The sequence below is a fragment of the Haliotis asinina genome, chromosome 7, assembly GCF_037392515.1.
Source record: "Haliotis asinina isolate JCU_RB_2024 chromosome 7, JCU_Hal_asi_v2, whole genome shotgun sequence".
In the NCBI taxonomy this organism is placed as follows: domain Eukaryota; kingdom Metazoa; phylum Mollusca; class Gastropoda; order Lepetellida; family Haliotidae; genus Haliotis; species Haliotis asinina.
In genome coordinates, this window is record NC_090286.1 from 39404720 (window position 1) to 39548898 (window position 144179).

General features: G+C 39.3%; 7 protein-coding genes across 10 annotated transcripts; 2 read left to right on the forward strand and 5 right to left on the reverse strand.

The window, feature by feature from the left end:
- Window positions 1–2545: 2545 nt before the first annotated feature.
- On the forward strand, window positions 2546–16568 carry LOC137291465 (spindle assembly abnormal protein 6 homolog). Its single transcript, XM_067822817.1, has 16 exons — window positions 2546–2974; window positions 3434–3494; window positions 3759–3838; window positions 4605–4709; window positions 4979–5150; window positions 7603–7680; window positions 8047–8166; window positions 8718–8834; window positions 9051–9320; window positions 10252–10395; window positions 10562–10687; window positions 10914–10995; window positions 11216–11331; window positions 11987–12097; window positions 12529–12677; window positions 13518–16568. Exons 1-16 carry the CDS (start codon window positions 2910–2912, stop codon window positions 13735–13737), a joined length of 2016 nt encoding a protein of 671 aa, XP_067678918.1. The 5' UTR covers window positions 2546–2909; the 3' UTR covers window positions 13738–16568.
- A 275-nt stretch (window positions 16569–16843) lies between these two features.
- On the reverse strand, window positions 16844–20909 carry LOC137290269 (RWD domain-containing protein 3-like). The gene is made up of 4 exons (XM_067821057.1): window positions 20796–20909; window positions 19652–20112; window positions 17663–17775; window positions 16844–16975 (listed from the first exon to the last, which is right to left on the reverse strand). The coding sequence occupies exons 1-4, from the start codon at window positions 20827–20829 to the stop codon at window positions 16855–16857; spliced, it is 729 nt and encodes a 242-aa protein (XP_067677158.1). The 5' UTR covers window positions 20830–20909; the 3' UTR covers window positions 16844–16854.
- Window positions 20910–23699: 2790 nt separating this feature from the next.
- On the forward strand, window positions 23700–43385 carry LOC137290268 (YTH domain-containing protein 1-like). Of its 3 annotated transcripts, none has more exons than XM_067821053.1 (17): window positions 23700–23903; window positions 25140–25235; window positions 25567–25839; window positions 26490–26597; window positions 26851–27069; window positions 27610–27819; window positions 29431–29579; window positions 30082–30136; window positions 30397–30514; window positions 30738–30822; window positions 31198–31361; window positions 36760–36839; window positions 37279–37306; window positions 38559–38607; window positions 38761–38835; window positions 39436–39579; window positions 40204–43385. In XM_067821053.1, exons 1-17 carry the CDS (start codon window positions 23867–23869, stop codon window positions 40363–40365), a joined length of 2052 nt encoding a protein of 683 aa, XP_067677154.1. In that variant the 5' UTR covers window positions 23700–23866; the 3' UTR covers window positions 40366–43385. The 3 variants fall into 3 exon arrangements, with proteins under 3 accessions (XP_067677154.1, XP_067677156.1, XP_067677155.1); XM_067821055.1 differs by having other exon boundaries at window positions 36760–36818; XM_067821054.1 differs by having other exon boundaries at window positions 26854–27069.
- Window positions 43386–49704: 6319 nt separating this feature from the next.
- Window positions 49705–59241, reverse strand: LOC137291990 (organic solute transporter subunit alpha-like). The gene is made up of 9 exons (XM_067823542.1): window positions 59207–59241; window positions 57378–57449; window positions 56744–56799; window positions 56036–56190; window positions 53284–53357; window positions 52739–52897; window positions 52187–52298; window positions 51084–51336; window positions 49705–49928 (listed from the first exon to the last, which is right to left on the reverse strand). Exons 1-9 carry the CDS (start codon window positions 59239–59241, stop codon window positions 49705–49707), a joined length of 1140 nt encoding a protein of 379 aa, XP_067679643.1.
- Window positions 59242–69924: 10683 nt separating this feature from the next.
- Window positions 69925–88312, reverse strand: LOC137290710 (organic solute transporter subunit alpha-like). 2 transcript variants are annotated; one of them, XM_067821798.1, is made up of 9 exons: window positions 88198–88312; window positions 83768–83837; window positions 80213–80268; window positions 79416–79570; window positions 78709–78782; window positions 77755–77913; window positions 74862–74973; window positions 74140–74392; window positions 69925–72400 (listed from the first exon to the last, which is right to left on the reverse strand). In XM_067821798.1, the coding sequence occupies exons 2-9, from the start codon at window positions 83788–83790 to the stop codon at window positions 72171–72173; spliced, it is 1062 nt and encodes a 353-aa protein (XP_067677899.1). In that variant the 5' UTR covers window positions 83791–83837; window positions 88198–88312; the 3' UTR covers window positions 69925–72170. The 2 variants fall into 2 exon arrangements, with proteins under 2 accessions (XP_067677899.1, XP_067677900.1); XM_067821799.1 differs by lacking the exon at window positions 88198–88312 and adding an exon at window positions 88106–88195.
- A 12643-nt stretch (window positions 88313–100955) lies between these two features.
- On the reverse strand, window positions 100956–110327 carry LOC137291991 (organic solute transporter subunit alpha-like). Its single transcript, XM_067823543.1, has 8 exons — window positions 110305–110327; window positions 109556–109611; window positions 109283–109437; window positions 107626–107699; window positions 104448–104606; window positions 103928–104039; window positions 103237–103489; window positions 100956–101128 (listed from the first exon to the last, which is right to left on the reverse strand). Exons 1-8 carry the CDS (start codon window positions 110325–110327, stop codon window positions 100956–100958), a joined length of 1005 nt encoding a protein of 334 aa, XP_067679644.1.
- Window positions 110328–137065: 26738 nt separating this feature from the next.
- Window positions 137066–139698, reverse strand: LOC137290967 (uncharacterized). Its single transcript, XM_067822198.1, has 2 exons — window positions 138954–139698; window positions 137066–137626 (listed from the first exon to the last, which is right to left on the reverse strand). The coding sequence occupies exons 1-2, from the start codon at window positions 139696–139698 to the stop codon at window positions 137070–137072; spliced, it is 1302 nt and encodes a 433-aa protein (XP_067678299.1). The 3' UTR covers window positions 137066–137069.
- Between the last annotated feature and the right edge of the window lie 4481 nt (window positions 139699–144179).

Here is a 144179-nt window from a genome sequence, read left to right on the forward strand (position 1 = left end):
TAAGGCCATTTATTACTCGCCCGTTGTTCAAAGATACTACAGTGTAATATTTTTACGGCAAGATAGATAGATAGATAATTTAAGTTTTAATAGGTGTTCGGGCAACTAGGCCCATTTACACCTTGCCCATCACAAAGGTTTGCTAATTTAACAAACGTTTATAAAGTATTAAAACTGCCACAAGCTTTAATATAAGCAAGAAGTGCATTCTGAACATCAGTGCGGGCGATATTCTGTGAACACAACAGTCCAGTCAAAGAGATTTCAATATTGAGTGATGTAAGTGATTCAATCATCGCCTTACGTTGAGTGACATATTTTTGGCAATGCAATAAATAATGGGCAACATTATCTAGCTGAAGACACACAGTGCAATTTGGAGAAGTATCTTTATCAAGAATATTTAGATAGGCCCCAAGACCACAGTGCCCAAGACGAAGTCTGGTTAATAGCACCTCTTCTCTACGGTTGCCTCTGGATAATTTTGACTTCGTTATAAAAGGCTCAATGCCATAGAGATGGCGTCCTTTTAAGGATGAGGACCATCTCTGTTGCCATTTCGTCTGAACAGAGAACTTACTTAAGGTGCATAATTCAGCAGGAGAGGGCAGTATGGACTCATCCTGTTCCGATCCATCAAAATCTAATGCAGCTTTTGCCAATCTGTCAGCTTTTTCATTTCCAAAAATCCCAACATGAGCCGGTATCCATGAAAATTCAACGTCTAAAAGATCTTTACTTAAGTCATTAAAGAGTTCAAGTATAATATTGATCAAATCTTGCCTTGCTGAGGAGGAGCCTGTCCGAATTGCTTGTAAAGCACTGACGGAATCACTAAAAATGACCGCTGATACAGGCTTAAAAAATTTAATCCAGCACAAAGCTTCAATGATGGCCGCAAGTTCAGCAGAAAATACTGACAAGTGATCAGCTAATCGGAGAGAAATCTCTCTTTGATCAGTAGCTATGAAGATACCTGCACCAACATGACCGGACATTCGGCACTTAGATCCATCAGTGTAAATCTGCATAGCATTAGCCCACTGTAAACTACGGATATGTTCCTCAGCAAGAGCTTTAATACGAGGAACTGGATCAGATTTAGATGTTTGGTCCAGAACATCAAGATACACGGATGGATGTTCCAGCAGCCAAGGTGGCTTCTTAGGCAGAACACTGACATCATCTACTGCAACATCACGTACTTGATGATGAAAAGCAGTTCTCTGACAACGCATCCCATAAGGCCCCATACCGTCCTTCCAAGGATCGAGAAAATACTCAACGCAATCTCCCAATACAGCTGACGTCGGGTGTTTCAACCCAAAAGATTTCAACTTCAGCATGTATCTAACTTCTAACAGTTCACGTCTGAGATCTAAAGGCATTTCACCCGATTCAACATGTAGAGCTTCAACAGAAGTAGTTCTAAATGCTCCAAGACAGATTCTGAGGGCCTTTGACTGAACAACATCTAGTCTTGCCTTTTGTGTTACACATGCAGATCCATAAGCTTGACAGCCGAAATCAAGTCGTGATCTAATGAGGGCACGATATAACAGCAATAAACACTGCCTGTCTGCACCCCATTTGGTACTGGAAATACTTCTCAGAAGGTTCAAGACTTTAGTGCACTTCTGAATCAAATAATCTATATGAGGTTTCCAGGTAAGCCTCCTATCAAACCAGAGTCCTAAAAACCTCACCTTATCCACAAACTCCAAGGGAGAACCGCACACATGGCGTCAAAATGGTTCAAAGTTGTGACGTCACAATGCTAATGCCGATGTCGCAATTTTACTAGCCCTTGTACTCGCGGAAAGCTGAGAGTGATCACACTGAAGGGAATTTCGCGGGCGAGTAATAAACAGAATACTAAACTCGCTTCCGTGAAATATCATTTTTCTTAAACTCGTTAAAGATTTAGTATGAAACGAGCTTACCACATCATTAACTCGTTTAATAAAATAGTATCCTCTATATATGGTATATGTTAACATCCTCACTCATTCACTCCAGAGACATTGTGTGTGTGTGTGTGTGTGTGTGTGTGTGTGTGTGTGTGTGTGTGTGTGTGTGTGTGTGTGTGTGTGTGTGTGTGTGTGTGTGTGTGTGTGTATGTGTGTGTGTGTGTGTGTGTGTGTGTGTTCTGGGTGTGAGGAGGATGTACGTAACTAAGAGTATTATGTAGAAAATATATTTCTTATATGTTAGATTCATTACTGAATGGGTTATACTTGTAGAATTCCTGGTGAATGAACATCATGTTTTTAAACATGTCAAGCATAATAATGTTTTGTCAAGCGTAATAACTTAATAATTTGGTTTATTTATGAAACCAGAGATAATCCACAACAATGTGTATATATAGTCTCCCTGAAGAAACCTAATTGTTTGAGGTGAAATACATAACACGCATGTCTGTTTTAGTTCACTTGACGTGCAGGTTGTTGTGCGCGTTGCAAATATAATTACTAGAAATAATAGCAGGTTGATAAATAAATATTGCTGAACCAATTACCATTTATTAAAATGTACGCCGATCGTTTTTGTTTCGAGAAGAGTTTTGGTAATAACCTATATGTCTGAAAGCGGGGAGCTCAAACATGTTGGAACCTGCGTTTCTAAAGAAGTCTTGTTAGACGCATGACAGGAAGAACGTTTTTACATGATTCCCCAGCTGAGGGGATCTAACGTTTATGTACTAGAATTAAAACATTCACGAATTGTTCGAACATGAACTAAGGGAGTACAACTTGATGGCTACGATGGCAAATCGCGACTTCCGGATACAATTGTCATGCAGTCCAAAACAATAACAATACCTTTAGTTAGAATTTATGCCGAGTGAGCGAAGGGAAGGAAGAAATTAGCCTTTTTCTGCATTGGTAATCATAACTGCAGGCAGCATGGCAGACGAACTCTTTTCTAAACGACTACCGGTTGTCGTCAAGTCAGCTGACAGAGAGGAAAGGTTTGTGAATTTCAAGCACGTCTTAAAACACCGGATACCCATAATTTGTTTCCATAGAGATGGACAAATCATTGAACGGCGTCATCAGCTGGCCGTTTCTGTCGATGTAAAATAGTATTTTCCGGGGCATCATCTTGGGACACATGACTATAATATATGATTATAACCCTTTCCATAAGTATGATGACAAATATAATGTCAGTATGATTTTGCTTCACATCTGGCCAGGCCTGTTTTCAACGTAATGCAAATCAATATCTAAAACCATTTACCTTTAGTTCCGAATATACATTTGCCATACTGACGCATAAACATAAAAATCTGGGTGAACATGTCTTGTTAGCATGAAACCAATTAAGTTCTGTCAAATTTACTGTCTAGGCTTAAAATTTAGGAATTCTGTGGTGTTTGTTTTCATAGAGAAACTGTGAGAAAACCATGACATTATTTTCCTTTCAGAAAAGTTTCGCTCCATTTGCGAATGGAACTGCAAGCAATAACATCCCCATTACATAGAAAGGTAAGTTCCCTTGAATATATTTGAGAACGATTCAACATGGTATCTAACTAATTGTTTGTTTTGTAATTAAGGTCTTTTTTTTTTAATGATTTAGAGTATTTTAAAAACAATATCAATATTATTAACAATATTGATATCATGATATACAGATATACATTTCTGGTAATGATGATTTGATAATTTCATCATATTGATAGTACTGAAACTTTGCATTCTATACATAGTGAAACAACAGTTACATTGTTAGTCTTTCACCTTTTCCAGGAACTGGTTGTGAGACTGACAGATGAAAGTGACTTATTTTTCCTGTACACGCTAAGGCTTGGAGAAGAGGACTTTCAGAGGTAAAGTCTTAGAATGCAGCAAATTATACCCATTGACTACATGAATGAGTGACTGAGGTTTTACACCGCTTTTAGCAATATTACAGCAATATTACGGCAGGGGACACTAGAAATGGTTTTTGCACATTGTACCCTTATGGGGCATCAAACCGAGGCCTTCAGTGTGACAAGTCAATGCTTTAAGCAAAAGACCATCCCACCACCCCTTGTCAACATGACCAAGAGATGACCTGAAGCATGTAATTTGTCTTTTTTTATAATAGTGCTGAATAAATGTAACTCTGAGATATGCTCTTGGGGAGATTCAACTTAGAATTTGTCTTCAGAGACTTGGGTTCACTTCCCCACATGGGTACAGTGGGTAAAGGCAATTTCTGGTGTCCTCCGCAGTGTTATTGCTGGAATATTTCCAAAAGCAGGTTTGATCTTCAGTCACCCATGCTTGTCGTAAGAGGCGACTAACGGGTGGTCAAGCTTGCTGACTCAGTTGTCACATGTCATTGGTTCCCAGTGGTGCACATTGATGCTTATGCTGTTGATCACTGCATTGTCTGGTCCAAACTTGATTATTTAGAAACAGCCATCATACATTGCAGTGTAAAACCTAGCTAGCTAGCTCGCTCACCCACTCACTTTAAAAGCAGCAGAGACTCATAGAATATATTTTTTAAATGTTTAGGTTGAAGCTGCTTCTTGATGTAATTATTTCTGTCCCATGTAAGGAATCCATTAAATATATCGTTTGATATTTATCTTCATTTTGCAGCCTGAAAGTACAGCAGGGACTTCTGGTTGATTTTGGTGCTTTCCCTCAGAAGTTTATTGACCTGTTGGAGATGTGTGTGAAGGAGGAGCACAAGGAAGTACCTAAGTATGTCCTAAAATATGGAATCCCATATTATCTTCATTTTCCATTTGTTTTAGCCAAATGTTTGTTCTTGAAATTGTGTCGGGTTCCAAACTGGAAATAATAACAGTTGTCAGTTGAAGAAATACATCCAATAACTTAGTAATTGCATCGTAACACATTATTGCGAAAAAAATAATTTGCGCCAAATGTCACTGACTGGTGAACTGGATTTGGGGTAGAATCCATTTGGTAAGGAATGCCTTTATAATGTCTTCTTGTGTATTTTGTAGATTCATTCTGCAGTTTGTAAGCCAAGGATCTCTCTCTGAGAAGGTGACAGGGATGTTAAACATTGTTGAAACAAATCCATTCAAGCATCTGACTCATCTATCACTAAAGTTTATCCCAGGACAGGATGCAGATGTCAAGAAATACCTAGCAGACTGCCTCAAACAGCTGAAGGTCAGTACATGATCTTTTGTGTTCAGTGCATTGACAAACTGAGCAGCTAACACCCTATATTGTTTGGTAAGAGTTTGTTGTTCACAATGTTCATAATCTATTTTCATTAATTATGTCCACAATGCTGTTTATTATGGTTCCCATTAACTTTGCAATACTTCTGTTGAAGTATTGCCAGTTTGCTCCAACTCCCAGTTACTTAAATAATGAGTTCGGAAGGTCAAGCTCGCCGACTTGGTTGACACATACCAACGCTACCCATTTGTGCAGATCGATGCCCATGCTGCTGATCAATGGATTGTCTGGTCCAGACGCTTTTATTTACAGACTGACGCCATATGTTAACCAGCATAATGTATCCCCAAACTGGAAGTTTACATGCTTCCAAGGCAGCAGTGCATGGCTGGATGTGAGAGTGAGAGCCACCTATTTCCAGTGGATGTATCTGTGTGCAGCGTAAAACTAAACTCACTCACTCAGTTACTTAAAAAACAAGCATTTGAATGTGATTAATTCCAGTACATCAACATTATGTCTCTGACCAGTCTCTGATTGAGTTTATTGGTGATTTCAGTCTAAGTAAATTTTTAACTGCTGTTATTCGTTACACTCCTACACTGGGGCTAACAAAACCTAGTAGGAGGTAACCTTTGAGTGACCTTTGACTCTCCAATCAAATGCGAGACGGCTAAATGGATTTAACCAATCAGACAACGGCTACTGTTAAGGGTTTGGTGGGACACCATAAAATACACCGGTCATTGACAATTGTCTCTCAACAAATGAAAATCCTCATATAACACTGATAATACTGAGTTGTGGCTTGCTCAGTGTGCATCACTCAGAAGTGATCATATGGAAAATAGCATTCGGAATCGTTTGGGTACAAACCTTTGTGTGGGTAAAAGTTCAAAAGGTATGTGTGAATGTCCACTTTTGCAATTTGGTAAGCTGTGTTCTGATTGGTCAAATTCAAAGGTTACCTGAAACGACCTCCTACTAGGTTTTGTTAGACTCGGTTTTGGAGTGTAGCAAACTGTGGGTGGGACTGTGGGTGATTTTAGAAAGTTTATCTGATACATCCCTTCCTGACCTGTGTATCATGACCAATGTATGACCAGTGTATGATGACCTATGTATGACAAGTGTATGATGACTAGTGTTTGGTAAGTGTATGATGACCACTGTTTGATGAACAGTGTTTATGATCAGTGTTTGATGACCAGTGTTTGATTGCTGGTGTTTGATGACCACTGTTTGATGACCACTGTTTGATGATCGGTGGTTGATGACCAGTCTTTGATGAACGGTGTTGATGACGTCTGTTTGATGACCACTGTATGATGACCGATGTTGATGATCATGACCAATGTATGATGATCGATGACCAATGTATGATGACCGGTGCATTATGACCAGTGCTTTTATGACCAGTGTGATGGCCTATGTATGACAAGTGTATGATCACCGATGTACGACAACTGTATGATGACTAGTGTATGACAAGTGTATGATGACTGGTGTTAATGACCAGTGTTTGAATACCGGTGTTGATGACCAGTGTTTGATGACCATTGTATGATGACCAGGGACAAGATTTTTGAAGCTCTCTTTAAGCCAAGAATCTCTTAAGTCAGCATTGAAGTATGTCACTTGTGACCATCTTAATGTCGTGGGTCCTGGCCGCTGAGGAGTGGACTGAGGCGAAGTGGTGTTAAAGCCGTTTATTCTGTAAATATATACACCAGAGGAATATGATGTATGACCGAGGGGTGTTAGAACTAACCTCGGCCGTGGCGTGACATGAAGTTGCTAGCAATATTGCACAAAGGTTACCATGGATAATATCTTTACAATATCATATAATATTGCACATGAAGTGGCAATAGCAATATTGCACGAATGTTACCATTGATAATATGGTCTTTACAGTCTTTGATATTGCACGTTGACTATTATGAACAAATGAAAAGAACCAGACATCACTCACACTTACTTACTTGCTGGTGCTAGTGTTTTGTTAGTAGTCCCGTGCAACGCGATGCCTTATAGTAGATATATATTAGGCATTATAAATGATATCGCGAACCTTTATGATAATGGCAAAGAAAGTTGACATAAAAGGTACATACCTGTAAATATATACACCAGAGGAATATGATGTATGACCGAGGGGTGTTAGAACTAACCCCGTCCGTGGCGTGACATGAAGTGGCAAGTAGGAAGATGCTTACATCACGGAACAGGTAACGCACGAGCGGACACGGGACAGGTAGAGCACGAGATGCTGCTGGTAATACAACCAGAGTAAGAGTGAGAGAAGAAGCGCTCGTAAATGAGCAGAGAGGAATAAAGTAGGCGATACGTAATGTATTAGTAAATACATCCACTGACATTAACACTAGGAGAGATTCAAAGATCGAGTTCCAGAGTTTGACACTTATTTTTGCAGGAGACAAATGGCCTGCTGCAGCAGAGGTTGGAACACACACATGGAGATCTGTCACAGAGGCTGCAGGCTACACAGGAAGTATGTTGTAGCAAGTAGCATCAGCGTTAACAGACAGCATGCAACTCTTAAATGTGATCTTTGAAAAATGTGACGGACGTAGTTGGACCATGTAATATTTGCATGATAAGTCTGTTTCAACATTATGTGCAGTGTCTGATTAAATATTATCATTACATTAATAAGACCTTTTTAACTATGAAGATGAAATAATTCAAATAGAATCAATTCCTCTTTATCGGACATCTTGAACAGTTGTCTCTGCAATTGGTATTGTAGTGTTTTATTCATTTCTATGTGTTATGTTTATCGACTGTTAAATGTTCCTTCTCAGTAAGTAAGTTATAATCCAGCACATTTGTGTGAAATGTTGCATTGTCCATGCAGTCTTTGGCATCGAAATCATCTGAGTTGGAGAGTCTGAAAACTGAGTGGGCCTCAAGGTTGGCAGAGGTTACATCACGGCACAAAGAAGAAATGGCGTCTGAGAAGGAGCGCTCACTTCAGGTGTGTTGTGTTTGGTGAGGGAAGAGTAAACAGAGTAAGTCATCAGGCAGGTTACTTGGAGAGATGTCAGCATTTGTCGGGGATGTTAAGTTAAGATGGTGCCCAGGATCCTGTGTTTGTAGTATCAACTGTGTGTCATCGTGCCCTGACAATGCTTATAATATTGACCAAATTGTCTGGTCTGTACAGGCCCTCAGTGTCATGCCAAGGGATGAAAGAAAGATGTCATGTTTCACTGTCATTTATTGAGTTGCATACATTTACAAACTGATACCTGCAAACATCAGCACCCAGTCCAGAATGCTAACTGTCCTTTGCCAGCAGCAAACTTCACATGCATCACACAGACCATCATATGGAACACCAGAAAGGATTCATCCTGGCAATATGGAATGCAATCACATCTTTGGTGCCGCCATCTTGAAAAAAGTGCCAGTCTTTTGAAATATTGTTGAACATATACAAACCAACTTACAACATTTTATGAAACAAAATATATTTGAATTTTTTCATGATCCAGAAGTCTGAAAGAGTTTTGATGCGTGTTCTAGATACAGGGTGGCCTTCAGCAGCGATTTGACCGTGAGAGGAAGGAACTGGAACAGGCCCATGCCAAGATAGTCAAACAGCTGGACAGCAGATTGTATGAAGTGGAAGGGGTCAGCAAGGTCAGAGGTCATGGTCACATAGGGAACTTAATCTCTCAGAGGTTATGTTCACATGGGAAACTTAATCGTTATTGAACCATTCACCCCAAACCAATATTTGATAGTGTTTTGATGCAACTGGAAGACATCTATTCAATGTACACCAAATGTTTAATTTTTAATGGTTTTCACCTTGCTGTTTATGTTCGTAGAATCATACAGTCATTTTCTGTTTAGGATCTGACAGACAGGAAATACAAATCAGAGTCAACAGTTCGTGAACTGAAGTCAAAACTGTCAACGCTGGAGGAGGAACACACTAGAGCCAAACAGGAAGTACAGACTCTGAGGAAGCAGAACGCAAGCTTGGACTTGGACTTTCACGAGCAGGGCAAGCTGGTGAACCAGCTCCAGACACGGATTGCTGTCCTTGAACAGGAACTCAAGGATAAGGAGCAGGTGCTTTCCAAGTCATCAGATCTTCTTGGGTCTGAACAGGAGAAGAAGGTCAGTGTTGTTAGGTGCCTTGTTACTTTACTTGGTTCCAGTTTTCTGATTCTCTTTGGCCTGAACAGGAGAAGAATTTCAGTGTTGTGGTGTTGCCTTGTTCTCTTGTTCTGTAGTTACTCCACGATTCTCTCACGTTTAGCACGAAGTGGGGGGAGTGAGTGAGTTTGTTTTTTTGCCGCACTCAGCAATGCAGTATTGCAGCTATATGGCTGCTGTCTGTAAATAATCAGATTTGGGCCATACAATCCAGTGATGATCCAATCCAGCATGCTGTGCATGTTGTGAACCGATGACATGTGTCAACCAAGTCAGCGAGTCTGCCCACCCGATCTCATTAGTCGCCTCTTACGACAAGTAGAGTCGCCTAATATGGCAAGCATGATTGTTGAAGGCCTATTCTACCCCTGACCTTCAGGGGTTGTGATGGGGGGGATATAGTATTACACTCTCCGTATGAATTGGAATTTTGTAAGAACCATTGACTACATTCTTTTCATATTTGGTACATAGATTCATCACAGTATGTGAAAGATCTCAGTCAGGTTTGGTGACCTTGACCTTCACTGCAAGGTCACCAGGAGACTTCAACGTTTTACCCTTGTCAGATCGATATCTCAAGAATCGTTCATTTTTGACACCAGGATTCATCAAGGAAGGTCGATTTTAGTGACCTTCACTCAATTTTCAAGATCACTGCAACACTTCGTAGATTTCATGCTTACCAGCATGTTAAGCTTGTCAGCAAGATATCTCAAGAACAGTTCACTGGATTTTCTTCATATACTTCATCTTAAACTACGACCTTCATGTTCATTACTTTTTAAGTTTGATTTGATAATTTGCGGAAGGGGATTATGTCACCTTGGTGAAAATGCTTGTTCAAGTTGAACTGAAGTGCATGAGATGTATTGTTGCAACTTTTTTGTAGAGGAAGTATGAGGAAGACTTGGACAGGAAGCACAAGGACATCAGTAAGCTGGAGGGCAAGGTCAAAGCCATGTCAGAGGAACTAATGAAGGGCAATGAGATCATAAAGAAGTTGCAGGAAGAAGTCAAAAGCAATCGAGCGAAGGTGAGAGGAAGTTGGTTATATGTGCATTAAAGGATAAAAAAACTCTGTGACCTGTGCAGGTAGTAACAGGCAATCTAGTAGATCAAGTGTTATTGCTTAGCAATGTGTTTTTGTGAACTTGGTGCTCTTTTCATTATTTCTTGACTATCCGCTGTGGTTGTTGTAGGTGAAGTTGCGAACACAGATTGCTACAGAGCAGGAGAAGCTGTTGGGGGAGAAGGACCAGGAACTGGAGAAGATGCGTCAGGATCTTGCTGCCACCAAAGACAGCCTCAAGACCACTACAGATGAGGTAGGGCTGGCATGGACAACAGGACTGGAGATATGTGTCACACTGAAAGATTGAAATAATTTACTCCAGATTCTTAGTCAAGTAAGCTTTGGAGGCATATTAAAAGACAGTGCTCCCTCAAACGAGCTGATATTTAACAGTTTTCATTTATCTAAGACATTGTCAATGTTGCATTATCTTTGTCGCAAATGAGTTTAGGAAGAGTTATTTTTGTATTGATTTTTAGAATAGACGACTTTCAGAGAGTGTTGAAACAACCACGAAGAAATTAGAAGAAAGTCGCCAGCTGTTGAAGACAAATGAGAATGGTATGATACCAGTTTTATCAATAATATCAGTTAGACTTAACCTGTAACATGCTAAACCATGTTAGAAATGGAAACATCTGTTGTCATGCTTATAAGATGGTTACTTTTTGTGTCTGTCATGTCAGTTTGTTGGCGAAGTATTTCGAATAGTAAGATGTATCAGGATCTACTTATGTTGGGGAACCCAGCTGCTAATTTGTTTCCATTAACTCTGCTGCAGTGATACAGTGGTTGAACAAACAGATCAATGAGCAGCAGTTGACACATCACAGAGTCGGGGCATTTGAGATGCCTTCTGCTGCATCAACAATGGTCAGGCCTGGGGGAACAGCACTGGTATGTAGATGTCAGACTTCAGGGTATAGCCCTGGTATGTAGGTGTCAGGTCGGGAGACAGCACTGGTATGTAGATGTCAGGTCAGGGAACAACACTGGTATGAAGATGTGAGGTCATGGGAGAGCACTGGTATGTAGAACATCACTGGTATGTAGATGTCAGGTCAGGGGACAGCACTGGCATGTAGATGTCAGGTCAGCAGACAGCACTGGTATGTAGATGTCAGGTCAGTAGACAGCACTGGTATGTAGATGTCAGGTCAGGAGACCGCACTGGTGTGTAGATGTCAGGTCAGGGGACAGCACTGGTATGCAGATGTCAGGTTTCAAGGTATAGAACTTGTATGTAGTCATACCAGAAGGTCCAGCAGTGGTATGTAGTGTGGCTATGATCTACTTACAAGCCCAAGCCAAATACTCTACTTGGCCAAATTTTGGTAGTGATGCCCATATCATAACAAGAGGAATTAAGCTGCCTTTGATGTTTTACCTGAACATAGTCTAACCTCACTATTATGTATATGCCTCTTCTTGTGACAAGGAGGAGTGTTGTAGAGAACACCTCCCTAATTCATAAACAACATGCCAGGGCTACTACTGCTGCTTATGACCCGAACTGCCCACCAAGCCTCTGATGCCTCTTGTTATCCTCCAGCATAACTACAGCACGTCCAGCTATGGGTCTGCAGCATCCCACCACAGTGACAGCCATGTGATGCAGTCAGGTGTTGGTATACCACGACAGTACCCTCACCGACAGCCTCAGGTACCACACTTGGAACATGTGAACACCATTCATAATACCATCTGCTTGAAGCACCTGTTCACACTGAAACCAGATACCTTAGAAACTGTAGCACATCAGGTTTCACGGTGAACACTGGTTAAAGATTTTCAGGGATATACATTTTGATAGCTTGCTAAATGAAATACTTTTATATTAGGATCCTTAACATTTTTCATTAAATATATAAGTAAAATAATTTTCAAAATGGCTTTAAACTGAACATGGTCTACTGTGAAAGTTTAAAGAAATTACCTGCTAAATCACCCAGGACTCCTGCACCTACTGAAAGATATAAATCTTTTGCAGGTTTGAAATTCTTCATGTGAAAATGTTTTCAGAAAAATAATGAAAATAATAATATATGAGAAAACCAAGAATTATAATTAGAAGTCATGAAATCTTGTTTGCAGGTTCAGTATAATCCAGGGAATCCTCGACGGAGTGGCCTCCCCATGCCGGTCCCTGCCCCAGCCCGCCCTGGTCCCCCACCACCAATACCAGAGGAAATCCGCCCACACAGCAACCACAGCTCCCCAGCCTCCAATGCAGACAAGGAAAAGTGAGTGATCTCCACAAAATGTCTGTAATCTTTGATATCAGTTCCAAATTCATTCAAACTTTGGTAACTGTAAATAAGTAGATCTTTGAGTTCGTGGATCTTTCGTAGTTTGTAGGAAGTGGCTTGTCTGGTGGTATATTAGATCATGTTGCGTGTTTTTCATTGGATCGCATTTTCCGATGTGAGGTTTAATTATCTGAATCATCCAAATTTATTCTTTCACTGTTTTCAATTTGTAAACAGCCATAAAACATTTCTTGAAAAAAAATACAGATAACTAGCTCCAGTGGAAGAGTAATTGTGACCCCTTGGTAACGGATGATGTCACAGTGGTTGTTCATTTTGATGAAACCCATGAAGGTCCCGGGGCCTTCAGCAACCCATGCTTGCCATAAAAGGCGACTCAGTTTGTCGTAAGAGGCAGCTAACGGGATCGGGTGGTCAGGCTCGCTGACTTGGTTGACACATGTCATCGGTTCCCAATTACGCAGATCGATGGTCATGTTGTTGATCACTGGATTCTCTGGTCCAGACTCGATTATTTACAGACCGCCGCCATATAGCTGGAATATTGCTGAGTGTGGCGTAAAACTACACTCACTCACTCACTCACTCATTTTGATGCAGTTTCCTTGTAGCGATATCTCCTTTGATGAAAACCATGTAATATCTCGAACAGCATCTAGTTCTCATACAGTACCTGTAAACACAAGAATCTTAATCCTGGAAAATATTCCAATGCACATGCGTGTATAAATACAAGAGTTTAATACACTGCAAAACTTTCATGTATAACGTATAAACAAACCTGTCAGCTTATTCACTATCCTCATCTTTCAGTGACCCACCCATTGACCCCAAGTTCTTACAGAAGCGGGAGGATGCCATCCCAGTCCGGGGGCTGTTGAACAGAAGCAACTCCCCTCCCCTCATCTCGAGCACAGCTCCTCCCCACGCCTCTACCAACTCAGTCCGCATCAGTCAGCAGATGATTGTCCCCCGAACAGTTCAAGCTCCACTCGCTTCAGCGTACTTCCCTGGTCAGAGCAAAGCTTCATGATGCCAAAGTGTGGATTTCTTAGTTCTGTACATTCTTCTTATGGGAACATGTTTCAGTGACATACTCATAAAGGTTAATGAGACACAGGAATTATTCATGAAGTGCAATGAATAAGACATTTTCATGGCTCCACAGTAAGATGACCTGTGCAAAGTGTCAGGACTGTGACATTCTTTCAAGAAGATGTTTTGATTGACCAAACACAACTGTATGGTCACATTAATTCAGGAACCGCAACAAGCAAGACAATTTTGAGGTTCCACAGTGATTTGACCTGTGCAAAGCTTCAGGATGTTCTGTTGCTGTTACCTTTCTTCCAAGAACGGAAGTGCAAGGAACGAGATAATTTGAAGGTTTCATGATAACTTCATCTCAGCAAAGCTTCATGATGTTATTTTGCTGTTATACTGTCTTCCAGAAACCTGTAACATTACACAAATATTGGTTCACTGAGTGCATGTGAGGAATGAGTTCATAATGACTGATGACTAAAGATATCAGAGATGATGAAGGGCTGGAATGATGAAATACTCCAAGGATCTGTTCTCATTGACGATATACTCAATCTCAAGATTGTTTGGCAAGATAAATATCCCTGGTTGAATTGTTACTTTATTTGTCTCTGAGCTGATCAGGATTATCATCATTCTTACTGTCTTATAGATGACAGATTTATTGTCTCGATGCCACTCAAAGATCAAGTAGTAGACCGTGTAAAAGATCTTGACAATTTGGCAGATTGTAACAAATCTGTGAGGTTGAACAAACTTGCGGTCATCTACAGAACTGTTATCTGATACAGCTAGTGTCTTGACCATTCACTGCCAGTGAATAGCCCTGTTATGAGGGTATAAGTGATGAGATCATCTCAATGACTGACGATGAGGCGATGAGATTCAAGGGGGATGCATAAGCCACCTCCTCGTATCATAACAGTTATGCTATATCCTTGATTTGCAAAGCAGCCAATTAACGTCCACATGCATAGTCATCCAAGATTCACCAGTGTTCGTCACTGTAGGTATGTTGGTGTATATACAGCATTATTACCACTGTGTTCAACATGTTATCTACACATGCATTGTTTGATTCCCCACATAGGTACAATGTGTGAAGTCGATTTCTTGTGTCACCTGCCACGACATTGCTTGCATATTGCCATAAGCAGTGCAAGACTAAACTTAAATGCTCTGATGACAAATTCCCCTAAAAGAATCCCAATAATCTTCATTTCTTTCTGAAAACACTAGAAACACTTTTTAATGAAAAGTAGCTGATATCTGGCTTCCAATACGTTTTCTGAATCAGTCATGAGAATTTCCATGTCAGTACTAAGCAAACACTGTTTAAGTGATATGCAATGTAAATTAATATATAAAGAATTGTTATCAGAAAATGATGATGATGAATATAGAAATAACTACAAACACAAAACCATTGGATACTAAGATGGCAGATGAGAAGATCAATATGCTTATTATTGACCACTTTGTAAAGAAGTTCAAGTATTTGTATGTCATTATAGTTGCTTATAGTCGATACATTATGACGTGGGACATGCTTTCATCAAGATGTACTTCACAGCTTATTTATTCATTGTGCTTATTGCTCAAAGAGCATATTTTATCTCTTAAATACATGAGTGTTTTTTGTGTAATATAATAACAGGGATGGCAACAGGTGAAAGTGACTTCAGCTGAAAATCATCTGGGGGATCTTGTGGCTGCAAGAATGTATGAAGTTGAGGTGGAATTCTGAAATTTGAAAGCCCAGGAGACACAGATGTGGGTACTTCACGTTGATAAGTGGGACCTCCCCATCCTTTTCCCCCTCCCCTATATTTTATTCTGAGATTTAGACGAATCTCAAGATAGATTGATTTGCATTTACATCCACGGATTTGCTGCAAGTGCCATCTCTTAAAAAAACACATGAAATGAGTCATTCAAAATGAAATGTTTGATTTTAAATGAATTGAACTTGTCACAACCTAGATCCCATGTAACTAAAAACTTCAGTCTCGTGATTGATACCGTCAATCATACTCATCGCTTAAACAAAATAATGAGTGGAGAAAAAAAACAAAACAGGAAGATACCTGCAACAGCTCTCTTAGGTGTGACAGGAATGTGTGGAGATTGGCTAGAATCCAGGTTTAACCTGTGGAGATTGGCTAGAATCCAGGTTTAACCTGTGGAGATTCCAGGTTTGTCAGCTCATCACCTGTGCTTGTGGGTTGTATTGAGGCGGTGGGGTAGCTTAGTGGTTAAAGCATTTGCTTGTCATGCAGGAGATCTGGGTTCAGTTTCCAGTAAGAGTGAAGCCCATTTCTCGTGGTCTCTGCTGTGATATTGCTAAAAGCGGCGTTAAACTAATCTCACTCACCAAGTCACTGAGGTGTTAAACATTGGAGACCTGTATAACTCTTGTGTTTCCTCCCACATCAACAACACTCTGCAATAATGAAATACTCTATGAATTAGCATTGAAACCAACGCATTTTCACATGACCAGGTCACCTAAAAGTGCGCACAATGTGTGTTTATAATGTATCCCTAAATTCTCCCTGAGGTATGCCAGGTTCCATGAAATACTGGTAGACACACATCCATTGTGCAGTTGATACTTGCAGACTACACTGTACATGCACTATTGCATTGAAAAAATTGATGCTTTACCTGTGACTAACATAGTCAACAGAACGTGTCATGAACGGGTACCAGCTTATGTGTCAGGTCAAAGTAACCGAGGTCATGCGCTGACGTTTTTGAGCTGTAAATTCTTCACATAGTTGAAATTGAACTTTAAAATAAAAGATATAAACTAACAAACTTTGTTATTTCTCAAGAAATTAGAAGTGGAGAAGCTGTGTTTGACACGACAAGGAAGGTGTTGTCTAACGGATGATCTGCCTAATTCTAATACTCATTTGCAGTCTTTGTACGGAAAAAGTTACTAGTGACATGTTTGAAACACTGTCTCTGTGTTTTCTGGGGTTTTATCAACTGTCAAACATATATTATGAACATGATGATGTATATTCTGAACAGCTTGGTAGAACAGGTTCCTCCTCACCACTGATGAAATAAAAACAAACAAAATGAAGATACATTGTAGTTACACAAAACCTTTTATTGTCTGTACATAGTTTACATACAGCTCTTCCATTCTGTGCTCATCGAACAATTTCTTCACATCTTTTGCTGATTCACATTCAACAACTTTAAAATCTTCAAATCTGAAAATGGATATTATTTGAAACTTTAAATTAGTATGTAAGCACAAACAAAATACAATAACTATTTCACTTGTTGAAAAGTCAAGCCTGCCATATTGAGTATGTTTAGCATTCAAAGAACCATGACACAATTTTCAACTGATCAGCATATGGTACAGTGCACTCTGCCTAATCAGACTGGCTTGGGACAGTGCTGAAAGTCTGAATTAGACAACAGTCTCAGTTACAGTCAGGATTGTAAATTCAGTCCGGTTTATACAGCATTCCAAGAAAGAGTCCGAGTTGGACAGAGTGCACAATATTTAAAAAAACAACTGGACCCTAAATCCTCCAGCAAGAACATGCTGCTGCCAAGGCTTCTGATGAAAAAGCAAACTGCCTGATTGTGTCCGTAAAAATTACAGACCTCATTTGAAGTCTACATTTAGTTTATTACTTAATAAAGACAAAAATGCAGTTTGAGAATCTCACACTATGTTACCTTGTATGATGTCATATTTCAAGAAATGGTGACATCTCATTGGCTCTGGACTGGGGAATACATGTACCACTATTGGTGATTCAGAATCTATTTTTAGTAACTAAAATCAAGAATCTGACTTGAGTCATAGCTAGTGTGTGTTTCTGTGAAATAAATGTGACTGCTTCTCATCAAACAAATACGGCAGAACTCTCAACAGTGTGTACCTAGCATTGGCTGGCAATGACGTCTCGCACAACAAAGACATCATCTTCTCCTTGCAAGGATGGCCGCGGGAATCAACATCAATGTTCACAGACTTGTGACGAACCAGGTAATCCTGAAATAAGTACTGGGCATTTTGGACAAATTTTAAATGACATGGAGAATGAGGAAAAAAAAGATCTGTTTGTTGCTGAAACATCATGTATGAAAACCATTCTTGTATCACATTTAAATATACTCATCACAAAAAATTAAGCTGCAAGTATTTTCACAGTAATATCTTTATTAATCTTGATAGCAATTTTTGCCTACATGTTACCAAAAGGTAAATATTCAAAGTGACAGTGGCTGTCAAATTGATTTATTTAGAGATAACACTGACAATAATACCTGAACACAAACGCGTCAGAAACAAAAACCAAAATATGTGGCATGAATGCACTACACTTTTCACACATGCACCCTGGTTGGTGTAAACCTGCCTGTGACCATTCCCCCCCCTGGTACAAGCTGATCCTAACATATGTTTTTGGATGATAATGCCTATCCATGGATGATAATGCCTGAGAAAGATTTGATAATCATGTTCTTTTAATCAACACATAACACATGTCGACTGTAAGACCGGTCACCTGGGCCCTTATTTTCGAAATGTTCGTAGCCCCAAGAAGTCTTAACTTTGATCATACCCAATGTGTTACGAATAGGCCTAAGAAGTCTGTAGGGCTACGAACGTTCAAGAATAGCTAGCCTGGTTTGAATCACTTTGAACATGCTTGAGCATTATTTGAAGTCAAGTTTATGGTCTTCATATTCATCCTCAGACTCTGGATGACCTTGAGCAGGCGTTAGAGAGAGAATGGCAGTACATTCCAGCAAAAAGCTCATTTGTTCAATGCAAAGATAATCTGAAGTTTGCATTTCAGCACATCGTGGTCATACGCATTACTGTACACTGCTTCACTGTCTAAAACTGACTTGAACCTTAATGTTAATATTTTGCTCCATGAATGCAGCACGTTTTGCATGACTGTTTCACAGGTACATGCCTTGATGATTAGTAAGTCTGTTATTGCTCAATACCATTTCATTGCGTTAATGTGAGTACGAGTCTCACCTTTCTATTGCATCATTTCATGATGTCCAGTTTCAACAAATGAAAATGCAAATTAAAATTTGTGTTGCTTAACTTTTTGTGAGGAACATATCTCAAAACGTAATGGCCTAAAGGTGACAACAGAGCCCTTATTCTTGAAATGTTCATAGCTCTAAGAATTCTTAACTTTGATCCTAGCCAGTAGGTTAAGAACAGGCTTAAGAGGTTCATAGGTTTACGGATGTTTTGAGAACACCTGGACTGGTCTTCTCCAGCCCATGCTGGTACGATGGATGCCATTAACAGTAATAGTTGGGTTGACTTTGATTCTGTTATGCATTTCCCAATATCATTGTTGCGTGGGATTAGTTCATAATTACTCACGGGATTTTGTTGTTCAGTTCATAGAGAGACTATTGTAATTAAGTTGGAATAAATGTTTTTCCTACCTCACTACAGAAACATTCATAAGACAGAATTATGTTTGCAAACTTATATAACATTATTTGACATTAATGTACTCTAACTTACAGCTGTAATTATTGAAAATTAGACTGACAAACATGTTATACTCTGAACATGTGGCCAAAATATTATTTATGTTACTACTGAACTATCTGCCATGTGACCTGAATTTACAAATACACTTGACTTATTGAATATTATGTACACATTATAACGAAAGAAAACCATAGATTATGTAGAAGTCATAACACAAAAATGCAATCCATCATTTGTACCTTGAGGCTAAAATAGCATCCTTGCAGGATGATCTGAATGAGTTTTTGTTAATTACAAAACAAACTTGGCTGATTGAATATGTGCACATTAGAATGAAAGGAGACCATTGATTAGATAGATGTCACAACATAACAATGCTGTCCATTATTTGTACCTTGAGACTAGATTGGCTTCCTTGCAGGATGATCAGAATGAGCTTGTTCATGAACACCAGTCTCCCATCCAAACCAAGCTCGCCTGTCCACCTCTTTAAAGTTTTAACGTACTGGGACTTGGCTCTCATGTGATCAAGGCGAAGCATCAGTGTCACCCTCCCTGGCTCCTGGCTCATTGGGGAACCACCTTCTTCTTCAGTCTGACGTAACGACAGTGTCGACAGTTTGTCTTGAAGTGTAGAAATCAACTCGATTAACATCGGACTACCAGTATTGTCTGCTGCATGCTGGTTGGCAGTGTCTCGTAATGTTTTGGACACACTCCTGTCGATAGCTGCACTGAGAATTGACACATCTGGAGGTGTGTAGGGGTAAGACGGTGTGATGTCCAACACAGCCTTTACCTCAACCCCATCATCTCTATGAAGCTGGACTGTCACTTGAGTGTTCTTTCCATTCCCTACAACAAAATATAATTTTGTACATTTATACATAGACCTCGGCTAAAATCAACAGATATATGGTGAGCGAGTGAGTTTAGTTTTACGCCGCACTCAGCAATATTCCAGCTATATGGCAGCGGTCTGTAAATAATCGAGTCTGGACCAGACAATCCAGTGATAAACAACATGAGCATCCAGCTGTACAATTGGGAACTAATGACATGTGTTAACCAAGTCAGCAAGTCTGACCACCTGATTCTGTTAGTCGCCTCTTACGACAAACATAGTCGCTTTTAATGGCAAGCATGGGTTGCTGAAGGCCTATTCTACCCTGGATCTTCACGGGTCAAATGCATATACAGTGGTCTTAAAAGCCATACAGTAAACAGTGCAGACACTTTCCATCATATAACAATCATAAATCTCATATACAAAATACTGTATCCTTTATCTTTGACCAACTCAGTGTCAGATGGTCCTTTGGCATGCAACAGTGTGTAACACCATGTTAGTGAATACTACACTGTGTGTAGGTTCTAGAGATGATAACCGATAATGTGATATTTATAAGTTGTATTTTGCATTAATACTACACTGTGTGTAGGTCCGAAGGATAACTGATATTTATAAGTTGTATTTTGTATATAGACAAAATATCCCTGTATTCGTCCACCAGCTCTGTCATATCTAACTTCAGTACATGGTGACAAGAACGGTGAGATTTCTATGACCATTTATGATGACCAGTTCTCCGGGCAAACAGTAAATGGACTTCTAGGCAAGAAGCTCGTCCTCATCCATCACCGAGAGCGACCGTGTGGTCTAAGGGAAACTACTCTTGTCAACTACTCCACAAAACATACTCCTTGCAGCGACATCAGATGTAAAAACAAACCTATCATTATATGAACTGGTGTTGAATGGAGCTCACTGTGGTTATTCGGAATATTCACTGCAACCTTCACACCTCGTATAATATTCTGAGGTGCTGACTCTTGTTCACTGATAAGTTTAAACAGCAATTATTATGGCATGGCTAAAGCGGACTTTAAGTTTCACAGAAGACTATTTATTATTATAATGTAAAACACTTGTTTCACACAACACCGATGTCACAGCGGTTATGTTCAATGGGCTATCGGTTTCCCGAGTGTAGGTTAAGGTCCAGCAAAATGTATACGGATACATTATGTAACAGTTTGTGAAAGCAAGATTTTGCATGGACTTTTGTAAGTTCAGTTCCGAAGAAAGTAGATTTTTTTTACCAGTTAAAGACCGATCGCACATGCACGCACGGACGCATCCACAGACGCACGAACATAACCACGCGAACAGTACATTACCGGTCATATCCTTCCTGGCACCCGGGGACAAAACTCTTGGTCATTTCGATGCCCCATATAATCATGGATACTCTACAACAATGATAGGTCATTCGAATGCTTTCTTTACTTTTTGTACAAATTAGCGTGTGCCTCGTCATGTTCAAACGCACACAGTGACTTGGCTCGTTCCTAGCGCAACTTCAGTTGTTTTCCTTCTAAAAATTAAACGAATGAGTGAAAGAAGTTTTTATCGACACAATTTTCGCGGTGAATCGAGAATAGAAGCCAGTGAGCTATAACATACCGACTTGAAACTTTACTACAAATCTGCTGTCCTAATACGGACACTAATACCAATTATTTGACTTGAACTGAAGTGACAAAATAGTTAAGCTATCTTCTACATGTAGGATTTCAGTTGCTACAACACTCGGCGAACTTAATGAGCTGTTGAAAATAAACCGGGCTCAATCTTAAATACTACGCTGCCACCATTTTGGCTACACTGGTTACGTAACGACCCGAGACATACGTTCAGCGGCTTTTCGAGGAGTTTCTTCTCCCCCTCCATATAGGCTCCCTGATATACTCTATCCCACCTATATAATCTATAATCTAAATTAACTTGAAAATGAATTCATATAAATTTTACTGCAAAATGAACCTGTCCAGGGGGATATTAGCCATAATTCTATGCATCAGAGCTTAAAATCCCAACCCCACATATATGAATGTGTGTTTAGGACTGAGGACTGAGATTTTGTCCATGGTTCAACGGTAAAATTGCCAATTCCCTTCTCAGAAAGGTCACAGAACATTTATGTGTTCAGACAACGTCAAAATGTACATTTTTTTTCATATGAACCCAACCCGTGTTCCCAAGACCCGGGTTACAATTGGTTTTCAGCCACCCTGCTTGAGGCGACTAACAGAATCGCGTTGTCGGGCTCGCGGACTTGCTTTAACACATTTCATCCTATCCCATTTGCGTAGATCGATGCTCGTGCTTTTGATCACTGGATTGTCTGGTCCGTACACGATTGTCTACAGACCGCCGCCATATAGCTGGAATATTGCTGCATGCGGCATAAAACAACCATCACATGAACCCTTTTTAAGTAAAGTTTGTGTTTTTTTGTCGTGAGTGCGTGACATCGAGTTACAATGATGAGTTACAAGCCAAAATCTTAAGGGTTGGCAATGTGTGGGAAATCAAGATCGGCACCGTTTCAGATCTGATCTATAGGTTTATCGTTAAAGGCCACATTCAGCAATATATTCCAGCTATAAGGCGGCGGTCTGTAAATATACTGGACAAAAATAGTTAGGAATGTATGTAAATTTTTAAATTAAGAATAATGGTCTGTCTGCTCATTGACACACTGATAAAATATCAATAATAAAAATTCTAGTATCCCTAACTTATTTTGTTCAGTATGATTAAGCCTGGCGCAGTGATCAGTAGTACCAGTGATCATATATATATACAACTAGGATACGAGGGAGTCTGACCACCCGATCCCGTTACTCGCTTCTTCAATGTCTTGAGATCCGGGAATTTTTGTCGGGAGGGGTGGGTGGTGGTGCCGTAAGAATCCTGTGCGAAACAGGCACAGGCCCGCTTGCCCGTGGCTAGTAAAAATTCAGTCGGACCAGTATATCTCCAGTCAAGATTATGGTCAGGTACAAATCTTCATCATGTTAGCAACTTAATGATAACACATTCAATTAAAGTTAATTGAAGCATATCAAGCATGTTTTTTTGCTATTTTTGGTAATGTACCTTTTTGTAACATTTTGCCTAGTTTCTACACGTAGGTAGGTAGGTAGGTAGGTAGGTAGGTAGTTAGGTAGGTAGGTAGGTAGGTAGGTAGGTAGGTAGGTAGGTAGGTAGGTAAGGGTAGGTAGGTAAGGGTAGGTAGGTAAGAAAGAATCGGCATCATAATTTGGCTGGTTTCAACTTACAAACCAATTTGTAAACATTTGAGGCTGCCTATTCTCGGCTATCGCAATAGTTTAAAATAAATAAATACAAATCTGATTGCTTCCTAGCTATATAAATAGTAAAAAATATGACGTGACAAAACTTTTTGTTGCGCTTATTTTCAAAAGAATTGAGACTAGTTTTGTTTTATTACCATTCATTAATTCAAACAGAATCTGACTTGTAATGCTGTGGTCTATTTTCCTTTGAAAATTCAAACGCACGTGTTACAATCGGAACTGCTGAGCAACATAGTTTATCACACGAGATTTTCCGACTGCTCACGGGGGCGGAAGATGCGCAGTGTTCGACTCGAAGATATGTAGCCGCCATGTTTGCTTTGTAATAGTTGGAATCGATTTGTCGACGAATAATATAGTTGAAAACCACAACAAGTGATTTATTATCGTTTGTGTAGGTAGTCAACGAAGATAAACGTTAAACGTTGATGAAAAGCTCATTATGAGCTCAGACGGAACTCGAGACGTGGATACAAAAGGTACCGAATTATCCTTAGAACGTTTAGTGCTAATTTCCAACTTAATCTTTAATCACATTATTCGTCGTGTGATTTAAAGCATTTCAACTATATTTATTGTTCAGTTTGTCATATAGTGAAACCATCGAGGGTTTTACCTTGAACATTGTGATTCACAAACGTCTTTTTACGCAGTCTCATTATGTGTCAGGAGTTGTCTTTCAGGATAGTTGCTGCAATGCATTTCTCGGCATCCAGTATTCCAAGGACATGCCCTCAACAAAATAACTTTTGAGAGACATTGAAGTGATATGATTCGTTCGGTAAAGCATCTAAAACTATTTAGAACTTTAAGACGACCTACATTATTCAACCGAACAATCATGGAAACCACTGTGAACGACCGTAAGCATTACCTACTGGCCCGACGATGTCCCAAAGAAATAACACCTTGTTTAAAAATTGAGAAACGACAAACATGGTTTGTGTTGGTTAACCAGATCCACGATTTCATCTTAGTGCCTAATCATGCTACTCTTACACTAATCCTATTAGTTCTTGACATACATTTTAAGCACGTTTAGCAGTCTACATGCATAAGCTTGTTGAATTGTGAAAAATCAGTGTAAGCAGTGTCATGGACGATACTTATAGCTGAATAGTTTGCATCATTAGCACAAATAGTAGATGACAAATTAGTATAAACATAACTGAGTCATAATTAATAACAATTTGTGTAAGTATAATCACAATACCAGATGTTAAGCTTTCTGGAAGTTCGTTATTTGTCTTACTCAAGAGATGCACATCTTTGCATTCTGTTTGGACTATTGGTTTCAGTTGTAGAGTTATGCTTACCTAACTGAACAGTTCTATTCACAGAAATAACAAGTCTTCAGTATTAAGATTTAGTTTCAACATGTGAAGTATACATGATCCGTTTTATTTGTAAAAGCCCTGATAAACTTCATATGAATACTTGATCTAGGTTTTACATTCTGCTTGTCCCAACACATCCTTTGTTGGGATCTTTGTCTGGAAAATGACTTTCAAAAAGTGTTACATTTAGACGCTCCCACAACATGAACAACTGACAAATGTTTTTCATGTGGGTGGGTGTATTTCATCTGAATTTACACAAGTCGAATATCGCTGGAATATTGCTAAAATCAACGTAAAGCTAAACTGATTGACTCTCTCATCTGGGTTGATAGGTTTATTTCATTATTTCATTTCATGATTTAACTTAATTTGCAGGTGGCGATAGCTTCGTAAATGTCCTGGACGACATCCTTGACCTTGATGGTAATGCAGGAGAGGATGAACTAACAGCAGAAATAAACCAAGAAAAAGGTAATGAGATGTTTCTCTCCTTAAGCTATGGTTGCAGGTGGAAAAAGACCATGATGATTTGAACCTATGAAACATTGAAAGGGTAGTATGGTAGATGTCATATTCTTTTGTCATCAGTCATTTTCAGTTTTCTAGGCTTAGTGGCTGTGTCTCGTCATAAGCTGATTTGTTGGAAAGCTGTGACTGTGACTAGTTGAAATACAAATATTTTACTTAATGCTCTTTCCAAGTGTCTTTTAACATGGATGGATTTGATATTTTGAAGTATTTTATTCACTCTGTTTAATTGGCACTTGTGTACACATTAAATATTGACCTATTCATCCTGCAGAGGCATCTGAAATTGCAGTAGAAGAGAAAACGATTGTTAAAGCAGATCAGACAAAGAAGAAAACAGTTGTAAAAAGGACAGTTGCCAAATCCAAACCAACTACCAAAAAAGTGGTGAAGAAAGCAGTTGTGAAGAAGGAAGGGTCTGCTAATTCTGCTGTGAAGAAATCAGTCACACCTTCAAAGACAGCTCCGACCAAAACTGTAAAGAGAAAATCAGCTCCAACTGAGAGACCTCTGGTGTCAAAAAAATCAGACCAGGGAGATCTTGCAGGTAAGCAAATAATGTTGCCATGATTTGCTTAAGGTGCTACCCCATAATAGAAGCAGTATTTAACATGCAAAGAAAGTCATTTCCCTCCTTAGGTATGAGTTATCAGTGCTGTGAAACATTACTTCTCTTTTTTTATCATGAATTATCAAATGACTACCATTTCTTCGAAGAAGCTGCTGACGATAGAGGTTATGACAGTGGAATGTTAGGTGATACCTTGCCCATAAACACTGTGGCCCGCCTTCTAATGGCGTGATGATTAAGTTGCAGGAAGTAATAGTTCGTTGTAAAAGGAAACTGCCTCCATGGTGTGGTGGTAAGAGCTTCTGCCTGAAGAGCAGAAGGTTGCAGGTTCGCACCTCAGTCATGTCATGTCAAAAGACTTTAAATATGGTACTTGTTGGTCCCTGTCTGGCGCTTTGCATTAGTGGGTGTACAAAGAACTGGTTGGCTCTGAGTCTGTATAATGTGTATGAGTGGGGTATTCAGTAACTGGGGTATGATATCTTATTGAGACAGCACAGAAAAACAGAGCAAGTCTGGTCTAGTACAAGCAGCAACACATACACACACATAAAGGTGATGAACATCGTCATATGAGCAAGATATTCTCAAGCACAAACATTAAACCCCATTTCACCTTGTTTCAGCTGAGGTGCCAGAAAAGGTTGCTAAGGTTGAAAGACCCAAAACTAAAGTTGTGAAGAAAGTGGTGAAGCTTAAGCAAAAGAAAGAAGTTCTAACAAAGGTTAAGCAAGGTAAATCTTGTATGTGGTTCCTTCTGTGAAAAGGCCCTTGTGTCCCATCTGTGAACTGATTGTATGCCTTCTGATAATTATTCTGAACATCATACTGAACATTGAATATGGATCCAAAGGATGTAGACTCCTTTAAAAGGTATTTATGTTAATATATTAATGTTTGATGTAATTAACCCAAATTGTTTTAAATGAATGCAAACCTGATCTAATAGTGCTAACAGATCTAATATTTATTCTTCTTTCATCATAGCAGATCCAGTTGAGGAAGACGACATAGGTGGCGACGAGTCGAGGGAAGAGGGTCAGGGAGACGATTCGGAAGATCGCATACATCTGAGTCTCAGTGCGGAAGAATCTGAGGAACTTCGCCAGGGTGGTGAGACCATGGATAATCATGGCTACGACACCCGTAGTGAGACTGGCAGCACTGGAGAGGAGTCCGCAGCTAGTGACAGTGAACCTAACACTGGTGAGGAGATTGTTAACCTTGCTATTTGAAGGATGAGGGAGAGAATGTTATCACATGAAGATCACTAAATGAAGTAGAGGCAAAACATGAGCATTTTGTTTCCATAGTTTGTGAGGCAGTATCTTTGTGTGTTAGGGCAGTGGAGTAGCCAGGTTGTTAAAGCTGTTGGCTTGTATCATGATTCCCTACATGGGTACAGTGTGTGAAGCCCATTTCTGGTTTTGCAGGAATATTGCTTAAAGCAGCATAAACCGAACTCACTCACTGTTTGTGTGTTGACATTGTATATTCTTTAGTTGGAAGTCTCAAATGATAGGAATGTCTTTAATTGATAGTTGTCACTTTCTTTGAGTTTTCATGAAGCATGAATTAGGAAGAAATATTGGTGATGAAGTGTTACTATAGTCTGTTAATATTAACAAAATTAGAGTGAAAATTATGCTAGGGATCATGTCGACATGATTGATCTAAGAAATGTGATTCATGCAAGTAAGTGTTATGTCAGTTTGCAACTTCAGTATTACACATTTCCTGTATCAGATGGTGAGACCAGTCCAAAGAAGAAGAAGCCCAAACATGGAGGGAAGAAGAAGCGCCAGAGAGAGATATCCCCCATTGAGTGGGACCGACAGAGTGAAGAGAGTGAGGAAAATGATATCACTGATGCCAGTGAAGAGAGTGAAGATGATGATGAGAAGAGTGTGAAGAGTGGAGAGGGAGGCAAGAGTGACAGCGAGACAGAAAGACGAAGTAAGTCCTCCTCTATTGGTGAAATAGACATGGCAAAAGATGCACATACTTATTATCATGCCCAAAATGGTTGAGGGTGTTAGTGGTTTGATGCCAAAGCAAGATATTTACAGTCAGTAAATCTGTAGATGTGTAGAGGTACATAAGGATAAGTGTGTTCTCTTGAATGAATAAGAATATTCTTGTGGATTAAAAACAGTGGAGTATGTCATGGTACACAGGTTATGAGATGCATGGTTTTAAACAAAATATCATTTAGGATTAAAGGTCACATGCAATGTAAAACACAACTTTGCAGGTTCTGGTACCTTTCGTTGTGCACTTACCGAAACAAATCATAAAAAACCTATTAAGTTGAAAAAAACGTGATGAAAAGAAAACGTTTCACTAAATTCCCCCCAGCACGGGGGGGAAAACTGGTTTCAAAAGCTGTGCTGCGCTGCGTCCATTATGCATGCGCAGTGAATAGGTTCGCGGAGCTTGAAACAGTATGCATGCCCAGCGTTTGAGGTCGTGAGCAGTAGTCTAATCTTGGTTGTGTACACAAACAAGTAAATAATCTACTCGTCACATAAAACAACTTGTTGATTGTGGTAAGCAGTCTCTGTCACAGAGAAAGCTCAGTGTCTGGTTTATTCACACCTATATGTCTGTCTGCCTGTCGGCTAAAGACAACATGCAATACACAACTTCAATCATTGACCACGTGCAATTTGAACTTAACACCTATCAGACTATACGACATAAAGAAAATAAGTTGATTTATGACTCGTGCACCCGAGTCCCGTCTCTGCCACATTATGTAATTAGGCACGTGCGATACACATGACATGTTTTTATGTCTGTGGGTTGCAAACAAACTACATTCATTTTTTTCGGATGACTGGATCTGACGGGAACTGGTGCAAACTCTAGTCAGTTTCAAGTCCTGCTTTGTACTTGGATGAATGACAGATTCCAGCCACGCAGTAGTTTACCATCTCTACTGACATGATTTTTGATTGGATCGAGTGCAAATTCAGAGAACATGTATTTTCTAAACCCAACATCTCTATATACATTCTTCATGGATAACGACTTCTTTTCGTGTATATGATTTTGCTTGACAACAGTATATGAATCCATACTGAAGCGACACATTAAGTACACAAAAAGAAGTTGTTATCCATAAAGAATCTTACTTTCTTGTGACTGGCTATACTTCTAAAATGCCCATCAAACAGATCATCTTTCTGTACACACAATGAACCCTCAACATGTCAGCAAATAAAACAGCCAATCGGAAGCCGTCGTTACACTTGAGTGCATATCCAACCGCTATGACTGGGTTCTGTCTCCCGAGGGCTTCGTTTCGGGGGACGTAAGCCCAAGTGCAAAATATTGCACTTTTGAATCGCGATTGTACGCTTATAATTTTGTTTATTTGGTTTTTTTTAAAGCAGCAATGTATATTATATGTCATGAATAAGTGATAAATGTGTTTTAATTATGTTTGATTTTTTTGGTTGCATGTGACCTTTTAGGATTAGCCAGTGCTACCTGATTACGTCCAAGATATGTTGTATGACAGTTTCTGGTAGTAACTATAAGGCAGAGATCCACTTGTTACAGGATATGCCAGCAAGGTGAAGTACCTCTTCAAAGGTGCCAGGTATTTCCTTATCAAGAGTAACAACCATGAGAATGTAGCTCTCGCCAAAGCAAAGGGTGTGTGGTCAACACCACCTCAAAATGAAGCCAAGCTCAACCAAGCTTACAGGGTAAGTCTGTGCATATTTGATTTTGTAAGATGTCAAGAATCACTCAGTGTATAATGTAGGTTTTTTAGAGGCCTGATGTTTATCATTTAATATCCTTTGTCCAAATTATTTGATGCAATTATCTTGTTTCTTCATTAACTTGCTTACATAGTACATGTACATGTCTGGGTTAAAACTAGAAGCGACTTTCATGATCGGATTGTCAGACTTGCTGACTTGATCATGCTTTGATCATGGGGTTCTCCAGTCCAGACTCAGTTATTTACAGACTGCCACCATGTAGCTGAAATATTGCTTAGTGTGGTGTAAAAATAAATTCACTCCGTATTTTCCAGGTTAAAGTAGGAACCCTTCTGTATCTTTGAACCACAAGTTAAATTGTACCCAGACTCCTGGGTTGAGAACTCAGAACATAATCTTACTGAGAAGGCTCACGACTGCATCATATATCATTGTCTGTGTGTGCGGAATGTTTGTATTGATTGAGTTACTTGTTCTTCAGGAATGTAATAATGTAATACTCATCTTCTCGGTGAAAGAGAGCGGCAAATTCCAAGGTTAGTATTGCTAGCCTGTAACATTTTTGGGGATGAATTCAAGCCTCAATTAAAATAGGTTTTGAGTGTTCAAATGATAAACACTATGATTGCAACAGACTTCAAATTTACTGACCTTTAAGGCTGTTGAATGCACTTGCCTTATTTAGAACTACATGATTTAGAATTATTTGTCTATTCGAAAACTGCCCACACTTTCTACTACATTTATTCTGTAATTGCAATAGTTTTTGTTGAACAAAGATCATGACATATTTAAGGGTTTGCTCGTATTGGTGAGGAATCGACCAAGGACCACCCTCCTATCAGATGGGTTCTACCCCCAGGGATGAGTGCCCGTGCACTAAGTGCTGTCTTCAAACTAGACTGGGTTGGGAGGTAAGAGCTATGCTGATGTGGATGTATGATGTTGACATTGAGTGCACCATTGATGTCTCAAGTCTTAAATTATTGTACCTTAAAATACGAATGAAAATGTTGAGTTTCGTTGGATTTTAAAAAATCAACACAAGGCAGAATTATAAGTTCATATTTATTAACTCCAGCAAAACTACATGTGTGTGATTTGAGGTTTGCAACTACACATTTGAATGTATTTCAGACGAGAACTGCCTTTTACAAAGGCAGCTCATCTTCACAACTCCTGGAATGACAACAAGCCTGTGAAAATAGGAAGAGATGGCCAGGTGAGCGTCAGAACTGGATATGAACATTTTCTGAAACTACAGTACATCAGTCCAGGGAGCACCAGGGCCATGATTTGACCATTATCATACCATATTTTGTTGGAAGATGGTACTTGTCACTACCCAACCTGGTGCTCAGTATTGAGAGAATACAACATATACAAGCCAGCACAGTCTCTATCTTTGCGTAGATAAGGGATATTGCAGGATATCCATGTTTTACTGAGGCGGTGTATCTCAACATTATATGACAGGCATTAGTCCTTACAGATTTAAGCTGCCATGCATGTACTTGTATTTACATCACTAAGTATGTGCATTCGTATTTTGTGTCCTAGTCATTCTACAAATACTACTGTTGGTAATACGTTTCAGGAAATTGAACCCCGATGTGGTGAAGCCCTGTGCAAGATGTTTCCACCAGACAACAAGCTGGACATCAGTTCAATAGTGCGCAAAGCTCGGAGATCCCGTCCTCTTGTGCGTCCGGAGAGACCCCGCGACAGACCAAGGAATCCGCGCTTCAACGACATGGCTAGGTTAGGACCTATAACATTGCCACAGACTTCACATAGTGGAGGAAGAGGACTTACATGAGTGTTTTTCCTTTCAATATGGATACAGTGGTGATATTTATCATTTCTAATTCCAACTTGCTCCCTAAAGCAAGAGAGGTCTGCATTGGGGAGTGTAAGGTTATGAACTGTCTCTTTCTTTAAAAAAAGCAAGATCTGTTTGGGTGGGCATTAGGGTGGGTGGTAAGTACCAATGGACTTAAAAGTTGTCGTTTTTAACTAAAATTCCTGTAAGGCTCATTACAGGGTAGAAGTTCCAAATTGTGGAACTGGTAAAACCAGCAATGAAGATTTCCAGAATTTGTGCCTTCCAGTGCCTCTCTAATCAAGAGGTGTGGATCTTTCATCTCGTCCGTCAAGGTCTTTTAGAATATGCCTGCAAGAAATATCCAATTAAAGCTTCCAAAAAGCCAAATCCAAACCTGCGAATGGTTTTCCAAAAATGCTGTGCTGAAGTTTAAGTGTTAGCCAGAGAAGATTCCGGCTCCCCATATGGACTAAATACCACCCAAGCATGCAGTGCACTTCCCATTGTGCCTTATGGACTTACCATGGGGGATGCATTGCTTTGTTAATAACACAAAAATAGGGATGGTGAGTTCACCTAGCCACTCATGTGGACAATTGTTGTATGTGGCTTAAGTCTGGATGTTCCTGGTAGCGTCCCTGTTCTTGCAACCAGAATGGACTAAAAATGAGGGCTGTTGGTTGAGAGCCAAGTGTCCTATCGGTAATAGAAAAAAGGGACCTATCGTCTTCTTCATATTAAGCTTTAATTGGGACTAATATAAGTGTGATAATGGACTATCTGTCAAATCGATACGGGACCAAGTTTTTAATCACATGGGACTCCCCGTGTCTGGGATGAGCTGTGTTAATTCGAGATGTTTCCTGCTTGCCGATGTACGAGTGCCAGATTCGGGTATGTGTACTTTAACTATTTGTTGCAGTTTTAAGTACAAGAAAATGAAAGCATTTTCCCCAATCTTCAAAAGGCAGACGGTGAAGGTTTGTTGTGTTACATCATGTCACCTTCCTGTGCAGCATTTGCTGTTTTGGACATACAATTATGTTTGTGCCTTTCATAATGTAACACAAAGATGGCATCAAGTTTACCATTTACACTCACGTAATATACACTGTTTAACATGATGAGCACATGTTTTTATTCATGTACCAAGTTACTTATCAGAAGTGTGGTTTGGTCTATGAATGTGCTGGGACATCACTTATATGTGTTTTAACTCTACCAACAGCACTCAACGACTCAGATAATATTCATACAGTTTACACAATTACAGAGTTCATTATGGAAATCGGTGGACCATGTTGACATTGTGACTGGCTGCTGCATTCATTGATGCTGTCCAATGACCTGTTAGCATGAGTGCTCAATAAATATTGATTACTTAATATATATGAGCCAACATTGGAAAGGAACACACAAAGGAAAACAACCCAGACATTAACAGATCTCACCTCTAAAAATCTACATGGCGCACACATAGATAACATGGATCATGGATGAGTTTGTTTTTTGTTTGTATTTTAAGACCAGAAGATACTTGTGTTTGGAACTGTTATCAAAATCATAGCCAAACAACCACACTGATCAGCATATAAGTCCAGATGGTATCTTTACCAACAGGGGTAGCATGCCTGTCTGACAATTGTCCATACACTGACACTAAAATCCATTGAAAATGATGTTAAGAACAATGTAAGGGCTCATGTTTTCAGTAATGACTGCATGCCTGAGTGACCCAGAAGTTTCAGCCATAATTGTTAATTATTATGATGTTAATGATAACTTTAACAACATTAGAGGAAAATGCAAGAACAATTCATTGTATTAAACTTTACAACTGTTTTGACACAGATGGGTAATTCAGACTGAAGCTTAAACCTTTTGACAAGTTGCTGCCATTGTAGTTGGCATTACCAGTCTCTGCTGTCTTTATTACCAAATACTTTATCTTGCTTCGGAGTGATGGGGTTGCCTTATGGTCACTCGCCACACCAGAGACCCAGGTTCCAGTCCCCACATGGGTACAGTGCCCATAACTGGTGTTCCCCACCTTGATATTGCTAATAGCTTCATTTTATTTTGTTCATTTGAAGATAGATTTTAAAAAAACACCACATTTTGTTTCAGTGTAGTAATCTTATCCCAAGAGCACACCTAAATATCAACAGAATGGCAGACTTGAAGGCTAGAGCTTTATCTATGGATGGATCACTGTAGATTAGTACAGTATTTATGTAATGCTGTATTAGTTTTGCCTGATGGGGCATCTGGTGTTATAATGTTATCTTGTACATAGCTCAACATCCTGAAGGTACATCCTAATAACTGCATCGATCACTAAGATCAGAGCATTTGATCATGACCATTATCTGCTCAGGCCATACATGAGCTTGAGAACCAATTTAACAAAACAAAATCTGAGGACAACTAACCAGACAGTATTTGTTAGCCAAGACAAATAAGCGGGAAATTAAGTTCTACCAACCGATATTTTGTTTTTGTCTCCATAGGTAATATCTTTTTTATCAAATTTTTTCATTATAGTTGTAGAATAATAACTTGCAACAACAACCCGCGCCCCATCCCTCCCCCTCTCAAATCCCCATATCTACTTTTGTTGTTTTAAGGCACAGTGAATGTTGATTGACTATTTTCATTTGTTTTCATTTTGAAAATGGTCAGTTAAAAAAAAGGGTCCTGTGACCGTGTTCATGGCATATCATTGCACCATGGCATGAGGAGGGGCTGAACCTTCAACATTCATAGCACAAGATCAGAATATGCATCAAGAACTCATGGCTCTGTTATTAAAAACAGCATCACTATTGTTTGAGTGAGTGGCAACAAACGTAAGTTGGTGTACTCTTTAGCAGTGTAAGTCCTGTATCAGATAATGCTGAGACAAATTTACTCAGACTGGGTAATTAGGCCGCAGGGGTCTTCACTGATGCGGGGATATGTCTAATATTTTCCTTTTCGGTTGTTGGAATTTGTTATGGCTTGTCACATATGAAGGTCATATCCTCAAGAAAAGCTGGAGGTCAAGTGAGCTATGATCATTCGCTCCTGAAGCACGTTAATTTGTGAGAGGTCTTGATTGACCTTGGTAGAAAGTCAGTGTCCCAAAGAAAGTTACTTTTAAGATATTGGCCACATCTACATGCCTATTTCTGTAGAGGTTTTAAGTTGTCTGTATATTTTGATGAACAATTTTTTGAGATTCATCCTGACAGTTGAACCATTGATCATGAATTAAGAATGTTGTGTATATCACAAAATAATGGTCTTTTCTACTGCTGGAATTTTGCTAAAAGCTGCCTAAAACCATACTCACTCCATCACCCAAAAAAACTTTTGGAGATAAAAGGTCAAAGTTGCTTTCACAGTCATAGACTCTGTTTAAGATGAGATAGGTAGTGGTAAGATATATTTTGTTGAGAAACGTTGAGTGAGCCTCATTGAAGGTCAAGGTCATTTCTAAATTTCTGATTATCTCTTCATTGAACCTACAACAGTGCTCACGATGGTGTTTCAAAGTGACAGGAATTTGGGTCATGTAAGTTTCAAATGTCTGTCTGACCCAATGAAAATTCACAGGACCCACAAAATAGTTTTAAACAAACATTTCAGATTTCACATTTCTTGTAATTGGCATTGAAATTTTTAACACTATATGATAACAAACATACGATTCCTAGACAGCAAACAAGTGTCACATGCCACAGTTACCAACTTCATACAAAGACATTGTGAAATATTCTGTCAGACATTGGGGCTGGTGGGTTGGTGATTTCTATCTGACCACTGGCGAATCTGCCAGATTTGTCAGAGGGTCAGACACTATTTGTGAACGCTGTACAACGTAGCTTATGGGTTTCAGGGCTTTCATAAAGAAAGAAGAAGGTGTTTGGGCCATATTTTGGATCAGTCACACCATTGTCTTTCTCAGGAAGGTTACTGGTTCCAGTGGAATTAGTTTTGCTTTTCTTCTTTCTCCTCTCTCTCCCTCTCCCCACTACAAGAGCAGTTGTCCAATGGCATGTTAGCATGAGTGCTCAGTAAATGTTGATTACTTAAGATCCTAATGGTACCCTGTGTTTGAATATCATTTCATTTAGTTCAGATAATCAAGGTACAATTATTTGGACTTTGGTAAAGGACTCAGTATTAAGGCCATACATCTCTTGTATATTTAAATTTGTTAATGAAAAATGTCTAAGACCTAATTTTTTTTAAAGCAACAACTCTTGTTCAGGTAGAAAGTAAAATTTACAATTTCACCGTTATCATTTGTGCCACCAAATATTGAACAGTACGAAAGAGTCTGTAAGTCACTGCATGCCCAGCAGCATGGAAACTATGATAGACTATGATTATCTATCAGTGTATTTGTGGAAGGATGAAGCACAGTGATGACTATTGATAATTTGTGCACAAGTACTTACAAAAAAAAGAACTAAGACCGCTAAGTAGTACTATTTGATTTTGTCCAAAAGAAACATTTGTTGGAGAGTGAGTTTAACAAGGTCTTTTTCTGATTAAAAATACAGTGAACATCTAAACAAAAGCAAGATAACTGTGTTATTTTTAAGTAAGATGAGTACTATTATGACAAATTATGGCCAGATACACACTTGAAGAATGCAAAACAATGTCCAGTGGAATGCTCTTTCGCTGGATTGTCTGTTTCAGACTTAAATATTTTCTGATTACTGTCATGTAGCTTGAATATTGCTGAGTGTAATGTAAAACTACTCAATTAATCAGTGATTGTGGTTACACCAAATATCTGTAATAATGTTGATGTATCTACTGGTTCAGCTTTATGGTATTTTTTTCAATGGATTTACGTTCAGTGTATTGACATAAGAACATGGACTTTTACTGCCTCATCGGTGCCATCACTTCAGAAGATTTTGTTTTCAATAAACTTGGAAAGTCTTCCAAATTTTGTAGAAGATAGTTAACTTGCTGTCTGTTTAAACTTGGGGCGGAAAAAATACAATCATGTATTCTTACTTTAAACATGTTGGTTTGATTCTCATAATAATAGAAAAAGAATGTGTGTGCCATTCACAAGAAATAAGAATTTCTATACCTCTCCCCTGACCTACTAAACAACATCATGACTTGACCAGAATACTGTTCAAAGCAGTGTCAAACAGAACCTACTCTCTCGTACAGAACATGCAGTGGAGAGTCCCATAAAACACAGTACACTTTACAAACTGGCAGTAAGGTGATGATGTAACAGTGATGTATTATTCAAATAAACTTTGTAACATGGAGCCGTATTCAGAGTAGAAATGAAATGTGGCTCACCTTGACTTGCAGGCGGCGACGACACAGTCGAGAGAATTTTTATGAAGGACCTCGAAACAAGAGAAGCAGAGGTGACTTTGGTGGCAGAGATGGTTAGTTGTCATTACCATGAGGGCAGTAAACCATGTGGAATAATGTTTATAGACAATATGGTGAACCCATCAAAATGGATGGCCGAGACAAAATTCAAAATCAGTTGTATCATGGTGATGATGATGATTATGTGGTTATCCTGTATTAGCATGCTTTCCCTGCATGTGATTGATGTTGCAAGTCATAGAAAAATTTCCATCAAGAAAATATTTTCAGTTGTTTTTTTAAAAAGGTCATTTGTATTGTATTGTTTTTTACTTCAGGTTTGATATATTTTTTTATTTAAAATATATCTTGCTTCATGATTCCTGTTACGTTTGAACTTTACTTTTGATTTAAGTGGTCAGGCCTTGGTTTTTTTAATGGTGTTTTGTTACAAGTTATACCCCACAGAAGTATATGGTAACTATCACAAGTGCTATATTTTCTTGATTTCAGGATTTTTCAAAGACAAAAGAATGGATAGGTATGGCATATCTTTTCCCTTTCTCTCTCTCTCTCCTTACATCTTTCACTACAATGACATGAGTGAAAAACATTAGTTCAGCATGATTTGGAAAAAGAATATTTTGCAGTACTTGAGCTGTTTTGGGTTAGTGCCATAACAGAACTGGATGGTAAAGGAGAGTCTTCATTTTTTCATTGGGTCACATATATTGCCAGTGGGCCTGGTTCACATCCACATAGCCCAGTGGTTAAAGTATTTTCTGACTTTGCCCTCTCGACATTACACCATTTCCATCACATAGGCCCTTGTTCTAGAAACATTGTAGCCCTAATAATTCTTAACTTTGATCATAGCTTATGTGTTAAAAACGGGCTTAAGACTTTAGTAGGGCAAAAATAGCCAGGCTCAGCTGACTCATGCGTTGCACTGATGTTTAAGCAAATGGACTTCATATTTTTGAGCGACCTGTTATGGTCCGGGTTAGAATGGGCCTTCAGCAACCCATGCTTGCCATAAAAGGCGACTGTGCTTGTCGTAAGAGGCAACTAACGGAATTGGATGGTCAGGTTCGCTGACTTCATTGATGTCTTATTGGTTCCCAATTGGGCAGATCGGTGCACATGCTGTTGACCACTGGATTGTGTGGTCCAGACTCAATTATTTACAGACCGCCGCCATATAGCTGGAACATTGCTGAGTGCAGCATAAAACTAAACTCACTCATGCACTCACTCACTCAAATATAATACTTGTACTCGACAAAAAAGTATGTTTTCATGCATGGCAATATATCACAAAAAGAATCATTCCACTAAGCATAATGGTTTATTAAATGAAGGACACCAGTGTATAATAAATAATTAATATCATCAGCAGACTAATGATGTTTTATTACCCTTTCTGACTTAGGTTGGTGGGGTAGCCCAGTGCAGCAGAAAACTAAACTTGCTCACTTGCTCACTTGCTCACTGTTAGCTCTGAGCAGTCCATTCTTTTGTACGTCTTTCTGTGTGTTTTGCTGAGGTAAAATTATGAGGATGTTAAGCACAACTTTCATGAATATGAACATGCATGTTCGCATATATTTTCATACTCCTGAAAGTTGCATAGTGTCCATTTAGTAAAGTGACTATTGTTGGCTTTCCCAGAGGGCTTGTTATTATACATGGTACTGTAATAACCTTTGTAAGCTTAGAAGAAATATGTAAATGGAAATTGTTGGTAGCTGGTGAGTAAGGTCATGATTTGTAAACATTTGTTTTGTTTTCAGAGGACCTCGTGGCTTTCCAGGTGTTCGACGAGAAACCTTCTTAAATGGGGTAAAGAAGCATTTCTGTTTGAGAATATGGTTAAATTATGAACTTGATTACTAACTTGACACAATCTGAATTTTAATTTCTGGTCTGTATGATTGAATCATTTTCTTCAGTATGTTCGTTTATAAGGATATCCAATATGAACTACTATTTCAGTCATACAGTGACTACATGAGAGAGTTTGCCCACAACCGACCTCCTGTTCCTCCCATGGCACCGTATGGTCCACCGGTAAGCCATTACTTCAGTCACTGGAACAAGAGGGTCTTCTGGTTCCCATTTTTGTTAAAATCAAGGAAGTCATCGAAAGTTAGTGCTCTTCGAGTTTACCCTCTTTACTAAATAGGAGGAAGTCCCTTTGTCCTTAAGCACAGGTCTGTGTAGTTGTGCTTCAATTTGCTGTTTTGGATGTTGGAACCCGAAATTTACCCTGAATATGGTCTTTGCACCACTGTTACTTCGCATGGGCACTTGTACAAAATAACATATGCCTTCAACAAGTGTTTGGACCACGGTCAGCTAGTTGTCCAGTGTGTTGCAATGCACTGTTTAAAGTTGCATCCCTCTGTCTGAAGATGATAACATGATCATTGGTTTGGACTATTCATCCTGCACCACCATGTGCTTGTAGCATTCACACAAACTGGTAAAAGTCTTAGGATTTGGTTCATGTTTTCATCCTACATTAAGTTTCTCAAATGTTCATTGACGAGTGGAAACAAATGCCCTGTTATGTTGCCACGATTGCCAGGTATACCTTTCTTGTAGGAGTTTTCAACGTTCACTTGATGGTAGGTACAACTGAGCAACTGTTTGTATTTTAAAATGCAGCCCCCTGGCTACTTCGAGCCACCACCATCATACACCACCCACTATGACAACCGTGCTCCCAGGGACTTCATGTCAGGCCCCAACTATGGAGATATGTCCATGAACAGACAGCGGAGGGATGGCAGAGAACCTGATAAACGCTCGGTATTTATTTTCATTTATGTATTTTTCCCACAAGTGGTCATAGCAGTACTCTATAAGCAGTAATTGTGCTAGTTCATGTGAACCAACAGGATATTTGGACAACTAGCAATTTTACAAGATGGTTACTAGCAAGTGATTCATGAAACATCTTTGTAAAATTTGATATAAAGTTAACTACAAATATAACAAACTCATACTGATCACCAATTTCTACTAAGATATGCACAAGTGGTTTGGATAAGAATAATTTACATCCATCGGTTTGTTATAAGCATGTTTGTTGTAAATGCATTTTACAGTACAACTGAACAGCTGATGAAACTACAAACTATTTGTCCATGCACCAGGTATACAATATTTTGATATTACACAATAGGGAAGTTGGTGTTATAATTTAATAGCACACAATTGGGAAGTTTGTGTTATTTAATATTTCATAATAGGCATGTTTGTTTTATTCTTCAGTATTACCATGTAGGGAAGTAATTATTTGTATTATTTGCTATTACACTGCAGGAAAGTTAGTGTTATTATTTGATATAATATACTGTAGGAAAGTTAGTGTTATGATGTAGTATTACACTGTGGGGTAGCTGGTGTTATTCCTGCATTTTTTGTTCACAGTATGAGAGAGAAGTCAATGAGTTTCTTCGGCGCACAAGTCATGGCACACTTGGCAGTAGTCGAGATCGGGAACGAGACAGGGATCGTGACCGTGATCGAGAAAGGGATCATGATAGAGACAGGTCGCGTGAGAGGGACAGACGTCATCGAGACCGTCGATGATGGTATGTGGAGAGATCCTTTCATACAAAGAAGGGTTCTGTAAAGCTTTGTGTTTATGCTCATGGGGTTGTGTGAGTGAGGGATAACCTTGAGATGTGTTCAGCAATGTTACTACCCAAATGTGGTCAGAATATTGTGTAGACATGGATACAAAGGGCAATGTTAAACTGGTACAGTATTCAGTATTTCTGTGGAAATGCCAAGAATGTTAAAGAAGAAAAATCTTATGAAAGAGGCACGTATTGATGCCAAAATCAATACTTGTGTGGAGATATTCCTGTCTTGTAGCATGGTGGATCACATGGTATGTTGATGAAAGAAAGAATAATGGAGGGTGAATGTATACTGATCTGAACAAAATAGAAATGTCTTTATCATTTTGTATGATATACTGTCCATTCTTCTCATCCATATGCAAATCTCTCATCCACAGTTGTCTCATAGATCTGCTAGTGATACTGTTAAATACATCAGTGCATTTATGAAAATTGTTAGTGGTGAACAAGTGCTGTCAAACCAACGCATGTATTTGGAAAAATGTTTCCGAGTACCTTTGCACATGTGAAATGTCCAAGTTTGTATTGGAAAGTGAAAGAGAATTATTTCTGTTTCTATTAACCAAATTATGTCTGTGCTTTTGTGATTTGTTTCTTAAGGTAATTGTGATGCAAGTTACACTTGAGTAGATCTCGTGTAGATCTTTGTACACCATATTTAGATAGTCTGTTCTGGAACCGTTGATAAATCTGAACTGTTGATAACTGCTTCTAATCCCAAATAGGAATTTATGAAAATTTTGTAAAACAGAGATTCTGAAGGGATACACTTACACATGCCAAGTCTGCCTTATGATTTACACCAAGAATTGAATTTTAGGGGGTTTTTTTCACCATTAGAACCAATATACTTTCACTCTTTATAGATCAGTTATGATTAGTGGCTAACTGTATGTATTATGAGTTGTTTGCAGAAACAACGATTCATCTAGGTATGTTTTCTTTGATATGACAATACTTCATAAGAAGGTGACTAATATATTTTGTATTGTCCAGTCATTTGCATGCTTTTGCAATTAATCATTAAGGAATATTTAGGAAATGAGAAATCACATATTGTTTTTTAGCATGTTTTTGTAATCAGAACAAAGTTGGGCATTTTTCTGTCCTGCCAGTGTATTGTGACATAACTGTGCTTTTGTACTACACTCTGTGATGATGCAGTGCATTTACCATGTTTGACACAATTTCTGGTGGTCACTGTTGCACTTCCGACAGTTGACTTCTGGATTGAAATGCCTTAATCACATTGATGTTCTTTACTTATAAGGAAAACTTGTAATTTGTTTGCTGTCTTGTTCTGTGGCCATTTTGCTGTTCATACCCATTCTCATCAATACAGTGTGTGGAAGAGGTAATGATATGAAATCCTGTGTATGTCCATTTCTTTCCGATCCTTAGATTTTGCTGAAATCCTGTGAATGAAACTCAGTAGTAAGATCACATTAATTCCCCACTCATTTGAAGGTGTCATGTTATTTCATCAACACTAGATCTTGTATCACCATTATATGATTTCATTTTTTCAGTCTTAGTACGATTGACATAACTTTCCCACATGTCAGAAGTTCTTTACTATATGTTATGATGGGTTACAGGTATTCAATGGCCTGAGCATTTAAAATTTTCAGTGATAGAACTTACCTATTAAACCTTCAGATTTGTTGATATGATTTCATTACTGACTGCTGATTGTAGTCCTTTACTGTGTCCTGAAGAGACCTTAGCTGGTCATAAAATGTAACCTTCCAATCTATCCTGCATATAACGAAGAATATAGTGATTTGTTCTCAATTGATAGTTTTAATATTTCTCCTATATTTTTGGCGTTCATGTTGGCTAAATCGTGTGTCTTACTTAGCAATAACTTATTGAAAGTGTCAGCCATGAAGGCCTTGTCATCAGTGTTGTCATGGAATAATACAGAAAGTGGAGAAATGTACATTTTTTATGTAATTGAACTACATATAGAGAATTAGCTGCAAGCAAAACAGGAACAGAAAAGAACACCTGTGCTTATGAATGGTCAGATGTAACTAGTACACTTTTCACCATCATACATTTGTTTTGTTACTTAATTATTTTTATAGTGGAATAATTTCTTTTCAGAATTTTTTTGTGGTAGGTGGTTATATGTATTAGTAAGTATTAGCAGGTTGCCAGGTTAAAGTTTTTTAAGACTTTCCAAGGAGGGAACTGCATTTGATTTGTGAAGAACATTACAGATTGACAGTGTTAGAAGTCAAGGAGGCAACCTGAAATTTTGACAGATGGGAACAGTAACATATGATGAATACAGTTGTTGGGCTTTAATTCAAATATTAAAATAACATATTTATTTGATGTTATTTTGACTATCTTATTTTATCCTGTTTGTGCATTATTAATGCATCGTTTAGAAGATTGATGCCAGAATTTGCTGTGCAGAGTAAGGTCCCCAATATATATGGGAATGTTCAGGTGTGGATTAGGATCACTGATTCTCGTTCATATTCCGCAGAGTTTAGAGTCTGTAGTCAATACAGTGACCTTACAGCACAGTTACCTTTCACCTACATGAAATGATGGGTAATGTAGGCTAAGTCGTAACGCTTTCCCTTGCTAAACCAAAATGACTAAACGAAATGAAAGCCTAAGGCTCTTTTTGTTATCTATAAAAATTTGTATTCACATGGAAAGCTTAGTATGATTTCGTCTTTCTTATAATCTCATTTTAGTTTCAAAACTTATTGAGTCAGTCATGACAGGTTGCCCCTTTCCTTGCTATAGAACTAATGTTCAGAGCCAAAGAAAAATATTGTCAGTTCATACATTTCATTATTTAGCTCACAACACAGTCATTGTGTACATAAATCTGTCTCATTGTTTTCACATCAGAATGTCTTCATGAAACACTCAAATCGGTCACACTTGTCCTTCAGGTACAAGTTTTATGAATGTATTGTAAATAAATACTTTATAAGGTATCGTTTGTTTGTAATGCATGACCACCTGTGTCCTTGGACACTGCAGCTGTCTGGAGCATTGTGCATGTGAAGTAACCTCAACGTGTGCCCTTACTGTGGAGGGACATGGAAGACACAATCCACGAGATGCTGTTGTCATGACAGTTTTTTTGCAATGACTGACCATTAATTGTTCCCAAGCAGTTGACATTGCAGGATTCAGTTTAAAGAAACTGATACTGGAACGTAGTGCTGGTACCCGAGACCGTGATTTGGTTAACAAGAAAACATTGAAACAGTTAAAAGTGTATTACTGAATGAAGAATGTAGTTTGTTCAAATACCCACGGTTTCATTGAATTTTCTGTCCCTTTTGACAGCAGTGTGAATGGCAAGATTCTGGAAAAAGCATGCTAAGTATGCGGACCTCGGATTTGAAACGTCTCGCTTGCATCCCAAGGAGACTGTCGTCAGGCTCCCATTATTTTCCGTGTATTTGGTTTGGAACCTCCGATCAAAGCCCTTCTCACACTCCGGGTAATGCAGAAGGCTATAGCGTTGAGGAGTCGACACATTCCCCGAAAAGTCCTTGGTGGGTTCGACTGGGAAGCGCTTCCTGGGAGAAGTCCCATTCGGTATCTGGGCTGCGTATATAGGGGGCAAGAGCCCTGAGCTGATGAGCCTTACCAACCTGACTGCCGGGATCACCCAAACCCTCTCTGCTGCAATTCTATAGTAATCTGTAAAACAGTAATAAGGGCCTGTTGATGTTCGCTGCTTCGTGGTGTGCCTATATTGGGGATTTTTGTCCCTGAACTGAACCACCGGCAAACTGCATGGGTTGCTGAGCATTTCGCCTCTCCGTGGTGGGCCTAGATAGGGGAATTTTATTCCATGAACTGAACCACAGGCAAACTGTATGGGTTGCTCAGCATAGAGAAAATGACCAGTTTTCTTACACGCGAGCGAAGCGAGCAAAGGTTGGCAACGCACCCTTCTCGCTTCGGTTCGAAAAATATTTTTGATATCCAAATAAAATTGCGCCACCAAAGGTATACACCCATTTTTTTCACCGGGATGTGCTCTCACATTTCCAACCCCATATTGAACAATTACTCACGTTAAATATGTTTTATTCAACATTTTAAGTCCAACTAAGGAGATTGTGCTCTCAGATGTCCTGACCCATGTTTAATAAGGAAGGCCAACCTTTGCTCGTTTCGTTCCCATGTAAAAAAAACTGGTCATTTTCTCCATGCTTAGCAACCCATTGGCGCTACAGCTTGCCAGTGGTTGACGCATGTCATCGGCTCGTAAATGCGCAGATCGATGCACATGCTGTTAATCACTGGATTGTCTGGTCCAGACTTGATAATTTACAGACCACCACCATATAGTTGGAATATTGCTGAATGCGGCATAAAACTCACTCACCCAAACATGAAATTGATTTATTAAATTTTCAATGAAACTTCCTGCGGACTGTTCAATACATGAAGTTAATTGTTGTTTCTATGCTGCCGCTCGAGCCGTGGAAGAACCTCCAAAGAAAAATCTTCCAATACTAAGAACAATGAACCAAAGAAAAATCAGTTTCAAGTAAAATTAACAGAATCTAGAAAACTCATTTCCTGGATAGAGCTGTGCCCGAAGTTAAGATCACCGGCAGAAATCCCATGTCTTAACGGCAAAAGGCAATTTGGAGAAAATTAAAATTACAGTACAAAACAGCGAAAGAAAGGGTACTTCTCCAAATTGTCGATTCCATTATGGCAAAAATAAAAGTTTGGACTGAAATACAGAAAAATGGGAAACGAAAAACAAACTCATCAAACAAAATAATTATTTTAGAAATAGTGAAAGCAATTCTACAGGCAACTTAAAAAACGTGGTGATGGTGAGCATGATAAACGGCCTCCCATGGATGCCAATGAAAGGTTCCAAGCAACTGTAACCTTGAGGCACCACGGGTCAGTGATTACAACCATGCAATGCATGAGAAAATAACTAGGTCGTTTGTTCGCCTGAAAAATGTAATTTTAAAAATCCAAATCTAATACGGCTCCGTATGGTATTCGAAACCGCTACTGGAAACTGTTTCCCTGTGTCCAAACACATGTGATGTTCCTCCAAAGGTTCAGCAAAGTTCGCATCTGAAGACACTTGGCTGATCCCAAAAACTTCCGCCCTATCACATGTTTAAATACATGAAACAAATTAATCACAGAGTGTTTGATAAACCTCGTGTCATCCTACTGCTCTTCCAATGAAGTGATTTACAGACAGCAGAAGGGAGCGTAGTCTGTCGTACAGACCCTGAAGTATATATATCCAAGAGAGCCCAAGCAAGTCTAGAAAATGTGGCAAGTCAAGATTTTCATAGCTTCAAACTGAAAATGAAGAAAGTCTCAGGACTCCATTTTCTTATATTATTTTTTCCCTATGAACGTTTTTCAGTAAAATATGTTCATTTCAGAGACTAGCTGTTAGTCTAAAGGGAGCGAGAAAGGGGTGTTGCGGGTGCAAGGATCAATTTCTTGCACAAAAAATGATTTTGGGAAAGGCTAAAGCGCAACCTCTCAATGTGCTGGACTGAGCACAAAAAGCATTATGACTCTGTCCCTGACGAATGGATTCTGAAATCGCTGCAGTGTATTGACCTCCCCGAGCGACTTCTGATATACTTAAGTCTTTAATGAGTTGCTGGTCGACTCAGCTTGAGATGTACTCGCAGTGCCAGTCCTCTCGTATTTCTTTGGAGTAGTTGATTGGACCAAACAAGATATCCAGAATCTTAACCGCCCGTTCAGAACAGAAGGATCATGTCCGATAACAAGGCCAACCATCCTCTTTCTTCTCTTAATCGTTTATATATGCCATCAATTCTGAATGTCGGGGGTTTGATTAATGTAGAGGCTCTTCATGATAGAATTTTATTGTGTACTTTGGCATATATTTATTCATCTGATGATCCTCTGGCGATGCATGTCAAGACTGATGATGAAGGCAAGGGATTCCACAGCTATTTAAAGCGTGCCAAGGTTGTTGGACACAATCAGAACTTTGTGGTTGATTTTGTTGATGGCGATCTACTGCTGGGCGGTACAGCGATGGGAGTAAAACAGATGAAGTCCTTCACTGAGTCTGCCCAGAGTCGGTCCTTTGTGGAGAAGCTGTGTGAGAAGCCATTGCATCATGTGTACATGCAGTGTGTGGAATAGAACAGCTGATCAGGACCAGTCACTTCCCACTCGCAATCGTCAAAATGTGATTCTTAATCAAAATGTTAACTTGAAATGTCGTCTTTGCAATGAATTTACAGAGACTGTCAAACACCTTGTCAGTGGATGCCCTTCCTTGGCACAAACAGCATATCTTAAAAGATATGATGGCCTGGCTCGCTGCTTTTACTATCGTCTCCGTCATGCATGTGGCTTTCACCCCGAGGTCCATCCATGGTACGACCCTGAACATGCCCAAGGCGTCCTGGAAAATGATGCTTTTAAACTTCTCTGGTATAGGCCAAGATACAGCCTGAAACGAATTCCAGCCAACAAACCTGATCGTGTCCTTTTTGATAAAAACCAATGAAATTATTTATATTATTGAATTTTCTGTCCCTTTTGACAGCAATGTGATTGACAAGATTCAGGAAAAGCATGCTAAATATGAATACACTGCCTTTAAAATGTATTGCTCTCGGTGCTCTTGGTTTGGTACCTCCTGATCTCTTGGCGCAGGTAAGGAGAGTGCCCTGATTCTCCACCTTGAGCTAGCCTTCTGACAATCTAGTTAATGCAGAGGGCTTCAGTGTTGGGGAGCCTTCATAATATCCGAAAGGTTCTTCATGGGTTCAACTGGGAGAAGTCTCAATTGCTGTCAGGGCTGCGTGTAGAGGTAGCAAAGGCCCTGAGCTGAGCCTTACCAGCCTGACTGTGACGGGATCACCCGAACCCTCTCTGCTGCATATTATCTTTAATCTGTAAAACATAATAATAATTCATCGATATTGCGCATTTATTCATGTACATTGCGTGCTCAAATCGCTGACATCACCCTAGGTCCACGAGTACAGAACACTCCCTATGGAGTCCCTATGTATTCAGCCTGTCGCCTGTCAGGCGCTCAAGGTTCAAATTCAGACTACCAACGTATCATACCAGGGTGTCATTTCACGAAGCAATCTTTGCTAAGGTTTACCTTAACCCACATTCTTTAACACTGCACTAAGGTTACTTGAGTGACTTACGATCACCTTAGTGTTTTGTGAAGGAGGCCTGGGTACACAGTTTACAGCCGCAAAAAAACTCACTTGCCTGAGGTGAGACCACATGTGACGTGTGCTTCGTTGTGTGTCTTAAAATCTCACAGGAGTCAAGCTGCTAAACACGGTCACCCATCGAAGGACTCTCCGAGCCCAACGTTGCTTCACTTCAACTGATAATTCAAATACTCATAGACCCGTGAAGGTCCCGGGGTAGAATAGACCTTCAGCACCCCATGGTTGCCTCTAGAAGGCAACTATGCTTGTCGTAGGAGGCGACTAACGGGATCGGGTGGTCAGGTTCGCACATGTCATCGGTTCCCAACTGCACAGATCGATGCTCATGTTGTTGATCACTGGATTGTGTGGCCAAACTCGATTATTTACAGACGGCCACCATATAGCTGGACCATTGCTGAGTGCGGCATAAACCTAAACTCACTCACGCACTCACTCAAATACTCATAATACTTTCCTGGACAAAAGTGTATGTATTCAAGCACGGCAATAAATCACAAAAAGAAACATTCCACTAAGCATAATGATTTATTAAATGAAAGACACCAGTGTATAATAAATAATTAATATCATCAGCAGACTAATGATGTTTTATTACCCTTTCTGACTTGGGGTGGTGGGGTAGCCCAGTGGTCAAAGCGTTTGCTCATCATGCCAAAGACCCGGGTTTGATTCCCCACAACAGTACAAAGGCCGCTTGCCGTACATGGTCCTAATGAACTCTAACCAACCTTATCATCAGTTTCAAAACATACATAGCTATTCTAGTTTGATGTTAATCACTGAATTACCTGGTCCATGTTAAATTATTTACAGACAACAGTCAGATATAAGTGAGGCATTAAACAACAACTAAACCGAACAAATATATAAATTGGGAGTATCAAAGTTCTGTCCTACAAATACAATGTTGATCCAATATTTCTCAACATTCTGACATGGAGGTAGAATAGGAGGAGTACTGGAAAATGTTGCACTGAAGATGTTTTTAAGAATACGTATAAAAGAAACTCACTTGCCATGAAGAAAAGGCCACTGGCCGCACATGGTCCCGTGTGAGTTTCAAAGCATACATAGCTATTTCAGTAAGCCATATTCAGCCCTGAACCTCATGAGAGAAATTCAATGTATTCAATATGGCTAGTGAAAATGAACTATAATTTTACACAAGTGACAGATGCAACGTCCACATCAACTGTACGATTCCATCTTGAACTATTGCTTGACAGTAAATGCTCATAACGTACGTGAGTGTGAATGAGATATGGACAAACTTTAGAGATGAGCAACTTCTTTATTCGGGTGAATTGACGTTTCGATATAGCTCTTTGTGTCGTTGTCAAGAAAGTATGAGGCAGATAAGACAGGATGGTGTGTGTCCAGTAAATAACAAAATCACATGTATCCATTGTCATCACATCGCTCCTGTACCTACATACTACCGATCAACCAACCCAAGTGCTTGTATAACTTGTATAAACATGTTTCTACTCTCTTGCTCTGTACACCCCACTGGCTTCTGTGTGCAGTCTGTTTCACATGCTTCTACATGTAGTCCCTTGTCATCACATCTCTACTGTACTGCCTAATTAAGTTCTTGTTGATCTTGTTATTTACTGGACAGACATAGACACACACACAGACACACACACACACACACACACACACACACACACACACACACACACACACACCATCCTGTCCTATCTGCCTCATAACAACGCTACAAGAAGCTGTATCGAAGCGTCGCTCCTCCCAAATAAAGAAGTTGCTCATCCATACAAATGCTCATGCTGTTGATCACTGGGTTGTCGCAGTCAGACCGCTGCCATATAACCATAGTGAACAACACTCTGATATGAAAGTCGACACTATCGGACGTCAAACCTTCCAGTAGATCCAGTGAGTTTCATATCCACGATAGCTCATTCAAGGACAGCTGGTTTGAGAAGATGGTCCCTGTTTCATAACACGAGCACAGAAATACAATTTTCATGAGTGAAACTAAAAGTTTCGTTATTTGAAACATTCCGTTTCCATCCATCTGCCACCATCATCTAATTCGTCTTTGGCTCCCGTTCCTTTTCACTTCTGCTGCCTTTCAGTTCATTGGCTCCATTGTTCAAGGAAGAGCTTTCGTTTTTTTGCACTTTGTCTGGGTCTTCTGAACTAGTAAGTTGAACGTCTGTGATGACCTGTAACCCCTCTGTCCTGCGATAAAAGCGTCGGGCAGGCAGTGCAAGAAGGAACATTTCCACAATGACAATGAGGTGGTTCCAAACTGAAATTGAAACCGAGCGTATTAATATCATTTGTAGTAAGATACCAATCATTTCTTGGGTGTTTCAGAAGAAAACTGGATGATCACTGGACCACAACTTACTTTCATCCAACTAAACGTGAAATCTCCTTTTTAACCAACTAAACGTGAAATCCCCTTTTTAACCAACTAAACGTGAAATCCCCTTTTAACCAACTAAACGTGAAACTCCCTTTTCACCAACTAAACGTGAAATCCCATTATAACCAACTAAACGCGACCCTCTTTTTAACCAACTAAACGTGAAATCCCTTTAAACCAATTAAACGTGAAATCCCATTTTAACCAAATAAACGTGAAATCCCCTCTTAAACCAACTAAACGTGAAATCCCCCTTTTAATCAACTAAACGTGAAATTCCATTTTAACCAACTAAATGTGAAATTCCATTTTAACCAACTAAACGTAAAACCCTATTTTAACCAACTAAAGTGAAATCCCTGTTTAACCCACTGAACGTAAAATTCCCAGTCGCTAGCGCTTACAACTGATAGGGAATGGTTTAAAATAACTGTCGAAGGTTTTCAAATAACGGACATTTTATGAGAGAAATAATCATGCTTTGCCATTTTGTCTTTTAGCGGAGGGCTTGCTCTCGGGAGGGTATTATGTGTTAAGTGTATTATGTTTAAACAATAAGAAAGTCCCAAAGGTCACATCTTTTCTTTTATCAGTGGGAGAGAACTGATAATGTTTGGAGTAATGTTGCAAGATGTGTTATCGGCCAACTATAACCATACTGCATCATACTCAAGCATGTGCACAGGATAAGGTTCATGATGGTACTATCATCTCAAGTAGTAGAAGACAGTATTGATGAGTAGGGAAGAAGGCTGCTGCAGGGTAGATTTGACACTGACTATTGTCTTGTGCATTACAAGACGGCACTGTACACAATGAAGAAGGCCGTTGTTGGGTAGATGAACCACTTTCAAAAACAGATGTGACGCTTACCATTGTCTCATGCATTAGGAAACGGTTCTGTGCACAATGGAAAAGGTTGTTGCAGATGGATCAATTTCAACAGCAGATATGACACTGTTGTCTTGTTCATTAGGAGACGGCACAGTGCACGATGAAGAACGGACCTCTTTTAACAGCAGATGAAACACTTACCATCGCCTCGTGCAGCAGACGACATTAACTGTGTACAAGGAGGAAGGTTGTTGTTGGCCAGGATATTGAAGACAAGGCCCTGGAGGTTAGTGAATACAAGCACAAGATGCATGCAGAGGAACTTCGGGACAATGTTGAGTTCCTTCAGGTGCTTCCTGGACGCCCTGAATACAAGGATCAAGCCATACATGGCAGTGAGTGTGGACACAACACTCAACACATTCAAGTACAAGGCGGCTTGGTCTGGCATCATCTGAAACAATAAGAGGGGGACTGAGCTGATAAGGAAGATTAGGTCAGTTAAATCATGGCTTGTCGGTCTGATGTACAGAGAGTGCTGCAAGTCTCAAACAACTTGCCAAATGTGTAACCCTTTGAAAAAGGTATGGTGCTGTTAAACCTGGGACTCCTTTCACTAAGCAACCATTACTAAGGTTAACCTTAACTCCCATTCTTTAACATTGCTTTACGGTTACCTTAGACTAAGGTAACCTTAGTACAGTGCTAAAGAATGGGAGTTAAGGTTAACCTTAGTAATGGTTGCTTAGTGAGAGGAGTCCCCTTGTAACTAATCAGGACACGACGATGACATGTACTTTCACGCCTGTTAGGGTGCTGGGCATGAGATGTTCTTTGACACCTTCCAGTTATTGTGAATATGAGTTGTTCTTTGACACCTAGTGAGAGGGTGGATGTGAGAAGTACTTTGACACCTCCCAAGATGGTGCAAATGGGATGTACTCATGTGGCAAGAGGAGGGTGAGGGTGAGGGTGAGGGTGTGTGTGTGTGTGTGTGTGTGTGTGTGTGTGTGTGTGTGTGTGTGTGTGTGTGTGTGTGTGTGTGTGTGTGTGTGTGTGTGTGTGTGTGTAATGTTGGCAAGTAAGAAAAATCTCCTTCAAAACCGAGATGGCAGGTAAGAGATGTATTTGACATAACAGATAGGAGATATTACATAAACCATAGCAAGCTATTAAATGTCCTTCAACAAAGCAAATCAGTTATTATGTGAAGCACTTTAAGTATAAAAGGATGGCGAGTATAAGATATATTTAAAACAGCAAAATAATGTTTAAGAGATGTTATCTGAAACTTGTTTTATTACCTTCCCTTTCACATATTTATCATCAGTCCACAACACAGCAGACAGAAGCACCAGGATTGGTCTTAATAGAGCAAACTGTAAAACACACATCCTGATTCTGAAGAGGGTCTTCCTGAAACAGTAAATGTCATCTTCAGAAACAAAACAAAACAGCTTCTTAGAACAGTGGACGTAAACGTTTAGTGCCATCTGTCGGAATTCAATCGGAAATGCTTGTTTGTGAATATTTGTGAATTATTACATTCAGATTCCATATAAAATTCCACATCCTTGAGAATACGTCCTAGAACTGTTAACTAGTTGTACTACCTTGTTCCACGAAAGGTCCTGGTTCCATTCCAAATGGGCACAAAACCTGAATCTCAGTTTTAGTCCACTTGTCCCCATTGACATAAGGCTGGAATAATCCTTATAGTGAAATCAAATCCAACTCACTTGCTATCCATGTCCGTTATTGCATCAGTTACAAGTCATATAAAACAAATTAATAATTAATTTGAAAGTTTGCCTGATAGTGAATTAATGGTAACTGTGACAAATATTTCTTCTTACTTGGTTACCGCTATCATGGGGCAACAGCAGCAACAGCAGGCCAAGGGTGGGCTGCGCAGGTTGATTGTCTCCCCTGACATGTGGTTTATAAGGCCTTCTTCTCCTCCATGGTAGTGGATCATTAGCTGGAGGAAGGTCCGTATACAGATGGACAGGTAGCTGGGGCAAGTACAAAATACATATTACAGGAAATCATTGCTGCATAAGACCAGGCTCACTCCTAATATTTCTGACTCCACAGGAAATTCTAAGTGACGGAGATCGGAGAGTCAACACATGCAATCCATCGATAGTTCGGTGCATTGTTACAGCCGTATTTACACAACCTTTTACAGTTTGGAGGTTTTGTACGTGGAACGTAGGCTCTGCATTTAAACTCACTGGCAATTCCCAATAAGTCGTAATACGATTCAGGAAAACGTGTACCAGATTAAATGGCAACACAATTTATTTGTCAATATACAGCCCTAAGCTTTAGCATTGCAGAAAGGGCTGGGCACAAGAGAAGATAATGTGGTTCAGGGACTGAAAGGCTGACTACTTACACGGCTGCTACCAGATCTGTCAGCAAGGAAGACCTCGGGATACACACAGCTAACAAGGCTGTCACTGCAAACACCTGTGGATAGCAATTACACATCGATGTCCACCCAAAAGAAGTTAAGCGTCAAAGGCAGATTTTAGCGTGACATTTAATTATGCATAGCAAACATATGAAACAGATTTTCCAAGCATGAATGTGGTAAGATTTGGTTTATTCTGTCCTAAAGTGACGCAACGCACGTGATCTATGAAAACACAACAGTGGTGGTAATCTGTTGAAAATTGGTCAATTTGTTTTTAAAGAAAGGGTCAACAAACACAACGCGCGAACACAACGTCGCTTGAACTCTATGAGGTCGTTTTCTTATTGCATGTGCTGTCTGTGTTAATAGTAAAAGTAAGTCGTCTTTTATAGCGCACAGTGTCGAAACACCAAGTACTTGCTCGCGGCGCTTTTGATAAGATACCTAGTCTAGACACCAGGATAATATTTTCGGAAGAGGTACCGTTTCCAATCTTGACTGAAAGGTAGACAGTGTTTCAGTGTTTTTAATGAAGAAGCGCTGATCCATTCAGAGAACGGAAGATGTGAAAGAGAAGCATCAGTGTCCGAAGATTTTCAGTTTGGTTGTGGGAATTGTGAGCAGTGAATTATTGGCTGATCTGAGACAGCGAGATGGAACATACTCTTTCACCAAGTTGGACGGGTAGGATGGACCCGAATCATTGATGCAGCGGTATGTGATGCACAAGATCTTATATTTGACCCTTGCTTTGATCGGCAGCCAGTGGAGTTTGACTAGGACTGGTGTGATGTGTGGCCGCTTCCTGCTTCTGGTAATGGCCCGAGCAGCTACGTTCTATGGAAAAGTTGAGAATACATATCGTTACCGCGGCCATGTTCTTCTCAACTGAATTTTCATCATTGTCCAACATCAACTAGGCAATGTTAACAAGGGAAGTGCCATTGCGTGGCTCAGGGGTGATTTGATACAAAGACATGTGACCCCATAGGATTGGTTGTAGCCAAAATGTCATTGGTAGACGGATGAATCTTGGGCTGCAGTTCAACGACGGATGAGTTCGCGTCCACCGACGCCCAGATGAAATTTGCAGACGTCAACGTCAGACAGCATCACAGTTTAGGCGGTGGTTCGGTGATGGTGCGCAGTGGGATTTCTGTGCACACTAGCACTCCTCTTTAAACTGTCCCAGGAAATGTGACTGGTATCAGGTTCAAGGACAACCTTTTGTGCCCATTTAATGTTCCTACCCTTCGTCAAACTGGAGTGGTTCTCTTCTCCAGGGTGATAATGCTAGGCGACATCGGGTCAGGCTTGTGAATAATTTTCTCAATCCAAATGGCATTGTGAGAATGGATTGACCCGCCTACACGCCTGATATGGCACCGATTGAGCATGTTTGGGACGTCTTGGGCAAGCGGGTGAGAAACAATTATCAAGCTGGTAATCGTCCAAATTGATCCATTTTCTTCATTCAGCGTGGAAGGCTACCCCAAACGTTTGATCACGGTCTGATTGGCAGTATGCCTCAAGGACATGATGTATATATACGAGCCAGCGGTTGTTGTTTGGCTATTGACGTACCCATTATTTCCCGAACCGAGGAATTTTCAAAGGGTGCTTACATTCACTGAGTTTATAAAGAGCATATGATTTGTACACAGTCCTTTATGACAGAATAAACCAGTTCTAACCATATTTAAGCAAGGAAATTCTGTTTTATATGTTTGCTGTGCATAACTAAATCTTGTGCTGAAATCTAACTGTGACCCTTAATCTCTTTTGAGAAGCCCATATATGTATTCAAAATTACAAACCAAAAATAATATCCATTATGAATCGAAGCTGTAAGAACAGATAAAGATCACATACATTTGGTGTCATCATAATACTATATATAACAAACATTATTTCACTGGTTGTGACGGTCCCGGGATAGAATAGACCTTCAGCAACCCATGCTTGCCATAAAAGACGACTGTGCTTGTCGTAAGAGGCGACTAACGGGATCGGGTGGTCAGGTTCGCTGCCTTGGTCGGTACATGTCATCGGTTCCCGGTTGCGCAGATCGATGCTCATGCTGATGATCACTGGATTGTCTGGTTCAGACTCGATTATTTACAGACCGCCACCATATAGATGGAGTATTGCTGAGTGCGGCGTAAAACTAAACTCACTCACTCACTGGTTGTAATTTGTTTCTGAAACAATCACAAGCTGTTATTCATGACCATCGACCAAACTGATATGCGATGACATGCGTCAACCAAGTGAGCCGGACCACCCGATCTTGTTAGTCGCTTCTTACAAGCATGGGTTGCTGAAGATCAATCCTCAATCTTCATGGGTCTTCCCAAATAGTGGAGCTTAACCTGGTGAGTAAACTTTAAGACTAGCTGGCCCACTAGAACAGGAATATTTTGAGACTATTTCGCATCCAAGGATCTATGGACATTCCGTGTTAAAACTAGTCAACACGAAGAACTATATTGTCATAACGTAAGAGACGATTTCTTGATTGATTGGTTAATGGTGTTGGACCATCGGGTCACCGAAGAATAGTTGCTCATAACATCAATCACTTGTTTGTATATGACATTGTTCGTGTCATCATACACCAAACAAGAAGCAATTCTTGGAATAAGACTAGATTCAGTTATTTTCAGGTTGCTGCTTTAATCAACAAACATTACATCTTCTAAGGTTTAAGCATGACATCTTGTTAACTTACTGGTTGCAGGCCAATCATCCATAGAGACAAAACTCTTGTCTCACGAACTATGAAGTGTCGGATTATGAAACAGGTGCTCTCCAGGTACATGATCACATTAGCTAGAGCAATCACTGCACAAACTGCAATGACAGCTAATTCCCCAGTAGATATTCCTGCAGAATACAAGTCACAACAGTTTCGGATGATTTCGGGAGTAAGAGATTACAGATGGAAATCAATGTTTGTCGGATATGTCAAGAAACTAATTTAGTTATTGTACTGAATTATATTTTACAATATGACAAGAGATACACAAATCATGTCAACAGACCGTATTATGCCCATTTAATGTGGTTCTTGTGTCTTTATCAGCTGCGCCCTGTTCTAACCATTATTGTACGTGGGCATCAGCTATATGTGTGTACTGCCCAGTGCTGCACTGTGGTAATGCCACAGTTTAACAATATGTGTACATCGTACACATAGTATACACAAACATAAATGCGCTTTACAGTTTGGAATTGAACATGAAATCCCCCTTCCACTGAAATCATGTGATATCTTCAGTGAGGTGAAGATTATGAATGATATATAATACACACCGTCAATCTATCATCCTTACAGTTTCACTAATAAGACATCTGTTATATTTAAGTGTTCATGCAATTTACTTGCACCATGGAAAGCTTTTTGCTCAGGGACAGAAAGGAGATACTCCTGTATTACCTGCAAAGTACACCTCTGATAAAGGAACAACATCGGGACAGATGATTGTAGCCGAGCTGAAAAACAAATTTACATTATTCATTTAAGGCGCTGCAGATACACTGCATATACAGTATACTATGGGAAATCTTGTGAGTATATTGGCAGAGGTATACTGATGGTGGTGGTGGGGGGTGCGGGTGGGTGTGTGTGCTTCTGACATGACAAAAACTTGACCCTTTGACGATCAGACTATATCACGGACATCCGTGTCATGTTGAACCACAAGTCAATGGCCATCCTTTACAAACAAGGTCAGAATTCATGGACGAAAAAGCCAGGTGATTTGTCACATAAAGAGACAGTAACGACTCCACGTACAATCTTCGTGTACTTGAACATATCGCTCATCAAAAATGAAACGTAATACTTCAATAAAATGTCAATTGTGTCAGTGCTTTTAATGGCACAAGGGAGAGAGTTCTAAAGCACAAGTCACAGCGCGACAGAACGAATGGTATTCAAAGGATTCCAGGTTCTCTAAAATCTTTTCAGAATTTCGGGTTTTTTAAATCAAAATTCATGAACAGTCACTCAAGAATAATTTCCTTCTAACTGGTTATGCTGAAAAGGGTACGTGACAAACTCTACCTACATGTTTGGTGCCCCAAGTGTCATATCTGAGTCTAGTGTCACAGCAGTCGATTTGATTAAACTGCCTCCTCCCCTACAAAACAATGAAAATCCATAAAGCAAATGCTCTTCTTTGAAGACTGAATAACAAAGGAATACAAACGAAGGGGCTCAAAAATATTTTAACAAACAAGGATCAATCTGCCCACAATAATATTCAAACTAGGTCTATTTATATGCTGACATGAGGCGAATGTCTGAACATCTGCAAGGAAAACTAAGTTGAAATAAAAATATCCTAATTTATGCAGCTCATGTTGCGTTTTATAGAGGTGACTATGTCATAGTGACATATGCTAAGTCATAGTGACATGATACAAAATATACAAAGACACCGGCACCAAAACACATGTCAGCCTAATCTTTCTTTCGATAATTTAATAAAAAAATTAATAAAATAGGTTAAACAATCAGTGAAAATAGCAAATTTTCACTGACTTCATGGGTAGTTGTTAAAACTAGGTGGCTACCTACCTAGACGTAAAACAAAGCTCGCATACAACCCCCTACTATGACAAGGTAGGTCTGTCAGCGTTATTAGTTAAATTCCTGAGTTCAAAGTGAATCAGGTCTTGTAGTATACTCAGTCCTGTGGTCGACGAGCTCCACTATGGATATGCTGCTAGTTCAAACAAACCGACAAGGACCGCTATTCGGTTCCAAAATCTGCAGAAAATGTGAGTTAACATTGTAAAATCCCCAATCCATCATAATATAGCTATAAATATGCAATGACTAGTTCGCTTTAATGTTTATAAGTACATAACTCCTAAGAATGGGATGCCTCTTAAAAGAGGAAGTAATATAAAAACATAAATTTGAACAAATATTGCAGGTTTTATCAAAGGAAACAAAACATGGAATCCTTAATGGATGCATTGAGTAATCATAATTTCGTCACCATTAAGACAAAAAATGCAAAGCTTATTGTGTAATAATAGGTAAGCCGGGTGACACATGCTGAGCAGAACAAAGTATTTTTTCACCACTTTTTAGAGATTACAAAGATTATGGTACACTCTACGCTTTACACACACATACACACACATTCACACACATTCACACACACATACACACATACACACACATATATCCACACATTCACACATACACACACATATACCCACACGTTCACACGCACACATATACACACACATTCACACATACATTGATAACGATACGTGAGCCATAACAAACAAAGAAATTGACTGTGTTTGGTCGCATGATTCTTGAGAGTTTCTTGGATTCATGTAAGTGAAAATGTTAAAAATTGCCAACATCCAAATTCAGACTACCATACCAGATACCCAGTTTACTACTGGGTGGAGTTTCAATTTGGATTTGAACCATGAGCACCTATCGGGCGACCGGTTGTATTCCCCAGAGGGAGTGTTCTGTACTCGTTGACTAGGGGTAATATGCCAGGGCTTTGGATAAATGTGCAATAAAAATGAACTTTTATTATCATTAAAGAAGCAAGTAAGGATATCATTATTAACAAAGAATAACAATCAATATAAGTCAAAGCACAGATAGGATTAAACCAATCCTGACAATAGATCGAAACAATAACAACAAGATGACATATTATTTGAAAATGATATCAGCATCAGTGAGTGAGTTTACATTACATTACCTGGACCTGACAATTCAGTGGTAGATATTATGAGCAACGACCCTCTCTGCCGGGGTGAAAAGGTACACCATCAACCAAGTCACAGAACCTGTCTATCCAAAGTGACCAATCTATCGGCCCAATCCGCCAGATAACAAAGGCTGCTGGGAGCACACCTTTTGCGACGGAATCCCCCAGTCTGATCTGCCATCTGGGACTTCAATCCCGTTTTTGTAGTCGGTATGACTCAGCACTGAAGAATAAGGTCAGTAATTAGAACACCGCGTTCACCCTGAGACTCTAGTTGTGGAAACGTAGGCGCGCATGCATGCACGTATTCTAACAACTGGTTTACAACGTTATCTTTCCCTCTCTTACACGCCCCAGTCTCAAAACACTTTCTGTACACACACGTACGGAAGTGGAAACGGCCGGCATATGGGAGACTAATCCTAGTGTAAAGAGAAAATAGAAGTCTCCTAAGTGATTGTGAGTAATAGAAGCAAACTGCTGGTAAAAATAACGCCGTCCTTGATGCAATTTAGCAACAAGATTCAATAACAAAGAAAACAGATGCTGGTTTTCACCTGTCCATTCGGGTTCTCAGTAATACACATGTAAGTATATGTGTCTTATTTTTCAATAGTAGCAGCTCCACAAACCCCAGAACAAATTGAACAATAATTCAACCCACCAGACCTGAAAAAAATAACAAAACTAAAATAATCCAACAACAGAACACACATACCCCTCCCCAGCAACAACAACGACAACAACGAGGGAAGTGCACTGATGCCAAAGTCCTAATATCGTAGAGGACATTCGGGAGGATACTTTCATTTTCGTAGATGATCTACCTTGATGCGCATTAATTACGTTCTATCAGAACGATTTTATGATATTAGAAATTATTAGAAAAGACCAAATGAAAATGCACGACCAACATACTGGCCAACATTAAATGAGGAAAAGCCCGTGACCGATCTTCAGCTCGACGTATACATATGTAGAATAAAGCATGATCTTACCCATTCACTTTGAATGAATACAATGTATCTTTACATGTATGGTACTTGTCATTATTCGGGCACAGGATATCTCTCTGAATAACATATCTCAATGTATCAAAATATTCCATGCACAGAATAAAAGCGAAAAGTCCCTTACCACTGCCAAATTAGGGAATAGTGCTCTTTTAAAGTTACATTAAGAACACGATGTATGCCAGATGGGAAAAGCTTGTGTGTGGTTAATGGTAGCTTACTGCTTAATTTGCCAGAGTATTTAATCTGTGTTACCGGATTGGAGCAACTGAATTGTTCATGAAGAGCATTAAAATCAAATCATACAGCCAAGTATGCTGTTCCAAGGTTGGCATAGTATGTTTGAAGTAATACGGTACATAAAATAAATAAAAATAAATGATACAGTTGTTTTACAAACGATTATAGTTCAAAATCGTCATTATACTTTTGTATTACAGGGGGGTATGCACGTTAAATGAAACACCGAGGACACGTATGGTTGGCTTCAGTAACGTTAATCACGTACACCACGTATATATGATTCACTGTTCCAACTACTAGGCGTACACCTTTGTAATACGAATCAATAATATCGATTTGAATTTATGATCGACTGTTGACCAGCTTTTATCCTAAGTTGAATGAAATTCTGGGTTTTAAATGTTTAGTTGGCAAGGTAAAGTCATGAGAATTCGCAGTCTTAATTTCATGTATTTTATTTACCTTTTTGTTTAAAGTGAAATTCATCGTACTTTTTCACTGCAAACAGACTATAAGCATGGTGTTATTCTTATATTCTGTGTTTTAACAATATTCCACCAGCATCACAGCTGGAGGCAAATGATTGGGATTCACACCTTACACCCATGTTGGAAACCGTGTCCGTGTCGTCGGCATGATGAGCGTCCGCTGTAACAACACATTGGCTACCCTCGCCCGGCGACATCTGGTCACTCTCGGTCATACACATAATGAACTACCTTTATAACGAACAGATTTATAAGGATCTAAAGGAAATAACGATTTTTTACGGTCCAGAACAACTGGGCAGTATACTTTCTTATGATTGTCAGTATATTAACTTAAAGCTCCAAGGGTGGACTTTGTCCAGCGAAAGAAAGCAGGATCATGCCATGATTGGATGGGTCACCGAGGAAAAGGGAGATAATCGAAGGTGTGCTGGTCTGGAACCCAATATGGGCTGCTCAATCAATCATTTTCCTCTTACCTTCCACTTGTGGAGACCAGGTCTCAGGTCCACAGTTAAAATTAGACATCTTCAAGGACAAGAATAAACACAATTCGTGCCACCTCATAACAAACAGGGGAAACGTGTAGGTAGGGCCCCCTTTTGCTAAGAGATTATCATTTACAGATTCTGATCACCAACACAGTGCGTGTTTACAGGTCGCCCCTGTACAATGGGACTACAGTTGGCGTTGAGCTATTGACCATGCTCGATAATATCCAGGGTACTAGTGGGTGAGTGCGTTCAGTTTTACGCCGCATTTAACAATATTCCAGCAATATCATGTCAGGGGGCACTAGAAATGGGCTTCACACATTACACTCAAGTGGGGAATCGACCCCTGGCCATCGGCGTGACGAGCGAACACTAAAACCACTAGACTACCCCACCGTCCCTCCAGGGTACTAGAGGAGATTTATCGGAATGTATATCCTGGAGATTATCGAGGATGCCTATTGACGGATTCTTCAATTCAATTTCAGTTTCTTTATTCCAAACAAACCACCATCGGTGGTACATGTACATTTTACAATATGAATAGCTAATATGTAGCATGTAAGTAAACATACAATGTATTACAATTTGACCGTTCCATTTATAATCCGTATAAAGTTTGATAAAGATTTTATGACAGAGTACTTGGAGATGGAATAAAGGTTTTTGAATTTTATAAGGTTTGGCCATTTACAATAAAGGTCTTTGATATAGCTATGTCTGATATTATCGAAATATGAACAGTTAAACAGTTAAACATAACTGTTCGTCAGGTATACCTGGGGAATGACATAAATGGCATTTTCTTAACTGTTTAGGTTTTTATTCCAGAGACCGATCTCTTCCGGTAAATGATTAGAGGCTCTGAACCATAACACATGATTTGATGTTACTGTACATGTTTTTAACTAGATTCAGAAATTGTCTTTCTATTCTATGCGTTAGCATTTCCTCCAAGGACCCATCCCTCAAACGTTATCCAAAGCTTTAGTAAAATCAATAAATGCACAGTATCATTTTCTTTTCGATGTCTTGAGAATTTGAGTTAACATGAGTAATATGAAACTGTGAACTGGAGTTGACATATTCTTTCTGAAACCTGATGAAACAGCACTTAAACTCCTATTCGTTTCCAACTACCTTTTGAGTCCAGCATTCAAAATACCAAAATACTGGTAAAACGAACGGTAACTAGCCGGTGTGAGCTCGGATAAGAGGAATTCCCCTTTTTCCTATATATAGGCCGAATGATCCCAGTTAGCCAGACTACGGGCATAATGTCAGATAAAAAATCAGATTAAAGTACGAAACATAAAAGTGACGTAAAATATCAAACGTGTCAGTCAGATAGATATTTTAGTTCTGGGCCTAGATTTTCGAAGTTCTCTTAGCGTTAAAGTAGTCTTAAGTGCCATACATTAACATTAACCAACGACTATCTTAGCGCTAAGACAGCTTCGAAAATTTAGTCAATTTGGTCAATACCTGCTGATTTATTACGATATAGTCTTTTTATCGGTGAGGCTATTTCTTCTGAGTGATATCGTCATTCAATATAGTATTATCATAGGGTAATGAGGAAGTATAATCAGTGTCATGTACATTTTCGTGACAATGTACAATGACAATGTTTCTAACTTTGAGTATGAATCTTGTTTCCATCTCCTTTTTGTAAAGGGATTTCCAGAATTGCTTGGAAGAATATTTTTATTGGTTTCTCAACACATTATTTCTTAACGTATTGCTTTGTATCTTTTAATAAATTTGTTTAGGCATTTTTATTCCACTTTCCATTTTGGCAACAATAAGAAATATTAACACGATTTCTGTCTTTTCTTTGACGTCGTTTTGTTTCACGGTACAGTTTTCATACATCGTCATACAGTATTGATACATTGCTTTAAACGTGTTTACCGTATCAACACCAGCATGATCATGGAATAAATTACCCGTATCCACGTCAAAGCGTTTTGGTCTGCTTTTGTTATTTTTTGGTTGCAACACTTGTTTTTAAATATTTCTTAGACAATCATCGATCATTGTCGTGATTTCTGTTGTCACTCTGAAATGAAAGAACGATTGGGGAGTGTACGTCCAAATAAAGAGGCGAAAAATCAAGAACATCAAAATCATCAGTCAATGATAAACATGGTGCAGAGGCAATAATGTTATCAATCATGCTCTTTTCATCCCGTGTGTTCTTACCAACATAAGCATCCTAACCCATTGCATATAGAGAGATTCAGATTCTTGCACAATTCAGTTAGACTTTTGCCACAATTACTTGCTCAAGCCCGGTCACTTCCACATCACTGTGGGAGGATTTGCGCAATCGCTAACACACATTCAGTGTCGAGTTCTTTCTTGACTCATCGCTATCCACCCGTAATTCATCTATTATAAATTTATCAATAACATCAAAGTCACCCGTGTTTGAGATCCCAGCGTTAAAGTCCTCGAGTAACATAACATAGTCATTACGTTATAGAGCCTCCATCACTGACTGTTCCAGCAAGTAAAATACATCGTCAGAGGAATATTTAGATCCCTCGGGTGAAATGTACACAACGCCAATCTCCATGCCTGTTTTATATTGAGCAGGTTTTTAGATATCTTGAACCAAAGGGTATATTCATTCCTGATCTATGTTGAACATGTTTTTAGATATTTTGAACCAAAGGGTATATTCAATTGAGTTTAACTGCGATAGATGATGTGAAATATTATTCTTTACAGCAAGTGTTGTTCCGCCAGATCGTCTTACCTATTTATGCTCCGTCACGCGGTTCGTTCATTTCACGGGTGCAGTGTTGTTGGTGGTGTTAATGGTGTTGTTGATGGTGTTATTGATGGTTTTCAGTGGTCAGTTTGTGTAGTCTTCAAAGTGACTTGTCTTTTGAGTCCACTGGAATCTGATTCCGCGAACAATCGACACTGATAGTTTTGTCTTTTCAGCATTGGCGTTTAAGTTTACACGCCTTCAAGGGCAGGAGATTCTGGACCAGATTTTAAATCGCCCTTACTATGTCTTATGTATGCCTGCCTCAAGTTCTTCGCTGAGTTTGCTTGGTGTCCGACCAATCCTGTCGGATGTGTCGCCATCATGAAGATCTCGATAAGAATTACGAGTGCGTCAATTAAAGATTTTCCCTGAAACTTGACACACTTATTAGTCCTTCTCTACACAACAACCACTAAGAGTTACACACTTGCCCCATCGTCTTATGTAACTATCATCATGGGCTAAGAGACAAACAGTAAAAAACGGCGATCTTCCGAAATGGGAGTCTCCACTTGCCAGACAGTGTCTTCATCAATGGCTGAAAGAGGTCGACCAGGAATAGGAGCAGTCTCCACAGATTTCTAAATACATTTAAACTGGCAATGTCAGTGTTTAACTACTTCATACGATGGCACTTCCTCCCATAAGCTGCTTTCATTTCATCAAAGGTCTCTTTTGGTATGCGACATTTCAAGTACAACTAACAGATCACTGTTCGGTACATGCTGTCTCCATTGTCACACCTTACTTCAAAATAACGCTTGTCACAGAAACAGCTTTCATAGTTCAGTGCTGAACATTACCACATGACCCATAGACATATGTGTCATTACTCACATGAAGCTAAAGCCCCATGAACGCCCCCGCAGACTTGTTTGACAAAGGCACAGATGTAGCAGTGTGAACATAACCAATAACACACCGAACAGATTACACGTGTAATGAACGTATCGTCTGAGATAAAACAGCCAAAGGAGGTATTAGTCCCATATTTTAACCTTTGGTGATATCTGTCCCTGAAATGTTCTGGACGCTGAAGGAATGTTGCAAGGTAGCTTCTTTACGAATGGTACAACATCGGGCTATAGTCCCTCATATTCCATAGGTATTTTAATGCACTTATAACTGTGTCTTTAGACACAGTCCTGGTCATATTTGGCGTTAAGGAGACAGCTAACAATAGATTCACGAGAATAGTTCTTGACAAAAAACATTACATCCTAATTTAATTTTGATAATTTTCTTAACGATGATAGTGCGGTAGTCCGCCAATTTAACGATTTCAATATACTGACAATCATAAGAACATATACCCCTCGGTTGTTCTTCACCATGAAAACAATTTGTTATATCGGTTAGATCGTTATAAACCTGTTCGTTATAAGCGTAGTTCATTTTATTACCTACGAGGGCGAACATATCGGGGATGATATTTTCCATACGATGCCCTAGGGCAAAATATCAGTTTGTCATGGTGACGTGGCGTCATGAACAATGCCATGACGTCACGGTTCTTCCATGACGTTGCGTTCTACATGCGGCGACGGCGGGTAACCAGCCCATATTTAAAAGTAGATTTGGGTATATTTCCTCAGTTTAACAAGCAGAACGTTATATTTGTGCCCATAACATACCATGTTTACGACACGAGTCCCTAAATATCAGTATATCCCTCGGCCTCGCTGGGGAAATAACAACATTTGGGCACCATTAACACAGTATGTTATGGGCACTCATATAAAATCCTCTATGTATGTGTCACCGAGCACCGCAAGATCTTGCTGTCACGCCGCTAGTCACGCCGAAGATCCGAGTTTGATTCCCAAAATATTTGTTATGTGTGAATCACATTTCATCTTAGATGTAACCACAAATATATACATAGCATAGATATTCTTGTCGTGTAGTATGTTGGATCACATGGTTTGTTGATTAAAGAAAGAACAGTGGAGGGTGAATGTAAACTGATCTGAACATAATCGAAAGGTCTTTATCATTTTGTGTGGTATACTGTCCATTCTTCTCATCCCAGTGTTGTAGAATCCAGTGTAATATCGGTAGCCGTCAAAGCTGTATCTTCGTCTTCAACCCATGCTATGTACACATTTGGTAACGAATCTATACTATATACTATTTTATATAAACGTATTTTTACAATGTTTAGATGAGTGAGTGAGTGAGTTTAGTTTTACGTCTCACTTAGCAATATTCCAGCCATATGGCGACGGTCTGTAAATAATCGAGTCTGGACCAGACAATCCAGTGATCAAAAACATGAGCATCTATCTGCGCAATTGGGAACCGATGACATGTGTCAACCAAGTCAGCTAGTCTGACCACCCGATCCCGTTAGTCGCCTATTACGACAAGCATAGTCACCTTTTATGGCAAGCATGGGTTGCTGAAGGCCTATTCTACCCCGGGACCTTCACGGGTCAATGTTTAGATGAGGATTAATATACTCGGTATTCAGCTAGTCAGACAAGGTCTTGCTATTGTCAATAATATTGTTGCATAATGTACGCATTGTGCATCTGTTGAAGCTCAAGTTCATGTTATATACAACTGTAAGTCTCATTTCTCACCGTCTTATTCCAAAGACGCCAAGTCGGCACTGTGTCCATTCAAGGTCTCTGTACATCCTCAGATATTTAAGACAACTAACATTTTTGTGTAATAGTTGAAACATGTTTATTCTGCGAAACATGGTTAGTAAAATCATTTCTTCGAACCAGACATATGTACATGTTTGGTAACTCAACTATACTAAGTATTAATTTGTGCTGTAGGTCGTATGGCCTTATATGCAAATGAATTTCTGCCCCCCCCCCCCTCTCTCTCTCTATATATATATATATAAATATATATATATATATATATATATATATATATATATATATATGTGTGTGTGTGTGTGTGTGTGTGTGTGTGTGTGTATGCTTATGTGAAAGTTAGTAAATATACCAGGTAAATGTGGCAGACTTCCATTGCAATATCAGTACATGTCTAGATGTGTTAAATACTGCTTCCGTCAAATACTCATAGTTGCCGTATCAGTGTTTTCAAATGTTTATGTTATTGGACAAGGCTGGTACAAATACTTGGGTTTCATCTGTTAAACAGATTTTGTATCAGTTTGGTTTTGGTATTGTACGGTTATCCTAAGATGTATGTAATGTAAATGTACTAAATGAATATATAATCACTTTCAACCAAAGCTTGTATGATAGTTTATGTCAAGACTGTCGTTCCATAGTATCTAATTCATCAAAAGGTAAATTTAAATCTTTGCTGAATGTAGAACGATAAGTGCAGATATTCTATCATTACAAGCATGTTATTTCTCAATTTTAGGTGTCATCATTTCCGTTTAGTGGTTGAGTTGGGAACGCACAAAGACATCGGTAATGCTGATAGGATTTGTTCTTATTGCTATTGCAATGGTTTAGGTTTGGTGGAGGATGAATTCCATGTTCTGTTAATACCTGCGAGATCGGAAGATATGAAACAAAAATACCATCCTTCGTATACACTTGTTATGTCATGTGACAACATAAACGCATTTTTTTTGTCTTGGACGTTTCCTCTGTCAAAGAAAGAAAGTGAGAAGCAAATCTGATATTACAATAGTTCATTCATTATATTGGTTTAAATACATTTTTATTCATAAAAAAACAGTTGGGACTGGTGAACAAGCTTTACAGCATATATCAACCCCGCTGTCATACAACATATAATACAAAATCTATATGAAGCATGTGTCGCCATCGATAGTGAAGATCATATAAATAATACATATATTCATATTACATCAAATGCAGATACCAATATCATCCAGTAAACATTTATAAAGAATTACGGTTTGGTTTGTACATTCTGAGACTACGTAACTCTTTGGAATTTGATAGAGAATTTCATAAATTTATTGTGTCTGGTAAAAAGGATTTTGGCGTAAAGGACAGTTCGACTGCATATTCTTTGTATTTTTGAACGTTTTCTCTGTCATATAAAGAAAGTAAGAAGCAAATATGATATTACAACATTTCATTCATTATATTCACAGTGCTACTTAAGCATGTACAGTATGATGTTACACTTGTGCCAGCATTTAGTATTCATATCTTCATATGTGAGAGATATGGAGATATTAGACAAGAATGCCACCCTTCCTGCACACTATTTAATATCAGTTCTGTAACTTTAATAGGCTTATATCTTGAAACAACATGAACGCATTAGTGTGTCGTGAAAGTGAGTGAGAGAGTGAGATAATATTTACCGCCACATCGGCAATATTGCAGCCATATCGTGACGAGAACAATTCATTTAATAAAATGAAAATTTCTGGAAGAGTAAAACCTGTCGACAATGGACAGTGAAAATAATATCACAGATATGAACATAAACTAGCATGTAAAACTGTAATCAGAGAAGATAATGCAATATAGAATTTGTGCGTCTTGAAAGTCTGCTCTGTCATATAAGAAAGTAAGAAGCAGATCTGATAATGCAAAGTGTCATTCACAGTACTAATATACTTATGCGTGTACAATATGGTGTACCAATGCGCCTGCACTTTTGTATTTGGGGCTTTTGGCCTAGAATTACAGAAATGAATCCGTCTGTCTATATGCAAATCTCTCATCCACAGTGCACAAATGCTGTCTTCAGACCAATGCGTGTATTTGTAATAATGCTTCCAGCACCTTTGGACATGTAAAATGTCCATGTTTGTAATGGAAAGTGAATGAGAATGTTCATGGGTTATTCTACTTATTAACCAAATTTTGTCTGTACTTTGTGATTTGCTGCTTAAGCTAAATGTGACGCATGTTACACTTGAGTTAACTCTTGTAAATCTTTGTATACTAGCATTTAGCGTTAACCGCTAAATTGTGTTATTGATGGCGTGGCTATACCACGTGCCTTTGTTTATAAATATTACCTTGGCTCGCGCAGCTGCAAACATTACGTCAAATCATGACGTCATCAGTTGTTACATCATCACAACACGCGACAGATATCGCTAGAAACGTACCTACGTCTCAATACCAAATTATTTTTGCATGGTTTGGAATATTGTATTGACATCAGAATTTGGGTTTTGTTGTGCAATGTTATGTCCCTTGGATATATCAGAATGTTCAGGTGTGGATTAAAATCTATGATTCTCGTTCATTTTCCCCAGAGTTTAGAGCCTGTAGTGAACATAGTGGTCTACAGAAGGGTTTCTTTTGTCCTGCATGAGATGGGTAATGTAGTTCATTTCCTAGCAGAACACTTTCCCTTGCTAAACCAAAGTGACTAAACTTTGGTTTTCATTTAGAAGTCATTTCTGTTTTCTGTGGAAATGCCTTAACATGGGAAGCTTAGTCTGTTTTAGTTTTAAAACCTACAGAGTGGAAGTTTAAAAACTGCCAATATTTTCTTGGTATAAATCTAACGTTCTCAAAGAAGAATAATGTCAGTTCATCCATTTCATCGTTTAGTTCGCAAAACATCCAAATGGTCACATGTATTATAAATAAATACTTTATGAAATACCTCTTGTTTGTTTGTAATGCAAGACCATAAAAAAATGTGCTTGGAGTGGAACACCTCAACATGTCCCCGTACTGTACTGGGACATGGAAGCCCCCAGTCGTCTGAGCTGTTATCATGATCACATTTGTGGGGTTTTCAAGCACCACAAATCACGCAGTACTTTATGTTTTTGTGACGCCTGACCACTGAATTTGTCCCCAGACAGTTGGCAGTCATTGCAGGACACGGTTCTGACGAAACTCATACTGGATGTTAGTTCTAGAACACTGACCTTTTCTGTTTCTTTTAAACAAAAACACGTTGAAATTGTACAAAAGTTTATTCCTGAATAAAAATATTTAACTTGTTCAAATACCCACGATCTCTCTAATATTTGTACTGGACAAAAGTGCATGCATACATGCAAGGCAATATATTACAAAAAGAACACATTTCACAAGACATTATAATTTACTAAATGAAAGACATAAGTGTATAATATGTACTTGATATCATCAGCACAATAAAGATGTTTTATTGTCCCTTTGGTAAATCACTCGTCTGTACCTCATACTTTAATTTGGTGTTGGTGTGTTAAGTGACATTCAAACCCATAGTTTGAGGGCGGAGTGCATCCAGATAGCTAGTTTGTATCAATTTTGTTAATTGTTTTCAAGCTGCACTTCTTCAAGGCAACCATATACCCTTACAGTAGCGGTCACTTAGGCCAGTTGTTCTAGTCTTCAGACATATGACCCATCAAGATGTGGGTTAGAAATTGGTCTTCAGCAACCAATAGGTGACAAACAGGACCAAGGGGTGGACTTGCTTGATACAGGTCATGGTACCATTGATGTACGTCACTGTACCACTGATGCATGTCATCGTATGTATAGACATATACTTCTGATTCAGTCACTGGATTGCCAGGCCCATATTGCCATTATTAAGCTGGAAAGTAGCCAATGGTGTCCTTAAACAATGAGCATAAGAATGTCTTGGGAAACAAAGCAAAAGCCATTTCTTCAGTTTACAATACATATGTACTGCTGTAAATGTACTGTTTACAGATTAAACATCTTGCTGACTCGGGATGGTAGGGTAGTCTAGTGGCTAAGTTGTGCCAAAGAGCAGGGTTCAATTCCCCACAATGGTACGTGTATGAAGTCCTTTTCTGGTGACACTCAGACACTCACTCACTGATTCATTCACTCACTCCGACTTGTGCCTGTAATCTGTATCAGGGTTAAGCTTGACATTGCAGATAGGGATTATGGGATTGATCCCAGCAACCTGTCTCAGAGGACATGAAATTGATTGGTTGTTGGGCCTGTGTTACTATATCCAGGTGGTGAAAATTATTGCTCACAATATCAATCACTGAAACATGTTGAAACAAAACATGTAGAGGAGGGATATTGTTTTAGTGATTGGTTCTACTGCAACACACTAAAGCACATCAAACAATAATAAGGTTACAAGTACATTGGAAGAAGGTCTTCAGCAACCCATTGGTCTTCAGCAACCCATGCTTGTCATGAGACAACTAATAACAATAATAATGGGTGAATTTATAAAGCACTAAAATACTCCAAGCACTGAGTGTCTGCTTCAAGCACAATGATGAGTATGTATGCAGTAGATAAAATGAGTACTAACATGAAATGGAGCAATGATAACAATTTTGGAAAAGGAATGTCCCTAAATAGGATTAGGTGGTCAGGCTCACTGACACACATCATATCTCAGTTGCAAAGATTGATGCTCATGATCACTGGATTGTCTGGTCCATATTCAACTATCATATACTGCCGCAATATAACTCCAATAATGGAGGCTTGCGTTAAACAACAAACTAAAAAAAACTCTACTATGAAAAACTGGGAGTATCAGAGTTCTGTCCTACAAGTACAATGTAGATCCAATGAGTTTCTGAGCAAGGAGGTAGAATACAATGAGCAAAGGAAAAAGAAAATTAATATCCCTTGACTATAACTTGCCATACATGATCATGGATCGCACTGAGGTATAAATATTATTTTTGCTTGTTTCAAATCATACATAGCTATGTGAGTATGTCATGAAATTAAACAAATTTAACAGTGCTAGTGAAAATGAACTGTCATCATTTACAGCTATCAGATCCTGATGAACTTGTGCTTGACAGTAATACTGTCGTTAAGAGGCAACTAACAGAAGTGGGCGGTCAGCTTTGCTGAAATGTCAGATCCAGACATGAGTATATACAGACTGCTGACATGAGCCAGAATACTGCTGAGTGGATCGCTGAACAACAAACAAAACAGTTCGAAATGAAAATCAGGAGTATCTGAGTTTTGTCCTACAAGTACAACATAGATCCAATGAGTTTCATATCCCCTATAGTTCATTAAGGACAACTTGTTAGTTCCATGTAGTCCCTGTTTCATATAATGAGCACAGTATTCGAGTTCAAGTCGTTACAATATGCAATACTTGAAAGACTATTTCCATCTATCTCCTACCACCATCGCCATCATCATCATCATCATCATCATCATCATCATCATCATCACCACCATTATCATCTACATGTAGTTGATCTTTGGCTCCCGTTCCTTTTCACTGATGCTGTATTTCAGTTCATTGGCTCCATTGTACAAGGAAGAGCTTTCGGTTTTTTGCACTTTGTCTGGGTCTTCTGAGCTAGTAAGTTGAACATCTGTGATGACCTGTAACCCCTCTGTCCTGCGATAAAAGCGCCGGGCTAGCAGCGCCAGAAGGAACATTTCCACAATGACAATGAGGTGGTTCCAAACTGAAATTGAAAACCGAGCTTATTAACATCATTTGCCGTCACATACCAATCATTTGTTGGGTGTCTCAGAAGAAACCGGATGATCACCAAAGAGTTATCAGGACAAAGAATGGGTATATTTGGATAAAGATTACAATGCTTTTGCATTTTGTTATTTAGGAGAGGATCCTCCTAAAATATGGAATGCATTCAGGAAGGGTAACTATTTTCATTACAGTAGTGTATCCAAAATGAAACAGTCCCAAGTTCACATATTTTCTTTTCTCAGTGGGAGTAAACTAATGATATGATAATGATATTGATATTTTCAATAAATGCATTAGTGTTGTTGAAATAAACCATCACACAACAGACTTAAGTGAGCTGACAATATGCTGCTTTGTGTAAATTCCGGTTATCACAGTGTATGAAGTAATATTACATGGTGTATGTTGGTTGTTATTGGCCAGATATGGTATATATTGGTGTACAGGGAAGATGGTCTTTCATTGTCTAGAGCAACAGAAGACGGTATTGGTGTACAGGGAAGATGGTCTTTCATTGTCTAGAGCAACAGAAGACGGTATTGGTGTACAGGGAAGATGGTCTTTCATTGTCTAGAGCAACAGAAGACAGCATACATTTGTGTAAATTCCAGTTATCACAGTGTATGAAGTAATATTACATGGTGTATGTTTGTTGTTATTGACCAGATATGGTATATATTGGTGTACAGGGAAGATGGTCTTTCATTGTCTAGAGCAACAGAAGACGGTATTGGTGTACAGGGAAGATGGTCTTTCATTGTCTAGAGCAACAGAAGACGGTATTGGTGTACAGGGAAGATGGTCTTTCATTGTCTAGAGCAACAGAAGACAGCATACATTTGTGTAAATTCCAGTTATCACAGTGTATGAAGTAATATTACATGGTGTATGTTTGTTGTTATTGGCCAGATATGGTATATATTGGTGTACAGGGAAGATGGTCTTTCATTGTCTAGAGCAACAGAAGACGGTATTGGTGTGCAAGAAAGAAGGTCGGGCCAGATTATGGCAGTTACCATAGTCTAGTGCAGCAGAAGACAGCATACATTTGTACAATTTCCAGTTATCACAGTGTATGAGGTAATATTACATAGTGTATGTTGCTTTTTATTGGCCAGGTATGGTATATATTGGTGTACAGGGAAGATGGTCTTTCCTGACGAGATGTTGCACTTACCATAGTCTAGCGCAGAAGAAGATGGTATTGATGTACAGAGAAGATGGTCAGGCCAGATGTGACACTTACCATTGTCTCATGCATTAGAAGGTACTGTGCTCAATGCAGAAGGTCGCTGGGCAGATGGACAACTTTCTACAGTTGATGTGACACTTACCATTGTCTCATGCATTTAGAGACAGTGTTGTGCACATTGAAGAAGGTTGCTGCTGGGGCAGATGGACACCTTTTGACATCAGATGTGACACTTACCATTGTCTTGTGCATTAGGAGACGGTACTGTGTACAAGGAAGAAGGTTGTTGCTGGGCACATGGACCACTTTCGATATCAGATGTGACACTTATCATTGTCTTGTGCATTAGGAGATGGTACTGTGTACAAGAAAGAAGGTTGTTGCTGGGCAGATGGACCACTTTCAACAACTGATGTGACACTATCACCTCATGCAGTTGGAGACAGTATGATGAGGTTTGGTGGGGGCCATTGTATTGAAGACAAAGCCGGACCACTTTTGCCAGCAGATGAGACACTTACCATCGCCTCGTGCAGCAGACGACAATAACTGTGTACAAGAAGGAAGGTTGTTGTTGGCCAGAGTACTGAAGACAAAGCTCTGGAGGTTAGTGAATACAAGCACTAGCTGCATGCAGATGAACTTTGGGCCAATGAAGAGTTCCTTCAGGTGCTTCCTTGACGCCCTGAATATAAGGATCAAGCCATACATGGCAGTGAGTGTCGACACAGCATTGAACACATTCAAGTACAGAGCAGCTTGGTTTGGCGCCATCTGAAACAGTAAGAGGGGAAATGGCATTGAACTTTAGTGAAACCCAAAGGCAAAGGTTTGGTGCCTAACATGTACTTTCACATGTGGCAAGTGGGTGGGTATGAGATTTACTTTGACATCTGGCAAGGGGGTGGGTATGAGATGTACCTTGAAACCTGGTAAGAGGCTGGGTGTGAGATGTACTTTGACACCTTCCAAGATGGTGCAAATGAGATGTAGTTATGTGGCAAGAGGGGGATGTAATGTTGGCAAGTAAGAAATATCCTTCAAAACCGAGATGGTAAGAGATGTATTTGACATAACAGACTGGAGATATTACATAAACCACAGCAAGTTATTAAATGTCCTCCAACAAAGCAAATCAGTTATTATGTGAAGCACTCTAAGTGTAAAAGGATGGTGAGTATAAGGCATATTTACAACAGCAAAATAATGTTTAAGACATGTAATCTGAAACTTGTTTTATTACCTTCCCTTTCACATATTTATTATCAGTCCACAACACAGCAGACAGAAGCACCAGGATTGGTCTTAATAGAGCAAATTGTAAAACACACATCTTGATTCTGAAGAGGTTCTTCCTGAAACAGTATCATGACATCTTTAGAAACCAAACAAAACAGGTTTTAGAACACAGTGGATAAAAAAGTTTAGTGTCATTTTAAAAAAATGCCTGATTGTGAATGCTTACATTCAGGTTCCATACAAATATTCACATCCTGGAGAGTGAGTGAGTGAGCTTAGTTTAACACCGCATTCCAATATTCCAGCTACATGGCAGCTGTCTGTAAATAATCGAGTCTGGACCAGACAATCCAGTGATCAATAACGTGAGCATCGATCATGTCAACTAAGTCAGCTAGGCTAACCACCCAATCCCGTTAGTTGCCTCTTACGACAAGCATAGTCACCTTTTATGGCAAGCATGGGTTGCTAAAGGCCTATTCTACCCCGGGACCTTCACACATCCTTGAGAATAAGTCCTAGCAGTGTTAACTAGTTGCATAGGTTTTACCTTGTTCCATCAAAGATCATGGTTTCAGTCACAATGGGTCCAAAACATGTACCTCAGTTTTAGTTAATTTACCCCCACTGACATATGGCTGAAATAATCCTTATACTGAAATCAAATCTAATTCACTTGCTATCCATGTCCATTAGTCCAGTAAACTTAGTGGAAAAAATCACTGCACTTAAAACAAGTGGTACAGGAATGGTTTTGTGTTTATATCATTTACATCGATATACAGTGGAGGCCCTCAAAACCGGCATCCCTCCCATCTGGCATGCTCTCATTATCGGCACTGAGCTAGTTAATTCATGATCATTTGCACAGCCTCTAATCCGGCGTCAGCCTACTCCATACTTCAGTGCCCAAATGACTGTTTGTACAATAGTTAACGCTCACAAAGCCAGCATCTTCTATCTTGGCTCTACTGTTGATTGTCTGAACATGTATTAAAAACACAGAGGATTACAGTTAAGCATGGTGGTTAAGTGTAAGTAGAGGAGGTCTCTAAAGTGAGCAGGTTTAGTTTTATGCTGCACTCAGCAATATTCCACCAATATGGCTGTGGTCTGGAAATAATCGATACTGGACAAGACAGTGATCAACAGCATGAGCATCGAACTCCAAATATGGGATACAATGATGTGTCAACCAACTCAGCGAACCTGACCTCCTGATCCCATTCGTTGCCTCTTACAACAAGCATTGTCACTAAGGTGACATGATCACATGATCACGCTGCAAATATCATATCAAATATCGTAATTCAAGATGATGTCAACAAAAACATGACCAGTCAGCCTCTCTTGATGTGTTGCTCTGTAGTAGTTAAAACACACAAACATTTTCAAGACTCACTTTGATCTTGACTTGGATGTCTCAGTTTATGAAATATGCAAGAGTAGTAACAAAGAAATTGCTTATTGAAAAACATTCACAGGAAGTCATGAAACTCAATGAAGAAAATCCTTCCCTGACAATCTTAACAAAATGCGGCAGTTTAACATGCTCAAATCTCCAGTGTCACCATAACCTAGTAAATTATGTGAAGGTCATCCAAATCAACTGGACCTAGCACCTTCCCTAGATAAAGCCAGTGGAGTTAAACACAACGAAAATCCAGAGAACATTTCTTGAGATATCTCAATGACGAGTATAACATGCAGCTTAACATGCTGAAATCTTCAAAATGTTGACGTGATCTTGAAAATCAAGTGAGTATGGTTCTTGAAATATGTCACTGACACAAGGGTAAAACATCCTCTTGTGACTTTGAAATTAAGGTCAAACATAACCGGGAGCAGTCTGTTACTGTGATGAACACAGATACCAAATATGAAAAGAATCTAGTCAATGGTTCTAAAGACATCCCAATTTGTACATACAGACCCTAATACTATATCCCTGAACTTTGAGTTAAACATGTGGCAGGGGATAACAAGCACTGGGTGCTGAAGATCAGTTTTAACCGGGATCTTCTCGGGTGAATAGCTACTTGTTAAAAGCTCTTGAAAGGTTTCGAGAGTACAACAAGTATTGTCCTTTCTACTGCCATTAAAAAACGTAGTAATATTGATATTTTTGAAACTGAAATTACTACCACACATATACATATACATTTACTTTAATACTAGGTGGTGCATGCCTGTTTATCAATGTTTCAAAATTTGCTCAGGAAACAAAATGATTTCCAACTGAAACAGGGAAGACGATATATCCCATGGTATTACATGTCACTGGGGATAACTGTCATGAAATTGCATACAATTTGATGTACCGTTAAGTGAAAAACTGTTGCAAATACTGCTGAACCAAATCACATCACCCAATTACATCTCAGATTTTCTAGTATTCAAACATTCAACCCTTCAAATATTTTGTTCAGTTATTACTACCCCTAGTCACAGAAATAAAAGCTAAGTGCAACTCTTCCAAAAATGGGTGTACACAAGGTGAGTTCATTCAGTTTGCAACAGGTAACACAGATTGATCTGTAAAAATGGATTAACTCACACAGATGACATTTTGCAAATGAGGTGACTGTTTTGCCTTCATATAGGATGACGAGGTGTTGATGCTCTCAAAAGTCTTTTCTGTATGGTCTTACCCCAAAATAAGACTTAGGATCATATTGCAAGGCCTTTCAGTAGTCATTAGTTATAACCTAGTTAAGCTGAAACCACTCAGATCATGTTAGTACCAACTATTTTGAGGTTTTGTCACGTTCTGACTGGACTATACAGCACCAGTTACATGGAACTGTTTTTTTTATAAACAAATCTGTAATAACAGAGTTCAAAGTCAGTCTACTGATAATGAATTAATGGTAACTGTGACAAATACTCCTACTTACTTGTTTACAACTATCTTGGGGCAACAGCAGCAACAGCAGGCCACTGGTGGGCTGCGCAGGTTGATTGTCTCCCCTGACATGTGGTTTATAAGGCCTTCTTCACCTCCATGGTAGTGGATCATCAGCATGAGGAAGATCCGCATACAGATGGACAGATAGCTGGGGCAAGTACAAAACACACATTATAGGTAATCACTGGGGTATAAAATCAAACTCATTCCTTCTAACATCTCTGAGCCCACACATATCTGGGTTAGAATTGGTTCGTGTGACGAGAATGCATCTTTAAAAGCACAATGTCATGCCTTTTCAACAATATTTTGGTTTAAAATATATATAACAGGTCATGTGCACTCCCTTAAGCTTCCTATTTATACAACAAGAGACTTGCTATCGCTTGTGACTTGCCTGAAATGGATAACTGAAACTTTGATGTGAACAGCTTCCAAACATCTAACACTTGCCATATATGGAATGTAAATGAACTACATCCAAAACTGTTGTATTAATTCATTTAGACTTTTTGAATTCTTACTGTAATAATAACATCTAAAATTTTTCGGAATATATCATATGGGGGCTGACAGTATTAATTAGAGAAATGCAATATTGATTTTTAGAGAAGTGTGGCGTGATACTGTGCCTTCAAACAGCAAACACATACATTGAAGTATTTTTGTACTGGACATGGCAATCGAGAAACACTCCTGTAAGTGGAGCAAGGAGTGTCATATGTCATCAACAGAAAATATAACAACTGAGTTCCCCCAAATCCAAAACTGACAAAGTTAAATCCCCATACATAACTTACAGGATAGACTAATGCCTAATCTCTGAAATTATGGGGATAGACATACTGTGTTGGAAAATCAGGGCCATATTCTGAAATTATAATAGCTCTAAATTTGTCATTCAAACTTCATGCTATGCATGTAAAGGACACAGACTACTTACACGGCTGCTACCAGATCTGACAGCAAGGAAGATCTTGGGATACACACAGCTATCAAGGCTGTCATTGCAAAAACCTGTAGATAGCCATTGCACATTAATATATAGAGTCAAAACAAAATATATAATAATATCCACTATGAATGGAGGTTGCAAAAAAAATTGTTGCCTATTTCAATGGTGGTTTGGTGTAGCTGTTGAGAGCCACACTCAGCAGTATTCCAACTGATGGCAGTCTGTCAATATGATGATCAGTATTATGAGCATTGCTATGACATCTCTCAAACAAGTTGGCGAGTCTGACCACCTCATCCTGTTAGTTGCCTCCTACAACAAGTGTTGCCAAAGGCCATTTCTAACCTGGATGTTCACGGGTCTATCTAACCTTTAAGGGAAGCTGGACCAACAGGGCAGTAATGTATGGAGACAGTTTCATACATTGTGAGACGTGGAATCCACAAGTCTATGGAAATTCTGTGTTTGAATGGGTCAACAGCAAAACTATACTGTCAGAATTCCAATTTCTTGGTTGGTTAATTTTGTGTCAACATACACCAAAGGTGAGGTTTGGTATTGACAACATGAAGCACTACTTGGTATAAGACTAGATTCAATTATTTTCAGGCTGTTACTTTAATCAACAAACATTACAGCTTCTAAGGATTTTCAGATGATCTGAAAGGTTAAAGCATCACAAATTGTTAACTTACTGGTTGTAGGCCAATCATCCATATAGACAAAACTTTCGTCTTGCGAACCAAGAAGTGTCGGATTATGTACCAGGTGCTCTCCAGGTACATGATCACATTAGTTACAGCAATCACTGCACAAACTGCAATGGCAGCTAATTCCCCAGTAGATATTCCTGCAGAATACAAGTCACAACAGTTTTGGTGTTTTATATACAAAGAATTGGAACAATCATTATCTTATATTGAAAACTAATGTTAAGAGATTGCAGATGGCAATTCAAAGCATGATTTCAAAATACACGAAATTGAGTTATACTTATTAATTTATTATAGTGTTCATGGCAGGTTTTGTACGAATGTGTGCAGAAATGATAAATATATAGTCCACATCTTTTGTGACTTTTCATTACAATCTTGAATCATTTCATTATTGTTTTTCTGTATGTTGCTGTTTTTGATCATATTTAAAATTAAGTAGATCAGAAACTATGCATCTGAAACACACACACAAATTATTTTTTGCATGTTTTTATCATTTTGGGGTGGCAAAAATGCAGGTTCCTGCATCACCGCAAACACTGTTTATATTTTGGAATATGACCTCACTGGGGGCAACTCTTGCTTGTCTTAAACAAATGATTCATGATAGCACAAATTTCAACACCTAAATCAAGCATGGTATTTTGCAGTTTGAGAAAAATGAGTGTATATTTTCAAATATTGATAGTAACTACTACTAAAAGCCTCTTTTGAATCAAATATGAAAAAAGAAATAGTTTTTTAATATTTTCTAAAATATTTTTCCCATTAATTACCTGCAAAGTACACCTCTGATAAAGGAACATCATCAGGACAGATGGGCGCACCCGTGCTGAAAAGTAAATATAATATAGATAATATCATTTGAACATACATTTTATACATGCCAAAATACCTATGGAATCAGTTAACATGGTACAGCAGTGAGTTATAATGAAGATATGGGTTAGAACTGGCAATCCATGCTTGTTGTAAAAAACAGAAACGTCAACAGGTGGTAAGGCTTGTTGACTTGGTTGACACATGCCATCACTGCCAATTGTACAAGATTGATTCTGATCGTGTTGATCCTTTGGTTGTGTGGTCCAGACTCCAATATTCACAGGTCAATACAAGGTGAAGCTATGGGAACATACACTGAGGTCTGGCAACAGAAGTAAGTGAGTGAGTATGGTTATATGCCGCTTTTAGTGGGAGTGAATGAATATGTTTTTATGGCACTTTTTGCATAAGCAGAGATGCCAACCTCAAAGTGTTGCAAATAGTAGTTTCAACGTTCAAAATTAGTAATCTGACCATAAAATTAGTAGCCAACTAAATATACAAATCATGATGGATTCTGAGATAAAAAATGAACAATATTGTAGTCACAGGGTTAAATTATTTCCATCGGAACTAAATGTGTCATATCACAAAGGTATTGAAATCAGCTTCGCTAAAATTACATTTGTTACTTGCAATCATTCCAGTTCAAATATATCTTTAAATACGATGAATGGAAGGTATGTGATGTCTGAAAATGTATGTCATCATTGAAAATGTGTGATTTTGTCTATATATCCAAATTTTAATGTATTTTATTAAAATTTCGTAGGATTTCTAGTGGAATTGCATTGGCGTAGTTTGAAGTTAAAATTCGTAGCGACTACAATAAAATCGTAGAGATTGGCATCATTGCATGAGTTTAGGTTTACTCCTCACACAGCAATATTCCAGCTATATGACAGCTGTATGTAAATAATCCAGTCTTGACCAGACAATCAAGTGATCATATGAGCACTGATCTGCAGTATTGGGAACAGATGACATGTGTCAACCAAGGCAGCGAGTCTGACCACCTGATCCCGTTAGTAAGCTCTTACAACAAGCATGGGGCACTAAAGATACATCCCAAACCAGACTTCACGGGTCCTGCTGTTAGCAACATTGCACTAGGAATGGGCTTCACTCATTGCACCCATGTGGGGAATCGAATCTGACAAGCAGATGCTTTAACCATTAGGCTATCCTACAGGTCCCACAATATATCAGTCCAGATCCCAATCCCCTACAGCATATTTGTGACATTATGGGCTGCAGAATACTCAAAAAAATCCTTCAGTGCAAAAACTTGATGTATTAGAACAAATCCTCCATCGAGAATGGAAGACGATACTACATAAATACAAATTCAAACATTTAATGTCTGATACAGTCACTGAGAAAGAGGGTGAGGAATGCTAGTGGAAACTGACACTGTAAATGGTTATTGATACTTATGTGGCTTCTTGAGGATTGTATGCCAGAATCTTGCACATGACTTGCGGAGGTTAACATATTGATGTTAGAAAAACATTAATGTGTTGATGTACATTTTCCATATACATTGTCTTCAGTCTGAGCTAATGCCCCCATCAACATGCACACTGTCGGTACTTAGGGGCCAAGTCTAGAGGAATTTCTCTCCAAAATACCGTTTTGAAACATATTACTTATGAATTGGCAGGCAAGTAGGTTTCTTTGATGTCAGCTGCAATGCCTCGAAAAACCAAAACCCAGTAACAGCAACAATAATATACTCATGAAAACAAATAAGGTAAAATTCCAGCAACAACAACAATAATATACTCATGAAAACAAATAAGGGAACACATGAAAATACAAGTGTTCCTTTATGCCTTTCCAGGTTTCTTCACAAGGTATGTATTGCACTGTGGGTGAAATTCTGGAAATAAAGGAACACTTTGGTTATCGTGTGTTCCCTAATTTGTTTCTGTGAATATATGGTGAAACATTCAATCCTTCCTAAAGTTAAAGTTTCTTGAAAGCTGTTTCCAGATGAGATAAAAACAAGCCGGTTATATAAAAACAATGGGACTTTCAGGTGGTTCATTCCCATTGTGACTACTCCCAGTTTGACTACCCATCCATATACACAACCGTTTTCAGTCAGGTGGTTTTGAACAACTAGCTCTCTCCCCTCTATCAGGTAGACTGTTCCACCAACAATTAAAGGCAGTTATGTGCAGGCACATTGGTACATCATATTGTGCATGTTTAAGTATTGGTACTGTAAATATAATGAATAAAGCATTGTAACACTAATGTCAGGTTTGCTTCTTACTCTCTTCATATGACAGAGAAAACATCCAGGACAAATTAATGTGTTTATGTTGTGCCAAATTAGCCTAATAAGTTATGAAAACTGCAGAAGTTGTCTGTTATCTCCATATCTCTTATATATCAGCAGGATATGGAATTTATCATCCACCAAATATACCTGAAACAAAACTGATTTCAATTCACTGTGTAGGGTAGCATGATCCTGCTAATATTGGATCATATTTACCTTAGGATTGTTTAAGAGTGGCAATGAAGTTTTGACTTTTCTTTACTGCCTTCATAAATAGGCATAACTTTGTGTAATTGTATTTTCGGCTTGAAAGACCAAGGTTTGAAGTAACCCCTGTATTAGCATGTCATCGCATTGTAAATACTGATATGGCACGAATAAAAAGTATTCTCAGTGCCTTATTGCATGTCTGTGTATTTTTAGAGACATAGCTCACCTTCAAGCATTTTTTCCCTAAAATAAAACACTTACATATATGTCAAAGAAGCAAAAACATTTATTGACCTTGTCGTACAGGAAATCACTGACTTATGATGGATGGTAAGAAATCTGGTTGTTTTCCCATTTAGAGTGATTGAAATACTGATAGATCAGTTATTGAAGAGGAAATTGTGTTTGTTAGATATATTGAACACGTGACCCTATGTCTCGAAATTCTTAGCTATTAAAGGTGCTGGGAAGGCAGAGCAAATGAAGGTAAAGGAAGCCATCTTAAACTGAAGACATATTATTGATAACAGATTACAGGTTACATTTGTTGTTTGCTAACATTATAACAAATTTCAAATGATAATCATCCATGCTACATTTATTCTAAAAACACGCAGACAGACTTGATTTCTGAAAGGCACATCTAAAGTATTTGCATGGTGTCCTAAGGCACACGAAAAAAAATTGTATTTCTATCCCTGAAGACATGGTTGAATATGAACCCTTTCATACCCACTAGACAACTCAAAATTACAAAGTGTAGGGTAACTTTGAAATACTTGGATATAAGTTATTTTGTTAAAATGACTAAGAACCAGCCTTTTGGACAATCATACCATCACTCTGTCCTACACTAATGACCTATCTTTGATAGTTTCTTGTGGGGATTTAAAAATACTTTTTTAGAGCATTTTTATCTAATTTTAAGTCATGAAAAGAGTCACTCAGGAATAATTTCTTTCTAACTGGTTATCCTTAAAAAGGTGCATGAAAAACTCAATTTACTTACGTGTTGGGTGCTCCAGATGTCATATTTGATTCTTGTGTTTCACAACTTCATACAAATGTACCACCTGCTCCTTAAAGAAAACAATGAAAATACATGAAGCAAATGTTCATTATTGAAGATTTTATCACCAAAGAATCCCTCAAAAGGTTGGTGGGTGAGTTCAGTTTTATGCCACTATTAGCAATATATTAGCAGGGAACACCACAAATGGTTGTTACACCCAGGTCTTCGGCGTGACAAGCGAATGCTTTTAAACCACAAGGTTACCATAATGCCCCTCCCTCAAATTGACTTCAGACAAATATGTTAATAAATAAGGTTTATATTTATGTAAGCATATCTTTTCGGCTACCTGATTGGTCTTGAGGGGGGTCAAATGACCATCAACAGAAAAGCATATTGACTCTAAGCCAGATCTGACCAAAAGTTATACTGACTTCAGAGCACTACGATGTCAAGCTATGATGTCATTCCATTGTTTAAATGTCACTGTATTGTTGACACAATGTTAATGGTTTGTAGTGAAAATATAATTACATTATCCTGACTTAACGCACATGTTTTGGTTTTCAGAAGCGTTTTTCAGTAATTACATAATAAAACAGTTATAGCCTGGAGAATTCAGTCAATACCTGTTTATGGACCCGCGAGAAGCAATATTAACCTCGGACTTTGTCCTTGGTCAATACTCCTTTTCGCCGGTCCATATACATGATAAAAACCTGTATTGACCTCATCACCAGTCTGTAATTGTATATTCTACCCATAATAATCGATTCATACTAGTGACATATCTGAAACCAATCTGATGCTGATATATATTAAAAGTCTCCACCATCTGTTAGCAAAACAGAAGTAACAGAAGTAACAATGTCCTAATTTATGAATTTGTGTTGGATGAAATGATGTGTTCTATGAAAGTAACTTGATACAAAGTCATAAGTATTTTTTTCAGTGATACCCATCTCCTGCCTACTCCAAACTTCCATTCCAAATAACAGTTTTTTTGGTCTTACTTTTCATGGTCATTATGAAAATGTACACCTGATAAAAATAATCAAACACTGACACTCTCAACAAAACAGATCAGCTTGATCTTCCTTTTGCTGAAAAATGTTTCTAAAGCAGAACAACTTGACCTACATCATAAACTAGTTTAATTACCAAGCAGGAATCGGGAAAGGCAGGGGCCATCGTCCATTTTGCATATTTTAATGAAAAATGGCCCATTAAAATTTTGAAGTTTACTATTGATACAAGGGCAGCGACCCATTTTAAATTCAGCAAATGGCTAATAATCCTGACAATGGCTCATTGTCAAAGTTCTCTTTCCCAATCCCTGACCAAGTGATCTAAATTATAAATTTCATAAACTATGTTACATAATCAGTGGTAATGTCTCATGTTTTTCATATTTTTATTTTTTAATTTATTGCCAGCCCCATAAATATGTCACACAGTCAGGGAAAATGTCTCATGTTTTTGTATTTCTAACATTTTAGTTACTGCCTATCGCTTTCATGCTTGTTGAAGCTGAAGATAAGAAACAATAAATGATGTACAGATATGGCCTACCAGGTTAAACAAGAGGGTAACTTCAATGTAATACCTCCTCATTTCGCATTTTGAACAGTCTAGTTTACCTTTCCATTTTGCCTGCTGTGGGAAATTTAAACACCTGTTGAGAATTCTAGACAAATCGTTGCAACCAAACACTAAGTATATTTCTAAATGTAAATGTTTGCAGAGATCCATTTCAATACCCAGTGGCAGGCCAACAGTGAGGTAGATATGGTTAGACTGTAGGCTTATTCTGCACCCTTATGAAAATATTTATACAAAATGAGGGGTTCTGTTTGTATAAAACTTGCACCAGAGAAACCTATATTAGAAAAGTATTGATGAATACATGTCTAACTAACCCAAACTTTTCTATACAACAATCAACTCCCCTTAAAGAGGCAAGTAAAAAGTCAGTTAAAGGGTCCTTATTTTGAATGACAATGACCTTGCAATTAACTTCTCATGTATGAAGATGGGCTGTGAGGTAGCACAGCTGTTAAAGCGTTTGCTTGACATGCCAAAGACCCAGGTTCAATTTCCCACATGGGTAGTCGAAGTCCATTTCTAGTGTCCCCCGCTATGATGTCACTGGAATATTGCTAGACGCAGCACAAAACTGAACTTATTCATACCTGCAGTAATTGTTGAAATCCAAGCATTTAAATGGAATTAGACTTATCGTCAGTATTTAAAACAGAAAGTTACCTCATGGACCACGTCCTGTCTTTAAAAACCCATACATGTTTGGGTACATCCATAAAATTCAGGGCTACAGATAAGCCTAAAAATCAATGACGTATGACAGAAGATTTCAAGCGTATCATGCACAGGACATAAATACCTTTGTACGTCTAATATATACAAAGTTTAATAGCTGAAAAGTTGTTTAATATTATAAATAACAACCACATCAACAAGTCTCACAAACAAAAATATGTCAATACTCCTAAATTCTCAGTACATGCCCACTTGCAATATGAGGTGTAAGTACACCCTTACTCAAAAAGTTACCTGAAGCCATGACATAACTATCGTTTCTGTGCAGGACACTTCATACCCATGAAACTATATGCCCTGCTAATGACCTGGCTCAAAATATACTGCCTAGGGTGATGGCTAGTGACGATAACATGTTCCTGGCCTTAAATGACCCCTGTTTACCCATAGGACATACATCACTGACTTTACCTATGATTGTTTAAACTGTGTGGCCACCTGACAAGCTGGGTTTGTCACCTTTCTAATTGCACCTTACTGAGATCCTAGTAAACTATTATAAGGTCTTGTAGTATTGTAAGTCTTGTGTCATCTACTATCTTCACTGCCAAGGGAGATAATGTTGTCTTAAACAATGTTAAACAAACCAGCTCAAAGTAAACTATTCACTTCCAAAATGTCCAGGAAATATCAGTTAATATTCTGAAATTCCTAATTAATTTTAAAATAGCTATGAATATTGCAATGGCTAGTTCACTTTAAGAGGCTCTAATGTGTAAGAGTACATTACTGCTAAGAATAGCATACCTCTTAAAAGAAAAAGAAACATACAAATGCAATTTTGATCAAATAACAAATTTTAAAGGTTTGATTTTCATGACACAAAGCATAAAATCCTAAATAGATCTCTGCATTAAATACACATAATTACATTATCATAGATATAGACATAGCAGAGCTTGTGGTGTATCTTATCACTGTCTACATATACTGATACTACTTGTTGATAATCCACTCCAGTATCAATGAGTACATTGATAAGGATGCTTAAGACAATGCAACCGAAGAATTAAGTGGCATTATAAATAAATAAATAAATAAATAAATAAATAAATAAATAAATAAATAAATAAATAAATAAATAAATAAATAAAAAGCAAAGATAGGATTATACAAACGCTGACCACAGGTTGAAACAATAACAATAGGGTGACATATGATTAGAAAATGATATCAGAAGTCAATATTTGTTAAAGCCACTTATTGACCATATTGCACAGTACACTGTCACTGGTGAAGGGGATAAATGCCCTATTGGTGAATGACTTTTGGTTTACTATGCTTTTAGCAATATCATGCCAGGAACACCAGAGATGGGCTTCACACATTGCAGCCAAGTAGGGAATCGAACCTGGGCCTTGGGTGTAACCCCATTCCTCCAGTTGACAACACAACATAACACTGAACGAACATATACTGCTGGTAGAGGCTGGAAGTGTATGGTTCAAAAGCAGGTCAAGTGTACCTGTCTTTGTATTTCTATTTAAGTGTCACGCACTTTACACTGCAGGTACAAGTACATTATACAAGATAACATATAATCGAGACAGTCTGATTTTACAGACAATACATTATGCAACAGTAAAACCGTGCGTCGAGCCACAAATTGGCTCATGAGACACTAAAACATATATACGGAAATATATGAATAAACGAGGGACGTGCATAAGTCAGTGACATTTCCCGTATTATTGTAATCACACCGAAACGCTCTCGCCGATTGAGCAATCAGAACATTCAGATTCACGTTTATACACAAACAGTTATCTCTGTCCGCCCGTTGACAACACACAACTGTTGAAGTGACATTGCTGTCCCAATGGACTCCGTCAGCTGTTTTATCTGATATTTATGATGATACGAACGCTTGTCCACTTGATATTTCATGAGGCATAAAGTGACCCCTCGTTCACGCTACTTTACGTGCAGGCGACAGATTCTTTTCTCGTCATGCTAAGTTTCATAACCAAGTTTGCCCACATAGTCAACAGCGCTCACGTTAGCACTGTTCTGCACGGATAGGATGTGTTACATGTTTATCGGTTCGCACGATAGGGCATAAATCGCTGATGCAGTTTACAGCTACTCACAGTTTGGGTGGATGGACAAGGCAACGATGCGCGAGGCAAATCACGATCTGCACAAGTACTCTCCGCGACACATAAACTTATTGGATCTCGTACGAGTTCTTGCATGAGATCACGTGACACATGAGAGAGCAGACGACATGGCTTCTTTGTAAACCTTCTTTCTTCACCTTATCGTATTTCTTATGATCACTATACTAACCAATAGGAATACTTGTTTGAATTGTATATATACGTACCATGTACAACGGTGCATTCGTGAATCTCCACTGGAGAACGCGGGACGTGGACAAATTTATATTCTTAGCGCAGATTAATAATTTATTATACACTTAGATCTATCTATCTTTCATGTACTTTTGTTTGTTTGATATTTTTGTTGTAAATTAACTGTAGATCGCGCCTTTTCCTCAGCGCTGTTGAGATTGGTATGCATTACAATTCAGGGTGAGCAGTGAGACTGAGGCGATGCAGCAGATAGTAGTCAGGGGTGAGTATCAATAAACTAGACAGTATTCAGGATTCGGTGGTGAGCGGTGAGACACGGGTTGATAAACTAGATAGTATTCAGGATTCGGGGCTGAGCGGTGAGACACGGGGTGATACACTAGACAGTTTTCAGGATTCCGGGGTGAGAGGGGAGACACGGGGTGATAAACTAGACAGTATTCAGGATTCGGGGATGAGCGGTGAGACACGGGGTGATACACTAGACAGTATTCAGGATTCGGGGGTTAGAGGTGAGTACGGGGTGATAAACTAGACAGTGTTCAGGATTCGGGGCTGAGCAGTGAGACACGGGGTGATACACTAGACAGTTTTCAGGATTCGGGGGTGAGAGGTGAGACACGGGGTGATAAACTAGACAGTGTTCAGGATTCGGGGGTGAACAGTGAGACACGGGGTGATAAACTAGACAGTATTCAGGATTCGGGTTTGAGCGGTGAGACTCGGGGCGATAAACTAGACAGTATTCACAATTCGGGGGTGAGCGGTGAGACATGGGGTGATAAACTAGACAGTATTCACGATTCGGGGGTGAGAGGTGAGACACGGGGCGATAAACTAGATATAGTATTTAGGATCTAGTTTATCACCCTGAGGCACGGGGTGATAAACAGGGTAATAAACAGCAATACGGACATTGGAGGAAATAAACTGCGACTGTACAAGACGTTTCAACTAACTACATCTCAGGAAGCGGATGCCATCAGTCATATGCCAAGGTCTAATCGTAGCGCCCTAGCGATGTTTAGAGGTGGAGTCGCCTCCCTTCATACGGAGACGGGGATATACAACAAGAACCAGAGAGTATGTTTTAATCCACATTCTTGTTTCCATACTGTGGAAGATGAGACCCACGTTTTACTTGACTGCCCGATATGCAACGGAATCAGGTCAACGCTTTTAGACATGTAAATGATCGACTGTGGTAGTTTCAACGATTTTAACTCTTTGCATAAAATGTGGTTTACTCTCTCCAGACCATTTGTGTATGTGTGTGCGCCAAAATCTGGCATATTTTATTGCAAAAACGAAACCGTGTTTTATATAGTTCTTAGCTTTGTTAAGTGAGTATATATCATTGCACTTCTGTAACTGCATTGTATCACGTCTTTTTACAGTGTTTCTACAGTCTATCATAACAACCCTTAATGGGTGGCTCACGCCTTTTATTATGTGTGTTATATATCTTTCATTTTATGTATATATTAATGTGAGGTGAGACTTCAGCAGTGACACACGGGGTGATAAAACAGATCACGATTCAAGAGTTAGCAGTGAGACGCGGGGTAATAAAATTGATGGTACTCATGGGTGAGCAGTGAGACACGGGGTGACTCGCGATTCATTCGAACACGACCGCATGTACATTACCTGGACCTGACAGTTCAGTGATTGATATTGTGAGCGTTACACTGTCTAGTGAATTACATACACCGTCAACAATGTCCCTGAACCTGTCCATCCAATGTCCAGCATCGTTTACTAACGACACCTTCCAAGACAAAATCCTGTCATACGATTAGCAAACGGGTGGTAGGGTCGCGTTCTGCTGGTTGTTATTCTCTGTGATTTTGGTTATGTTCGAGGTATGTTTGCCTAAGTCAAGACGACTCGGCATCGGCATTGAAGAGTAAGCTAGGTAAGATTTAACGCCCTTCATCCCTTAACAAAAACACCTTTCCTCCAAAGCTAATTTCGATCAGAGATAGTACAGCATGCATATCACAAAACACACATACATGGTGACAATGCTACAAACAGCTAATGGTAATGCACACCACACGGGGCATTCACCCGGATCCTTTGTAGATATACAGGTGCACACGCACTTTAGGTAATCTAGGTTTAAATTGTCATGTTCCTGTCTCTCTCTCAAGCTGCGTTTCAAAACACTCTGTACAAAAAAGGAAAGCCGAATCGGGTCTGTATTACATTTGACATATGTGTGATGACTAAATCTAGCGTCAACGCGTATGTGTGTGTCAAGTGGGGAGCTAACTCAGACGTGTACGAACAATACGCTGACAAAGAAGGAATACTTTCAACCCAAGCTTCTATGGCTGGCTACACAAAACACATAAACGTATACAAGACAGCACTGAGCTAAGTTGCCCTCTCAGACACAAGAAAAGTGAGCTGAGGTCTAGCTCAACCTCAGCACTATTCGTATCCTGCCCGCGGTCGTCCCTACTAAAGGGATACCAGAATGGTTGACAGTATACATGTGAACGAACAAACACGCACACGCACAAGCACACGCACACGCACGCACGCGCACTCGCTCACACACACTCACATACACACATACATACACTCACGCACTCACTCACATACATACACTCACTCACTCACACACACTCACACACTTTCACTCACTCAATCACTCACTCACACACACGACCCGTGATGGTCCGGGGTAGAATAGGCCTACAACGACCCATACTTGTCGTAACAAGCGACTATACTTGTCGTAAGAGGTGACTAACAGGATTGTGCGGTCAGGCTGGCTGACTTGGTTGACACATGTCATCGGTCCCCATTTGTGCAGATGGATGCTCATGCTGTTGATCATTGGCTTGTCCTGTCCAGACACGATTATCTACAGACCACCGCCATATAGCTGGAATATTGCTGAGCGCGGCGTAAAACGAAACTCACACACACGCAACACAGCACAGACACACACAACACACATACGGTTTCTTACAACATGTAAATATACCACCAATAATGCCTTACTTGGCGAAACAGGGCGCCGTAGATGCATATTGAGAGTCAAATGAGAGTTATTAGATAGTGGATTAAACTTCCAATGGCTGATTATCGCTACCCCCATCAAAGCTAACAATTATTGTTCTCACTTGATAAATGTGGAGAGTATTCATTCATTCATGGGCTTCAGATGTGATAAACATGTTATTTTCCAACGGGGTTTCTTTGTTTGCCTTAAGCAAGATGTTGGTGATGTTTTTTGTCAGCATTAGAACCACGAATAAGACACACACACACACAGACACACACACAGACACACACAGACACACACACACACACACACACACATATATATATATATTAGATGTATATTAGACGTATGTATGTATGTGTGTGTGTGCGTGTGTGTGCGTGTATTCAGAACTCGTGCGCATCAGTAAATTTATCACGTTTTCTTAGTCATTATTTACAACGTAAACGGATGTTCGGACCCGAAAAATATATCAGTGTTCCCAGTGATAAGTCCCTTTTACGAAATGTTTGTAAATCTAGAACCTCTCTACATGCCTCAAAATACAGCTACTTAGAAAGGATAACAATGCATTGGAAGATTTATCATGTTCTTATTGTTTTTCTGGTATAGCTGAAGACGAACGTCACATATTATTAGTCTCTGAGGATTTCTCTGCTTGCCGAAGGAAGTAATGCTCTAATGATGCCCCATAAACGATATATGATCTACTTAATTCTAATTAATAATGCTGATGTTATTAAGTCTATTGCCATTTTTATAAATCATTTGATGTCCATTCTAATCACATGTAAAACCATAATTTCATGTCACGTGATCTATAGTTGTAATCGAGCAACTTCAGTTGTACTTTGATCCACATGACTTACTGGAAAAATGCCTGCCTGCCTGCCTGCCTGCCTCCACTCTCCTCAGAGCATGATGCAGGATACACTGTTATTTCACTCATAGAGAGCAATACCGCTTTCCTATACATTATCGTAGAGACCATCTACACGTGTTGACCTAGGGGTCAACACGTGTAGATGACACCTAGCATCCCCATTAGTGCCTGAAGTTTACGTTGTCTCACTCTATCACTCGACAGTATTCGATGTTGTAGCATGGATACTAGTAGCTATTACAAGGCAAATGGAAAGATACAATTAACCAGGGTGATCTTTAGATGCACACTGTCATCTAAAGCTGTTCATCCGCAAGAACTTGTCCTTGATCATCCTACTATGGTAGAATGTCGCTCAGGGTAGTTACCACACTGGAGTCCAGTCCATACCATTAACCCACAGTACATTTCTCCGTGCCGTCACGGTCCAAGAACTGGGTTAAATGCGGCCTAAACACATGTTAGTTATTTCTTGTCAGCTCAGTGTTAAAGGAACACACATAGTGATCAAGGTCGTTGATACCCGAAGGGAGAGCAAATGCTGGTATGATACCTTATCAAAATTGGTTGCTGTTGGAGCAACTAACTTAATAATAAAGGCCATTTATACCGCGCCTTTTCCACATACATAGCACTAACAGATAACTACAGAAGCTGCTTCCGAGGCGGTAGAAGGTTATTGGTCTCTCGACCTACTTCATCGGGTACCCATTTTCTGCTAGGTGAACAGAGGCAATTTCTGAACAAACTCACTTGCCTAAGGTGAGACCACATGTGTCACATGTGCTTCGTTGTGGGGCAGCACGTAGTCCTACAAACCCCCTGGAGTCAAGCTGCCAAACACGATCACCCATCCAAGGTATTTGCCCCCTTTTAACTTAAACTGAGATGTGACCTGAGCACAGGACCACACACCACCAGTCTGATGAATTGTGCACAAAGAGCATGAAAATCAAGTCATACTTAAGCCAAAAATGTTAATCTGATGTTATTTTTTCTATGCAGCTAAGAATGATATTTTACTCTGTGTTTTATCAATATTCCAGCAGTATCACAGCGTGGGAACTCACATGGAATACACATGTTGGGAATCGAGCCGTGTTGTGACGAGCGACCGCTGTAACTACTTGGCTACCGTCGCCTAGACTGATGCTTAGGTTATGAATTTATGTAATTTTGAAACTAACTAACTAACTAACTAACTAACTAACTAACTAACTAACTAACTAACTAACTAACTAACTAACTAACTAACTAACTAACTAACTAACTAACTAACCCATATAAACTGAAAAGGAGCACCAGGATGACCGGAGATTCAGAACCTTGGGAAATCTAGACTTGTTTTATTTAGGGCCTTAACATTGTAGAGAGGGCTTGGCAATAGGGAAAATAATCCGGTTCAGGGACTTGCAGACATAATAACCCTCGCCCAGCAGAGATCCTGCGACTTTCGGTGAAACACACAATGAGCTACGTTTATAACGAACAGGTTTATAGCGATCTACTTTATATAACGAATTGTTTTTGCGGTCCAGAGCAACTGACTGGTATACTTTCTTTTGATTGTCAGTATATTTACTTCAAGCTCAAAGAGTGGACCCTTTGTCCAGTGAAGGATTACATTATATCATGCATGAGCTGTTTGTATTTCACACAATATGGGTTAACTTGGCAGCACCGAAGGTGACTCATGACGTCTTTCCTTGCAGGTTCCAGTATGCAAACACGAATTCATACTACTACTACTATTCAAATAAATAAATAAATAAATAAATAAATAAATAAATGAATGAATGAATGAATGAATGAATGAATGAATGAATGAATGAATGAATGAATGAATGAATGAATGAATGAATACTGGACATTCATAATGCACATCTATCCCCGTATGTTGTGCCCACTGATGAATATTAATGCTTTCTGTGCACTTAAGACCATTGTGCACTAAAGGGCACCACACACGTAAACTCAAGGCGCTACAGTAAAATCAGAGGATGGTATGCAAAATAAACATGGTAGATTTAGGAATAAATGGTCTTGGAAGTGTGAGTTTTCAAGAGGGTAATGAAACCAAACATACTCCTATCATGCAAACAACTAAAGTATATTTGTGTAATATATCCTGTAACACACATACGTGCATTTATTAGACTTGTTTCGTCAGTATAGCTAAGGTCTCTTACTTTGCCACTCAAGGCGTGTGCTTTAGGCAGAATCTCACGGTACCAGTAAAAGGGTGGAGAGAGAGAAATGTCATTGTTTACAGGTCGCTGTCATAGGAGTACAGATTGGTGGCCTTGAGTCATGGACATGCAGTCATACGGCTCGCTCTTTTCACGGACGTGGTGTAGGTTTAAGTTACAGTCATGGTCCTATATTATAACCTCTGAAGACAATAGCTCTGTATATAGGCCGATCCAGAGGGGTGGGGTGTTTATTGAATTCAAAACTCATGAAAACGGGTGAAAAAGAAATATAACATCATCCATTGTCACATTATGTTATTTTTGCAACTGTATGTGTTTATGTTACAGTTATGACAAAGATATCCTCTAGTGTACTCAGTGACTTTGCTGGTTGTCTATCTCGGAGATATCGGGCTCCAGTAGCAGCGTGAGCGTATGATAACAGCTTTTATACCACTGGAATAATCGGCGTATCATATCGCCATTACACTTTGTTAAATACCCTGTATACGTCCATTTGCTACCATGCTGTGTGCTTCGTATGGAATGATGTTGAACTAGCCGTCCAATCAAATTGCTCTCCCAAGCGAAAGAATTGCTGTGCCACGTAAACGAGAGGGGAGATTCTTGCTGACTGCTTCGGGGTGGGTAGTCGGTGGGTTAGCCTAGTTGATAAAGAGTTCGCGAAGGCCTGGGTTCGATTCGTCCTGTGGGTAGAATTTGTGAAGCCCATTTCTGGTATGCCCAGTCATGATAAATATTGCCAAACGCGTCGTACTTACCCCAACTCTCTCACTTATGATAAATTGAACACATTATCCTATTTCTCTGTTTCTGTTGCCTTTATTCCACTCTTGACACGTAAACATGCAAAATCAGTTGTGTTAATCGTGAGTAATGTCCTCACGTGGTTTGCCAGAAATCAGGTGACACTAGTATACTTGTTTGTTGCTGAACGACGCAACACCGAAAATTATGTCTCATTAACCAATTCAGACAGTGACCTACTTTTCAGCCCATCTTGTTCTTCAGCTGTTCCATCAGCCGTTTGTCACCCCCGGATGTGAAGCTTGAATATAAGACAATAATACACGATAGTCTTCTTAAAGGTCACATGCAACGTAAAACACAACTTTGCAGATTCTGGTACCTTTCGGTATGCACTTACCGAAACAAATCATAACAAATGCCAATTCAACCTATAAAGTTGAAAAAATCGCGATGAAAAAAGCCCGCGAAATCGGAGTTCAAACGTTTCACTAAATTCCCCCCAGCGCTGGGGGAACAACTGGTTTCAATAGCTGTGCTGCGCTGCGTCCATAACGCATGCGCAGTGAATAGGTTTGCGGAGCTTGAAACAGTATGCATGCCCAGCGTCTGATGTTGTGAGCAGTAGTCTAATGTTGGTTGTGTACACAAACAAGTAAATAATCTACTCGTTACGTAAAAAAACTTGTTGATTGTGGTAAGCAGTCTCTGTCACAGAGAAAGCTCAGTGTCTGGATTATTCACGCCTATATGTCTGCCTGCCCGTCTGCTAAAGACAACATGCAATACACAGCTTCAATCATTGACCACATGCAATTTGAACTTAACACCTATCAGACTATACGACATAAAGAAAATAAGATGATTTATGACTCGTGCACCCGAGTCCCGTGTCAGCCACATTATGTAACTAGGCACGTGTGATACACATGACATGTTTTTATGTCTGGGTTGCAAACAAACTACATTCATTTTTTCGGATGACTGGATCTGACGGAAACTGGTGCAAACTCTTGTCAGCTTCAAGTCCTGCTTTGTACGTGGACGAACGACAGTTTCCAGTTCACCATCTCTGCTGAGATAATTTTTGATTGGATCGAACGAAAATTCAGAGAACATGTATTTTCCAAACCCAACATCTCTATATACATTCTTCATGGATAACGACTTCTTTTAGTGTATATGATTTTCTTTGACAACAGTATATGAATCCATACTGAAACGACGCACCAAGTACACAAAAAGAAGTTGTTATCCATAAAGAATCTTACTTTCTGGTGACTGGCTATACTTCTAACATGCCCATCAAACAGATCATCTTTCTGTACACATAATGAACCCTCAGCATATCAGCAAATGAAACAGCCAATCGGAAGCCGTCGTTACACTTGAGTGCATATCCACCCGCTATGACTGGGTTCGGTCTCCCGAGGGCTTCGTTTCGGGGCAAGTAAGCCCAAGTACAAAATGTTGCACTTTTGAATCGCGACTGTACGCTTATAATTTTGTTTATTTGTTTTTTTAAAAGCAGCAATGTATATTATATGTCATGAATAAGTGAAAAATGGGTTTTAATTATGCTTGATTTTTTGGTTGCATGTGACCTTTAAACAATCCGCGATCGATCACAAAACGTCAGATTTCAGATCCTGTTGGGTACAGAGGTTTCAGTACCATGTGTCTTATTCATGTTATATGCACTTATCCAAATTTCGGCTTATTTGATCATATGTCGTTTTCATTTGAACCCAAACGGACTATTTATACCTATAACCTTAAATCTGGATCTCAGCAAATGAATCACTCGTAAAATATACCACACGGCCAACGCTCAGGCGACGTAAGTCACTGCCAGAGATCTACGTCGATTGTATTTGACCAACTGAACCGCCCATAAAATGTAAGATATTAAACAGTGAATCAAAACAGCATTCGTCACCACTCGCCACTTTAGAACTGGCGCTATTTGGCTTGTCCCGGTATAACACGAGTTGCCACAATAGAAGCCAAGATTATGTAGTTGCCAAGTATCAGCAGAGACCGTCACGTTATCTGAGTAACTGAACCGCTCATAAAATATAAGCTATCAAACTGAGTAACTGAAGCCAAAACCTGGCACAATGTCTCCAGAATTCCTCGGCCACACTGAAAGTTTGCAAAATGGCATCATATACATTTTGACGTGCATCGTGTACATGTATACGATACATCAGGCTGTTCTTTCCATGTACAGGTAGGTTACCTGTAGATCTACCTGTCCGACGCTAAATTGGTAATAGATATGTGCTCTGTACAATATATCTATAATTATAGGATCAATTGTAGAACTATATGCTCTAAATAGTTCTATGAACTGACAGTCTTTGGTTGGTATGTTTGGATAGGTTCAAACCATGCGTACATGGTAATTACTTTCAGCTTAATATATTTGGTTAATATGTGGATAACATAAAATAAGCTATCACAAAAATATATTTACGTTTTTCATTGTGGAACTATATAACACAGGATTCTTCATGATAAGTTGACATGACATAACTTGGAGGATCACCTGATCCCGTTCACTACTACAGACCATCGTTCAGTCTGAATATTAACTGCCAAGCACATCATTTATAGCTTGTTTATGGAAATGACTAAATTGGAGAAATTTGTTGAATTTCATTATGTCTATAAAAACAAACTGGTGCGGGGAAACTTGGGGCAAGAAATGCCTTGGCATCCCCTTGACCCCTACGAGCCTTAAAAGTTGTTAAGATGTGCCCCCAAGTCCAGTATTTCATATCAAAGTTAAGCAGATATCTAAGATACCCATCATCAGTTATAAATATACTTTATAGAATATAAAAAGAACGACCATATTTTGAGTACTCAATGAGCGCCAGTAGTGCTCATGATCTCGCTAACGTAAGATATTTTCACGTGAAAATCAGTATGATAAAATAAACCTATAGATTAGTTGTTCACTAATCACGAGGGGTGCATGGGTTAATGTACCCTCGAAGTCTCTGTATGTTCCCTGAGCCCAAACGGTGAACTGTATATCGCCCTCTGCCACATATCTACATTTCTGTTCTCTTTGGTAAATCATTCTAAACATCACATACAAGAAAGTGATGACATGTATGTCTGACATCAGATAACACATAACTAATTTGAGCAGAATACATCATGCATGCGAGTGTATAATACAATACATTATGTGCTTGGAGTGGAGGAGGGTTAGTTGTCATTCGTACGAACTATCCACAGAAAGAGATTATCATTGCTAAAATGTGTTTGCAATGAGGTACTTCACTTCCTACAATGGCTGCCCATTAACTCGTGTTTGTTTCTAGGCCGTCAGCAGTCACTGCTGGATCCAGTTTGACATACGAAAAAACCGATAAGTGGAAAGTCAGTTTAGTAGCTAGAGACCTTTGACTGCTGTTATTGTGAACAACTCTGAAAACCAAAAGCTTTTTTAAACAGTTTTATTTCTGAATGAAAAGATTTGTTAAAAGTTTGTTATTTATGCAAGAGCATGATCCGACCTGTGATCGAATGCTCATAACACATGCATGGAACAAACGTATATACACATGTATCATAATAATATCTAAAAAATGTTTTAAGTTCAGATAATATCACTAAATGAAAGACAGCAGTGAAAAATAGAATCAGTGTTATTTCTGTTTCATTGATCTCCACACAGTCTCTGGCCCTTAAGTCCTGTCGGGGTTTAAGGGCCGCACATACGTACGCACGCACGCACGCAAGCATGCATGTATGTATGCATGTGTGTGTGAAGTAAGAGGAGCGTAGTTACCAATTATGTATTACCATTATGTATGTATGTATGTATGTATGTATGTATGTATGTATGTATGTATGTATGTATGTATGTATGTATGTATGTATGTATGCATTGATGGATGGATGGATGGATGGATGGATGCATGCATGCATGAATCATTGTTTAAGATCTGGCGTGAATCATTGTTTAAGATCTGGCGTGTCCAGATTCACATGCATCCATCATCTGGTTAGAATATTGCTGTATGCAGCTACGCTAAACAATAAAAAGCCATGTTAGACAAGACATAGTGATAGTGTTTCAAAATATGTTTGGCATTCTCGTCAAATGAAAGAAAAGCACACGAGTGGTTCCAAAACGTGAGCTATTTTGGGGGGTCTTGGTACAACTACAATATTTAACAGTTATGAAATTATTCACACTGAAAAGCCACCACGCCAAACACATTAAACACGTCTCATTCAACGCTATGCTCTCTGTTGTACTTAGCCTGTGCTGTGTTTTTTTTCACACATGGCGTCACCTAGCAGGATTAGTGGTCAGTCGACTTGTGAGCTCTGCTAAAATTTAGTTTGAAAGGATTCCGAAAACACACAACCTGTTCATATTGGTTCGCATAGGCATAGTGAGTATCCTCACAGTAAAATGGGCGTCTCTCTGGAGGATGCGAGTTGGTAATGTGTCATTTATGTACAGATTACACTTATTTGAAAGACCTCGATTTGGGTGATTCATATTTACAGTGGCGTGATTATTTCACAGTATCATACAATTGCAGTTAATCTCAGGGAATGTTTATGCCACTGTCGCATGTGCACATAACTCAAATTAAAGCCACATTTTTAATAATATGTCCACAACAACAATGAAAGGTTTGGCTCGTACACCCTCAGAACTCGAAATGATGGAACAATGATACTCTGAAACATTGTTTGATGTTCGAGAGGAGCAATACCCTTGAGAGGCATTCTCATTTTAAAATGCACGTATCAGTTCGAGTAGTAGTGTACAGTGGAAGCTGTCAAAACCGGCATCTGTCCAATCGGGAAAGTTATCAACACCGGCACAAAATCTCAATCCCGTCTGTGCCATGTGCATTTATCATCAGCTCCACAATCCGACATATTATCTAAACCGGATTATTCAGTCCCGATGAGTGCCGGTTTTGACAGCTTCCACTGTATAGGTATCACTAAACCTCAGAAACTTTACATGTATCCAGTATTCTTTGAAAACAACTGCACATACAGCATACAGTTACATAATCGCTTTAAACTACCGAAAAAGTGAAAAAAAGCTGCACCTTTTAACTATGTGTATAACATTAACAGTCTATCCTGACAATCAAGAGTATCAATAGTTATGTTAACGGAGTGGTGACCGTCACTTTCATATGAAACGGTTTCATAGACAACATGATGATTATCCAGTTATTATGAGGCGTGGACTAGTTTCACAAAGCCAACAATGATGTTGCAAGTCTAATCTACAGTGATTAACAATAGACGTTTTGTGAAACACGCCCCTATCTCCTAATCACAGCAATAATAATGTCTCTATTTACTCCACACCAGGTATGCTTATAGCGCTAACAATCAGTAAGGCGTTACTGAAGTCCACTGATATAGAATGTTTTAAGAGAAAGGTTTGGAGATGCTGCTTTAAGTTTTCAAGCGTTATTCATCAGGGAGGGAATTCCATTTGACCAGTGCCTTGTTCTGGTAAAAATTGTAGCCAAATGATTTAAGGTTCCACTTTTGTACAGAGAGCAGATAAGCCGAGGATGAACGCAGGATTCCTGTTGGCACGTAAGGAGAGAGGATGTGCCCAAAGGCGTGGTTCCATCAGCCCTCGCCCAAAGGTGTGGTTCCATCAGTCCTCCAATTTTCCGGCACTGGTGTCAGTTTTCCCGTTCTTCGGTGCATTGGTTTTGTCTTCTAAGTATATATCTGTGATCGTATGTGATCCCTCTGCCCTGCGATATGCATGCCGGGAAAGCAACGCAAGCAGGAACATCTCCACGATGATAATCAAGTGGTTCCAAACTGCAATTGAAAACAACTGTGTAACATTTCTTTCCTGTCAGTGTTCGCCTTTTACCTTTCATTATTACGAACAAAACAATAGTGATATTGCTATGATTCAAATTTCAGTACTGGTGTTATCATCTATAAACTGTTGTACGAGAAAGGGTAGATACGGCACAGTACAGGTAATTGAATCAATGACTTTAATGACTTTTTACGGGCTTCTCGTACACCTGCCTGTTCCTCTCCGTACATCAAAAATCAAAGCAACAAAATCATTGTTCATTTCAATAATTTCAAATAGAGTGGATGTTTATATGACATTTATAAAGACGATTAAAATACAGCGATACGCAAGAATGCATTCAGCAGAACGTCATTCAGACATATACTGTTGAGATAATTTGCGGTAACGTAGTTTCAAGGATGGTTGAATTGGTGATGTTGTGAGGATTCCAAGGCAAAGCGTAAGCCTTTGTGATGACCTGGATCTAACGGGTTTACATTGCTTTTAGAAGCTCCACTATATGTAATGGAGCTGCAGTAAAGTTTAGAACGAATCAGTGCTCTATATTGTTAGAGAAGGGTCTTCTTATCTCCTCCCTACTTTGAGTTTAAAACTGTTTTTAATACGTTGAGTGCCTTCAGGCATTTCATGTTGATTCGAAAGTATTACTATTCAAAATGCAAAGTGATAATGATACTTGATATAGCATTATTGTCTGGTGTTGTTTTAACTTCTGCCAAAGTGTCAGTATTGCAGGGTATAAAGTACAGTCAAATCGAGTTAAGGGTACTTTAATAATGATAAATTACGAAGGATTTTGCCAGGACCGAGATGTTGTATTGAGACAACCGTGATATCGAGTTATCAGAGTGCTCGGTCTGTATTTCCTATAATACCATATATGACACATGACGATGTGCTATGGTGAAATTTGAGTTAAATGCCATTTTGAACAAAATATTTTCAGCTATCACAGTATATGAGGACATGCAGTCTTTCCTGGATACCACTTTTGTAAGCATAGCTATACCATCTCTGCTTCATCGTGAATGCGGTACTGAAATACAGTGGGAAGGTAGTTGGACCATGGCAGAAGGAGCACTTACCTGTTGTTGAGGAGACAGCATTCGAATAACGAGGAGGGCTGTTGCTGGACTACTTTCCTAAGTAGAGATGGCTCTTACCATCACGTCTTGCAGATGAAGACACCATCGGTGTACAAGGAGGAGGGCTGTTGCTGGACTACTTTCCTCAGTATATATGGCTCTTACCATCACGTCTTGCAAATGAAGACACCATCGGTGGTCAAGCAGGAGGGCTGTTGTGGGACTACTTTCCTAAGTATATATGGCTCTTACCATCACGTCTTGCAGATGAAGACACCATCGGTGTACAAGGAGGAGTGTTGCTGGACTACTTTCCTAAGTAGATATGGCTCTTACCATCACGTCTTGCAGATGAAGACACCATCGGTGTACAAGGAGGAGGGCTGTTGCTGGACTACTTTCCTCAGTATATATGGCTCTTACCATCACGTCTTGCAAATGAAGACACCATCGGTGGTCAAGCAGGAGGGCTGTTGTGGGACTACTTTCCTAAGTATATATGGCTCTTACCATCACGTCTTGCAGATGAAGACACCATCGGTGTACAAGGAGGAGTGTTGTTGGACTACTTTCCTAAGTAGATATGGCTCTTACCATCACGTCTTGCAGATGAAGACACCATCAGTGTACAAGGAGGAGGGCTGTTGCTGGACTACTTTTTCAGTAGATATGGCACTTACCATCACCTCGAGCAGAAGACGACAGTATTGGTAGCACAAGGGGAAAGGTTATTGTGGGCCAAATGCGACACTTACATGGCGTACATGCAGTAAAAATCAGTGGAAAGAATCAGTTTTCCTAAACAACGATGCATGATAAAATACTTTCCCTACATGAACCAATACAACAATAACCGTCACCTTTGGCAGCAGGAGACAATATATGAACACGAAGAAAGGCTGTTTTGGGTCAGATATGACATTTACAGTAGATGAATGTACAGGAAACCGTGTTGTTAAACAGAGAAGAGCTTTGTTGTTGGATGGAGATTCCTTAAATGGTGTGATACTCACTATCGCCTCGTGCATTAGAAGGCAGGGTGTCTGTACAAGGGGGAAGATGGTTGCCGGCCAGAAGATCAAAGACTAAGGTCTGGAGGTCGCTGATAACAAGCACTACTTGTAAGCTGATGAACTTTGGGATAACGTGGAAAGCCTGCAACTGTTTCCTAGTTGCTTCAAATAGGAGGATCGAACCGTACACAGCTGTAAGGGTGGACGCGCCATTCAAAAGATTTGTGTACAAGAAGGGCTGAGTGGGCAGCATCTGAAACAGTGAGAGGATGTTGAACGTTGTTTTGAATAGTGTTCCAGTATGATGCAGGTTGTGTTTGACATTTTGATTACACTCACTAGCAGGAGGCTGATGTACCTAGTAACAATCAGTAGTTGGTGGTGCACAGTGAATTGTATCGCTTGAGACGACAAGGATAAGCACAAGCATCTATCAGAAAAAAGCAAACGTATCTTCCAAATTACTCTTCTGAATTAACAGCTGACGAATGGGTGTTTGTTCTGTTGCAATGAGATATATTTTGAATTAGCAAATTTATGAAATGTACATCCAAACATAGAAAGATGGCGATTTCGATTACTTCATTTCATAAAGATTATGGTTCTGGTGATGCATTTTGTGACAGTGCAACATGGTGGGTATGATACCTATTTTCTAGCACTGAACGAATAGGGTTTGATATGTACTTACAGCTCCCCGAATATATTTGTTATCCGCCCACAATGCAGCAGTAACAAGTACCAATATCGGTCTGATTACGGCAAATTGTAAAACAGTCAACTTAAGTCTCAGAAGGTTCTTTCTGAAAGAATGTAATGTCATTATTAGAAACAAAGAAAACATTGGATGAAGACGTTTAGTGTCACATACATAGGAATTACGGGACATTTAACAAATATATGAACATCATTATGGTCAGGTTTTTGAAGAAGTTAAATCCAGTTTTCTGGATAACAAGATTATGGGACAGGTACTTGGCTAAAGTGTCATGTAGTTTCATTAAATGTCTAAGTACTGCTCCTAACACGGGCATAAAATGTGAGGTTCATTTTCAGACATTGTATGTATTGCTTCGTCTCCCTCACTCACTTCATCATTGATTATCACCGCATCAGTTACATGTACATATATTATTCAAGCAAGTATAACCGGGTTTGCAACTTCTTCTGAAAATGCCCTGAAGTGACTTAATGGCCATATTCCTGCTTACTTGTTTACTGCTATCTTAGGGCAGCAGAAGCAGCAGCAGGCTACTGGTGGGCTGCGCAGGTTGATTGTCTCCCCTGACATGTGGTTGATCAGGGCTTGCTCTCCTCCCCGATAGTGAAACAGCATTGGAATGAAGTTCCACACGCAGAAGGCCAGGTAGCTGGCGTTGAAGACACATTGTAGAAAATTAATATAGGATAGTATTGTGCCTGAAAAGGTATCAGCTGTCGCAATGACATAGAACCCAAACACATTCCTAAGCATTTGTGGTCAGGTAAAATAAAGACAACTATGCAAAGAGAGTTACAACATGAAGTTCCTTTAGTCATCTGAAAATTCATAAAACCAGAATGTGTACATGGGAAAGAGACGGTTACAGTAGAGAAACAGACTAATCGAAATCCAACAAACTCATTAAGATTACCACTGATACAAAGATGGGATTATGTGGAGGACCAAAATTGCACCGACATCAGCTGTGCACAAAAGCCAAAATAGTACAAACCAAAAACAAATAAACACATTTTGCAATGTCAAAGCCGAATCGATATTCCGAACGGTGTAAATACACTATTGCTTGTATTATCCTCCCAAACTTTGAGACCTCGTAGTTTTATCACTTAAATATATGCAGATGTTAAGCAAGGGTGACGAACACCATATGACATGTCCTGAACTGATTATCAATGAGGTAAATTTCAAGTTATGTATTGTGTATGTTAATAAAGTTGGGATTTTTTGCTGTTTGTTTATATAGTTTACTAAGTATTCCATATGTGGGTAATTACAGATGGAATCAGACGTAATATTTTGAATAAGGTAGGTTTCTCGTGGGGTTATAGTGACACAGAAGACTTTCATATAGTATATAGTATATAGTATATAGTATATAGTATATAGTATATAATAAAGTGAACACTGGCTATTCAAATTCATTCCCCATATTAAATTACTTTAGTGCCGATTCAAGAACCAATGGGACTGTCTTATTGCCTTTACATAACCACTTTCTCTCATACAGACCAGAAATCGTTGTTCGCGCACTATAACAATTAATTTATTACAGACAAGATTAGAAATAGCCGACCCTCAATTTAATCTGCAGAGTATTGAAATGAATTTTTACATGCATTAACATGTGTTAAAATATTAAGCCTTTTGTTCATTAGAGACCACATACAAGGGCTGCAAGTGATATTTAGTAGGTATATCTTAGAAATTTATCTTAATATGTTTTGTATCATGCACTTGAATTGGGGTCCGTGGGGGTAGCCTAGTGGGTAAAGCGCTCGCACCAGACTCGATTCCCCATGTGGTTTCAATGTTTGACGCCCATGTCTCGTGTCCCCCGCAGTGATATTGCTGGGATATTTCTAAAACGGCGATAAACTTGATTCACTCACTCACTAGGTTTGAAATGCTGAATCTGTACTGTTTGGGACCATTAAAATATCTCTTGTACAAATCATCAGAATGGTCTGTATGAATGGCGTCAAATATGTTGAGGCATTAAGCAAGTCACACTCATTCAGTCTTACATGACCCCTATGACGAACCTGGATTAGATTAGGTTGCCAGTCAAGGGAGTGCGCCTTTAATACAACAGACAAACACAGCCTACATTCACGTGTGTGTTGCAATGGTGCTGGGACTGACAATACTCTTGTGAACAGATACGGGCCTATTAAACTGTGTCAGTGAAGAGTGTATGTCACGTACTTTCCCCGTCCTTGTCATGACCAGTTCTAGTGACACCTGAGTCATGCTTTACTGACCCAAATATGGTTATGTAAACCTCCCCTGCTCTTACACAGGGAACCTGAATTCGATATGTTGTTGATTGTACCTATGTACACAATCCTACCCAAATAAACGTTTGTTCGAGTTCAAAAAGTGTTATCAGTGTTCCGATCAGTGCAAATTTCCCACAGTGGGTTTTATTAACGATCTCCTGAAAATCGTCTTCGATTTGTGAAATAACATACATGCGTGTCATACAAATGTTTATTAAGTGCTAAACATGTCCTAAACCAGTTTGTTTGCTTATGGTAAGGCCGTACAGAATGTACTTTTGTATCATGACATTGCACAATCCTTCTTTGTGATTGATCAGAATGTTAGAAGGTCACCTGTAGTTGACTGCACCACAGCGCAACAATGTGTAGAATATCATAAGCAACAGCAAAAAAGGACCTGGTAAGTGTAATAAAAAATGACCTGTGGTCGAAGACAGTAACGATGACACAGTTCGACTTTTCCCCTATTCCGTGACAAATTTTGAAGTCAGACGCAGTGTGACATTGATGCTGGAACCTTATGACGTGATGTGTACTTTGAAAATAATAATTGAAGGGTGGCCTCACGTTCCCACTTCTTCGGAGATCATTGAAACATCGATTCCGTAGTATCTGTGCCAAAGGTTTCCATTGCCGCAAACTAGACAAAATCAAGGATTATGATGGATCTGGTGGGAATGTACAAAAGCTGTATTAAACCGAACCATGAATTTCACCTATTTAATTAAAAACGACTCAACGAATGTCTGTAAACGTTTTAACTAGGAAAGGTCGGTAATTCGATCGCCGATTTCGTCATGGCAAAGAAAAACAACAACAACAACAACAAAACCAGACGCTGAAAGACTGTGCATGTTGTTATCTTGTCTGGCTCTCGGTTTTAGCAGGACCTAAAACTGGGCGATTCACTCAGTCTTTTTTATACTTTCGCATCGAATCTCAGCGGACCCATACACTCGCATGCACGTGTGCATATACATCGGTTCATTATTGCAGTTATACGAAACGATAACCAGCACCACAACCAAACATCCTGCCTAAAAATAAGTGACTGATTTCAGTTTGGTTTTACACCATTTCCAGCAATATGGGATCAGCACCACAGCGGGGACACCAGAAAGGGACTTTTCACACTGTAACCATGTGTGGAATCGAACCCGAGCCTTCGGAGGGACTAGCCAACACTTTCATCACTAGGCTACCTCACAGTCTCATACATAAGTAACCACGCAAGTATAGATAAACGCTGTAAAAGCTCCCGTCTTTGTTACCCAGACGGAATTCGTACCGTAAACAAGATATATCAATAGCTTGTATAGGCAAAGTAAATATAGCGCACTACATTATACACAAAGACCTTGGTAAGCCCCATGTGTAACTCACGTGGCCGCCATCAAGTCCACTAGCACGGTAGACCGCGGTACGCACACTGCTACCAGGGCAGCCACTGCAAACACCTGTTGATTGCAATTGCAGGTAATACACAAAAACATAATAAGGTTCTCTTGAATGAGAGAAAGGTAAAGACGTAAACATTGCCAAGGCCTTCACTCTAATATTTGCTTTGAGTACCAAATGTGTTCAAAGTCAGAATCAGCATAATGGTGCCATTTTGTACATGTTGTCATTATAACCACACAAAATGCTAATGTCCTCGCAACGAAATTTATACCTGACTAATTCACCCGCAGAATGAAATGATGTTTGTTGAAGATAAACACTTGTCAACAGGGAGTACAGATCTGAATCTATGGGAATTTATACAAATATTAGATTAACATGATAAAGCATGGTAACAGAAGTATAATGTTATCTGGCCTTATTTTGCATAACACATTTTTTTATATATTTACAACATAAGATTTCATAATGATGCATGCAGAAACTGTTGAAATATGAGCAAAAATGGTTTGTTGTTTTGTTGTTTAACATATCACATTCAGCAATATTCCAGATATATGACGCCGGTGTGTAACTAATTGAGTCTGGACCAGACAAATCCAATGTTCAGCAGCATGAAGATCAATCTACGCAATTGGGATACGATGACATGTCAGATCCCTTTAGTTGCGTCAGAGAAGTAAGGGTTACTGAAGATCAATTCTAACTCGTTTTTCACTGTCTGAGCAAAGATGACATTTGGATTTGGAAACTGTCTGCATTATTTTCTGAGCACTTTTGTAAGACGCCATTGTAGAGATAAGCCATGATAGTTATGGAGTCCTAGCTTTATAATCGTTTAGGAAACATTGCAACATTATTAACAGCGATGCTGTTAGGTAAACAACAAACAATGCAAAGTCACTATAAGCACCAGAAAGCATCAGAGAAATGTCAGTGTTAGTGTTGCATTATGTAAGCACTGTGAAGCTTACAACCAGTCACTTCAGTCACCAGTCCATCCAATGTCCTCAGATATGTAACATAACTAACAACCTTGTGATGTAACTACATGTATAACAAGTGTATTCTCCGAAATACTGCTAGTAAAATTTGCCTCTTTGACCCATATTGCATACATATCGGATAACGTATCTATATTATGCACTATTTTGTACTGTAGGTCGAATGGTCTTATATATAAATAAACTATCTATCTATAAACTCCAGTGGGTCAGCACTGGTCCCCATCAAACAGCGTTGCCGCAGTGAGGCAAATTTATGGATATTTTGGACAGGTGTAAATAATACGACAGTGGCTGTCATTAAGAATGTTCAGAAGATTGATATCGATTTTTATAATAAAATACTTGATAATCTTCCAAATATTGAAAGATCTTATAAATAGCAAGGTCGTCGGGAATTAATTATGCTGCTACGGTATTCCAAAAATGCCAAATGTCAAAAAACGAATAATGTCCCATCACAAACAAAAAACTCCAGTGGGTGCGTGCAAATTCCCGGTTTGAAACAGACTCAGCAAACGGCACTGTCGTGGGAGGCTACTGTCCCTGGCTGGATCATTTACAGATCACGATCTTATAACAGCTTAAAGAACAAACATCTCAGAATCTGACACACAACGCATCTTGCTACTTACTGGATGGACGCCGGTCATCCAGATGGACAGAGCCTTTGTCTTCTGACTTCTGGAGTGTTGGAATATAAACCAGCTGGTTTCCAGACACATGATGACGTTAGCTACGGCGATCACTGCACCAACGACAACAAGAGCCAGTTCCACGGTAGATATTCCTGCAGCATACAAGACATAGCGATGTCAACACATGTGGGTATCATAACGTCATATACCTTTAACACATGTCTGTGAGATTGTACAGATGTAAAGCTGAAGCAAATACATTTTAGTTACCTGCGAAGTGGGCTTCAGAGAAAGGTACGGCCATAGGACAGGGGGGACCATCAGTGCTGGAAATATAATTAATATTTTTTTTATTACAGATTTCTTATAAACATAGTACTTCAGGAAAATACATCTTAAAATGACAGCATGCCACAATGCTTAAGAAATCATGTACACCTTACAGTAACCATGCAGGAATATCATTTTATTATCATTGTAGAGATAGTATAAAAATTATTATGTTGTACTTAGGCGCCACCAATATTCTATAGTTTCTTTTTCTAGTCGTGTTCACAAAATCCTTAATAAAAAAACAATCATCATTTCAGTGGAAACTGTGCAAAACAGTAAAATATTGTTTCAGGTAAAAGCATAATTAGAAACATTTGAGATGGGTTTTTCATCCTTCAGTTTATGGCAGGAGTGAGGAGTGTTCTGATCTCTGGATTCTGTCTTAAATGACAAAAATAACTATGTTTGGATACGATGTGTTTGTCGAGTTTTGTCAACATGTTTTCTTTTTTTTCTTAGTTACAGTTAATAAGAAGGAGTGGGTGAGTTTAGTTTTAGCAATATTTCAGCAATATCAGGGGACACCAGAAATGGCCATCACACATTGTACACATGTGTGGAACCGAACACAGCCCTTTGGCGTGACGAGTGAACGCTTTAACCACAAGGTAACATCACCATAAGAATGAACAATCGGGCACACATACATCCTGGAATACGGCTGATACAATATCCAGTTTACTTACTTGTTTGGGGCCTCAGATGCCATATTTGCGTCTCATGTACAGTTGCACAACCTGTTCCTTCTGGAAAACAGTCAATGAGTTTCACAATATTAATGTTCTGAAAGTTAATCACACAAAGTATCTCTCCCAAATCATTAAGACACAACCCTTTTTAAATTGTACAGACGATAAAATGCACCTACCCCTAAGAACCAACATCAAACAAAATCGTCTATGGGGGTTGTTATTGTATACTAATTAAAACATAAAAGTCTGAATGTGAATTTCCATGTTACAAACACACAATCTACAGCTGAACTGTACTCGACAAGCCGGCACTGAGCTTAATTTACTGGGTATAGTTTTACATTACACAATCAAACATTTAAAAAATTGTTTCACATATAGTGCAATCGCTGTGCAATATGTTTACAGTGAATGAATTGAAAAAAAAATGTGGAATGCAGTGGTTATTCTAGCATGAGGAAACCTGAGTTAGTAGATTTGTTAAGTTTAAAGTATCAAAAACCACCTACTGTGAAAGAGCTTACAAAGCAAGCTCGTTAACGTGGAATGTGAGGGTTTTCTCGTATGAGGAAATCTAAACTCATTGAATTACTAATGGAACAAAAACCTATAGAATTACAATTCACAACTACTGAGTATGCTGTAGGGAAATATCTGAGAGGTTGGAAGATGGAAGTTCAAAGAAACATTGATGTTGAAGATATGAAACAATTGGTATTTGATAAAGTAAATCGAGAACTGAAAGATTAATAAAAAATAAGAGGTATAAAATGTCAACTCAAAAATGGCACTAGAGAAACAACAGGCGAATGAAGCAACTGAATACACCAATGTTTAATTCAGATGTAATCAAGAAGTTACAAGGCAACCATACAGTACCAACTCTTCTATAGACAGATCATTTGGGAAAATTCAAGAAACACTAGAACATTACACTAAGAGGGGGTCTGGTTGGGTTGTTGATAAGATCAACATGGTTTATTTGGATAAAGCAAACTATGTACCATTGAGAGGTGGATTGTACTTACCTCTGTCTATGTATTTTAAGAAAAAAAACAAGCCTTGGTTAATGTTGAAAACCGTGGTAACAATGAGGATAGCGATAAGATCTGCTAAATTTCCATCTGAAAAAAAATTCTGACAGACTTTCCACCTATCCAGAAGATGATGGGATCAAATGGGAAGGTATAGATGAACCCACCCCTATTTCTCAGATCAATAGAAAACCAGAATCCAGACTTAACCATGAACATATTCAGACACGAAGGGAAAAACGTAATAGTACACAAGATAAGCCCTTATTGTATAAGGATAATCATAAAATGATCAATATATTTATGGAAAAACAAGGTGAAAAATATCACTACACATGGACAAAGAATTTTAGCCGACTGTTGTACAATCAATCAAAACACAGGGAAAAGAAACACTTCTGTGAAGGGTGCCTTCACAGGTATTCTAGGTCATATCTGCTTGATTCGCACAGGGATGATTGCCTAGGTGTAGGGGAGACTGCCGTACAAATAGATATGCCAGAAGAAAACAACAATATCGCAGCTATCATTAAACCAATCGATACAGTAGCTCAATCCACTGATAAAAGTTTCACACAAAAAGTACAAGAGCATGAAGCGTGTGGGTTTGAGTATGTCGTCATTCATTGTGATGGTCAAACTAACCCTCCCATTATTTATTTTAAAGTGTTTACAAACAAAGAAAAAAGATTACGAAAAAATTGTAGAGCAAAATACCAGTGCGTATGACACAAGAAGATAAGAAAACGCATAACAAAAACATGCATTCTCATGTATGCTCTAAACCACTGAATGGTGATTCAGTTAGAGATCACTGTCACATTCCTGATAATTACAAAGGTGCGGCTCACAATGAATGTAACTTGAAGTTAAGAATAAATCCTTAACTTATTCACATAGCAGTAGTGTTTCACAATCTTCGTGGGTATGATTCACACTTAATTATGCAAGCTATTTCAAAGGTAAAAGGTAACATATCCTGTATCCCAAACAATATGGAAAGATATATATTCTTTTCGCTAAATAGGTTGAGATTCATAGATAGTGTTCAGTTTCTGTTGTTTTCTCTGGACAGTTTGGTCAAAGCTAATAACCCGAACGACTTAGCAATAAAATCGTTACACAGAAGAGGAAACTAGAGCTTTGCTGCTACGTAAGGGTATCTACTCATATGAATATATGGATGACTGGTCTAAGTTTAATGAGACACACTTACCTCCTATTGACTGCTTCTATAGCAAGCTGTCCGACGCATCTATCTCGCAAGATGATTACGAAGATGCAAAAAACATATGGGAAAAACTGGGTTGTAAGAATCTAGGTGATTACCACGATTTATGTTTGAAAACGGATGTGTTGTTGTTAGCTGATGTTTTCGAGATATTCAGAAAAACGTATTTGAAGCAATGGGTTGGACCTGGCATGATATAATTCAAGTCCTGGGCTCTCGTGGGATGCCCTACTGAAGAAAACCAGTGTGGAATTAGAATTATTCACCAATTACAATATGCATCTGTTCATAGAGAAATGGTTACGCAGTGGTATTTCTATGGTATCGAAAAAACGTTATGCCAAAACTAAGTATGTGATGTTATGAGCATTGCACTGGATTCGAGCAAGGGTTATATACTTGAAGAGGAGTATCCAGAGGAACTGCATAGATCTCACAACAGTTACCCCCTGGCCCCTGGTTCAGGAAACTGATAGAAGTACTATTTTCTAAGATGATTTGGCAGCGATACATATGAAAAAGAGTCACATTAAACTTGATCGATCGGTTTATGTCGATATGAGTATTCTAGATCTATCCAAACACCTGATGTATGACTTTTACTACAATGAGCTCAAGAAGCAGTACGATGACAGATGTGAAGTGTTGTACACGGATATTGATTCACTCCTGATGGAGATTCAAACTGAGGATGTGTACGAGGATATGAAAACCAATATGCACCTGTATGAAACCAGCAATTATCCAAGAGACCACCCCATGTATAGTCAAGTCAACAAAAAGATGTTAGGTAAGATGAAGGATGAATGTGCGGGGCACACCAATCACCGAATACGTTGAATTGAGACCTAAGATGTATTCTATCAAAAAAGCAGACGACGCTGAAATAAGGTGTAAAAAAGAATGTGGTGAAACGACATATTAAACATACCCTCTACAAACAGGCCCTATTCAAGAAGAAAATGTTCAAACATTCAAAGATGATGGGTGACGGGCATAAGATGTACGGATTGACTTTAAATAAAATGTCTCTATCACTGTTGGATACAAAACGATGGATAGCTTCAGATGGTGTTAATACCTACGTGTACAGTCATCAAAATATTTAAGTCACATATATATAATGGAGAAAATTTACTACAGCCCACGAGGGTATTGGAAAGGGGTAGGCGCCATACAAAAATTAGCTATAGTCGCAAGTGTTTGGGAAGAAAACCCAAAGCCTGGTTACAAAAACAAGCTATATGGCGAATATACTTACCGGCACCAAAATATATTCCCAGGAGAAAATTCAGCATTCATATACCTAATCAAGTTCACCAGGCCGACTTGTTGTTTCTTCCACATGACACGGTCAGAGGTAAAACATACAAGTACGCCCTGACAGTTGTAGACGTAACCAGCTGCTACACAGAAGCTGAACCCTTGACTGTGAAGGATGCAACTCAAGTAGCCCGAGGGTTCAAACGAATATACAAACACAGTCCGCTGACGTGGCCCTCTGAGTTGCAAGTTGACCCAGGCCAGGAATTCATGGGTGCAGTGTCACAACTGCTAGCAAGACACGATACCAAGGTAAGGCATGGCGTGGACAGAGAATGTTGAAGTCAAGCTATAGTCAAGAGATTCAATCGCTCCGTAGCCAAAAAGTTGTTTGCACACCTATATTCACGCGATTTAGAGGATCCCAAATTGGGGACCCCACACAGAAACACTGAATGGGTAGTACGGCTTCCTTGGGTGGTTGATTTAATGAATCATGAAGTAACAAGACTACTTGATAAGAGACCAGTTGAGGCAATCCATCAGTCGTAAAAAAAAATATTAAAAAATTCCAGATCGTGTACTTGTTAGATACTTATATCACCCAGGTGAATACGAGGGAGACACCCATAAATGTGCAACAGATACTGTATGGTCTATGAAAATGTACAATATCAATCGAGTGGATATCAAAGACGGAGAACGTTACCTGTACTTCTTGCAAGATGGGCCACGTAGGGGATTCGTTCATGAAGAATTACAAATCATACCACAGGGATAAAAGATTTATACCTTTATCTTTAACAAACGTTTAACTTTAGTCTGTAGGATGTATTCTTTTTTCTTCTCATAAATAAGTTTAAATCGTATTTTATCCACGCCATGGGCTTTACATAATCGGTAATGTCCTATAACTCCTATACCACACACAGAACACATATAGTTAGTATAACCTTTATGGTGAAAACAACAATAACCCTCAATGCTGCATCCTTGACCACAAATTTCAGTTTTCCCCATAAGTACCCAGTTACAAGTAGAGGGTGCTGTCCTCATTTTTAATATAATATTTTGTGTAAATAGTCTAATTGTTTAACAATTAACACTGTCGCTGCTACCCCCAGTGCCATGAAGTCCAACTCACGATCTTTCTGCCCCTCTGAAGGTTTGTAATACTAAGAAATCGTTGGTTCATTACCTAATGGTTCTAGTTGTTTACATGTTAACACATAGTATTCTTTCATAGCTTCACCTACGTCCTTAAAAGTTCTAATAGAATGATTTTCGCGTTGGAGTTGCTTATTGATAAAATCTAGTCTCTGAGGCCTGCAGGCTTTCTACAGCTACACTGTGTCGTTTTCACTCTGCTTTCTCTTAATTGAGAAAATAAAAAAATTACTCCGGGAAAATGCTAGGGCATTCACAAGAGCTCCACCAACCATCATTGCTATAGTAGTGATATAGTATATATTACTTTAAAATATTTTCAGGTATAATACCTTACTTCGCCAGAATGTCCTTGGTGGCCATCGCCAAGTCAAGTTTTATAGTCGGTTGTTTTACGATCATTGTAGTCAACCGAGAGTATCCTATTGCTAATCCAGAAACCACTAATGTGTGTTATGCATCGTTAACGAATGTTTTTCCCTCAGACATAATATATATTAATGGAAATATAATTTTAATTATTACATAATGTGAGGGTCAATCTCATCTGGAGGTGTTGGTGGTGGCTGTGGTTGGGATTGTTTGGGTTTAAATAACATATATAATGAAACAACAACAGTGGCTTTACTAAACTTTACTAAACTATTACTAAAATTTACTAAACAGTACTAATTACGAAAAATTACTAAACTATTACTTGGTAATCCACTGGCTGACTGAGCTTGGCATGTTTAGTTTCAGCAAGCTGTTTCTTCACCCGTTCTAGGTCTAGTTTACTCATCACATCGTTCTCTCTCAAACACTCCTCGAACGAATCCTGTCCTTGCAGTAAAATAATGACACCCATCGCGTCTGCTCCATCAAATCTTTCAACACCGAGTTGAATTTTTGTGTCAGCACGCAGATGCTGTGATCTGCGTGCCGACCAGAGAAGGCCAGGTACGATATCTGTCTATTAGCGCTGCAATCATCCAGGATGAACGTCAGTTTTCCTTTAAATTGGTTGTGAAAAAACTTAAACACTCTTGTAGACGTGTACCAGGGTCGACTTTATGCAGACGAGAGACGTGCACGATTAGAATCCGCTTCCTCAAATAGTGAACAGCTTTGATCCCAGATCAGCTGCATTCAGGAAACAATCGATATAATACTGAATGAGGATACAACTGTAGCCAACAGGATCCGAATATTATTCCGAGAGCAAGGTATCACCATTGCCAGCATTCTGACAGCACTGGGCTTCATCATATCAATTATTGTAGCATCTGTTACTGGAGGGGGATCCCCCCCACCCCCAAGTGGTGGCACCACACTGAGTGGATGAAAAAACATCTGAAATCGCTCGGAGAAGCCCTGGCTAAACTCGCTGGTAAGGCTTCAGGTGCCCTGCCTGACATCCTGGTTAGTATCATCTCGTGGCTGCTCAGCACGTTGGGTAAAAGTGTCATGTGGCTTGGTCAAAATCTTTGGGTATTCATCATCGCCATAGCTGGACTTGTATACCTTGCAGCTAAGGAATTTTTAACCAAATAAGACACAAGCCGACCACAACCCCTCCGACAGCTAATGCTGTTTTACGGTCGATGTGCTGCTGATTAGATAGATATCTGCATGTGCGGTGGTTGTGGTTGTGGGTGTGTTGGTTTAACCCGAGACTGTGGTGGTGATAATACTATACCCATTCCACCAGTATGCGTGGATGGTGGTACGTGGGAGACGTTGACGTTGGCGTTAACACCCAATATTTGGTCAGCTGTGGCGATGATTGTTTAATTATTATAGCCTCTTATCTGTGCCATGTACAATCCCGTATCAAACACATAGTCTACTTTTGACCTGGCATATTGCAACGTGTCCTGGTACCGTTTTATAGCACTAGGTAGATCTACTGGTGATGCGATAGAATCCTCAGTATTAGCTACGAACTGTTTCTGCGCGTCGTAAGAGCTTCCATTACCTATGATACCGGAGCCCGTCTGCGATTGAGAACCGAGAATGGCCCACATGTATGTTCTAATCAAATCATTCAAACGAATAATACCGGTGCGAGTGTATCCTTCCGATGTATCCACCATAATATTTTTCCAATCATCACTTTGTCCTTGTTTAAACCGCCAAAGGCGGTAATTCTTACTGTCGTCAAAAGCCAAGTAACGATCATCCTACTCGTTTGTTTTGAAGTAGTGATACGATTTGCAACCCCATTTTTTAACCACATCATAACTGGCTTTTGCGAGATACTGATTATGAACGACAGAAATTCCTAATCAGTGATTTGGCCCAGGTAGATGCCTGTCTTTCTTCGGATTAACACCAAATTCATTACAAACTCTTTCATATGCCTGTCTATCGTACATGTTGTTTATTGCGTTCCATGCCTTATTCTGAGGTATTGGTGCCCTAACTTCTTTGAGAATACGTCTGATATCGTAGTACTCGTGAAATGTAAGCACAGATTTACTCAGTTCATCACGTCTAGTGTCTGTCAATGTCAAGCCACATCCAGTCTAAACAGCTAAATTGAACTGATTCTGCCAGAATTGCATTGGGTTGTTAAACCATGCATGTACCGTTTTCACGTTCGTGACAGAAAACATATAATGTTCAAACACCTCCATGAATTGAGCTTTGAAATATCAACCATCCACATCAACCAATATATAAAGAGCAGTGAGGCAGTTCAATGTCTGGTCAACTCGAAATAGCACTATGTGACATAACCTACTACCCGTGATGGACAAACATCAACGAAAATAATGATAAGATGTTTGTCAGTGGAGCCAGACACCTAATAACCAATGGATTTTACGGTGTATGTTCTCTCAACAATGAAATTTTCAAATCCTTAGGACCTGAACATAAAATAAATGACTCAAACGGACCAGTGGTGTTGATTAACAACAGTTTAATCCCTCTGAGACAAGGTCAACCGTTGGCAAAGGTACTCAGGTTACCATCAGAATAAATAAACCCTCAAATTACCGTCACCAGTAGGAAATTACCAGAGCTAGTTCCATACCGCAAGCTATATGTTCATCTCGATCAGCTTAGCACAACGGTTAACATATAAAGTGAAAGTCCTTCCACGTTCTTCAGTGCTGTCCCGGTTAAAACATAAAAATACAATGACGGACGAACTGAGTCATTTTCATCGAGACAGTATGAAAAAATGACAAATAGTAATATTTCTGAAATAAAAATATTAATTTCAGGTACAAAATATAATACTATAAATATAGGATACTTAAGCATAACACTACATATACGATAATGTTTAGTAATCAAGGTCCAGGAATGCGAATACAGAGATGCATTAATGTAGTTTTATCAGACCTAGGTGATACTACAGGGTTTGATGACACACGAATAGATGCTAAAATATACGCTTTTAAACTTATGAACAGCACTGACAGACGTGTTGAAGTTCCCGTTGTTAGTGGTGGTTCTGGTAGTACTTTTAACCTAGATACATTCGGGTCTGTCAGCAACACACAATATGATATAGTTCACAATGATGAGGATCAATGGAGAATATACCCATCGTATTACACGATTTAGAAGACTTTGAAAGAATGAACAAAACAAACCGTACTATCTAGTATTCACTGACGATAACAGGTGGATGACGTTATCATCTTGAAACAGCTGGCTTCTCAACATAACACTAAGTTCTCCATACGTTCTCATTGAGAACAAAGACCACTACCTAAACTAAGTCATAAACAACGGAACCCTGCTCATAGCTTACGTCCCATCACAGAAATCATCAAAACAGTTTTGAGTATGACAGCCCACATGCTATCATGTAAACCCGGGGAGAACACTGTATTGCAGTTGGTGACTGAATTCAATGGTGTGGCTGCTATTATGGAAAGTCTACTGGAGAATTCCACGCTGGCCATCCAAGTCTACCAAGGTCAACCAACATTTGATGTGACTGAAATAGTATCAAAATCATTTGGGATAAAAAAACACCATGACGTGCATGCGGGTGATGAACCATCCATAAGTCTGCAAGGTGTCACAATTAGCATGGACGACACTATATCTTAAAGCAAGATTTTTCTAAACGAGCACATAAATTTTATAGGTTTAAATTTCGTCCCTGAGACATTAACAGAAAAACAATTGGAAACTATTTTCTAACAGTTATATAAACAATGGTAAGCAATCATTCTAATGTAAAACTCGGTGATCTAGGTGACACAAAGCATTTCAATTCACCTGGTGAGGAAGACACCTCATACCTCCTATACTTTAAAGATGAGGTATACAAACGATTGCCACTAGCAGATTTTACAGAGCTTGAATGGTTGATTAAAATAACATTAACCATCCCTCACATCATTTTTAATCAAAATGATTTCATTTTCAAAATTACTGACAATGGTATCCTTCTCACATCCTTTAATCTCTTGAAATATAATACTATACAAGTATATGAATACCAGGTCACACTGGTTAGCTCCAGTCAACTTGAATACCAGTTTAGTTATTTGCAGTATTTATGATTACCAACATGATTTTTTTTTCAAATTCAAATTATGGTATGAAAGCACACACAACACTAATTATAGACGTATACAGTATCTTGCAGAGATGTCCAGTCCAAGAATACTTTTAGATGGCCTTCGAATACTTTGGTTTAAAAGACATGAGAATAAACGTTGTCGAATCATAATTAGACAAGATTATAAACCATTAATAAGCCCCCATGGGGTTCGTATTGTAGATGAAAACAAACCTATTAATGTCTCACCCATTTACCTGTACGATAAACTAAACCTTATGAGCCTTAAATATATTAATCAAAAATTAAATGACAGATAATTAGAAATATTTATAAAATATATTATAGACACACAGAATGGGACTATAACCACAACAAATAATAACAACAAAATGAAAGAACAGATTCGTCATAAAAAAGTTCTGCTGTCAGCGAGGAAGAGAAAAATAATTGATATATAACAAGGGATACAAGCCCAAGAAACATTTATTACAAAAACCAATAACATAATAGAAGATACATGTTAAACTGTTTCACTGAAGTCAATGTTTTAAATTGATATGATACCCTGTCTTATATAAACTAGTGTCGTACCCCAACAGTCTTCCTCTCACTAGAGAGACTGTTGGGTACTTTTTACATGGGAGATAAAATGTAGTCGTGTTATGGGGTTTATAAATTGAGATGAGTGAGGGAAGGATAGGTTTTCATATGGTGGGTTATATGGGGTGAGCCTGTACCGTCATTGTTTATACTACTCACATTTTTTGTGGCCATGTGGGGATGCGAACCAGGCTCTTCAGCGTGACGAGCGAACCGTTTAACCAATGGGCTACCTCACCGCCCCAGATTCACGTGATCAAACAGATGTGATAGTCTTGTTCGAGTTGACAGATTACAGGACCAATAGCAAAGTTGTATACTTAAATGAACAGTAACATGCGAGTGAAATCAGGAAAATTAAAATTTTTGAGCAAGTACCTCCCACTTTGAAAGCCATGGACACTTACCACGTTATGTTAGATAAGACTCTTCATTATGTAATCGCAGTTACATTGTCTCATGGAAGAGGATTTAAAACTACAAGGATATCTTATCAGGATTTATTCAACCAGATAAGCTAACCCAATTCAAAAACATTAAGACAATGAATCCTAAGTAGAAGCCAGTGAAGATTCAAGTTATAATAGGCCTTCATCTCAGGGTCATATTGCATTCACGTCTATATATGGGCATAGGGGTTCGATCCCAAGGTCGCGTCATGCCCATATATGGTTCTTGCTGTAACCCTGCCAGCACTCAGTATTTGGGACGTGTGCAGGTCCGGAGTAGAATAGGGATTCGCCAAGTCATGCTTGCCATGAAAGGCGACTGTGTTTGTTGTTAGAGGCGACTAACGGGAGCTGGTGGCCAGGCTGGCTGATTTGGTTGACACATGCCATCGTATCCCATATTGCGTCGACTAATGGTCATGCTGTTGATCACTGGGTTGTCTGGTCCAGACTAAATTATTTACAGCCCGCCGTCATATAGCTGGAATAGTGCTGAGTGCGGCATAATAGTAAACTCACTCACAGTACAGATGTTAACTGGAAATGAGAATATTTTTGTAAACATTCTGAATAATTCGATGAACACTGCATACGATGGCTGTGAAAAATAGGGCAGTAAATGAGTTGCGAGGGAGAAACTGTATTTGTGCAGTCAGATGTTGAATGCACGGCCATTGTGTAGGTATATACAAACAGTCAGGCGGAAGAGAAACAGCAAACTCCTTTCCACATCCATAAGAAATCGATTGTACAATTCTGACTAAATCATTAGTGTGTATTTGTTTCGCGCCACATTCAGCGACATTGCAGCAGTGAACAAACCAAACAATCCAGTGATTGACAGAACGCGTGTTCATGAATCACCATAAAACAGTGATGATACCAGCTGTTTGTGAAAACATAAGCGTATCATACAGCCACAAATTCATGGCAGATCAATCGATATACACGGGCAACATATACCAGTGGGTGCAGTGTTTTTCAAATCCAGTTCGCGAATTGAAATATCGCTAATTTTTAGTTCGAAATTATGTTGAATTCACTCCAGATAGCAGCTTTTCAGAAGGCAGATGACGGTTGGTTGAGTGGTTTGTAGTCTGTTTGTAATCTGTTTGTAATCTGTTCCATTTCCAACTTTGCTCTCCTTCTTTAAAAAAGAAAACTTCTTCCGAAGTTGATGTTGCTTGTGTAACGAATTCGACGCTTCTTTCCCATGAATGTCTTCGGAAAATACACCGCCAAATGTCGCAGCGAAAGAACATGTCGCCATGATGTTACAAATCATAACGTAACTATGTATTTATACAAAACAGTCAGTCAGCAACAGAAACATATATCTGAGGTCATGAAAGAACTGAAAAGTGTTGATGTTTTAGTGTTTTTCGCAAGGCGACAGAATTGCAAAGGGGACACCCCTATTCCAAAAAAGGGCATGCGATTACCAATTTTAAGTTATCCATGCACATGATCATTAAAAGCTGAAAGGGCACATTTATGTCACTTGACTTCATCATGAAATAGAAAAGGAAAATAACCAAAAAGAACAACATCAGTTACAAAACAATTTTCACTGACTTGAGGAAATCGACTACAACAGAAAGAAAGGATGGAATTCTAGAATCAGTCGTGCTTTAGGCGCACAGATCTTAAAACGACCCAATGAGATTTGCAGTATTACAGACAGCCACACTGAACTGAATATGAAAAAAATTTAATACTCAAGAGGGTGTAGGGTACCCTAATAATTGAAGAAAATGATGCCCCTCATGGTTTCCATGTGTGAAGCCCATTTCTGTTGCCGGAAAACTAAACTCACTCGCTCCAAGCTCAAGCAATGTACAGCCGAATTCCGCAGGTTTATGGTGTACACGAAAGGCAGACTCGAGATTTCAGGTAGCACGTTTTGTGCGAGGTGTTGTTTATTAACGTTTGAGTGTCGAGATAAACAAAACACACTTGTTGCAGTTCGTTATACCTTAACAAATCCGTCTTGATTCAAAATACGTCTTGATGCAAGGTAGAAAGAATGCATAACGAGCAGCCGCAAAACAATATACAAGTCGTCAAGACAAGGTTCTAGATGCGACGGGATTTACTAGATATAATAAATAATACCTACACATATTTTCACACGTGTTTTATGTTCAAATAATATTGAAATAACAATGAAATAATAAAATAAACAAAAAATAAATAAATAAATTTTAAAAAGCCATGAAACTGAATTCACACAACTCTCCATGAAGACGTAACAAAGCTATAAAAACTTTCAGTGTATGTTAGATATTGGAAGTATTAGTCAGCTCTTAAATGGTCTGCAGTACATCTCTGTTGCGGACGTATAGCGCAACCTTCACATTCACTGTGGTTGGGATGGATGTGCATTGCCAAGACCTTACTTTTCTAACTTTTATCATTTTAATAATATTTCTTTCATTACACTATGTAACTATAATCATGGCTGTTACTATTTTGAGTTGATGTATAAAAAAGGTGTCACAAATAAATATTTACTCGGAATATGGCGTCAGGTACACTCGTACAACATTGATTCCATTTGATGTTAAGCAATACAGTAAACAAATTTTGCCATGTCATGATGGAAAAGCACAATATAATATACCAACTTGCAAATATGCCAACTAGAAAACCCTGATAACCTCCTTTCAGTATGACATAGATATGGTGATATAGAAACCTGGTCTGTCTTTTTCATTATATTGAATCCAAGTATTTATAGAGATTGCCGTGTTAAGACCACAACATGCTGTATCTGACCTAGTTACTCAACAGTGATATAATCAGGATATTTGTTTGTTTGTTTGTTATGTATTGTGGCAATATGACGGAGAGGATTTGCTCAGTTTGGATAGGATTGTATGTATCAACATGGTCAGCACAACCTGACCGTCAGATCATGTCTCATTGTGTGACAAACAAAGACTGCTGAAGATTAATACTATCTGGGTCTTCCTGGTGGTGCTATACAACCTTTTATACCACTTACAGAGTCTTCCATATTTACAAATCCTACAGGTTATAGATTTTACTGTGTTATGATCACAATATACTAAACTGACGAGCTAAATAAACGTTACCACTTTCAAATTGTTTACTATACATTCGAAATCTGTCGCAATAACTACCATATGAAAATACATCGCCGAAACGCAATAATGGATTTTTCTCCATTTTTTCCAAATATCGGTAATACTTGTTTTTCAAACAAAGCGAAAATTCAAATGACATTCATTCTAAACTACTTCTAAACTAGAAAGTTATCACCAAATTTAATTGGCTCAACAGTACAAACAGTAGCGTATATGAGATTTCTAATAACTGATGTATTGACAAAAAGTATTTTCTGATAATTCGAATGAAAATTCATTGTCATGTCATTTTGCAATCTCCCGCAATAAACGAAGAAAGAGTCAAGGGGTCCAAATTACTAATTACACAGATTACCGAGCATCCTTTCCCTGTCGCGTCGCTGCCACCGACTCCCAGTTCGTGCCCATCGCAGTCTGCGTTCACGGTGTTGACGGGTCAAGGCCATTCCACTGAAGGATCGGTAGGCTCGTATCCCGGCTACACGAAGTCGCCGAAGGACAGTTCGCCTGCTGATGGCATGCCCTAGTGCCGTCGCCGCCGTTGACGTTGCCGTCACGAATCTGTTCCGGAGGTGAATCTGTCGGATGTAGCGGTATGGCTGGTGTTGGCACTCTCGGTCTTCCCGATCTTGGTCGGTCTTGAGTCTCTCCTGTCTGCCGGTAGCGGTTTAGCAGCTTGCTGATGGTGGCCTGGCTGCAGTTGAAGATTCTTGCCAGGTGACGTCGAGAAGCCTCCATATTCGCTATACCAATTGCTCTGTCTCGTTGCGCCTGTGTAAGTCTTGGCATATTGTTGATGGGTTTTTGCTAACTGTATGCTTGCTCTGTCCAACGTCGGTATTTACGCTACAATCATGCACGTGCATTTGTCCCGAAGACACGTTTTTCACGTTTTGCAAAATGCATGATTTGGAAAGCTGCGTTCGGGAAGTTGTGTTGTTTTTGGGAAAATTTGCATTTGGGCGAATATTTTCTACGTGGGATCAAACCTGTTTCCATCTTTGTGTTTTTAATACAACTAACTTAATAATGATAACTTTCTTTTTGCCCGGTAGTTTATTAAAAAAAAAGAAAGAAAAAAGAAACCCACAAAAAACAAAAAAAAACACAATAACGAGAATGGGCGATTGAAATGATCGAAATGGGAGCTTCCCATACCCCGGGGAGAACCAGTATCTGTATGCTTCATCTCAGACACCACTTCCTGACGGTGGCGTCATCAGCAGCGCATGGCTTGGGTGACCGTGTTGACGGGGACCTAGATGGGCCCGGACGGTTCGACTTTGGCAGCTTCGTGACTGGCAGAGGGATGAAAGCCACTTCTCTCTGTTCAGAGCTGACGAAAGAGTGCGTGTTTACCGCCGTCTTGGAGATCTATATTCGGTGCTTATTTCATCGTAGGGTGTTCAATCTATGGAGCGTTTCTTTATCCTGTCAGTTTATATATGACCCACTTACGCAACAGAAAATGCGTCTGGAAATATCTTGGTACGTGTAGTCAGCTGGGCTCTACACTTATAACATCATTGTTATTTATAGTCAATCTTAAAACTCCTGAAACAAAAATACGTCTGTACCTAAGTCTAGAGTCTTTGGCAAATTAGTCACAGTTTCTTCGAATGAAGAAATGTTCTGGGCTCCCTTTTAATGACTGGAATTTTGCTGTACATTGTTTGAGCTTGGAGCTCGCACATGGTACCCATGAGGGTTGTCATGTTCTTCGAATACAACTATGCTGAGTCAAAAAAAAGAAACTTCACATTCTTTCTTCAGATCAAATTGTTATTATTTCATTGCTGAGATCTGCGTGGTGTACACGATACACTGACAGCGCAACAATCAGTTCCATTAGGCTACATCGCCGTTCCAAAAAACAACAACATGGCTATACAGAATGTCAAGTCACAAGGATAAGTTCAGAGATTGGCAACCGTTTCCGAATGGTCTCTGAGGACAGTCGACCTCTAAACATCGATCAGAAGTGGTGCAAGTTTGTTGTAGACGACCTCGCAAGTTTTACACAGTACGAAAGTTCCATCCCATTGCTCTGGAGACGTCAATAACTGATCTTACCGCTTGCATCACGCCAACGGCACGTTCACGTTGCACATTTGACAATTGTGGCATTTACAGTACCGTTAGAACTATGGTTTAAAGGTGTTTTTTCCATTCTTAAGGCCAATGCAAACACGTGCAAATGAAGAAAACATCGATGCCAAGATCACGTGATCGACTGCACGTGCAAAACCTGATTTGGCACTAACGTCATTTGCATGTCGAATGGATGGGTTTGAGTGGGTTTTGCTAAGGTTTTTCTAGCGCCGAAAGATAGGAATCCCATTTTGGATGCCTAGATGTATCATCAGAGAAAATTTATTTATTATTTTTTTTAAATTACATTTAGTTTTTGACTCAGTATATTTCAGCTTTTTCTGTAAAATATGTTCATATCAAAGATTGGATGTTAGCCTACATTATCTAGCGTTTTGCAGTTTTCCTCTGCTATATGGAATCCCATAAGATTATTGACCTATTCAACAGTTTAGAGTCTGGCAATCTCAGTCTGTAGCCATATTGATGTCCCCGACTGCGGGTGCGGAGTTTACAAGCTAAACAAATGCACTGTTAGTGGTAGACCAATATTAGGCTGTTATGAGCACCTACTACTTTCACATGAAGTTTGTAAATAATACAATGTGTATGCATCTATGTCTTTATAGAAATGTAACTAATGGAATGTTTACTGAGAGCCAATCCCGTAGGAAGTTTCTTTGCGACGGCATTTTAGAAATTGAAATTGAATGTGAAGCAAAACCAATTGTTATGGATAGTAAACTTCATTTTATTGTACCGTGTAGGTACCAACATTGTTTAGGAAGCAAATGCCACACCTATCTGCATGATAACGGTGTTAGTACCTACACCGAAACGTCGCACTCACTGCAACAGAGAAGTTGGCTATCCATGGAACTTGGTTTAACTCCTTTGGGAGTTGCCATGGTATTCCTTGTGATGCGTTCGAGTTATTACCGTAATTCTCGAATATTACCAAGTGACTATGAAGGTTTCATATGCTGTTAACTAGAGTGACAACTAGTCTCTGAAATGAACGTGTTTTACAGGATAAAATGTCAAAAACACTTATAGAATATAATGAGCCCAGGGACTTTCTTCCTGTAGTAATATAGACTTCCACGTGTTTTTCGGATAAATTTGTTTAAGGACCTATATATGGCAGATTAGCTGTTAACCTGCTTTATGTGCTGTGCTGATATTATTGGTGATGGCATCAGTACGAATTTATGCTATGTGTTTTACCTAAAAGATTTTTTTTACTTTTTGTCTTACAGATGAGGGGAATCGAACCCAGATCTTATGCGTATCGAGAAGAGGCTTTAACCACCGCTAACCCACCGCCCCGCTTGCTGCAGATTATCAACGCATGATAAAGAGGAAGACAAGTAGAGATTAGAAAACGAATTCCATACTTTGAGGAACTAATGAAAACAACATGATTCTGGCATTTCCATAGTAGAAAATTCACAGGGAAGTCTAACGACAGTTAAAAATTCTGAAAACGTATTACTGGCGTGTAGCGTATGTTAGATAAACAAAATGAGCTTTCAATCAAACGTCTAGAAATAATACGAATGATGACGAAAACTTTAGCATTATATGGAGAATAGATTATCCCGAAACTATCAAATTCCATGATGGAAAATCAGGAGAAGCCAATCGATATCTCCATGGCAATTCAAGACAGCAGCCCAGGGGTGGACTGGGTTGTCAACAATCAACAAGGGTCTTTAAGGTCATTTTTGGGACGTTGAGGATAATAGATTTCAATAATCGATTGCCTCAAACAATGGACAAGAGTTACAGTAGAACGTGGAAAAGATAAAGACTGCATAAAATATGTCAGTTTATCCGATATGCTAACAAACGTCAAATTGTTGATATCTTTTTGTGGGTGATTGCGCTGGGATTGCAGGTACCCCGTTACAGACAAGTTATAATTTACTGGTTGCAAAAGGCCTGTTTCTTAAGATCTTAAGATATAACGTGTCATCACAGTTCACTCTCTGAGCTACAAAAGACCGGTCGATTCAGGCATCGTCCTAAATACTCCATACCTCACTGACAAGTGCGTGTCTTATTTAGTTGGTACCGTGCATTTTACCGTACATGGAAGACAATAACAAAGGTTCAGATAGATAATATTTGACATACAGTAAAGTGACATGCATGGACAAGTGGGGAAAACAGACAAAAGGGGTTCGTGATGCTTAAAAGGACACTTTATTTACGTTTTCTTAATAACAGATAAATCAAAACAGCCCCTTATTAACGCTGCCTTTAGTGTTAGGTCGCGCGAATACAACGTAAATAGTTTTTATCAAAGACTGGTAGCGGTAACCTATCCCTGCTCTTTGATAATCTACTCACGGTTTTGGTAGGGAGTCTGGACATCGGTGTGAGAAGAACCCCACGATCTGCTCCAGGACTCCCGCGACACGTATTTATATTTTGCAATCGGACGAGCTCTTGAGATAACGTGACACATGAAATACTGCAAGCAGATGGGATTTTTTCTTCACCATCTTAAATGTAGGTCATATTGAACCCATAGGAATACGTAATCACAATATGCATATGTACACATGTACACATGTATATAGACGTGCAGGTATTAGCAATCAAGGGTTGATGTTATTACGATCGAATTATAGTGAGTTAAAAGGTCTTGCGCACAAAAATAATTGGTTGCTGAGTCTATGTAGATGTTGTTTAACGACCCGGTGCATAGGTGGATCCAGACGGGGCTACCAGGGTGCGCACTCCCAGTGTCAACAGAGCGCCACACCACCCAGTGCATTGAACCTATTGCAGCACCATGTTCCGATAAGGAATAATTAGGCCAGCCTTGATGTATTCTTTAATATTTTTCAAACATTTCCCTGCACAAGTATGACTCGTACCCTGATCTCGCGTGTACCTGATCTCACCTGAGGGCACGTCTAAGACTAATAATCCAACGAGCTTGAAGGTGCCGGGATCGAGCCCACCTGTGACCGGGTGTAAAACACCTTGGCGTCAACTTTGTGTTTGACTCTTTGAAAGTGTTGTGCAGTACACAATCCTGTGCACTTTTATGAACCCATTAATCCGTTTGGTAGATGACCAGATGATGGCCTCATGAATACGTGCAAACACCTAGTTGCGGGTACAGCAACGTGCAGTAAACTTGGACAAAGTACTGTGACTATGTGTCCCAGTCCACTCAGCCGTGAATGGGTATCTCGTAAGGATGGGAAAGCCACATGAACTCCGTGCGACTAGTGTGCAGCAAGTGTTGTATGGTCCCCAGGGAGATTGAAAATCGATGTGCCTTTGCCACGGACATCCAGTGATCGAGGGAAAAACAAAGCGCCCTTGAGCAGTTGTATTAGATATCGGCGCTATACAAATGTCTGTATGTATCTATGTATGTATATAGATATGGGTGTCTTGTGGATACCTTGGCTATCTAACGTTCCTACCGAACGCTGATCCCAGATTATATTGTTTTGGGTCATAGAATATTTACCGGACAGATTTTACACTCAAATATTCGAAATATCAAAATATATAATCTAAACCACTTATTTCAAGTTAATTGAAAGCAGAAAGAATGGTGTTAAACTTGAATGAATATACTGTCAACAGAGATTAATTTCAGCTACAGTTACGAATAGTAGCAGCTACACTAACACTCAACAATAAAATGATACTTAAAAAAGACCTCTCAAAGCAATATATATTAAGAGGAAATACCTAAATCTATCAATAACGCTAAAAGAGCCCGGAAACAAACACTGCATCAATCACACTAAGCCAATTATGAAATCCACATGACCGGATTACCGTTTCTCCCTCCACCCCCTCCACCCCTCCACTCCCAACCCCCTCCACCCTCCACCCAGCCCCTTTCCTCGCACTCAAACATGTACACATACCCGCACCTCAAGCCCCCAATTCACGAACACGACCTCTGTCACAATGACGTTGTGTTTACCTGGTTGAGTGTGTTTATATGTGTACTTTTAGAGACAACATAGGAGGAATTACAGAACGGTGTCACGATTTTCTGTAGTCACATGAAACAGTGCAAACAGTTCACATAGTAGACGTTCCGCGATGCTGCCAGATAACTCATTTGGGTCAATGTTTTTCATATGAACACAAAGGTAACGTTATTGAGAGTCATTGTGTATTTAGGCACGATGTCGTACTGCTCTGTTTCTGATAACACTATCCAACGATGACCTGTGCAGTGCCATTTCTTTACACTTTGTGTCTGTAGAAACTGGACTTAAAATCTGCAAATCATGGACAGTGTCTGCCTGTCAGTCTGAAGAAGGCTAATATTCCTATGCTAGTAGGCGTCTCTCTCTCCGAGTCAGCAGATTAGATTTTTTCTTAGATTAAGCAAGTGCAACTAAACATAGCGATCGTTGGAATAGGATGGAGCCCAGTAAACAGGAAACGAGATTGTTCTGTAATCAATGTTTTGACATGCGACACTGGCCGAAGACCGCTAAATCCGGCAGATCCATCTCCAGAACAGATTCGTTACGGCGACAGCACTATAGGACACGCCATCAGCAGACGAACAGTTCCACCACGAGTTGGTACAGTCTTGGTACGACTTGGCTGGTGTACAAACCTACCGCCCCTTCCTCCATGGAATGGCCTTGACCCGTCTGCACCGTCAAAGCAGACTGCAGTCTGCATTTTCAGGAACGATGACTGGGTGCGAATGGAGAAGAGAGCGACTGGTGCCAAATTTTGTTCAAACGTTCATACATTTGGTGGGTGAGGCGTCATGGTATGGGGCAGTGTCCGTGGCCAGAGAACAATACTGGTTATCATCCGAGAAAAACAAACAAACTTACTACCCAGCGATACAGGGCTGAAGTGTGGATGCCTATTGTAGTGTCCTTTATTCGACAACAGCCAAGAGTAGTAATTTCAAAGCAAGACAACACAAGGGCTGACACTGCCAGAATTGTTCGAGAATACCTGAGAATTAACGTCAACGTATTGCCCTGGCTAGCGTCTTCTCCAGGCATATTCTCCATGGAACATCTCTTGAATCACCTTGATCGTAAACTGAAACACCGTCTTCCACTGTCAGAGAACCGACATGAACTTGAACAAACTCTCTTTAAGTGATTCCTGCTGATGTCGTCCGTCAACTGAGCCGTGTGTTGATGCCCAGGGGACAACAGAAATGGTGGTCAAACTCGCTATTGTTGACCCCTGACTCTTGTCTCATTATGTGACTCTTTATATACTTCTTGAATGAACTCTATGTAATTCTTTTACCGCTCAATTCTTTCTTAATGAATTGCGACAAATGAAAAAATCAGTCAAATTATTGGAAAATGATTTGTTTGTAAAATAATTCTCCTAAATATCTTACTCGCCTTTGTTTCTATTTAATGGTCAAGTGATAACATTCTTTTTCCAGGTAGTTTATAAACTTGCTAATTTAATTTTTGCTATGTTCGATTGTTAAACGGTGAAATCTATCTGTGAATGCCTCAACGTTTGTAACATAATTCTAACTTTCAAATCCATCGGGTTTTTTTCACTCTAAATCAGGACATGGATTCAACATATAATCAACATTCTCGTGTGTTGATAACGTGAGACGCAGTAAACACTGCCCTAGTTGTACTACATAATCAACGGGCAGACCTAATAGACAACAAATATATTTTACACAGAGCTCCAGATAAGGCGCGTATTTACGTATTTTACTCAATAAAACGCATTTACTCCATTACAAATCTGGGAGTACAAAAAAAAAACGCATAAGAATTACTTAAAACATAATAGGTCTATAATACCTTGAGTACTTTACTGAGTGAACTAAATCGGCTTGCCTATGATAATTCGTGGTGACGCCCGAACTCTACTACAGCGTTAGCAAATGTTAAGTCATGCCTATATATACATCGCTTTAGGTGGAATCACACCACTCATTGAAAACATGTCACTGAATGGGGGGGGGGGGGGGGGGGGGGGGGGGGGGGCTGTATTTAATGGCATTACAGGAAAAAGCATCAGTCCCTGGAACCTCAAAGCCCTGCTGTATCTGTGAAGCTGAGATTGTGTCAGCGACTATGCCAGAGACAATGTTTGAATATGTAAATACGATTTATATTATATCCTGAGATGTTTCCATATATGTTCTCTCCGTCTTAATAGGGAAAATATAGCAGAATCATTCATTCATTTATACTATTAGAGCCGTAGTCACTTTGGTTTGGTCAGCCTTAGAAACAACCCACGACGGCCAAGCTGTAGGCATTTATCAACGGATCAGTATAGATCTTCAGGAATAGCAAATGTCTCAATATAGGTTCCATTCATTATCTGTAATTTCCTATTACTCTAAAATTTTATGATTGATTTGTGTTCCATTGAACACATACAGACACTGGAAAGGAAAAGGTGTGCATCAATCCAACATCATTGTTTACTCTAACGAACGGAAATATTGTTTCAATATTCAATATTCAATATTCAATATTCCGAAATTGAATCACTCGTAAAATATATGTGCCCACAAAGCACAGATCAAGCCCTCGCTAAGTAAGTGAGTGAATATGATTTGGCGCCAGCTTTAGCAATATCTCAGCAATATCACGATAGAGGACACCAGAAATGGGCTTCACACATTGTACTCAGAGGAGAATCAAACCCGCGTTTTCGACGTGACAACCGAGCGCTTTAACCACAAGGCTATCCTCACCGACCCCTAACAGGTGTAGGCTAGACTATAAAGACATAACAGAAACATGTTTATGATTGAGTGAGTGAGTGAGTGAGTTTAGCTTGACACAGGTGTGTATTTCTGCTCCTCTCGAAACTGTTTAGTGTTGGAGAAAACTTAATTATAATATTTTATTATGTAATTTACTGTCCTAGCTGAGCACACGTTTATTTGGTTGGTGTTCGTCGCACTCAGCAATATTTCAGCTATATGGCGGCAGTCTGTAAATAATCGAGTCTGGACCAGACAATCCAGTGATCAACAACATGACCATTAGTCGACGCGATATGTGTTACGATGGCACGTGTCAACCAAATCAGCGAGCCTGGCCACCCGACCCCGTTAGTCGCCTCTAACAACAAGCATAGTCACCATATGTCATATTTGGGATTTCATAGTCGCCTTTTATGGCAAGCATGACTCGGTGATTCCCTATTCTACTCCGGACTTTCACATGTCCCAAATGCTGAGTGCTGGCAGGGTTACAGCAAGAACCATATATGGGCATGACCCGACCTTGGGATCGAACCCCTATGCCCATCGATTTGGGTGGGAACCAATGACATGTATCAGCCAAGTCAGCGAGCCTGACCACCCGATCCCGTTAGTCGCCTCTTACGACAAGCTGAGTCGCCTTTTATGGCAAGCATGAGTTGCTGAAGGCCTATTCTACCCCGGAACCTTCACGGATCACATGTTTATGAAGGGATATGAACAAAGTCATGAACACGAAACATCTTTGTCTGTAAGATGATTAAGAAATAGAGTTCGTTCTACCTTCGTGTAAAATGTAATACAGTTTTGCCCTGAACTAATATAGTTAAAGATTGAGGACGGTGGCGTCCGAGTACTTTACATTTGTTACACCGTATCTGGGCAAGAGGGAACTGTATTTTCTGTTCTAAGATGCCAAAGTTAACACTTACCGATGACTGATCTGAGGTAGAGGGCGGTGACCTGAAGTACCAATCCGCGTTCAGAGTAAACTGGCGTTCTGTGCTATTGACCTGCTTAAGCTTGTCCCCTGTATTGACAGGCGCGTCAAGGTGGAAATAACATATAAATAGTTTGAAAACAGTTTACGTTCGGGTTAAATATCTCTTTTTTAGTAATTTGATTAAATCTGAGATTATCGTTAACGATATGGGGCAATACGAACCTTGCATTTTCATGTCTAATTGGAGTCTTGATGAGTACAAAACCTATAGCTGACATTCCAGAGATGCATTGTGGGTCTGTAGACATAGGATCAGTTAAGGGTCGCACTCACGGTGCAACTTGTAGCAACAACTTGTAGCATGCAACACTGCATGCAACAAAGCCAGAACACCCAAATTCCAACGATTTGAAATCGCATACAATTAGTCGCAGGCAAGACATAGTCATAAGTTGTGACAGTCGCAAGCTCTCAACCAATCAACCACTCAATCTCTGTGTTCAGTTCAGAGTGACGTCCCTTTTGTTTTATGTTGACATCATGTCGGAGGCACGACTGAAAAAGAAATCAACTTTACCGAAGAAGAAACTAGCCCACAGTGCCTTAGTCTTTATCTTGTTTAAGTGATTGCGATATGTAGTCTGATATTGACGGTAGCGTTTCTTTTGCACTCGACGATTCCACGTAAATATCTCAATATACAAGTTGTATGCAACTTGAAAAGTACACAAATGACAAAGTCGTTACGATCTTTGTTACTATAAGTCGTACACTACAAGCTGTTACTTCAAGTCCTATACGACAAGTTGTTACTACAAATCGCACGGTGAAAACGCACCTTCAGTGAACGTTGCCATGTCATTGTTTAATTTTGAGTCGAGCTGGTGCAGTTAAACATAATTTTTTTCACAAGTGATATTAGCCAGCTGCAAATAACGAAGCGGGACGCGCCGGAGTGAGTTGTACTGTAGGACACTAAGCAGGGACAACTGACGTACATCGTGACGATTCTTACAAGGCAGACCAGCCATTACACCGTGAGACAATGCAAAAAGTGTGCTTTATCTCCTATTAAACACTTGAAAGTTTATCTTAGAACGTGCAATTCAAACCCCTGGCTCCATGAAAATCAGATACCGTATTTCATGTCAATGACATCCAGTCTCCTTTTACATTTCCAAAGCAATAGGAAGTTAAGTAGGGCAAAATGAAAGTGTAAGTGACAACCATTCATCTCTGTCCCTTAAAAAACTAGGAGAGCAGCACAACCGATGAATTTCCGAATGCCTGACAATGTATGTTCTGCCTTGCTCTATATATCGTAAATGCAAATGGCATGTGAAATATGCAGAGGTTCACCCGTGTATCTATATAGAGGGAGGTGTTTCGTGTTAAACTCATTTTTAGTGCCTTCATCATTGCTTCAGGTTCCTGTGGTGTAACAGTCCGCTTTCACCAGTGCATCAGGTTCCTGTGCTGTGACAGTCCGCGTTCACCAGTGCATCAGGTTCCTGTGGTGTGACACCATGCTTTCACCAGTGCTTCAGGTTCCTGTGGTGTGACACCATGCTTTCACCACTGCTTCAGGTTCCTGTGGTGTGACACCATGCTTTCACCACTGCTTCAGGTTCCTGTGGTGTGACACCATGCTTTCACCAGTGCTTCAGGTTCGTATGTTGCGACACCCCGCTTTCACCAGTGCTTCAGGTTCCTGTGGTGTGACACCATGCTTTCACCAGTGCTTCAGGTTCGTATGTTGTGACACCCCACTTTCACCAGTGCATCAGGTTCCTGTGGTCTTACACCCTGCTTTCACAAGTACTTCAGATTCGTATGGTATGAAAACATGCTTTCATTGCTTTGCTCGCTGTGTAGTTGAGTTTACACCTCACACACAAACAAAATACCAAAAATCCCCACACACAAACACAAGCCACACACACACGCGCGCGGGCACTTAAACACTGTTTGCATCCTGAAATGATTGTTCCCTCTCACGATACGAAAGGATTACGACACGTTCAAAGGAAGACAATTTATTTTAAATTCCGATAACAATTGTTTTTCAGTGGAATGTAAATAATACCAATAAAACATTTGAACAAATACTGAGCATGCACACGCTTTCCGTATGCAGGGTTTTCATGCCCTATATTAAGCATTATACAAGGATTATGAGAAAAAGGACATTCGTATCTTCATCATGATAACAATAAACTATGAAATTCTACAACAATATATGAGGAGAAACTATCAATATGTAATTCCTCTTAGAAAACTATAAACGGGCCACGTTTGATGAGTTTTGTGTACATGATTTAGACTTTCAGGCGTAGAAGTATATATACTGAACAACAAAAGAAACGCAACTCTGTTTTTTTTTCAAGTTTATAAATGGAAGACATAAACATGCAAGCTTACTTTTGCGAGATTTCATGTTTTTGAACTTGGGTTCCTTTTGCTGTTCAGTATAGATAAGCCACTGATAGCTGACGAAATATCAGTATACTTGAACCAGGAGAAAATGTAGTCGGGTTCCGTTAAACAAGGCGATCATGTAGACCTGTGACAAGCGTAGCGCTACGATCACATTGTTCAAGGAGGTCTGTCCTTTGGTATGTTTCTGAATTGAGCTCTCACTTCCGATATATGAAGTGTCATAAAGGAAAAAAAAAACACAGTAAAATATATTGGATCTGTAAGTCTTGCGACGCACTATAGCCGGTTTCCGACACCCTTTGCACGCGCCAATTTACGACAGGCGTAACGGGGCCCAGCTTACTTCCGGTACCAGATATCCGACGACAAGCGTGTATTCAAGAACCAATTCTGGTTCAAAATTGCACGAACGTCAAATATGGCTTTACTGGACCAAGTATAAGTCGATTGTCACCTGGGGTACTAAGGTCTCAGAGGGCACTAATATATAAGAGGTGAATGGGTGAGGTGCAGTCTCAGCAGTCTGAATTTGGAACTAATGCTCGTATGATGAACGAAAAACAGGGGTGAAAATGAAAATAACACCGTAAGAGGCTGAGGTGAACGTTCCACAGCTTATGCGGCGTAACTGAACATTCACTCACTTACTGAGTATGTAGGAGTAGATTATATTTTCTTTTGATGTCTGACGCTGCACTCAGCAATATTCCTGCTCCGTGGCGGAAGTCTGCAAATCGGACTTGACAATCCACTCACAAAAAACATGAACATTGATCCACGTAATTGGGATACTATGATATGAGTCAAACAAGTCAGCGACCCTGACCATCCGATCCCGTTAGTCGCTCTTACATGTTCTAGTAGACAACAGTCCTGGAAGAATCACACTGGAAAACGTGGGCCTCTCGTCACTGACCACGTACATACACATGAATAATACTGTCATTATTTACTCCACACGCTGACAACACTATCATACTCAGATGTGTTACTTTCTATGTGGGACAGTGGGGTAGCCCAGTGGTTAAAGCGTTCGCTCATCACGCCCATTCCCCACGCTGATGCAAAGTGTGAAGCGTCAGGAAATAGTGTTAAAAGTGGCGTATAACTACACTCATTCACTCTTTTTTCAGTGCAGTCAAACGTGAAGGCTATACGAAGGAAACAGCGCCCACGTTGAACCATTTCGTTTTCACCATATCCCTTTATCTGAAAGTTCTTGGATGTAGTTCAGTAAAATCTGCACCTTCATCTTATTTACACCCAGGCCATAGTGGGCACCATCAAAACTCATCACACCCTCTGTCAGATTGAACGTATCAAACACAGGAATGCCCCATGACGTCAGATAGTTGTTGATAATCGAGTTATACTTCAGAACGCTTTGGTAATTCTGTTGAGGTATCCTTGGAGTTTTTAGAATTCCCGGGGCATGGGGCCCCGCCCATAACACCCTCGGCCATGTTTGTTTGGATTTAACAAGAGTGTCCAACAAGGGATGTAAAAATGAAAACATAACGGGTCTTGGATTATAATTTTCATGAATCCCTATGCCAAGGATTAGAAGAGATTTACTGGTGTTTGCTAAGCTGTGGGCCAGTCTTGGTAAGGAGGATCCGTATGCTGATGATAATTGTTCGTTGAGGACGACGTTCACTGTTCCACCGCAGACTGAGACCCTTCTGTCCAGCCAGTTCCTGCAGACCTTTTCAGTAAACATGTACATTCCTCGACATTCCTTCTTCATCACTGGAACAAGAAAAGGTCACACAATGCATCACTAGTCGACATGAATTGCACCGATAAGCTACAAGAATCTGAGAATTTCAAATTATGCATATTAGCAACAAAATAAACATTTCAATAAGATCTTGATACATTTGGACTTCAGTGGCGCATGAACAGTTAATCTTTAAGCAAAATATATCCCCAGCTATTTTACGCAACATATGTTTATCAAGCATTTGTAAAGATTGAGACGTTTGTTGCAAGAATCTAAATTACTCCTGCCAAGCGGTGGTGTGAGTGAGAAGAATGATAGTCAATAGTCAGATATGAGGACGCCCGTGAGATCGTACTTGGAAATAAAGTAATGTAAAAGGTGAGTGGGTGAGTGTTGTTTTACGCCGCCCTTAGCAATATTTCAAGGCGGGGGACCAGAACTTGGTGTCGTACATTGCATGGCAGGTGGGTTGGGGGTAGGAATCGAACCCGGGTATTGGGCATGACGAGCAAACCACTCCATCACCCTGATGTAAAGCCTCTGCTGGACACAATTCGAACGACCGGGTAATGACAGAGATTAAGATCAGTTTTGGCAGATTACATTATTGTCTTTCGGTTAAACATTAGGTCTTGTGGTTAATTCCGTTAATACAATTACCATAAAACATATATCGCCTTAGTGTAAGTGAGTTTAGTCTTTTAACAATATACAAGCACTATCACGGCGTGAGACACCATCACACATTGTACTCATGTTGGGAGTCGAACCCGTCCCCTTGCAGTGACTAGCGGACGCATTTATCACGAGACTGTCCCACTGCCCCATATGGCCTTAGGAAGGCTGGCGTACGTCCCCTTTTCCCACTACCCTTTAGGTGAATTCTTGTTTAGTCTTCTAATAGAAGGTTACACTTTCACAGCAAAATACAGATTCTGGTACTTTCTGGGAGTCGAGTTCCGCCACACACACTCTCAGAGTGAGACACCTCAGCGTCAGCACAGTTAGTGGTCTAACCCACTCGTCTATCGCGTTTGATCCAGACAATCCGCTGCAATGGCAGGGTGGGTTACATCGCTGACTTGTGTGCTGATGAGTGTGAGCTGGCGATTTTATAAATACATATACAGTGGACGCTGTCTAATCCGGCAGTCACTGGGATGAAGAGATAATCCGTTTTAGTCAGTGTGCTGGATTGTAAAGCTGATGATAAATGTACAAGCCATGGAACTTGCTGGATGAGACTGATGCCGGCTTTGACAGCTTCCACTGCCGTGTGATCTGAAGGAGCAGCAGATTGCTCAACTTGTACCTATTACAAACATAGTGAATATTTTAAGTAGATAAACATACCCTCTGATGCTGTTTGAAGTGTTGCTCCGTGTTCATAATCATTTCTCAGCAACAATATGAGAGCCGTATAGATGTGCCGTATGAAAGAGTCGCCACTCATATAGAGTAAGCTCCCCTTGAGAAGGCGACACGCTTCTGTCTGTGTGTATTGTTTTGGCTGACAGTCTGGATTAGCAGGTGTCCATGTAGCATATTCTGCATGAATCTGTTGCCGCATGTCATAACAGTCATGGCAGCGACACTGCTCCTCTGTGGCCTTGATGCACATGCCATTGAAACAACATGGTTTATCTCCCCTTGGATTACACAGAGCACGGAACCAAAGTAAAGGATGGAGTTTATATGGCGCCATTGAATCGAAGGTCACGTTTCCACACCGTCCATCTTTGCGGTCAAGCGTCATCGGTATTCCGTGTCCACCACGAGCTTTTAAAAGGAACAGTTCCATTTCCGTTTCTTCTAGGTAGGTCAGATTCCTCCTTTTCCAGGTACCCATTAACATTGACGACAGGACATCGGAACATTTGCCTGCGCTAGGGTACATACTGTCTCTTAGGATAAAGGGAAGGTTAGAAAAGGATGATCCTTCAAGATCAGTGTACACATGAGAAGCATATATAGCACAAAGGGACAGGATGATGAGAAAGACGAGTATCCTCTTCTTCTTCCCCAAGGTATCTGAGCATCGTGCCATAGATGAAGTGTTGATGTTGTTGCTGACCCGATCTTGAGTGGTGGCAAGCATCATGTTTGATCTCTAAGCACTTCGACATGCCCCTGGAATCATTCTGAAAATGATAAGCATGCAAATAAATCCCCGTGAGGAGAATCAATGGCATTGCGGAAGTCGTGGCGTTGCCAAACGATGTCTTACATACACCTCTGAGAAAATCATTACATTTCCCGCTCAACAAAGCAAACATGCATTTATATTTTGTTAGCACGACCCTGCTGTTTATGTCCAGAAATCGAACAATATAATCGAAAGTATTTAAATTGTTTTCTTTCGTTCTTTTATATGTATTATTACAAGATATGAAAATACGTGCAACACTAAACTCACTCACTCAGAGTCACCATGTGAAGTAACATGACCAGAGTAATCGCCATAGTTTGAGTATGGTGGTGACTTTTATGAAATTTAATCTTCTCATTCTAATGGTTTTACAGGGTTTAATCAATGGGGTATCTATCTATTTGTCGTCAAATACACAGGAAAATCATTGAACAACACTTGTCATTTGTGATATAGAACAAATGCATGTTTGTAATAGCACAGTTGTGGCCATGCGACATCTTGGACGCGCTAGTATGTCCACCTGCATGACTGATGTCAAAGGGTCAAGTACAGACTGACACAAACAATAAGGCGAGTCAATAAGGGTCATAGAGAGTGAGTGAGTGAGTTACGTTTTACGCCGCTTTTACCAATACGTGAAACGGACTTCACACCTAGGTATTTCTTTACAACACAAGTATTATCAGTCGGATACGTCCCAGATTTCATCCACAAATGCTGCCGCGACTGGTTACTGGCTGACTTGTTTAACGGGCACCTGACCCCTGCGACCGGCCATGGCCGTCATATTTAAGCTGTTACTTAATTTGTGCTGACAGCAATATGATGAATAGACCATGTATTGTTCACCTCGTCCTTTGTTCTAAAGAGCAACGTGTCTTTTCGACTTTACTTTAATGGCAGACCGTGCCCATTGTACCTTGGACCTACCTGTGTGATTCCTTAGAGTTCAATTTTTGCTTGTAAATGTGTCTGTTAACGCACACACGTAAGAATATCTGTAAAAGAGTGCAGTCCTGATTATATATACTCAACAGCACTGCCGGCAAGATCAACCACATTAGAATGTACCACATTTTCTCTAATTGTGTAAAAATCTATCCAAGGAGAGTGAGTGTATTGTGTCTTACATCGCTTGAAGCAATGCTCGAGTCATACCCAGAAGTGGATTTCACCCTACAGAACACTCCTTCGCTCCCCACCCCTCCATCTCTACGGTTACAGTTGTTACAGAAGACGACATGCATGCTACATCAAATTACAAAAATAAAAATAATGACGTTTGATCTGGTTGAAAGGTCATCAACACAGACCAACGTCCACTCGTTACTTTTCCATACGAATACCTTAAGTCTGTTGGTGTAGTCCCCGATTCAGTCATCCATCATAACGTTTCCATGGTCCGCTCTCCTGTAACTGACAATGGTCCACTGGCCATGGAAATACTTCTGACTAACCTTCCTTCTCAGATTTTACACATTGCTTACCACACTTAACCTTGGCATCATATTACGCGAGGTAACTCCCGCCAAACTACGATCAATGCTCGGATAAAAGTTACATATGAACCTGGGACCCATGAAAGATTTATACGCTCCTCTCGTCCTCCTTCTACTACCTAAATTAATTTGATCAAATATTGATGAACCTATATTCCTTATCGTGTTCATAACATGCTGGTGCTAGTGGGTTGCTTCGGTCGTTGGCATCGGCTTTGGCGTTGTGTTTCTGTTGAGGCATTTCGACTGGAGTGAATGAATCGAGTTTTATGCCGCTTTCCCGTGGCAAAGTTTTATGCATTGCTGTTTTCCAGCAAAATCACGGCGGGGACACCAAGAAAGAAATTAACAAATTATTACAATATGGGGAATCAAACGAGGGCGTTCGGCTTGACGTGCGTACACGTTAACCCCTTGTCTACCTCGTCGTCCCTATTGCGGGTAGAAATTACAAGAACAAAACAAATGATTGCAGTTTGTATGTGGATTCTAGCTAGAATATTGATCGGGGAGGCCTTATTAATCATTCAATCAGTCAATCAATCAATTAATCAATCTATGTTAATTCTTAATCCGAAAGGAGACGTACTGGTGCGTTTATTTTAACATATTACAATTTTAATGACTTCAACCAAACAACCCTTCATTTCATATTTTTCCTTGGCCATTCAACCCTTTTTTCTTCGATGCTCTTGATTGACCATCCACTCCATTAAGTGTTAAACTGTCTGATCCCTACATGAGATCCGCTTAGTACAACGCAACAACAAACATTCATTGCCATTGACACCAAAGAAGTGTAAGTTAAATTCCCATTGAACTGAGTACTGATGTTTCATTGTTTAAAACGTGCTATTCCTTACATGGGTACAGTGTGTGAAGTTCATTTCTGGTCGTGATATTGCTGGGATATCGTATTGAGATTGTCCATTTTGCAAAATTTTACTTTAGATCAGTTACAGATCGTTTAATGCTGTTACACAAGAGGAATGGGGAAGGGAACCCTTATACAATGTTTAATTTGTCAAATGTATTAAATACTGACTAAGATTATTGCGCATGCATCAAAATAGATATCTATTATCTGTTGAACTGTCCCACATGGGTTTCGGTACGCCAGTGATTAGTTATTTTATTTTTTGGCTTTGGTACTACTTGGACTTCACAAGATGTGGGTGATACAAACATGTTTCTGTGTATGCTTACTGAAAAAATTATCAACGGTTCTATGCAAGAGTGGCATCTTTCTCTAGACGCTCCTTGCACAGGCCTCCACTGCGTGTCACAAAATCTCAGTCCGAATTATATAATTATTGAAATACTGCTATATAATGTCCAGGACTCGGTATTTGTCACCAGAAATGACCAATACTTTATATCACCACCAAGAGACAAGTAACCACAATGTATCTTATCTACATAAATTGATGCCGATTGCGATATTCCAATCATAAATGATTGATAAATGACGTTGGATATGAAAGCGTGAGTTTCAATAGGGATAAAAGTAACACAATCTCCTACTCAAATATATTGCAGCGAATATTTGATTGATCGTGTCTCAACAATAACTACAGCTATTTAAATACTAGTAAGTAAATATATCACACTTTCCTCATATCACGCAAACGGAAGAATAAACCAGAACAAACCTTACCCCACAAAATATGAACAGCTCATCCGCACTGCATCCTTCTTAGCTGTGACAATACACGTCCCTTCCGTGTATGGCTGAATATATCACAGAGAACATTTATCACAGTTGTCGGTATCAGCAACGAGTTATCAAACATAACACGCCCCTTCGACTGGACAGGGAAGGTCAAAGAGACATAAAGGGTGTATTTATACTTTGTTTTAATCTATGCCAGATGCCCCCTAGCCTTCCGGGTTCTTAGGAACATGCCCGTCAATTGAGTGGACACTGCCTTAGGCTATGTTACCGCCAGCTGGCAGAGAGCACTGTTAATCCTAATGTGTGAAGGCTCCTCATGCCGCCTCGATACCATGACTTGTCTAGACACTGCATGCTCTATTGCATAGAAATTAGTACCTGTCTGAATTACCAAAACATTTTACACGTAAATATTTATTGACTGTATTGTGTACGATCATCACTGATTAGATCAAACGTACGTAATTATTTTACGGGCCCTGTGCAAAGTTTACGTAACGCGTACGTATTGTTCGCGCAATGTATAATGCCGTAATGCCGACGAAACTACTTTAACTGGTAACTCAATCTCAGAAGGATTTTATATATTTTATAAAAGATTATCCCAATTCTAACATATGGTGCCGAGATATGGGGTTTTAAAAAGAGAGAAAGTATTGAACTTGTCCACAGAAAATTTTGCAAATTTTTACTTCAGATCAGTTACAGATCATTTGATGCTATTACTTATGAGGAATGTGGTAGGGCACCCTTATACAATGTTTGCTTTGACAAATGTATTAAATACTGGCTAAGATTATAATGAATGCATCAATTTTTATTATCTGTTGAATCCAGGAAACGTCCCACATAGGCTCGGCACGACATTGATTTGCTATTTTATTTTGGCTTTGGTACTGCTTGGACTTCACAAGATGTGGGTGATACAAACATGTTTCTATGTATGCTTACTGAAAGAATTATCAACTGTTCTATGCAAGAGAGGCATCGTTTCCTAGACGTTCCTTCACTTTCTCTCTATAAGTCCCATAAATCTATGTTGACCTGTGAAAAATATTTGTCATTGAACACAAGTGATAAACATGTGCGTCTGTTCACATTATTTAAATCAGGATGTAATGCACTGGGTATCAAATATATTACAAGAGGTAGTGCATCTTTCAATGATGATTTTGTGTTATGTAAACACTGTAAAGGTATTGAGGATAAAATATATAGTTGTAAACGCTATGAAGATATGCGTCGGCGTAACA

Excerpts from the sequence above, each read along its gene's own strand:
- LOC137291465 (XM_067822817.1), top strand. The coding sequence starts at position 2,910 with ATGGCAGACGAACTCTTTTCTAAACGACTACCGGTTGTCGTCAAGTCA. Across the intron at positions 5,151-7,602 it reads ACTGCCTCAAACAGCTGAAG|GAGACAAATGGCCTGCTGCA; the intron begins GTCAGTACATGA and ends TTATTTTTGCAG. Across the intron at positions 10,396-10,561 it reads TCAAAAGCAATCGAGCGAAG|GTGAAGTTGCGAACACAGAT; the intron begins GTGAGAGGAAGT and ends TGGTTGTTGTAG.
- LOC137290269 (XM_067821057.1), bottom strand. The coding sequence starts at position 20,829 with ATGGTCATAGAAATCTCACCGTTCTTGTCACCAT. Across the intron at positions 20,113-20,795 it reads CTCACCGTTCTTGTCACCAT|GGAATGGAAAGAACACTCAA; the intron begins GTACTGAAGTTA and ends ATTTTGTTGTAG. Across the intron at positions 17,776-19,651 it reads GAAGCCAATCTAGTCTCAAG|GATTACCTGGTTCGTCACAA; the intron begins GTACAAATAATG and ends TACTTATTTCAG.
- LOC137290268 (XM_067821053.1), top strand. The coding sequence starts at position 23,867 with ATGAGCTCAGACGGAACTCGAGACGTGGATACAAAAG. Across the intron at positions 30,137-30,396 it reads AGAGAGCGGCAAATTCCAAG|GGTTTGCTCGTATTGGTGAG; the intron begins GTTAGTATTGCT and ends GACATATTTAAG. Across the intron at positions 37,307-38,558 it reads AAAGACAAAAGAATGGATAG|AGGACCTCGTGGCTTTCCAG; the intron begins GTATGGCATATC and ends TTTTGTTTTCAG.
- LOC137291990 (XM_067823542.1), bottom strand. The coding sequence starts at position 59,241 with ATGGCAGATCAGACTGGGGGATTCCGTCGCAAAAG. Across the intron at positions 56,800-57,377 it reads ACACTTGGGGCACCAAACAT|CTCGGCTACAATCATCTGTC; the intron begins GTAGGTAGAGTT and ends TTTGTTTTTCAG. Across the intron at positions 51,337-52,186 it reads ATAAATATGTGAAAGGGAAG|ATGATGCCAGACCAAGCCGC; the intron begins GTAATAAAACAA and ends TTATTGTTTCAG.
- LOC137290710 (XM_067821798.1), bottom strand. The coding sequence starts at position 83,790 with ATGACATCTGGAGCACCCAACAC. Across the intron at positions 78,783-79,415 it reads GGATGATTGGCCTACAACCA|GTTTTTGCAATGACAGCCTT; the intron begins GTAAGTTAACAA and ends GGCTATCTACAG. Across the intron at positions 77,914-78,708 it reads TCAGATCTGGTAGCAGCCGT|CTATCTGTCCATCTGTATGC; the intron begins GTAAGTAGTCTG and ends TACTTGCCCCAG.
- LOC137291991 (XM_067823543.1), bottom strand. The coding sequence starts at position 110,327 with ATGGCATCTGAGGCCCCAAACAA. Across the intron at positions 107,700-109,282 it reads GGATGACCGGCGTCCATCCA|GTGTTTGCAGTGGCTGCCCT; the intron begins GTAAGTAGCAAG and ends TGCAATCAACAG. Across the intron at positions 103,490-103,927 it reads ACAAATATATTCGGGGAGCT|ATGCTGCCCACTCAGCCCTT; the intron begins GTAAGTACATAT and ends TCACTGTTTCAG.
- LOC137290967 (XM_067822198.1), bottom strand. The coding sequence starts at position 139,698 with ATGCTTGCCACCACTCAAGATCGGGTCAGCAACAACATCAACACTTCA. Across the intron at positions 137,627-138,953 it reads ACTTCAAACAGCATCAGAGG|TGATGAAGAAGGAATGTCGA; the intron begins GTATGTTTATCT and ends TTCTTGTTCCAG.